The following is a 144,179-nucleotide window of genomic DNA, read 5'->3' on the forward strand; positions in this document are numbered from 1 at the left end:
GCACCATGTCCTGCAAAATATAAGCCCTCCTATAGCTATGTGAATGGAAAAATAAAAATGTTATGGTTATTGGAATGTGGGGAGAAAAATACAAACTGCAAAAATGAAAATAGGCCTCAACATCAAAGGGTTAATATTGATGACCTATCCTCAGAATATGTCATCAATATCAGATCAGTAGGGGTCTGACATCCGGAACCCCCACTGATCATCTGTACGAGGAGACGGATCGCGCAGTGCACACGTGCCTTCTCCCTCTCTCTTCCTGCTCTCCGCTGTATGTCTATGGGACAGTAGCGGTGAACAGGAAGAAAGAAGGGAGAAGGTACATGCACACTGCACAAGCGTCTCCTCAAACAGCTCATCAGCGAGGGTGCCGGGTGTCGGACCCCCGCCAATCTGATATTGATGACCTATCCTGTAATCTATAGTGTATAAGTAATCCCAGGAGGCGTTTCTCTGTTCAGCACAGTGTATTCTTTATTGTAGCATATAAATCACAGTTTTTCAGGATGCGTTTCGACCCGTCCAGCCGTCCTCAGCTGATGGATATGCTACAATAAAAAATACACCGTGCTGAACAGAGAAACGCCTGCTGGGATTACTTATACACTGTAAGTAAAAATCCCAGCATGCATTGCAGCAAGCATGTTCAGAGGAGCAGTCACATGACATCCCCGCCCACCTGTGTTTCCATAGAGACAAGAGCCCTTCAGATAATATCAATAACTCGGTCATCAGTGAATAACTGCTGTACAGACATAGCAATCCGCCCCGTCCCAGCAGCACACAGGAATATGATGCTAATGTATCATACATATGTTACCGGGGGGAGGGGAGGGGGCCCTGCTCATAAACTATGGACTGCCGGGGGAGGGGGCCCTGCTCATAAACTATGGACTGTCGGGGGAGGGGGCCCTGCCTTTAAACTATGGACTGCTGGGGGAGGGGGCCCTGCTCATAAACTATGGACTGCCGGGGGAGGGGGCCCTGCTCATAAACTATGGACTGCCGGGGGAGGGGGCCCTGCTCATAAACTATAGACTGCCGGGGGAGGGGGCCCTGCTCATAAACTATGGACTGCCAGGGGAGGGGGCCCTGCTCATAAACTATGGACTGCCGGGGGAGGGGGCCCTGCTCATAAACTATGGACTGCCGGGGGAGGGGGCCCTGCTCATAAACTGGCTGTGGGGCTCAGTCATTTTTAGTTGCACCATTGGATTTAAGCCATGAATAGAGGGGGAGATTTATCATATCTCTTGTTTCTGAAAAGTGGCATTTCGCCAGTTTTTTTACTCAAATAAAGCAAGAAATCTCCAGCGGCTCTGAGCGTCATAGATTTCTGTTTAGGTGCACGGACTGCCGGGGGATGGGGCTGTTGAGCGGGGGGAGGGGGGACAGATCTTTGTTGCACAAGATCTCTGATGAATACATTTGTACAAATCGATCTGCTCACATAGAGAGGAGCCTCCTGTCTATTATCACACCACTAAGGCTGCTTTCCCACCAGCGTTGGCAGGTCTGGCAGGCTGTTCCCCTGCCGGGTCCGTGTTGATGCTAGCCCACGAGTGCTGCCGGAAGTCCGCACCGGCCCGATTCACATTCACTGATGCCCAGCACGCTGCGTTCTTTGTCCGGCCGCCTCTCAGCCATGCTGCGGCCATATCTCCAACCTGACCCCATTATAGTAATTGGGGCCGGAGCGGACTTCCGGCGGCACTGTTGGGCTACCGTTAGCACGGGTCACTGTATACAGGGGTCGCGGATCTCTATATGCAGTGGTGGGGGTCACCTATCACCATATACAGAGTGCAGGAAGGAGCGGGCACACATTATATAGATGGTGAGACCAGTGACTGCTGCTGATATCACTGACCTCAGCCATACTGACAGCTCACAAGGGGTTAAAGCTCCTGAACTGTTGGTCTGGCTGTAATATCATGTCAGGGATAAGAACACAGAACAGAGGGACCAGAAACAGGACAGACACTGGGACTGCTCACAGTTTGTGGTCCACAGCACTTCCCTGGCACTGCTACATCCTCACATGTTGGCAGGGTCCTCTCAGTACAGAGGGGGCAGAGCCTGCAGTCAGATCGGCCATCACAGATTCTCCTCAGTCTTCCTTCTGAAAATGTCTCTTTACCTCAGCTTTTAACAAGTGTCCCTGCTGAGCCCCTGCACAGCCCTGCACAGCCAGGAGTGCCAGTCACCTCTGATACAAGCAGGGTGCTTTAGGACCCAGACAGCAGAACAGGCTTTAGGCTTGGACGAGATTCGCAAGAACTGAAGCGATTTCATTCATCCGGAGCCAGCGCCATCTCACGAGAAGTGGAGCGTCTTCTCCCTGGCTAAGAGCGGAGCGCGCCGATTGGATGCGCTTCGTGCCAGGGTGAAGAATGACGCGCCCAGGAGAACTTTTGAAGGCCTGCCCAGTTGAGCCGAATGGCTCTTTAGCATACAAGGCGGCAAATATTCCGGGGGGCAGTGCGGACAAACGGGGGCACTGATTGAAAAATTAATGTCTGAATAAGCAATACCGGGGGCATGTAAGTAAGGCTATATCTTTAGTTTAACTTTCATTTTCAGGTGAAAGGTCCTCTTTAAGAAGATATATTAGTAAAAGTAATATCTCCCCACTCTCTTTATAGTTTTAATAAGGGCTAACAGAGTGGCCAACCCCATTTAATACTGCAATACCAGATGTAACCTATGGACAGATGTGGGGCTGTTTCTCTAAGAAAGCAGCCACAAGTTCTAATCCTGTACAACCTCTACTAATATCTGGAAATAATACAGAAAACTATTATTATTACAACTATAGATCAGCAAATCTCTTAAAATTAGTTGGAGTCCTATTTCTCCAAAGTGACCTTGTGATTCAATTAAGGTGGAATCAGCTCTCTTGTATTTGCATGTAATTATAATGTAATATGGCCGCTGAGTTATTTAATAAAATGTACCTGTATAGCGCCACCTGCTGTTTGTTGTTTTCCTTATTTCTCTATCCACCTAAGTAACATTACTGAGGAGGACGCACATGCTCACTTATATCCTTCATCGGTCACCAGCCCTTTCCATGGTTAGAAGCCATCACAGGTGCCGGCAGGAATAACATGGACAGGACGAGAGCTGCGGCAGAAAGGACATGCTCTGTGAGAAAGGACATGCACCTGAGCTGCAGCTTGAAATCAATCTACAAGAGCAATTGAAGAAATGAATGGGAACATCATTGGATCCACATGATCTACAGGCTGGTTTTATCCTTGTTAGAAAGAGACTATTGTGTATTGTGTGAAGTCCAATTTTCATTTTTTTTAAATTATTAGATAATAAATTTATTTAATTGTAGAGTAAGAATAGTTAAATGTGAGTTGATGGGAGCAGTGTCAGAAGCGGAGCAAAAGTATATGAAGAATCCTCAGAAAGGAAAATACCAGAAGACCATTACAGAATAAATGACTGAGTATGTTACCCCGGAAAACTTCTGGCTCAGTTAGTTTGCAAAAGTACCGTATTTTTGGCCCTATAAGACGCACCTAGGTTTTTGAGGAGGAAAATAAGATGCCTGTAGGCATTGTTAAAATATAATAATCAGGTGTAATCCAGCTGTATTACTTATAACTAAGTTTCGTAGCAGAGCGGAGGGAGGTCGCGTGGACGACGTGTCACTCACTACGTCACCCGCCCGTGCCGCATGCTTCATTCATAAAGTGGGCGGGGCAGGCGCATGACGTAGAGAGTGACGCGCCTCCCGGCCTGCCTCCTCCCTGCTACGGAACTTAAAGATGTAAGTAATACAGCTGGATTACATATGATTATTATATCTTAACAATGCCTACAGGTTCGATAAGATTATACAACAGTGAGCGGGGCCGGTGCAATAGAATACAGGGACTGCACCGGTCCCCGCTGTCATTCCTAATCCAGATGCCGGCCCCAGCCCCTCCTCCGTCTCAGTTGATACACCTGCCGACCGCGCGGCGGCCGTGTATCATTGTAAATTGCAGCATTCGCCCCATAAGATGCACTGCTATTTTCCCCCCACTTTGGGGGGGGGGTGCATCTTATAGGGCAAAAAGTACGGTAAATCTTTTATTAATGTTGTGATAGGAACTATGAAAAAATTAGCAAAATCGCCTGGGACAGACAAGGCAGAAGGTGTGTGCAGTTGTTTAGAGGGTGGTAGTAATAGTAGTAGTAGTGGTTGCACTTAAGTAGCAGGTAATGGAAGTGGCAGTAGGAGGATTATCAGCAGCAACATGATAGTAGGAAGGCAGACAGTGACATTATGGTGGCGGCAGCTGTATGTCAGAAAACATGATGGGTGAAAGGCAGGCAGTGGCATGATGGTGGCAGTAGCTGTACAGCACACAACATGGTGGTAGGCAGGCAGACAGGAGCAGTGGCATAATAGGGCACCCTCTGAGCAGATCTAGATCATCGGCCCCAAACGGTAAATTATGAAAATCTGCATGGATCTACGACTCATTCTTTTGACGAGAGTGATATTTTATACACTGGTGAAGGACAACTTGGTTTGCTTGGGTGTCCCAACTAGAGAGGAGTGAATTGAAGTTGGTGAAGTTGAATTTTATCCGAATTTCAGGAAAAACTTGATTTATCCCGAAGTCGTGCTTCATGGTAATAAATAGTATTTTTTCTAAAATTGAAATAGAAAGAGGAAGTAAGAAGCCCGGGACCAAAGGAGCACCCATAATACCATGCAGATAGCCAATCAGCAGCTAGCCAGCCCCTGTGATGTCACAGCCCTATAAAAAGTCTCCTCCTGCTCGATCTCTGCCATTTTGCAGTGAGAGATGTAACAGGCACTACAGATAGTAATCAGGAAAGGTTTTATTGACAAAAAATACTATTGAGCAGTTCAGGGACAGATTATTGTTAATGTAGGGATAGAATAGGGAGGCTTTATGCACACTACAGGGAGAGAGCAGGGATCAAGAGAAGAGTGTAAAGCCTGGGTAATAGAGAAGCTATTCTATTACACCTTGCTGCACTAATTGGGGAAACAAAAAGTGATCTGATACTACAGATTTTAGATTGTTTGCATTTTTGATACATCAGTAATTCCACTAATCCTTGATTCTGTTATTTGGGGAGATTTTAGGGTGCTCAAGTGCTATTACACATAAATATACCCTTTAATCCATAATTGTGGAATTGGTGTGAAATTGCAGCCTGATACTTCAAGTTTTGGAGGTTTTCATTGTTTTTATATATAACAGACAGGTGCCAGGGACTTCTAAGGGAACGGGCAGTGGTCAAAATGTTGCTGGAGCTGGCAGAAGTAGCAGCAGAAGAAGGGAAAATGGTAGCAGCAGTCGTAGGGACAGGCCAGAGCTGCCAGTGTCATCCAGCGGTCGTGTTTTGACCAGCAACCCAGCTGTTCTTGAATGGTTGACTTGGTAGAGGAAAAATGCCATACTCGGCGGTGTGGGAATTTTTCATCAAGCTGCCAGAGGGCTTAGCATGGCCATTTGTATTATCTGTGGGCAGAAGGTGAAGCGTGGCCAGGGTGCCAATGTTGGCATCATATGGCCCTGCGTCAACACATGCAGCATGAGCATGAAGTGGCCTGGGAAAACCGTGGCGCTAATGTAGTGGTACAGCCTGACGCAGAAACTTCTGCATCACCCAATGGCCTGCACCCATTCTCCAGCAGTCAATGCTCCACCACCTCAGCAGAAGGAAGCTGTGTTTCCTTCCCATCATCTACTGGTCCTGATGCTCCCGCTCCTCCTTCTACTCCTTATCACTTGTTTTGTCAGCAATCGATCATTGAGGCAATTGCAAAAAGACAACAGTATGCATGCACTCATCCAATGGCGCAGAAGCTGAACATGCTCCTGGCCAAATTGCTGGTACTACAGTCCCTCCCTTTCCATGTGGTGGACTCAAGTCATCCCAAGTCATCATTACTTTTCCAAAAAGGTAGTACCAGCCCTGCATTTGTATGTTAAATAGAAGGTGGGCCAGTCCTTGAGCCTGTTGGTTTCTGCTAAAGTTCACAGCCGCGCCGACGTGTGGAGCTGTGACTATGGTCAAGGACAATATATGTCCTTTACGGCCCACTAGACAAATGTGGTTCCTGCCCAGCCACGCCAGCAAATTAGCCAGGTGACGGCACTGTCGCCTCCTGGTTCTCAAACTGTGAGTCCTGCGCCAAGGTTCTCCTCTGCCTCAATATCCTCCACCTTGTCCTCAGCCTCCACTGCAGGCACAATTCGTAGTGCTCCTCCAACATACCACCTTTCCAGAGCACGCCGGTGTCGCACTGTTATGCACCTGGTTTGCCTGGGCGAACGGAGTTACACAGGGCAGGAACTGCTCTGCATCCTCAAGAAATCGAATCCTGGCTGTTTCATTGCCAACTAAAAATGGGAACCATAGTCACCGACAACAGGAAGAGCATTGTGCCAGCGCTGATTAACGAGGGCTAAGCCATGCGCCTTGCATGGCGTACGTCTTTAATCTGGTTGTAAAGTGGTCTTCCACCCATCTGCAAGACATTCTGAAAATAGCCAGAAAACTGTGCATGCACTTTAGCCAGTCTTACACTGCAAAGGCAGAAGAACGCTCCCCAACATTCCCTGATGTGTGACGTTTTTACCTGTTGGAACTCCACCCTCCACATGTTGGGCCAACTATATCAGAAGAGGCAGGCCATAAATGATTTCCTGATGATGCAGGCGGACAGGAGTACTCCCCTGTGTAACGTTGGCATTAGCCAGTGGCACATCATGCGTGACACCTGCCATTTCCTCAGACCCTTTGAGGAGACCACTTTATTTGCCAGGGTTTTGGGATGAACTACTTAATTTCACTCCTTCATGTCCTGGAGCAGATGCGGCTAAATCTGGCTGGCTAGGGGACATGAGAAGTGGCAGCTACATCTCACGGCCACCTAAGCCCTGTAGGGGTTTAATTGGAGGAGGAGAAGCCAGATTAGGACATTCACAAACAAGCAATGTTTACAGAAATGGGTGTTTTTTCTGCACAAGTGACAGGAGAGGAGCTAGAGGGCGATGAGTGAAAAAAACACGCAGCAGCAGCAAGACATAGAGCAGAATCTGAACCAGCAGGGGGTGGCATACTTGGACTGTACCCTGCCAACCCACAACCAAGATCACCTGGACTACTGGGCAGTCAAGCTTGATTTGTGGCTGCAACTGGCCAAATTTGACCTGGACAAGCTTTCCTGCCCGGCCAGTAGTGTGGCATCAGAGCGGGGCTTTAGTGCAGCGGGGGGGGGGGGGGGGTATAGTTACTGCAGGGAGAACTCTCCTTTCCACCCAAAATCTGGAGAGACTGCCAGGATTTCCACACTCAATTCCTGATGCATCAGACTAGATAATTCTGAGTTCCACACCAAAACTTTGTGAAGAGACCGGCCACCTGCTTCAGCCACTATTCTGATACTGCCACTTACCTGATGCCGCGCCTGCTACCTCTGCTGCCATGTTCTCCTACTGCCACCCACCATCTTGTGCTGTTACTGCCACTGCTGTTGCCCCCCACCTCCCCACTCTGTGACTAGGCTACAGTGTTGACTCCTTCTGTGGTTGCCACCTCACCTATCTCCACTATGTTGACTCCTCATGCTGTTGCTAACTCACCACTCTGTAACCGGGCCACTATGTTGACTCCTCATGCGGTTGCCACCTCACCACTCTGTGACTGACCAATATGCTGACTCATCATGCGGTTGCCACCCTCCCCATAATGTAACTGGGCCACTATTTTGACTTCTACTGTGGCTACACCACTCTGTGACTGACCACTATGTTGACTCATGTGGTTGCCACCTCACCACTCTGTAACTGGGCCACTGTGTTGACTCCTCATGGGGGGGCCACCCTCCCCACTGTATGAGGCTGCCACTATTGTCCCTGTTTGGCCTTGACATCATTGTTGACATTTATTTTACCCTTCTTCTCATCTGGCAGAAGCACAGAAAAATTAGAAAAACAAGGACCTTGTCTTTCAAGGAGCCTTAATGCCTGTATCACACAGTCCCTATTTTGCATCAGGATTTGCTCATGATTTGGCAGCCAAAAGCAGGAGTTGGTACAAAACACAGAAGACACGCAAACTTTCCAATCATGTGTCATGTCTGTTTTTGATCCATTCCTGTTTTTTTGGATTACTGACCAAATGCTGACCATATGAAAGTGGATGCTCAAAAGACAGGAATGGCTTTTCGGAGGTTGTTCTTATGACGGATCAGAAGAAGGGCAAAATAAACTGTGAAGTCAACAGAAACTTTCTGCTGACACCCTCTCCACTCCACTATCATGGGGCCACTACTTGTATCAGCGTGTAACAGAACAGTTTCTGTAGAAATCTATGTGGAATCAGCTGACGGTGTAAAAGGAGTGCTCTCTTTCACTCTATAGTAGAATCTTGAGCCACCGCACGGTTCTTTATACCTGGTGCTAACATTGACCTGTAAGGCTGAGTTCATACTTGAGTTATTTGTTCAGTTTTAGACCCTTAACTGACCTAATAAGTGAAGTGTGAAGTGATTCTAAGGGTGACACCAGCACTTGCCTGTCACACAGATGCAAAGTAACTGTTTCACTACCACAACGGACTACTTATGCAAGTTTCTGCAATGCAGTGTTCTACACCAATATACAGGCTCTCTGCAGCCTGGAAATAGCTGCTTTTTAACGCGATTAGTCATGAATAAATTTGGATCAATCAAATCTTTTTTGGGAAATTCAGCGAACTGTCCTAATCTCTAGTCACAACGTCCACTGCCATGCTGAAAATCCTCTCTGAGATGACAATGGAGGCTGGGCAAGAAAGAACAGACAGTGCATACTGGGCAAGTTCAGGCCACTGTACCAGTCTGCCTGAACCACATGAAGCAGCATCACCCCATCCTGTTGGCAAACAAAGATGGCCACCAGTATCCGCAACAAGAGCTTCTTCCATCAATGGAGTGCAAATGAGATTGAGTTTCTGGATATTATACTGAGGAAGGATAAAAATGTCTATATTCAAATGGTATGTGATAACAACCTATAATGAAAGCTGGTCACACTTATATATATATAATGATGCCCAAAAGTATATTAGAAACTAAATTGAATAGTGGTACATCTTAAAAGATATGTCTTTAATATTTGATATTTAAAATGATAGGCTCAACGATAAGCATAGTAACAATAACCTCTCCTGGAGGACAAAATTATTCCCTGCCAACCTCAGTGAACTGGTCAGGTTAGAAAAAATTGTGGAGCCAGGTGGTGTGAACACTGGCCCACTCGGAGGATTGAGTTGAGAATAAAAAGTGATAGAGATAAGGAGAGGTGGACAGATACTGGGTCTCAACCCCTATATGTATCCCTATACTCTATGTGAGAACTCCCTCCGTCTGACCCTAGATGGCCCTTAGACCTGTGGTTTGACTGCCCAGCTTCGTCGAAGTTAAAGGACCAGTCACCTCTAAGATCAGATAATAGAAAAAGAAAAAAGAAAAAACAAAGAAACACTATCCCAACGCGTTTCACTGGCAAGCACCAGATCATCAGGGGACTCCGATATAAACTGGACCACAGGTGAGTAGCGACAGGCAGTATGTGCCTATGTCAGCATTCCATATGAGGCTGAAGCAGCATGAGACACAATCCTAGACAGTTATAATAGGCAGTACTTAGCTTGCTGGAACTTCAACCTGGGTCCATGGTCCGCACCTATCCTGCGTATGGCAGTGGCAGCGGGTTATTCGCGCTGGCGTCCTTTTTAAAGGCGCGCGCGTCAGCTAGGCTCCTCCCCCCGAAGGTCATGTGATCCGTCACGTGACCTGTGACGTATCCAGTCGCGTCACTCGTTGCCCTCACGTGATCAGGGACGGTCCATGCTAATGTGGCCATAGCACTCTACGGTGATTGGTCGCACGTCGGTGGGGGCTGAGTCATCTGGGTTACTAGAGGTGGCGATGCGGAGGTGAGCTACTCCCACTCCCCACCCTATACCCATATTCCTGACAAGTCAGGTGAGGGTGCGTCACTCCATATTATAGTAGGAGGCGCTACCCAAGGTATTTAGAGGCAGGAAACTTGTTGCGGTTTGGATGGCCATAAATAGGTGGTGTAGCGATGCATGATCTAAACACTCAGTGTGCACAGGAACATAGAAATATATGTATAGACAGCTATGCAGCTGTAGTCAGAGGTCACAGTAGTCAAGGTCCCATATATACTTATCAGGTGTCGTACGGATGGAGAAACAGGAGAACTGCAAAAGAACATGTAGAGAAACCATATGACGGGTGAAGCTGGACTATACCCACTAGCTCTGGACAGCACCTATTAACCATTTATATGTCAGTATACTAGGTATACATATGTGTCTTATTACTCTGGACATAATAATAAAGTGGCTATTATAGGTATTGTAGGTAAATAGGTGATAAAATACTAGTGCAAGGATCTAGATTCCTCAATGAACGAGCTAAATGAAAGCTGCTCATTGAGGCCCATAGGATGGAAGGTCTTTAGCTCAAAGATCCACCACGTCTCCCGCTGTAGTATCCTCCTGTCCCAGTTGCCCCCTCTCTTCAGTCGGGGGACTGATTCAATACCCATGAAGGTGATGCCTTTCAAGTTGCCATTATGGCTGATTTCGACGTGTTTGTGTCATGGTCTTACCTCCTTGCTGTTCTCCTTCGTTTGACATGTGCTGGCGGCCATCTTGGTTTCTGGGTTTCTTGTAGCCTCCCACCCTGCGGCTTCTCCTTCCCACTGGGAGGAGCTGGATGCCTAGCTCATACATATAGGAGGTCTGTGGCTTCAGTTCCTTGCTTGGTCCTCCTGTGTTCACATGCTTCTAAGACTGCAGCTGCTTCTGGTTCCTGATCCTGGCTTCGTCTGACTACCCTTCTGGTTCCTGATCCTGGCTTCGTCTGACTACCCTGCTGGTTCCTGATCCAGGCTTCGTCTGACTACCCTGCTGGTTCCTGATCCTGGCTTCGTCTGACTACCCTTCTGGTTCCTGACCTCTGGCTTCGCAAGACCCTGCTTCGGTTTAGCCATCCGTTTGGACTTACAGCTTGATTTTCAATAAAGCCTTCTTATTTTCCCTTATCTCTTGTTGTACGTCTGGTTCATGGTTCCATGACATTAGGACCAAGCCATGAATTCTGACGGTACAGGGCCATCCTCGCTACCTACGCTGGTTGCCAGACTTGATCAGCAGGATCACCTGTTGGGTCGGTTCGCTGTGGCGTTGCAAACCCTGCTTGAACGCACGGCTCATTTAGCTTCCGTTGCCGATGGGTCGGTTGTCGCTCCTGGGCCCGCTCCTACTGCCGCTCCGGTTGTTGCGCCAGAGTCTACCCCGACACCTGTTGCTGCGCCTGCGGTGTTTCGGGGTATGACCGGTTCTGCCCCCCTTCCACAGCGCTTTGGGGGAGAGCCAACTCAGTGCCGAGGTTTCCTTAACCAGGTGGGCATCTATTTCGAGTTGCTGCCACATGCCTTTCCTACTGAGAGATCAAAGGTGGGCTTCTTGATCTCGCTGCTCTCGGACAAGGCCTTGGCCTGGGCCAGCCCTTTATGGGAGAACAACAATCCGGTGGTTGCCGAGTTTTCCGGTTTTGTTGCTTCTCTTCGGAAGGTATTCGATGTGCCAGCTCGTGCTGCCTCTGCTGCGAAGCTCCTTATGTCCATCAGACAGGGTTCACGATCCGTAGCTGAATACGCCATTGAGTTTCGTACCCTGGCAGCAGAGGTGGGCTGGAATAATGAGGCTCTGGTCGCTGCTTTCTCTCATGGTCTCTCGGATGCCTTGAAGGATGAGGTTGCAGCTAAGGACCTACCAGTGGAGCTCGAGTCTCTTATTTCTTTCCTGGTTTTGATTGACACCAGACTCAGGGAGAGACCTTCCTTTAAGGAGAGCCTGCGGAGGTCTTCTAACAGAATGGCGCCTACGTTTGCTGTCCCACCCGTGCCTCCCTCTCCTCCCACGCCTCCTGGGGATGACTTGTCTGGGGGTGAACCCATGCAGCTGGGGTTTGCTCGCCTGTCCGAGGGGGAGAGGGTACTCCGGAGACGCGAGGGTCGATGCATGTACTGTGGTCTCGGTGGGCATTTTCGGTTGGCATGCCCGAACCGTCCGGGAAACGCTCGCACCTGAGATCCTGTCGGGGGCAGATCTTGGGTGGAGTCTCCTCGTCCCCGGTTTCCCGTGTTGACAAACCACTGATTACTGTTGTCCTCTCCTGGGTCGGGGGCTCGGTGACGACCCAGGCGTTGGTGGACTCTGGTGCTGGTGGTTTGTTCATTGATAGTGTGTTCGCTGCCACCAATTCCATTCCTCTGCAGCCTCGAGGTTCCCCACTGGCCCTTGAGGCGATAGACGGCAGACCCCTTCTGCCGCCACACGTGACTCAGGAGACCCTTCCAGTGGGGATGGCCATTGGTGCCGTTCACAGAGAGTCGGTCTGTCTCCAGGTTATTTCGTCTCCACACTACTCGGTGGTCTTGGGGTACCCCTGGCTCCAGAAGCATAATCCGACTTTCGATTGGAGATCGGCCGAGATCCTCTCGTGGTCACCGCAGTGTGGGTCTAGTTGCATCCATGGGCCTGTCAAGTTGCTGTGTACTTCCTCGGACTCTCTGTTGCCTCCTGAATACGAGGAGTACCGGGATGTATTCGATAAGGTGCGTGCGGTTGCCCTACCTCCGCACCGCCCATACGATTGTGCCATAGAGTTACAATCTGGTGCCGTTCCTCCTCGTGGCAAAGTCTATCCACTGTCGGTAGCGGAGAATGAGGCCATGGAGGAGTACGTGAGGGAGGCGCTTTCACGCGGACACATTCGCAAATCCTCGTCCCCGGCAGGGGCTGGATTTTTCTTTGTGAAAAAGAAGGGCGGTGAGTTGAGGCCTTGCATCGATTACAGGGGTCTCAATTGCATCACGATCAAGAACGCTTGCCCGATACCCTTGATTTCCGAGCTGTTCGATCGCCTCAAAGGGGCCACGGTCTTTACCAAACTCGACCTGAGGGCGGCATATAACCTGGTAAGGATCAAGGCGGGCGATGAGTGGAAGACCGCGTTTAACACCAGGACCGGTCATTATGAATCCTTGGTTATGCCCTTTGGGTTGTGCAATGCGCCCGCAGTCTTCCAGGAATTCATCAACGATGTTTTCCGTGACCTGTTGCAGCAGTGTGTGGTGGTCTATTTGGATGACATCTTGGTATATTCTGAATCCATGGAGGCCCACATTCTGGATGTCAGACGAGTGTTGCAACGGTTACGAGAGAACAAGCTGTTCGGTAAGCTTGAGAAATGCGAATTTCACCGATCCCAGGTAACCTTCTTAGGTTACATCATTTCCGCTGAGGGGTTCTCCATGGATCCTGAGAAGGTTTCGGCTGTCTTACAGTGGCCCCAGCCCAGTGGTCTTCGTGCCCTGCAGCGCTTTTTGGGCTTCGCCAATTATTATCGGAAGTTCATCAGGAACTTTTCCATGCTAGCCAAGCCTCTCACGGATCTGACCAGGAAGGGCAGTAATCCCCAGGTCTGGCCGCTCGAGGCCATCCGAGCTTTTGAGGCTCTAAAGTCCGCCTTTGTGTCGGCTCCGATTCTGTCGCATCCCAACCCTGGGTTGCCTTTTGTCCTCGAGGTGGACGAGTCTGAGACGGGAGTAGGCGCCCTTCTGTCTCAGCGTAGAACACCAGAGGGTCCTCTGCTTCCTTGTGGGTTTTACTCCCGGAAACTGTCTTCCGCGGAGTGCAACTATCAGATTGGTGACAGGGAGTTATTGGCCATCGTGCAGGCCCTTAAAGAATGGAGGCACTTGCTCGAGGGCTCGGTGGTTCCGGTTCTCATCCTGACGGACCACAAGAATCTGACCTACCTCTCTGAGGCCAAGAGATTGACACCACGTCAGGCCAGATGGGCTCTGTTCTTGTCACGTTTTAATTACGTGGTCTCCTACCTACCCGGTTCCAAGAACATCAGAGCGGATGCCTTATCACGGCAGTACTCCGAGCTGTCCGGGGAGGAGTCGATTCCGACTTCGGTCATACCTCCGAATCAGATCCTGGCCGCCATTCGCACCAGCCTGACCTCTCCCCTGGGTGAGCAGATTTTGGCGGCTCAATCTGGTGCTCCCTCTGGGAGACCCAACGGCAAATGTTTTGTGCCTGAGGAGTTGCGCACTCGGTTGTTGCGAACCTACCATAACTCCAAGGCCGCGGGGCATCCTGGAAAGAATCAGCTGTCCTGGGCTGTTTCACGTCTGTTCTGGTGGCCTTCTCTACGTTCCGACATCGCCGCATATGTAGCGGCATGCTCCGTTTGTGCCCAGAGTAAGTCCCCTCGGCACCTTCCGTTGGGCCTTTTGCAACCCATAGCCACCGGGGAGCGTCCATGGTCACACCTGGGGATGGATTTCATTGTGGACCTCCCTGCATCCCGAGGCCATACGGTCATTCTCATGATTGTGGATCGGTTTTCCAAAATGTGCCACTGTGTTCCTCTCAAGAAGTTACCCTCTGCACAAGAGTTGGCCTCGATTTTTGCCAGGGAGGTCTTCCGGTTGCACGGTTTGCCCAAGGAGATTGTGTCGGATCGGGGGAGTCAGTTTGTGTCCAGGTTCTGGCGCGCCTTTTGCTCCCAGTTGGGGATTCATCTCTCTTTCTCCTCGGCCTACCACCCTCAGTCCAATGGGGCCGCAGAACGATCCAATCAGGCCTTGGAGCAATTCCTTCGTTGCTATGTCTCCGATCACCAAGACAATTGGGTTGACCTCCTGCCTTGGGCTGAGTTTGCCAGGAACACGGCGGTGAACTCTTCCTCTGGGACGTCTCCCTTCATGGCCAATTATGGGTTCCAACCTGCCGTGTTACCGGAGGTATTCTCTCCCCAGGATATTCCGGCTGTGGAGGATCACCTTTCCGTCCTACGTGCTTCTTGGGTACAGATCCAGAGGTCCCTTGAGGTCTCTGCTCAGCGCCAGAGACTCCAGGCTGATCGCAGACGAGCGCCCGCTCCTTCCTACCAGGTCGGAGACCGCGTATGGTTGTCCACCCGCAACCTCAACCTTCGAGTGCCCACTCCCAAGCTGGCGCCTCGCTTTGTTGGTCCCTTCCGAGTGCTTCGCAGGGTAAACCCGGTAGCCTATGCCCTTGCGCTTCCTCCTGGCATGCGGATCTCCAACGTGTTTCATGTCTCCCTGTTGAAGCCACTGGTGTGTAATCGTTTCACTTCCTCGGTTCCTCGGCCTCGTCCGGTCCAAGTGGGCAATCGTGAGGAGTATGAGGTGAGCAATATCCTGGACTCACGCCTGGTCCGCGGTCGGGTGCAGTTTTTGGTCCATTGGCGTGGTTATGGTCCAGAGGAGCGTTCCTGGGTTCCCTCCGCAGATGTCCATGCTCCCGCCTTGCTCCGAGCCTTCCACGCACGCTTCCCTCAGAAACCGTTCTTTACTCCGCGGAGGAGGGGCCCTTGAGGGGGAGGTACTGTCATGGTCTTACCTCCTTGCTGTTCTCCTTCGTTTGACATGTGCTGGCGGCCATCTTGGTTTCTGGGTTTCTTGTAGCCTCCCACCCTGCGGCTTCTCCTTCCCACTGGGAGGAGCTGGATGCCTAGCTCATACATATAGGAGGTCTGTGGCTTCAGTTCCTTGCTTGGTCCTCCTGTGTTCACATGCTTCTAAGACTGCAGCTGCTTCTGGTTCCTGATCCTGGCTTCATCTGACTACCCTTCTGGTTCCTGATCCTGGCTTCGTCTGACTACCCTGCTGGTTCCTGATCCAGGCTTCGTCTGACTACCCTGCTGGTTCCTGATCCTGGCTTCGTCTGACTACCCTTCTGGTTCCTGACCTCTGGCTTCGCAAGACCCTGCTTCGGTTTAGCCATCCGTTTGGACTTTTGCTTTACAGCTTGATTTTCAATAAAGCCTTCTTATTTTCCCTTATCTCTTGTTGTACGTCTGGTTCATGGTTCCATGACAGTTTGGCGAGGGGGGTATCCCTTTTGTTCCTAATGTCTCCAAGGTGTTCCCCCACCCTCCTACGAAGTTCCCTGGTGGTTTTACCCACGTACTCTAATCCACAATGGCAAGTGGCCTTGTAGATGACACCCTGAGATCTACAATTCAGAAAATTCCGGATATTGTAGGTCTTATTGGTAGTATTACTTTTGAAGGTGCCTCCTTTTTTAATGAACGGGCAGGCCACGCAGCCACTGCAGCGAAAGCAACCCACCGGCGGTTTTAACCAGCCGTCTTTTAGGTCGTTGGTCTCGCTGAAGTGGCTGCGTATAATTCTGTCTCGTATCGACCGACCCCTACGATAAGTGATGTTAGCACGGGGTGCAACCACATCCTTAACATCTGGATCAAGTAACAAGATGTTCCAATGTTTTGAAATCACATCTCGTACCTCTTTGGCTGCCCCATCAAAAGTACCAATCAGGCGAATCTGCTTGTCGCCCTTGTCTGTCTTATTAGGGTGCAGCAGCTCGCATCTACTCCTAGAGCAGGCCTTTTGATATGCTGCCCTCAAGGTCGAGTCGGGATAGCCCTTTTCCTTAAATCTTATCCGTAGGTCGTCGGCTTGTAATTTAAAATCTCTCATACTGGAACAGTTCCTCCTCATTCTTAAATACTGTCCTGTAGGGATACCTCGTTTAAGCGGGAGGGGATGGTGACTGTTCCAATTGAGAAGGGCATTGGTGGAGGTGGGTTTTCTGTAGGTTTTAGTATGAATCTCCCCTCCTCTCCCTCTCATGATGACCACATCCAAAAAAGGTAAAGTGTCCTTTTGGACCTCTGACGTGAACCGTAGTCCCACTTCATTGATGTTGAGGCTGTCAACAAAGTGTTGTAGCTGATCAGCCTCCCCATTCCACAGTAGGAATATATCGTCGATGAACCTGACCCACGTCCCCACCTGTGTGACGACATGGGCCAGCGAATCACTGAAAACGATATTCTCCTCCCACCAGCCCAGGAACAAGTTGGCGTACGATGGGGCACACGGACTCCCCATCGCCGTGCCCCTGAGCTGGTGGTAGAATACCCCATTGAATAGGAAATAGTTGGATGTCAACATAAATTCCAAAAGTTTGATGACAAAATCATTATGAGCATAGAATTGTCGGCCCCTAGTCATAAGAAAGGTCTCAACTGCTCTCAAACCCAGACGATGTGGGATTGAGGAGTATAACGCCTCCACGTCTATGGAGGCTAGCCAAGTGTTGCCATCAATACACACTCCATCCAGGCGACCAAGAAGGTCGCTTGTGTCCCTAATGTAGGACGGTAGGGTCCTTACGAAAGGGGCCAGGATGAAATCCAGGTAGATACCCACATTTTGTCCCAAACTATTCACCCCAGCAACTATAGGTCTCCCCTTGAGAGGTGTTATTCCCTTGTGGACCTTGGGAAGACTATAGAAGGTCGGGATTGTGGGATACTTTTTGAAAAGGAAATCAAACTCTTCCCCTGAGATCAAGCCAGCAGATCTGGCCTCACCCAGGATGTTTTTAAGTGTTGTTTGATAGCCAATGGTGGGATCACCTTTAAGTCTCTCGTATGTGTCTTTGTCTTTCAACAAATCAAGGCATAGGTTTTTATAATCTGAAGTGTCCAAAACCACCACATTACCCCCTTTATCGGAGGATTTAATTGTGATGGTCTTGTCACTGGCCAGATTTTCTATCGCCTTGTATTCCTCTTTGGAGCAATTGAATCTGGGTTTCTCCAGAGTCATTTTGTCCAAATCTCGCGACACTTGGTTAAAGAATACATCAATGCAGGAGGGGTCCCCAGTTGGTGGTGTTCTAGTACTTCTATTTTTTAAAGTAGTAAAGGGCCCCTTACCCTCCTGCATGGTGCAGTCACTCAGGTTAAAGAGCAATTTAACATCCTGTAAAATATCAGAAGGGATTCCTAATTCTTTACTCTCACGTCTACTGATCAAGGAAAAGTGTTTATGCCATTTGAGTTTTCTGGTGAACAAACTCAAATCCTTGATCCAATTGAACAAGTTAAAGAAAGAGGTGGGTACAAATGATAAACCTTTGCCGAGAATCGCCATCTCTACTTGCTCAAGTTTACGAGATGACAGATTCAATATCTGCCCACACTGTTTTGGCTTGATGTCGTTGGGGTTACAGGTTCTTTGCGGTTTCGCAGGTAATAGGGAATTCCTTGATCTAAAAAACGTACACCGCTGTTATCATACGAGCCACGTGACCCACTATTTTCATAGGTCCCCCGTGGTCCTCTACCCCTTCTGCGTCCGCGACCTCTCCCTCGATACGATTGGCCACCCTCCTTTTCACCTTCCGAAATGTCAGTTTCACTGGAAGAGATGTCAGAATCGACTTTTCCTGTTCCTTTTTGAGGACCGCCTTCAATAGTGATGTAGACCCTGTTTTCACGAAAGTCTTGCAAATCCCTATTGAACTGACGGTGCTTTCTTTCCTTAAGGTGAAACTGAAATTTCTCTAGCGTAGTTTTAAGTTGTGCCTCCTTATTCGCAAACTCTGGTTCTTGTTTAAGTTTATTAGTCACTTCAATCTGCTCTTTGAGCTTATTGTCCAGTTGATTCAGATTAATTCGTTCTTCCTCCAATAGGAGTGTCATAAACCTCAAGGAGCTCTTTGTTAATAGGTGCTGTCCAGAGCTAGTGGGTATAGTCCAGCTTCACCCGTCATATGGTTTCTCTACATGTTCTTTTGCAGTTCTCCTGTTTCTCCATCCGTACGACACCTGATAAGTATATATGGGACCTTGACTACTGTGACCTCTGACTACAGCTGCATAGCTGTCTATACATATATTTCTATGTTCTTGTGCACACTGAGTGTTTACATCATGCATCGCTACACCACCTATTTATGGCCATCCAAACCGCAACAAGTTTCCTGCCTCTAAATACCTTGGGTAGCGCCTCCTACTATAATATGGAGTGACGCACCCTCACCTGACTTGTCAGGAATATGGGTATAGGGTGGGGAGTGGGAGTAGCTCACCTCCGCATCGCCACCTCTAGTAACCCAGATGACTCAGCCCCCACCGACGTGCGACCAATCACCGTAGCGTGCTATGGCCGCATTAGCATGGACCGTCCCTGATCACGTGAGGGCAACGAGTGACGCGACCGGATACGTCACAGGTCACGTGACGGATCACATGACCTTCGGGGGAGGAGCCTAGCTGACGCGCGCGCCTTTAAAAAGGACGCCAGCGCGAATAACCCGCTGCCACTGCCATACGCAGGATAGGTGCGGACCATGGACCCAGGTTGAAGTTCCAGCAAGCTAAGTACTGCCTATTATAACTGTCTAGGATTGTGTCTCATGCTGCTTCAGCCTCATATGGAATGCTGACATAGGCACATACTGCCTGTCGCTACTCACCTGTGGTCCAGTTTATATCGGAGTCCCCTGATGATCTGGTGCTTGCCAGTGAAACGCGTTGGGATAGTGTTTCTTTGTTTTTTCTTTTTTCTTTTTCTATTATCTGATCTTAGAGGTGACTGGTCCTTTAACTTCGACGAAGCTGGGCAGTCAAACCACAGGTCTAAGGGCCATCTAGGGTCAGACGGAGGGAGTTCTCACATAGAGTATAGGGATACATATAGGGGTTGAGACCCAGTATCTGTCCACCTCTCCTTATCTCTATCACTTTTTATTCTCAACTCAATCCTCCGAGTGGGCCAGTGTTCACACCACCTGGCTCCACAATTTTTTCTAACCTGACCAGTTCACTGAGGTTGGCAGGGAATAATTTTGTCCTCCAGGAGAGGTTATTGTTACTATGCTTATCGTTGAGCCTATCATTTTAAATATCAAATATTAAAGACATATCTTTTAAGATGTACCACTATTCAATTTAGTTTCCTATATTCAAATGGACCTATTCGGGAAACCCACGGCTACGAACAGCTTCTTACGTGCATCCTCCGCACATCTACAACATCTTATAAATAATATACCGGTAGGACAATTTTTATGTGTGAGACGTATATGTTCGGAGGAACATACCTTCAAGAAACAAGCAACCGATTTAGCTACTCGATTTCGAGAGAGAGGCTATAGTGGGCAGGCTATAAAGAGACCAGACCCGAGCATTGCATGCAAATCGTAACAAACTTTTACATGAGAAAAAGATCCCTGCACAATCTGGACCTGTAAGGTTTATTACCACCTTTAATTCTAGATCTCAAGAAACAAGTAGAATTCTACAAAAGTATTGGCCGATACTTCTCTCTGATGAAACTCAGAGGAAATATTTACCTTCCCATCATTTGGTGGCATACAGAAGACCTCAAAGCCTGACAGACATGCTGGTCCACAGTTACCATAGAGGTAAGCAATTAGGGAAAGTTTTTGGATCAAAGGGCCCCAAATGGGGCTGCTTCCCCTGTGGGAAATGTGTTGCATGTCCGAATGTGTTAAGGTGTGATTCCTTTCAGGACGCAAGGGGACAAAGGATGTATAAAATCACTCATAAGATCGATTGTTCTTCAATTGGAGTGACATACCACGCAACATGCCCGTGTGGAACAATCTATGTCGGCATGACTACAAGAGAACTTAGAAGGAGGGTTCGGGAACACGTGTTGGATATTCTGTCTGCTAAAGATGAAGAATTCAGTTCACATCTAAAACCACTTCTTCGACATTTTAAATTGAACCATCAGAGTGATCTAACCCTATTAAAAGTGAGGGCCATCAATCGCATTTATACAACAACCCGTGGTGGTGATTGGAAGAAGAAGTTGGCGCAAAAGGAAACCAGACGGATCTACACTTTAGGTACTCTTTCCCCTCATGGCCTAAATTATTATAACAGTTTTGTCCCTTTTCTATAGGGCCTTTAATTAGTCTAGGGTAAGGAAATTAATATTGATAGGGGTTCCCTATGGCTGCTGGCTATGTAAATTTGGCTGTCTTTTAATGGTTTTTAGCAGTTTTTTTTAACATGTTTTATGTGTTTTTTCTTTCCACTTAGTGGCATAGATGTTTTGATTATGTATGCAGAACAGAGGATGAACTTTGGGACGAATGTGGACTTTACCACACATGTTTATTGGTTGTGTCGTTGTTGTATTATATTATCTTTGCCTGTTTGTGGAAACCTGCTGTAGTATCAATTTCCTTCATTTTCTGTTACTAACTTGGGGGAGCGTTCACATTTGTGTATTTTTAATGTAATTACATTTGCTGCTTCCCCTACATGTATTAACATTTATCGGTCCCCCCCCCCCCCCCCCCCGTGTCCCTCTTTTATACCTGTTTCACTCCATCCAATGATGTAAGACTCCATTATATGTGTTTTATTGCGGTGTTCTAATAAAGTATATATTTTTTGCTTACATGTGGTCGCCTTTTCCTTTGGTGATCTGGGATGCACATAGTGTTATAGGCTGTTATTTAATTCATATATGTGGCCCTCATAGGTCATCTGAGGTAGGTTTTTGTTTTTTTAAATGACATAAATAATAAATCATGCCTGAGTTACACTGACACACATAGCTATAAGTAACTGCATGAGTCACAATATCTTGTGTTCGTTGCACAACTGTCCCAACTTACACAGACCCCCTGTGCCAATGTAATCCTACAGCACCTCCCCCCATAATCAGTGCACGCTCTCCTGGCCAAGAGAAGCAAAACATACATGTAGAACCTACACATACGTGTTCTGATTGAGCGGACACAGCTCCTGCACCCATCCAATCAGCCAAGCCCTTGTTCTATCCACTGACCAGGGGTGGATTAGCCATAAACTCTACTGGGAAATTTCCCAGTGGGCCGATGACTAACAGAGCCACCCAAGCCCTCAGGGCTGCCAGCCGGGTATATAATGATCTGATTCTCTCCTATGCAACTGGCCAGCAGCCGCAGGAGCCCTTCTGAATTTAACAGTATTTATGTCCACAGGACAGCAATACAGTTGAATACTGTGCAGCAGTTGGCAGTATTTTGTGCTGCTCTGTGGTAGTTGGTTCAGCTGGGGCAGTATAGTATGCACTATGGTGTTGCTGGCCCTGCCTAATTATGTCACCCTGCCTTCTGTCAGTTCGGACCTGCCTACAATATGGGGCCACTTTAAGTTTTTTTTTCCAGGGCCACTTTCTTTTTGTTCCTAATCTTCCTCTGCCACTGACATAACTGACTAAACCCTCAGATGCCGCTGGTAATACTGACCGTTCCATGTACAGAGGTTGCAGATTGAGGAGATTCCCTCTCTGACCCTATTGGCCCCCCACGCTGCCATGATGGGCAACCGATGGCTGCTATGGCAACCCCGGGCAATGTAAAGGCATTAGAGCCTGCTAGTTATGGAGGCCTATGAGGCCCGGACCACACGCTAGGTCTCCTAGGTAATTGTAATGGTCAGTGACATACTGAGACTCTGTAATGGTGTGGGTACACGAGCTATGCCCTCAACATTACTCCATTGGCCACTATATTATACAGCTGGTATCCTGCTCTCATTGACAGGATCATAGATAACTCCAATCCTGACAGTTTAACCAATTACATGCCAGAAACAATACTGTCTCAACATTTAACTGATATTAAGGAGGGAGAGTGCTTCCTTTCTCACCCTATTACCCTCCATGATTTATTGTTAGGTTTTGTAGGGTTACTATCTAAAATTAAGGTCCAGCAATGCCCCATAGGTCTACCATGTTCAGTTGCCGATGAGAACCTCCCTTTACCAGGGCTGATTATGCAGAATATCAGTGTCACGGACGGTGTACGGGAAACAAGACAATGCAACATGCATATATGACTCACTGGATCCAAAGCTAAGGAACCAAGGGGAGACCCCTGCACAAGACCTAGCACTTTCCCTGGCTGCTCAGCCTATGCAAAGATCCCAGAGGTGGATGGTTGCATAGCCACGTACCTCGACTATATAACCCCTGAACACCCTACAATAGTGAGGGGACATGACCACCAGCTCCCTACACCAGACACGGAGGGAGTCAGGGTCACCTAGGATCCAGCAAAGAGAAAATAACAGATAAATGTACAGCACTTAACTTTGTAGCAGACAGGAAAACAGGATAAGCATGCACACACACTCCAGGAAGAAGTATAAGCCGCCCAGCAATGCATTATGGGGCGGAATTTAAAGGGATGCAATTAGTCCAACTACATGACAGCTGAGAGAGGCTAACGAGATGAGGAACTGAATACCACAACAAAGAGAACTCAAGGAGGAGGTTCTGAAAGGCTTCTGTCAGAGCTTCTCAGCTGTCTGGTTGTGACAGTACCCCTCCCTCTACGAGTGGACTCCAGACACTCTTAGCCCACCTTCTCAGGATGGGACCTATGGAAAGCCCTGATGAGACGAGAGGCCTTAATGTCCGTCACTGGGACCCACATCCTCTCCTCAGGACCATAACCCTCCCAATGAACAAGGTACTGGAGAGAACCGCGGACAAGACGAGAATCCACAATCCTAGAGACCTGAAATTCAAGATTCCCATCAACCATAATCGGAGGAGGAGGCAAAGGCGAGGGTACAATGGGTTGAACATAAGGTTTCAATAAGGACTTATGAAAAACATTATGGATCTTCCAAGTCTGAGGAAGATCAAGACGGTAGGCAACAGGATTGATGACAGACAGGATTTTGTAAGGCCCAATAAACCTAGGACCCAACTTCCAGGAGGGAACCTTCAATTTGATATTCTTGGTAGACAACCACACCAGATCACCAACATTCAGGTCCGGACCAAGCACACGTCTCTTATCTGCCACACGCTTATATCTCTCACTCATGCTCTTTAGATTATCCTGAATCTTTTGCCAAATAGATGACAAAGACGAGGAGAATCTGTCCTCATCAGGTAAACCAGAAGACCCCTCTCCCGAGAACGTCCCAAACTGCGGATGAAACCCATATGCACCAAAAAATGGTGACTTATCAGAGGACTCCTGATGATGGTTATTTAAAGCAAACTCAGCAAGGGACAAAAAAAGAACACCAATCCTCTTGATTCTCCGCCACAAAACAGCGCAGATATGTCTCCAGATTCTGATTGACGCGCTCTGTCTGGCCATTCGACTGCGGGTGGAAAGCAGAAGAGAATGACAACCGAACCCCCAAGCGAGAACAGAAAGCCTTCCAGAATCTGGAAACAAACTGCGTGCCCCTATCAGAGACTATGTCTGAAGGAATACCATGCAATTTGACAATGTGATCAATAAATGCCTGCGCCAGCGTCTTAGCATTGGGCAAAACAGGAAAAGGGATGAAATGCATCATTTTGCTAAAACGGTCCACCACCACCAGAATCACAGTCTTCCCCGAGGAACGAGGCAGGTCCGTTATAAAGTCCATGGACAGATGTGTCCAAGGACGGGAAGGAATGGGTAAGGGAAGGAGAGGACCTGATGGCCGTGAATGAGGGACTTTGGCACGAGCGCAAGTCTCGCAGGCTGCCACAAAACCCTCAACCGACTTACGAAGCGCAGGCCACCAGAATCTCCAAGCGATGAGATCCAGTGTGGCTCTTGCCCCCGGGTGCCCAGCAAGGACCGTATCATGGTGTTCCTTAAAAATCTTGTGTCTTAAAGCGAGAGGCACAAACAACCTCCCAGGAGGACAAAGATCAGGAGCCTCTGACTGGGCTGCCTGCACCTCTGCCTCCAATTCAGAAAAAAGAGCAGAGACCACCACCCCTTCGGCCAAAATGGGGTCTTCAAAATTCCCGCCTCCCGGAAAACAACGTGACAGGGCATCTGCCTTCACATTCTTAACCCCAGGGCGGAACGTGACAACAAAATTAAATCTTGAAAAGAACAAAGACCATCTGGCCTGTCTCGGGTTCAGACGCTTGGCTGACTCCAAGTAGGCCAGATTTTTATGGTCAGTAAACACGGTAATAGGGTGTCTGGCACCCTCTAGCCAATGGCGCCATTCCTCAAAAGCCAACTTGATGGCCAACAATTCCCTATCTCCCACATCGTAATTTCTCTCTGCGGAGGAGAGTTTTTTCGAGAAAAAGGCACACGGTCGCCATTTGGCAGGAGAGGAACCCTGAGACAAGACTGCACCCACACCCACCTCAGAAGCATCAACTTCAACTATGAAGGGTAAAGAAATATCAGGTTGCACCAAGATGGGAGCAGAAGCAAAACTCTCCTTGATATTAGAAAAAGCCTTACGCGCCTCTACCGACCAAGAAGAAAAATCTACCCCCTTTCTGGTCATATCAGTGAGTGGTTTAACAATAGAAGAATAATTCAAAATGAACTTCCTGTAATAATTGGCAAAGCCCAAAAAAACGCATCAGCGCCTTCTGATTCTCAGGAAGCTCCCACTCAAGCAAAGCGCGGACCTTCTCGGGGTCCATGCGAAAACCAGAAGCGGAGAGAAGAAACCACAGAAATTGAATTTCTGGAACCGCAAAGACACATTTTTCCAGTTTCGCATATAATTTATTCTCCGGCAGGATGAGCAAGACCTGACGTAAATGTTCCTTATGAGTTTTGAAATCAGGAGAAAAAATCTAAATGTCATCCAAATACACTAATACAAATTTTCCCATCAAATGATAAAAAATGCTGTTCACGAAATGCTGAAAAACAGCTGGGGCATTCATCAAACCAAAAGGCATAACCAAATTTTCAAAATGGCCCTCGGGGGTATTGAAGGCCGTCTTCGATTCGTCTCCTTCTCTGACCCTGACCAGGTTGTATGCCCCTCTTAGATCTAATTTGGAAAATACTTTAGCCCCAACAACCTGGTTAAACAGGTCCGGGATCAGAGGAAGCGGATACGGGTCACGAATAGTGATACTGTTCAGCTCCCTGAAATCCAGACAAGGTCTTAAAGAACAATCTTTTTTCTTAACAAAGAAAAAACCAGCGGCAACAGGTGACTTTGAGGGTCGTATGTGTCCTTTTCTCAGACTCTCAGAGATATAAGCACGCATAGCGATCCTTTCAGGTTGGGAAAGATTGTATAATTACTCCCAGAGAACTGCCTGAATCTCCTAGAGGGACAAATATTTGCCAAATGATTTATACCTCCACAACAAAAACAAACCCTCCCATGCGAGCTGAATCTTCTATTGTCAGAAGTAATCAACCCCAGCTGCATGGGCTCTTGCTCAGAAGGGGCTGACAGCGACTGAGACCCCTGCGCACAGAATGGGACCGCTGCACTGTCTTGGGACTGAGTATGACAGGAAGGAGAGATCTCTCCTCTCTCTCTAAGACGCCTGTCAATACGAACGGCCTGAGACATAGCACAGTCCAAGGAAATAGGCCTTTCATGAAAAGCAAATGCATCTTTCAATCCCTCTGAAAGACCATGGCAAAATTGACTTCGGAGTGCAGCATCATTCCAGTATCAGCTGCCCATCTCCGAAATTCTGAGCAGTATATCTCTGCGGATTGTTTACCCTGGCATAATAGACGTAGTCTAGACTCAGCCAGAGCAATACGATCCGGATCATCATATATCTGACCCAGGGCTAAAAAGAATTCATCCACTGAACGGAGGGGCCGTGCCCCCTCCGGCAGCGAAAAGGCCCAGGACTGAGCGTTACCCCTGAGCAGCGATATAATGATCCCCACCCTCCGTTCCTCATCACCAGAGGAATGGGGAAGAAGGCGAAAATGGAGTTTGCAAGCCTCTCTAAAACGCACAAAATTCTCACTACCCCCGGAAAACGTATCCGGGAGCGAGATCTTAGGCTCAGAACAAACTCCATGAACGCCAGCTGAACCGGTCACTTGAAGCTGAGAAAAAGTCCTGCGGAGATCAGCTACCTCCAATGAAAGACCCTGAAGGCGTTCAGACAAAAGTGAAACCGGATCCATGCTTGAGACGGTTTTGGCGGCTTATAAGACAATGCAATGCAACATGCATATATGACTCACTGGATCCAAAGCTAAGGAACCAAGGGGAGACCCCTGCACAAGACCTAGCACTTTCCCTGGCTGCTCAGCCTATGCAAATATCCCAGAGGTGGATGGTTGCATAGCCACGTACCTCGACTATATAACCCCTGAACACCCTACAATAGTGAGGGGACACGACCACCGGCTCCCTACACCAGACACGGAGGGAGTCAGGGTCACCTAGGATCCAGCAAAGAGAAAATAACAGATAAATGTACAGCACTTATCTTTGTAGCAGACAGGAAAACAGGATAAGCATGCACACACACTCCAGGAAGAAGTATAAGCCGCCCAGTAATGCATAATGGGGCGGAATTTAAAGGGATGCAATTAGTCCAACTACATGACAGCTGAGAGAGGCTAACGAGATGAGGAACTGAATACCACAACAAAGAGAACTCAAAGAGGAGGTTCTGAAAGGCTTCTGTCAGAGCTTCTCAGCTGTCTGGTTGTGACAATCAGTTTTTTACAGTAAATAGTGTAATACATTGCAAATCAGAAGTGTTACAGTGTATTACATGGGCGATGAGCAGATCCCATGAACATTAGCACTAAACAAAATAAGAAAGGATAAGTAATGTAAAATAGAAATGCTATAGTTGTTTATTTCAATCATTCCATCTCACAAGAATACAATTAAGAAGGCAATCTTACCAATGGAAACTCAAAACAAGCTCTCATGCAGCTAGATTTCAAGAAAAGCACAAATGCTATGGGCCATTGAATGTAGAAATGCACAAAATGTTAAAAAAAAAAATGTTTGCTATGCAAAAGTAAAAAAAAAAACTGTATGTTTGTAATAACAAACTTAAAAAGCAACAGCAGAATAACTGGATTTTTCATGTTGTCACTACAAAAAAGTCATCTCTTTTAAAATGTGCAAATGAAATAGAATAAAATTGTTGAGTCCTTATTAAACAAATGCAACATTTTTAAAAATCATGAAAACACTGTCAAACCGGAATGTGTAGATGAGGCCGCACCTTGTGTATCGTCTACCACATTCATAGAGACGTGTGATTGTCCACATAACAATAGTGACAGATCCTCACCTGGACATTAGACTCCAGTCATGCAGATGGTGAACCCCTCCTCCCCTCCCAGATAACAGTGCAGGTTTTTGTTGAAAATAAAGCAACATAAAAAGAGAAGCTTACAAGTTATCCCCGACTGTGCATTTATTCATCCCCCTGACATTTCATGTCTCTTTCCTCTGCAACATGACTCCACCACTTTCTGAAGCATCAACAAATTGTCTTTTGAGTTCTTCTGTTTTCTATGATCAGATGTGACCTTGTCAAGAACAGCCGATTGCAGATAGCTCGTAGTAAATAGGTAATCTATGCGAGACAGTGATCCCTGGACTGTTGTAAAAAAGGAATGGTCCCTTTTGACTGGATACATTAGATGTCACGTATCTACTGTATGTCAGGGGTTAGGACCGCACTTTCAATCTTGCCCAGGGTCACACTTTGTCTAAAACCCACCCTGAGCGTTCCAAAGTTATTACCACTACTGTTGAGTGAATCGAAGTATCCAAAAATTCGATTTGCCATGAACTGGAATTTTCTTGCGCTTTGTGTTAACTAGAGATGAGCGAATCGAAGCTGACTAAGTGGAATTCGATCCGAATTTCAGGAAAAATTCAATTTGCACCAAATGCGAATTTCCTTGCGCTTTGTGGTTACGAATCAAATTTTTTCCTAAAATGGCTGCTAGTACTGCTACACGTGTGAGGACATGGGGAAAGGAACTCTGGGAAGGCGGGATGACCCTTATGCTATGCATGCAGCCAATCAGCAGCCAGCCCTGTGATGTCACAGCCCTATAAATAGCCTCAGCCATCTTGGATTCAGACATTTTCCAGCGATCTGAGTGCAGGCAGAGACGACAGAAGGTGCTAGGGGCAGTGATAGAAAAAACCTCATTGAAAAAAAAGCGATTTACAAGTGCAGGGAAGCATTATTCTGCGTTCAGCGCTGCAGCTATCTGTTCAAAAGCCTTTAGTGGCGTATATACGTGGAAAAAGAAAAATATAATCTCTGTTCAGTGCTGCAATTATCTGTTTAAAAGCCTTTAGTGGCCTATATATGTGGAAAAAGAAAAATATATTCTGCGTTCAGCACTGCAGTTATCTGTTCAAAACCCTTTAGTGCCGTATATACGTGTAAAAAGAAAAATATATTTAGCGTTCACTGTTGCAATTACATTTGGTAAAGCCTATTGCAGTACAAAAAGAAATATACATTCACCATTCGCTGGTGCACTTATTTGTAGAAAAACCTTTATTGACGTATATCAGTTAAAAATAAAAATACATTCGCCATTCGCTGGTGCACTTACTGTATATTCCTGCGTATAAGACTACTTTTTAACACATGCAAATCTTCTCAAAAGTTGGGGGTCGTCTTATACCCTGGGTGTCGTCTCATATGCCGGTATACAGCGTGCTGAAACTTACTTCCTAGCAAGACTGGAGAAGCTTTCCTTCTCCAGCTTCAGGGACAGGCGCCCTCTAGCTGAGCCACCGTGTGCTGCATCCTGGCCAGCCGCTCCTGAAGCAGCCCCCTCTCCCTGCTCTCAGTGGTTTTCTCATGCCGGCAGTATCACATTGCGTACTACCGCTCAGATCGTCTTGAAGACAGGGAGGGCTGGGCAGGCAGGGAGAGCTGACCCACCCAATCCAAGCAGGCTTTGTATGCAGTGTGCACAGAAAATACCGGTACATCGCTTGCTGTGATTGGCTGGTTGTTGTATACTGGGTTGGATTGGCGATTCTGAGGGAAGGCAGGGGGAAGCAGGAGCATCTGCACTTCAGCCAATTCTAATGTTGGCGGATTTCTAATGAAGTTTGGTGTGCATCTTATCTGTGGTGAAAAAACAGAGTCTATCTGGGGAGCAGATACATGTGGTGGTGAATACAGTACAGCACCAGTATCTGTACCTGTACATACAGTACAGCACCAGTATCTGCATCGGTTCATACAGTATAGCGCCAGTACATACAGTACAGTATACAAATGGCTAACAGTCAAGACCCCATCATGGCTCTACAGCAAGAAGAAAGAAATATGAAGCCAGTTTCAAACTTAAAGTTGTAAACTTTGCCATGGAACATAATACCTGCGCTGCTGCAAGACAATATGGAGTAACAGAAAAGATGGTTTGCGACTGGAAAGCAAATTAAAAGCATTAAAGAGTATGCCAAGGGGTAAGTGTGCATTAAGGAGAGGCACCCCACATTGGCCAGAACTCGAAAAACATGTAGCAGACATGGTGAATGAGCATCGCCAAAACGGTTATGTAGTGACACAAAATCAAATACGTTTGTTTGCACTTCAGTGTGACAAATGTAACCCAGATCACAGCAACAGATTTAAGGCCACTGCATCCTGGTGCACTAGATTCTTGGAAAGGCATAGTATGGTACTGAGGCAAAAGACGAAAATTGCACAACAATTACCTGCAGATCTTGATGCCAAAGTAAATGTTGTTGGAGGGGTAGTCTTATACGGCGAGTATAGCCCAAACCCTATATTTCAACTGGAAAAGTTGGGGGTCATCTTATACGCCCAGTCGTCTTATACGCCGGGAAATACGGTATATGTTGAAAAACCTTTATTGATGTATATCAGTAGAAAGAGAAATATACATGTCACGGATGAAGTTAGCAGATAGCTGGAACATATAAATAAACGAGCGACTGGCTTGATCCCAAACTAAGGAGCTTATAGGTGAGCCCTATAAAACACTAAGAGCTCTCCCTGTCTACTATGCACATGCAAGGGTCTGTATGGTAGACGATTGCATGCCCGCGTACCTAATACTGTGTGACACCTGAAAACCCTATAATAGTGAGGGGACATGACCACTGGCTCCCTGCACTTAATACGGACGGAGTTAAGGTCACCTAGAATCAAGCCAGCAAGGGAACACAATAAAGTAAATGACTTATCTGAACAAACAGCAGAAGCAGCCTCCAGCAGTGAACACCTCATCCAGGAAGTAGTATAAACCGCAAAGTGAGGCAGTATGGGAGGGATTATAAAGGAAGACAATTAGTCGAAATAAGTGACACCTGGCAGAAGGAAAGGAGATGAGAAAGTGAAATCAAAACAAAGAACATCATACAAGAGGTAGAGAAGAACGTCTGCCAGATCTTCTCACAGAACAGGCGGTGACAATACATTCGCCATTCGCTGCTGCACTTATATGTTGATAAATCTTTAATGGTGTATATCAGTAGAAAAATATAAATATATTCTGTGTTCAGCGCTGCAGTTATCTGTTCCAAAGCATTTAGTGGCATATATACGTGGAAAAATAAAAATATATTCGGCATTCAGTGCCGCACTTATGTGTGTTAAAGCGTTTAGTCGCATATATAAGTAGAAAAAGAAAAATATATTCTGCATTCAGCACTGCAGTTATATCTCAAAAAGCGTTTAGTGGCGTCTTTCGGTAGAAAAAGAAAAATATATTCGGAGTTCAGCGCCTCAGTTATATGTGTAAGTTATAAAACTTACCAGGAAAGGTTAAAAGACCTTAATATGTATAGCTTGGAAGAAAGAAGAGACCGAGGGGATATGATAGAAACTTTTAAATACATAAAGGGAATCAACTCGGTAAAGGAGGAGAGCATATTTAAAAGAAGAAAAACTACCACAAGAGGACACAGTTTTAAATTAGAGGGGCAAAGGTTTAAAAGTAATATCAGGAAGTATTACTTTACTGAGAGAGTAGTGGATGCATGGAATAGCCTTCCTGCAGAAGTGGTAGCGGCAAATACAGTGAAGGAGTTTAAGCATGCATGGGATAGGCATAAGGCTATCCTTCATATAAGATAGGGCCAGGGACTATTCATAGGATTCAGATATATTGGGCAGACTAGATGGGCCAAATGGTTCTTATCTGCCGACACATTCTATGTTTCTATGTTTCTATGTGGTAAAGCCTTTATGGCGTATTTCGGTAGAAAAAGAAAAATATATTCAGCGTTAGGGGTGTTTAAACTTTCTTTTTATTTACTTATTTCAGCTAACAGTATGTCAGACAGAGAAGTGCCAGGCCCTGCACAGGGAAGTAGCAGAGGTGTAAATGTTTCTGGCGCAGGCAGAGGTCGCAGAAGATTAAGGGGGCATGGCAGCAGGTGTCACTTCGAGAGGCCTGAGCTCTCAGTGACAGCTAGAGGTCGTGTCTTGACCAGCAACCCAGCGGTTCTTGATTGGTTGACTCGATCTTCGACTTTGTCGCAAGTGACAGCGGCACCAGCAGCCTGAGTCTAGAGTCGCTGATGAGCAGCTTTATTTACTCGCATAGTGAAGAAAGTACTCACCAGCATGTAGAACCTGAAGGTGGTGGCATACTTGGAGTGCACCCTGCCAGCCGTCATTGAAGGTCCGCTGGACTACTGGGCAGCCAAACTGGATTTGTGGCCGCAACTGGCTGAGTTTTCCCTGGAAAAGCTGTCCTGCCCGGCCAGTAGAATGGTATCAGAGCGGGTGTTTAGTGCTGCAGGGGCTATAGATACCCCAAGAAGAACTCGCCTGTCCACCCAAAATGTGGAGAGACTGATCTTTGTCAAGATGAATTAGGCATGGATCAGCCAGGATTTTCACCCACCAATGCTTGATGCATCAGACTAGATCATCCATTGTGCCACACCAACACTTTAAAAAAAAAGATTGGTTTCCTCTGGCTAGTGGCTCCCTGCCTCAGCTACTTTTCAGATGCTACCATCTGCCTTATGTCACATATCTGATGCCAAGTGCTCCTTCTTTCACCCACCTTCGTCAGCTGGTACTGGTAGTGCCACCCACCTCCCCACTCACAGAGTCACCTTGCCACTCTGTGATCTTCTCATGCTGCTTCCACCTCAGCACTATGTCATAGGCCCACTCTGTGGCCTCCTGATGCTGCCGCCACCTCCAAACTCCACTATTTGCCGTTCAGCGGTGCAGTCATATGTGGTAAAGCCCTTTTTGCCATGTACTAGTTGCAAAAGAAAAATATTTTTGCAGTTCAGCGGTGCAGTTATATGTGGTAAAGCCCTATTTGCAGTATTAGTGGCAAATAGAGGTGGCTGAACTCTTCTGCTCTGCATCTCTTGTGAAGTCAATGTCTCCAACTATGCCCCTCTCTCGATTTACTGCAAATACATTATTTTCATGTACAGATCCAAGAATTATGTTGGAGGCAGTGTATGCAAGCCATGTGTGACCCCTTTCATCACTCTCACAATCTTGTCTGAACTCAATTTATTGTTGCCTTGAATACAGCCCAAGCTTTCGCCAGGATAAAAGGGAACCATGAAGAGGCAGAGGCGGACATTGTCGCAGGACCAACGGCGTGAGAACATGGCGTCACCTGGCCATGTTACTGGTGTGGTTGGGCAGGAACCACATTTACCCAGTGGGCCGTAAAGGACATATATTGTCCTTGACCATAGTTACATTTACCGACCAATTTTCCCCAAAAAGGCTGTTTCACATAAAAAATTTCATCAGCACATAATTCGGTTCATAGTGTATTTTTCACCCTATAAGACGCAGTGGCCCATAAGACACGCCTAGGTTTTAGAGAAGGACAATAAGAAAAAAATATCTTTCATTACACATCAGACCCCCAATATTAATCAGACCTCAGCTCACAGCCCCAATCAGATCCCCAATGTTAAAAAGACCTCAGGTCAAACCTCAGCTCCGACCTCAATGTGAATGACCCCCAACCAGACCTCAGAAAAGAGCCCAATATAAAGAAGACCCCCAATCATTCCTCAGATGAGAACTCCCTGCTCTCAGCCCCCAGCCATATGTGATCAGCCCCCAGCCATATGTTATCAGCCCCCAGCCATATGTAATCAGCCCCCAGCCATATGTTATCAGCCCCCAGCCATATGTAATCAGCCCCCAGCCACATGTAATCAGCCCCCAGTCATAATTCAGCAGCCCACAGCCATATGTGATCAGCCCCAGCCATAATTTAGCAGCCCCAGCCATAATTCAGCAGTTTCTAGCCTCAGATCACAAAATAAAATAAAAAACCTACCTTTCCTGCTCCTGGACACCGCCGCTCCTCACCGCCCGTGATCTTCTTCCTCCTGCTGCCGGCTTTGCTGTGAACTGGTGCGCACAGCGTGAGGTCACAGAGTGCCCAAACGCTGTGCGCAGCCACTGCACATCCGACAGCCAAGGACCAAGAAGCGGTGAGTACAGAGCCTTCACTGCTTCCTGGTCCTCCGGTACTAAATGAGCGCTTCAATAATGGAATCATTAGTATTCACCCCATAAGACGCAGGGACATATTCCCCCACTTATGGGTCGAATAATATGGTAAATTCATCCATCGATGCCTTTCTGATTGAGGTTAGCCAGTTGCCTTTCAAATCAAGGCTCGGAAAACTTCAGGTGCTACTGAATTCACTTGAAGTTGTGTATGGAGCATGTTGACGGATGCTGTTTTCCAGGAGTTTTTTTTTTTATAGGAAACTGTTCAGTTTGGAAAAATTCAGCATTGTCAGAAGTAGAGATGAGCGAATGAATGCTGACGAAGTGGAATTCGATCCGAATTCCAGGAATAATTTGATTTGCACCGAATCCGAATTTCCTTGCGATTCGTTGTAACTAGAGTTGAGCGGACACCTGGATGTTCGGGTTCGACGGGTTCAGCCGAACTTCACAAAAAAGTTCGAGTTCGGGTCCTGAACTTGACGCCGAACTCCATTGAAGTCAATACGGACCCGAACTTTTGAGCAAGAAAATGTCTGTAAAAATGTCATGGAAAGGGCTAGAGGGCTGCAAATGGCATCAAAACGTGGTTAAGAGCATGGCAAGTGCTCTGCAAACAAATGTGGATAGGGAAATGACTTTAAATAACATAAAATACGTAAAAATAAATAATAATCTTGATCTAGGAGGACAAGGTCCATATGGAGTAGGAGGCTGAGGAGGCAGTGGTTGTGGCGATGTAGGTGGAGGCGGCGGTGGAGGAGGAGGTAGCCTACACTGCTTTTTTGTTTTTGTTTTTTTGTTTTTAAATTAGGGTACACCCCAAAACATTGGGAAATATAACCTGTGATAACCCCCTCCAGTCGTGCTAAACACACGTTCAGACAATACACTGGCTGCAGGGCAGGCCAGCACCTCCAAGGGGTAAAGGGCAAGCTCAGGCCATGTGCCCAATTTGGAGACCCAGAAGTTGCAGGGGCTGACCCCTGTAAGTCAGTTCGTGTAGGCGTGTGCATACTTACTGCCCCACCGTGTTGCACGTCCCCGTGATGTTCACGATCCAATTTGATATCTGCTTTATTAACTTTTGATGTTCTTTTATGCGCCTACCATGGTGATCACGGTTATCGGCGAATCAGGGTTCCACGCTGGAGAGGGAACGTGAGAAAGAGAGACCACATTTAAGGGAGATAAATTTAAAAAATTTTTGGGGGATCGAGCGGAAATATGGGAAAAGTTATTGAGGCACAAATCTGGGACAAATTACAGAAGCGCAAATGTGGGAAAAAGTTATTGAAGCGCAAATGTAGGACAAATTATTGAAACGCAAGTGTGGTAAAATTTGATAAAGTATAAGCATTGAATGAAAGGAGGTGGCGTGCATCAATTAAAGAAGAATTTCTGAAATTTTATTCCCTGTCACCTATGCAGAGCAGGGGGTTTATTTACGTCTAAAATTGTAAAATGTCAACCCAAGAATGTAACAGAAAAATTACAGAAATTGATTAACCTGTCTACTTGGTAGAGCAGTGGTCTATGACAGAAAAAAATTGTTTATTGTCACCCGAAAATGTAAAAGAAAAATTATTGAAATTTATTAAGCTGTCAACTAGGTAGAGGAGGGGTATATTACACCCAAAAATTAGTGAATTTCACCCGAAAATGTAACTGACAATTGATTTTTTTTATTTTTTCCTGTCTACTAGGTATAGCAGTGGAACTTCACACCCAAAAATTGGTGAATTCCACCATAAAATGTAACTGACAAAGTAGTGAAATGACATAAAAAAAATACGTACAAATAAAAATAAAAAAAATTACATTTATGAGGTGGAGTTCCATATGGAGTAGGAGTTTGAGGAGGCGGTGGACGTAGCAGTGTAGGTGGAAGCAGCGGTGGAGGAGGACAAGGTAGCCAACACTGGTTTTTGGTTTAAATTATCATTTTTTTTATTAGGGTACACTCCAAAAGAGTGCGAAATATCTAAAATACAAGAATGAGCAATTGTGCTGTAGTATAACAATGGCTGGTTAAGGCAGGTATACATGTCTATTCTGCACAAGGTACGGACAAGTCCTGTGGGATCCATGCCTGGTTCATTTTAATGAACGTGAGCTTGTCCACATTGGCTGTGGACAGGCGGCTGCGCTTGTCTGTGATAACGCCCCCTGCCGTACTAAACACACGTTCAGACAATACACTGGCTGCAGGGCAGGCCAGCACCTCCAAGCTTAAAGGGCGAGTTCAGGCCATGTGCCCAATTTGGAGACCCAGAAGTTGAAGGGGGCAGACCTGTCATTCAGTACGTGTAGGCGTGTGCACACATACTGCTCCACCATGTTGGTGAAATGCTGCCTCCTGCTAAGACGTTCCATTTCAGCTGGTGGTGCCGGTTGTTGTGGCGTGCTGACAAGGCTTTTCTACATTTCGCCCATGCTAACCCTGCCTTCTGAGGTGCTGGTGGTGCTCCAGCTGCGTTGGCGACCTCTGCCTTCGCCTTGCGCTTCCACTGTGCTCCCGCTATCAGATGGGAATGCCACCAGCAGCGCATCTACCAGCATGCGCTTTTACTCGCGTATCATACAATCACGCTCCAGTGAGGGAATTAAGAATCAGCAGCGTGGCCACCCAATAATCAGCACAAGTTAGAATGTGGGCAACTCGGCGGTCGTTGCGGAGACACTGCAGCATGTAATCACTCATGTGTGCCAGGCTGCCCAGAGGCAACGAAAAATCTGTCCTCTGTGGGAGGAGTATAGTCTGTGTCCTCTGTATCCCCCCAGCCACACACCAGTGATGGCCATGAGCTGGTCTGGGTGCCACGCTGCTGTGAACATGGTTCCTCGTCCTCCATCTCCTCCTCCTCATTATCCTCCAGAACTGTGCCCTGGCTTGACAATTGTGTACCTGGCGTTTGTGGGTGCAGGAACCCACCCTTGGAGCCACTTGTGAATGACTGGCCGGAAACCCTACGAAATGATCCCTCTTCCTCCTCCTCCTCCTGTGCCACATCCTCTTCCATCATAGCCTGCAGAGTTTTTTCACGGAGGCATAGAAGTGGGATAGTTACGCTGAGAACGGCGTTATCGGCACTGGCCATGTTGGTGGAGTACTCGAAACAGCACAACAAGGAACACAGGTCTCGCATGGAGGCCCAGTCATTGGTGGTGAAGTGGTGCTGTTCTGCAGAGCGACTCACCCGTGCGTGCTGCAGCTGAAACTCCACTATCGCCTGCTGCTTCTCGCACAGTCTGGCCAGCATGTGCAAGGTGGAATTCCGTCGCATATGAGACGGTGAGCGGGAAGGCCGAAGTTACGCTTCAGCACTGACAGGCAAGTAGCAGGATGAGAACGCCGAAAGCGCGCACAGACGGCACACACTTTATGCAGCAGCTCTGACATATCGGGGTAATTTTTAAAGGATTCTCTGCACCACCAAATTCAGCACATGCGCCAGGCAGGGGATGTGCGTCAAACCGGCTAGTCCCAGAGCTGCTATGAGATTTCGTCCATTATCGCACACCACCAGGCCGGGCTTGAGGCTCACTGGCAGCAGTCGTTTACCCCTGGCTGTGCTGAAGTTGGTGGTGAAGGTGTTACGCTGACCGGATGAGGAGGTGGTAGAGGATGAGGAAGCAGAGTAGGAGGAGGAAGCAACAGGAGGCAAACTGAAGCACCCTGCAATCCTTGGTGGTGGAAGGACATGCGCCTCAGCTCTCCGCCTCAGGCCCAGCCGCCACTGCATTTACCCAGTGTGCTGTTATGGAGATATAACGTCCCTGACCGTGGTTACTGGTCCACGTATCCGTAGTCAGGTGCACCTTGCCACAGATGGTGTTGCGCAGTGCACACCTGATTTTGTCCCCTACTTGGTTGTGCAGGGAAGGGGTGGCTCACCTGGAAAAGTAGTGGCGGCTGGGCACGACATACTGTGGGACAGCCACCGCCATAAGGCCTTTAAAACTATCTCCACCAGATGGAATGACAGCATTTCAAAGGCCAGTAATTTAGAAATGCTGGCATTCAGGGCTAGGGATCAAGGGTGGGTAGGGGGGTAATTCCTCTTCCTCTCCAGCGTTTGGGAGATGGAGAGCTTAACGCTTCCGTGGGACATTGTGGAGATGCTTGGTGACCCAGGTGTTGGTGTTGCTAGCAGATCTTATGTTTGCGGGGTGGCAGGTGGCACTGTCACTCCAGAGGTGGATGAAGAGGCCGAGACTGCAGCACAAGAGGAAGCAGGAGGAGCCAGAGACCTTTCTTGATTTTTGAGGTGTCTACTCCACTGCAGCTCGTGCTTTGCACTTTAATGCCTGGTCATGCAGGTTGTGCTCAGGTTGAGAACGTTTATGCCTCGCTTCAGGCTCTGATTGCACAGCATGCAAACCACTCGTGTCGTCAGCACATTGTCTGAAGAACTGCCACGCCAAGGAACTCCTTGGAGCTGGCTTTGGTGTGCTCGGTCCCTTGCTGCGGTGGGTAGTAGCATGCGTACTGTCCAGAGGACGGCCGCTCCGCTTTTACACCCTGCTCCCTCTTCTGCTGTGCTGGTGGCTTTGTGCGACCACCAACTCTTCCTCAGAACTACACAGGTCACTCGCATGACCTTGATTCCATGTGAGGTCGAGGATCTCGTCGTCCTCCACATCATCTTCCACCCAGTCTACACCCCTGCTCTCCTTTTCGGTCTGCACACTTTCGAAAGCCCTAGCAGTTGGCACCTGTGTTTTGTCATCATCCGAGACGTGCTGCGATGGTCCTCCCATGTACTCATCTTGAAAGATGAGTGGTTTGGCATCGGTGCACTCAATCTCTTCCACTTCTGGGGCAGGGCTAGGTGGATGGCCCTGGGAAACCCTGCTAACAGAGTCATCAAAAAGCAGAAGAGACTGCTGCATGACTTGGGGCTCAGACTGCTTAGCTGATTTGCAAGGGGGTGAGGTGAAAGACTGATGGACATCGGCTGCAGGTGCCAACTGTGGTCTTTCAGCAGGAGACTGAGTGGGAGACAATGTGAAGGAACTGGATCCACTGTCAGCAACCCAATCTACTATCGCCTGTACTTGTTCAGGCCTCACCATTCGTAGAGCCGTATTAGGCCCAACCAAATACCGCTGCAGGTTCTGTCGCCTACTTGCACCTGAGGAAGGTGTTTCACTTGTGCGTGTAGCTGGCACAGATCGACCACGTCCTCTCCCTGCAACAGGAGCTCCACCAGCAGCACCACGACCTGGGCCATGTCCCTTATTTGACGCTCTCCTCATATTTCTCGAATTTAAGATCTTGCCCTAAATGGGTGTTTAATTAATAGTAGAATAGAACGACAGTATGTAAAGGGTGTATCTCACACGGCCTGAACCAGACTAGGCCTCAATTAAAGATTTTTTTTGCCCAAAATGGCTGTATTTCAAATGCCTGAATCAAACCCCTGTATTTAAAGGGTGTATCTCACATGGCCTGAGCCAGACTAGGCCTCAATAAAAAATAATTTGGCCCAAAATGGCTGTATTTCAAATGCCTGAATCAAACTCCTGTATGTAAAGGGTGTATCTCACACAGCCTGACCCACAGTAGGCCTGAATTAATGATTGGTGCGCCAAATGGCGGTATTTCAAATCTCTGAATCTAACCCAAATGTATTAAGGGTGTATCTCACAATGACATATGCAGCAAATTCAACTTTTTTTTGCCCAAACGGGTGTTTGCTTAATAACTCAATATGGCAGCAGTATATAACCCAGGAATTTCAAACGAGTTTATGCTGCAAGGCCTGAAATATTGTGTATTTTGCCCCAAAAAGGGTGTTTTATTAATGAAAGAATATAAGCCCTGTATATACAGGGTGTATCTCACACGGCCTGACCCACAGTAGGCCTGAATTAAAGATTGGTGCACCAAATGGCGGTATTTCAATTCTCTATATCTAACCCAAATGTATTAAGAGTGTATCTCACAATGACCTCTGCAGCAAAGGCTGCCAAATATACTTTATTTGCCCAAACGGGTGTTTGTTTAATAACTCAATATGGCAGCAGTATATAAGCCTGTTATTTCACACGTGCTGATGCTGCAAGGCCTTTTTGGCAAAAAAACGGTGTGTTTTTAAAACATAATGGCTGTTTTTCTAGCTTAAATTGCACACTGACTAAAGCCTCATGCACACGGCCTCCGTTCCGTTTTTTTTGCGGATAGGATGGGGACCCATTCGTTTCAATAGGTCAGCAAAAAAATGCTGATACTTCATCCGTTTGTGTTCCTCGTCCCTTGTCCGTGTTTCCCTTCTGCAAAAAAAATTGTGCATGTCCTACTTTTTTCACATTTGCGGACAAGGATAGACATTTATTACAAGGGATCTGTGGAAAAAAAACGGATGCCGCATCCGTTTTGTTTAGCGGATGCACATTTTGCGGACGCAAAAAACAACTGTCGTGTGCATGAGGCCTAATCCAAATGTTGTATATTGCCATAAAAGTTTTTTGGGGGTAAAATAATATGCTAATAAGCTGTATATATTGAACTTGAATTTAACACTTGCAGATCAGGAAAATAGTGGTTTTTGGCAAAAAAGTGTGTTTTTAAAACCCCAGAAAATTATGGCTGTACTTCTAGCTTAAATTGCACACTGACTAATCCAGATGTTGTATATTGCCCCAAAAAACGGATTTTCAATGTCCCAAAAGCTCAGATGCAGTGCTGGTGCACTGAGCTTGCATAAAATGGCTGCCGCCACCCACCTAACAGATGGATAAAAGTTAATTTTTGGGGTCAATGGGCTCAGGGCAGGGTAAAAAGATTGTGCCCTGCACCCACACAACTGATTGTATGTAGATCGCTGAATTAGATTCTCTCCTATTCTCTCCCTGAAATCACCAGTCCAGCAGCATCCTCTCCCTACACTTGTAACAGCAGAGTGACGTGCAGCGCTACGTGACTCAAGCTTATATAGAGCCTGGGTCACATGCTGCACTGGCCAATCACAGCCATGCCATTAGTAGGCATGGCTGTGATAGCTTCTAAGGTCAGACAGTTAACCGCTTGTTGATTGGCTGCTCTGCAGCCTTTCAAAAAGCACCAAGAAAGCGCCGAACAACAAACCCGAACCCGAAATTTTACTGAAATGTTCGGGTTCGGGTCCGGGGTCCAAAAATCCCAAAGTTCGGTAAGAATTTGAACTTTACAGTTTGGGTTTTCTCAACCCTACTCTCGGACTATGGAGACACTAAAACATGATTTTTTTTTAAGTAGAAGTATTGCTGAGGCTCACCAGTCGGTCAATATGGATAGAGGTGCTCTATCACCGGTACACCTAAAAACCGTGAGAAAGTGTTATATTGGAAAAGAATGTTGTGATGGCACACTCACATTTGGTTTAATGGACTGTATTTATTAATTTTAATTGGATGAATCAATTTACGTAGTTGTATATAATTAATTATATATTTAAATATGCTGTATTAAAAATAGCATAAAAATGGAATTATAAAAAGAAAGTAAATAAAATGGATTGTGTTGTAGTCAAAGTATTGAGATAGTCTATTGAGTTGATCCTGGAATTCAAGGTCGTAAGAAATCAGTCGGTTGGAACGTTTTTCGCGGAATATTGATAGTCTTCAGTACGTATACGATGACGTTATAAATAGAAGACAGTCCAGTATAAATTGAATCACGTGTAGGGCGTGCAAAAGTATATATATACGTGAAAAAAATTGTATTCAAGAAAAAAAGGGTTTAAATTGGTGCGCATACACTTAATATTATTGTGCACAATAAAAAGTAAAAAGTAAACACGGAATATCAGTGTTGATTATAATGTTGGATTTCAAAATAAGGTGGGTAATAATAAAAACAATGTCAAACATTTGCTGATCACGAAGCTGCAGCGGTTGGTCTTCTATTTGTCGGATGTCCCGGTACTAAAATGTCCGCTCCTTAATGGGAGAACAAATATCTTACCAATAGTATATATAGAGATAAAATCTAATAAATGATTTGCCTGATATAGCTCTTTCATATAACCGTCCTGTTTGGTAAAACAATTGTGTTCATATGAGGAGGAATAATTAATAGTTGGGAGAGTTTACTTTACCCCTCTTCATCCGTTGCGATGTACTCCTTTGAGCAAGGACCTGCGTGGCGTCCCACGTGATCGCTCGCCTTACCATGTGATGTAGCACGTGATGGTGATGCTTGTCGACGTCAGACACCGTGTGACGTCGACAAGCATCACCATCACGTGCTACATCACATGGTAAGGCGAGCGATCACGTGGGACGCCACGCAGGTCCTTGCTCAAAGGAGTACATCGCAACGGATGAAGAGGGGTAAAGTAAACTCTCCCAACTATTAATTATTCCTCCTCATATGAACACAATTGTTTTACCAAACAGGACGGTTATATGAAAGAGCTATATCAGGCAAATCATTTATTAGATTTTATCTCTATATATACTATTGGTAAGATATTTGCTCTCCCATTAAGGAGCGGACATTTTAGTACCGGGACATCCGACAAATAGAAGACCAACCGCTGCAGCTTCGTGATCAGCAAATGTTTGACATTGTTTTTATTATTACCCACCTTATTTTGAAATCCAACATTATAATCAACACTGATATTCCGTGTTTACTTTTTACTTTTTATTGTGCACAATAATATTAAGTGTATGCGCACCAATTTAAACCCTTTTTTTCTTGAATACAATTTTTTTCACGTATATATATACTTTTGCACGCCCTACACGTGATTCAATTTATACTGGACTGTCTTCTATTTATAACGTCATCGTATACGTACTGAAGACTATCAATATTCCGCGAAAAACGTTCCAACCGACTGATTTCTTACGACCTTGAATTCCAGGATCAACTCAATAGACTATCTCAATACTTTGAATACAACACAATCCATTTTATTTACTTTCTTTTTATAATTCCATTTTTATGCTATTTTTAATACAGCATATTTAAATATATAATCAATTATATACAACTACGTAAATCGATTCATCCAATTAAAATTAATAAATACAGTCCATTAAACCAAATGTGAGTGTGCCATCACAACATTCTTTTCCATGATTTTTTTTTAGTTTCAAAAATGAAATAATTGTGTAAAACTTACATTTAAAAAAAAAGCAGACATATTAAGTATCGCCGCGTCCGTAATAACCTGCTCTAATGAAAATATCACATGACCTAACCCCTCAGGTGAATACCGTAAAAAAAAAACATATATAAAACGGTGCAAAAAAAAGCAATTTTTCGTCACCTTACATCACAAAAAGTTTAATAGCAAGTGATCAAAAAGTCATACGCACACCAAAATAGTGCCAATCAAACCGACATCTCATCCCGCAAAAATCATACCCTACCCAAGATAATCGCATAAAAACTGAAAAAACTATGGCTCTCGGACTATGGGGACACTAAAACATGATTTTGTTTTGTATCAAAAATGAAATTATTGTGTAAATTTACATCAATAAAAAAAAGCAGACATATTCGGTATCGCCGCGTCCGTAATAACCTGCTCTATATAATTATCACATGACCTAACCCCTCAGGTGAATAAAAATGCAATTTTTTTGTCACCTTACATCACAAAAAGTGTAATAGCAAGCAATCAAAAAGTCATACACACCCCAAAATAGTGGCAATCAAACCGTCATCTCATCCCAGAAAAAATGAGCCTCTACTCAAGACAGTCGCCCAAAAAATTAATAAAACTATGGCTTTCAGAATGTGGAGACACTAAAGAATCTTTTTTTTTTTTAATGCTTTGTTATATAAAACTAGTCATATTTGGTATTGTTGCGTCCGTGACAACCTGCTCTATAAAAATACCACATGATCTAACCTATCAGATGAATGTTGTAAATAACAAAAAATAGAAACAGTGCCAAAACAGCTATTTCTTGTTACCTTGCCTCACAAAAAGTGTAATATAGAGCAACCAAAAATCATATGTACCCTAAAATAGTACCAACAAACCCTATCCCGTAGTATCCAAAATGGGGTCACTTTTTTGGAGTTTCTACTCTAGGGGTGCATCAGGGGGGCTTCAAATGGGACATGGTGTCAAAAAACCAGTCCAGCAAAATTTGCCTTCCAAAAACCGTATGGCTTTCCTTTCCTTCTGCTTCCTGCCGTGTGCCCGTACAGCAGTTTACGACCACATATGGGGTGTTTATGTAAACTACAGAATCATGTCTATAAATATTGAGTTTTGTTTGGCTGTTAACCCTTGCTTTGTAACTGGAAAAAATGGATTCAAATGGAAAATCTGCCAAAAAAGTTAAATTTTATCTCTATTTTCCATTAATTCTTGTGGAACAGCTAAAGGGTTAACAAAGTTTGTAAAATCAGTTTTGAATACCTTGAGGGGTGTAATTTGTAAAATGGGGTAATTTTTGGGTGGTTTCTATTATGTAAGCCTCACAAAGTGACTTCAGACCTGAACTGGTCCTGAAAAAGTGGGTTTTAGAAATTTTCTGAAAAATTTCAAGATTTGCTTCTAAACTTCTAAGCCTTTTAATGTCCCCCAAAAATAAAATGGCATTCACAAAATGATCCAAACATGAAGTAGACATATAGGGAATGTAAATTAATAACTATTTTTGGAGGTATTACTATTTATTATAGAAGTAGAGAAATTGAAAATTTGGAAATGAGCTAATTTTTCAAAATTTTAGGTAAATTTGTATTTTTTTATAAATAAATATTTTTTTTTTTACTCCATTTTACCAGTGTCATGAAGTACAATATGTGCCGAAAAAACTATCTCAGAATGGCCTGGATAAGTAAAAGCGTTTTAAAGTTATTCACACATAAAGTGACACTGGTCAGATTTGCAAAAAATTGCCTGGAAATTGCATGGTCCTTAAGGTGAAAATGAGCCCGATCCATAAGGGGTTAAGGTGAAAAATGGCAGGGTCCTGAAGGGGTTAAAGGCATAGTAATCTTAGTGAATGTAAACTTTTGACTTTGCAGAAAGTAATAAAAGTGCCTTAAAGGGATTCTGTCACCTCCCTTCAGCCAAAAAACGATTTAAAAGCAGCCATGCAGCACAGCTTACCTGGATTAGGCTGTGCTCTTTTATCTTGAAATCCGTCCAGCAGTTACTGCAAAAAACAACTTTGATTGATAAGGAAATGTGTCCTGAAGGTGCCCAGAGGGGCGTTTTTTTCTTCTTAGAGAGCCCAGTACCGCCCCTCTTTCAGTGCCCAGCCCGCCTTCCTTGTACTTTCTAACCGCCCCCAGCCTGCCACAGAGGGGGAGGAGAGGGAGGAGAGGCTGTGGCAGTACAAGGAAGGCGGGCTGGGCACTGAAAGAGGGGCGGTACTGGGCTCTCTAAGAAGAAAAAAACGCCCCTCTGGGCACCTTCAGGACACATTTCCTTATCAATCAAAGTTGTTTTTTGCAGTAACTGCTGGACGGATTTCAAGATAAAACAGCACAGCCTAATCCAGGTAAGCTGTGCTTCATGGCTGCTTTAAAATCGTTTTTTGGCTTAGGGGAGGTGACAGAATCCCTTTAAAACATTCTCTCCCTCTCATTATTCCGTCATTTGGCAAATACCGTATTTTTCGCCCAATAAGACGCACTGCGTCTTATGGGGCGAATGCTGCCACTTTTACATCGCTGGCAGCGATGTATGAGCAGAGCGGGGACTTGGGGAGGGACTGGGAGGAGCTGGGGGCCGGCAATAGCGGCGGGCGGTGCAGTCAGTGTAGTATAGCACCGCCCCGCCGCTCCGGTATGCTAATATAAGATCTCATATTGAAGTAATAGTTATTAAACATGCCCCCCAACTGCTATTACTACCTTACCTCCTAATCGCTGCTGTAGAATTCAGGCCAGGCGGGCGGGCGGCAGCGTAACTCGTGTCACGTGCCTGCGCCACCTACTTTATGAATGAAGTAGGCGGCGCAGGCAAGTGACGTCAGTGAGACGCGCCGTCCGGCCGTCCTGCCTGATTTCTACAGCAGCGATTAGGATGAAAGGTAGTAATAGGAGTTGGGGGGCATGTTTAATAACTATTAATTCAATATGACAACTTATATTTTGTGCGGCGGGCGGGCGGGAGGAGGGGGGGGCGGTTCGGATTGCGATCTGTGGATGGCACTGTTACAGGGGGGGGGGGCATCTGTGAATGGCACTGTTATGGCCTGGGGGGGTCTGTGCATGGCACTGTTATGGGCTGGGGGGTCTGTGGATGGCACATATATAACAGTGCCACCCACAGACCCCCCCCCCCCCAGCCCATAACAGTGCCATGCACAGACCCCCCCAGGCCATAACAGTGCCATTCACAGATCCCCCTGTAACAGTGTCAGCCACAGACCCCCCCCCCCATAACAGTGCAAGCCACAGATCCCCCCCATAACAGTGTCAGTTATCCACAGATCCCCCCATAACAGTGTCCATCATCCACAGATCCCCCATAACAGTGTCTGTCATCCACAGATCCCCCCATAACAGTGTCCATCATCCACAGATCCCCCATAACAGTGTCCGTCATCCACAGATCCCCCCATAACAGTGTCCGTCATCCACAGATCCCCCCATAACAGTGTCCGTCATCCACAGATCCCCCCATAACAGTGTCCGTCATCCACAGATCCCCCCATAACAGTGTCCGTCATCCACAGATCCCCCCATAACAGTGTCCGTCATCCACAGATCCCCCCATAACAGTGTCCGTCATCCATAGATCCCCCATAACAGTGTCCGTCATCCACAGATCCCCCATAACAGTGTCCGTCATCCACAGATCCCCAGTAATAGTGCCATCCACAGACCACCATTAGTTCCAAACCCACCAAACACACAGCACACCTTTTGGTTAAAAATATTTTTTTTCTTATTTTCCTCCCCAAAAACCTAGGTGCGTCTTATGGGCCGGTGCGTCTTATAGGGCGAAAGAATAATTATGGTAATCCTAATTGACCAAAAACAGGAAAGGTTTATTCTGATTTCATGTCAGATATTGAGAAAAACAAGCAGATGTGTATTTTTATATAGTGTATGTAAACTTCTGGTTTCAACTGTATATAATTATACTAGCTGATGACCCGGCGTTGCTCGGGTATTTATTTATTGCAAAAGGCAGCAACAAGTGCTTAAGAGCAAGGCAAATGCTCTGCAAACAAATGTGGATAGGGAAATGAATAAAAAAAAAACATAAAAGACCTTAAAAAAAATCAAAAATAGGAATGATGTAGGAGGAAGAGTTTGAGGAGGCGGTGAATGGGTGGATGTGGCGGTGTAGGCTCACATGGCGGTCTAGGTGGAAGCGGCGACGAAGGAGGAAAAGGTAGCCAACACAGATGTGTGTTATTTTGTATTTTTACATAGGGGTATCCCCCAAAATATTGGGACATATAAAAAAAAAAAAAGGAATAAGTGCCCTTGAGTACAAGGATGGATGGTTGAGGCTGTTAGAACTGTCTATTCTGCACAAGGTACAGACAAGTCGTGTGGGATCCATGCCTGGTTCATTTTAATGAACGTGAGCTTGTCCACGTTGGCTGTGGACAGGTGGCTGCGTCTGTCTGTAATGACGCCTCCTGCCGTGCTAAATACACGTTCAGTGAGTACACCGGCTGTAGGGCAGGCCAGCACCTCCAAGGCATACAGGGCAAGCTCTGGCCATGTGGACAATTTGGAGACCCAGAAGTTGAATGGGGCAGAACCATCAGTCAGTACGTGTAGTCGTGTGCACATGTACTGGTTGTTCAAATGCTGCCTCCTGCTAACACGCTCCATATCAGCAGTTGGGGCCGGTTGTTGCGGCGATGTGACAAAGCTTTTCCACATGTCGGCCATGCTAACCCTGCCTTCTGAGGTGCTGGAGCTGACACAGCTGCGTTGGCGACCTCTTCCTCCTCCCCTGCCTTCGCCTTGTGCTTCTACTTGTCCTCCGGCATCAGTCGGGAATGCTCTCAGAAGTGCGTCTACTAGCGTGCGCCTGTACTCGCGCATCTTCCTATCACGCTCCAGTGAGGGAATTAAGGACGGCACATTGTCTTTGTACCGTGGATCCAGCAGGGTGGCCACCCAGTAGTCCGCACATGTTAAAATGTGGGTAACTCTGCTGTCGTTGCGCAGGCACTGCAGCATATAGTCGCTCATGTGTACCAGGCTGCCAAGAGGTAAGGACAAGCTGTCCTCTGTGGGAGGCGTATCGTCTGCATCCTCCGTATCCCCACAGCCACGCACTAGTGATGAGCCCGAGCTGCGTTGGATGCCACCCCGCTGTGATCATGCTTCATTCCCATCCGTTCACAAAGCAAAGTAAAAAGTGGTTAAGGCCTCATGCACACGACCGTTGTGTGCATCTGTGGCCGTTGTGCCATTTTCCGTTTTTTTTCGTGGAAAAATCGGAAAATGCACCGTTTTGCAGCCGAGACCGTGATCTGTGTATCCCGTCCGTCAAAAAAATATGACCTGTCCTATTTTTTTGACGGACAACGGTTCACGGACCAATTCAAGTCGAAGGGGCCGTGAAAGAACACGGATGCACACAAGCTTGGCATCCGTGTCCGTGGTCCGTGGCCGTAGGCTACTTTTACACAGACGGATCCGCAGATCCGTCTGCATAAAAGCTTTTTCAGAGCTGAGTTTTCACTTTGTGAAAACTCAGATCCGACAGTATATTCTAACACAGAGGCGTTCCCATAGTGATGGGGACGCTTCAGGTTAGAATATACTAAAAGAACTGTGTACATGACTGCCCCCTGCTGCCTGGCAGGTGCTGCCAGGCAGCAGGGGGCAGACCCCCCCCTCCCCTGTTTTTCACTCATTGGTGGCCAGTGCGGCCGGACCCCCCTCCCCCCCGTAGTTAACTCATTGGTGGCCAGTGGGCCCCCCTCCCTCCCCTGTAGTTAACTCGTTGGTGACCAGCCCCCCCCATCCCTCCCCTGTAGTTAACTCGTTGGTGACCAGCCCCCCCCCCTTCCCTGTAGTTAACTTCTTGGTGACCAGCCCCCCCTCCCTCCCCTGTAGTTAACTCGTTGATGGCCAGTGGGCCCTCCCCCCCTCCCTACCCCTCCTAATTAAAATCTCCCCACCTATCATTGGTGGCAGTGGAGCGTACCGATCGGAGTCCCAGTTTAATCGCTGGGGCTCCGATCGGTAACCATGGCAACCAGGACGCTACTGCAGTCCTGGTTGCCATGGTTACTTAGCAATTTGTCTTTCCGTTATTCCCTGTTTTCAAGATCTCTGCTTGCTGTTAGTAAATTGGAGAGGTGGCGTTCATGTGACTCACAGAAATCTGAGACTTGAAACACTGATTTGCAGCTTGAACCGCGCCCAGGATCGGCCCACTTCGAATAAGGGCACGTTCACACCTCCGCATCACGACCGCGTCGAATAACCACTCGTCGATTAACCCCATTGGAATACAGTTCAAACGTTTGAATAGCAACGCAGATTCCCGGATCTGACACAGATTAGCGCTATGGACCATGCAGCACGGTGTGAACATTCCCGAATGGGGCCTAAACGTCTCCCAAATCTTCACCAATTTCTACATACGGTATTTTTTTTATTTGATAAAATTTTTGCCCAATCTACTCGGAGGCGTCGCAGCTGTCAGCAGCAGGCAAAATAATGGGCTTCCATTTATCCCATGGAAGACGGAGCCAGAAACAAATCTGCATCCGCAAAAAAAAAAAAAAAAAGAAAATACTACAGCAAATAAATCAATCGGCAGCTGCACCTTCCAGCTGTTTGCGGTAATTTCAGGGCTCGGCGCTGATCAAGCTTATTAGCATATATTTAATAAACAGCAATTATCCTTCCGGGAATATGGGAGTCAAATAAAAGGGATACGCAATGCCGGCGCCCCCCTCGTTACATACACCTGGAGTCAAACATGTCAAAATAACCATCAGAAAAAATGACCGGGCGTGGAACGGATACATTTGTCATTTTGGGCATTTTTATACAGATATACAGACACATTTTTCTTTTTTCTAGCTTCCCCCCTTCAGCGGGGCGCCCGTTCCGATTGTCCCTGGCAACGTCCTACAGTTCCATAGCCTACCCCTCCTAATTAAAATCTCCCCCCCTATCATTGGTGGCAGTGGAGAGTACCGATCAGAGTCCTAGTTTAATCGCTGGTGCTCCGATCGGTAACCATGGCAACCAGGACACTACTGCAGTCCCGGTTGCCATGGTTACTTAGCAATTTGTAGAAGCATTATACTTACCTGCGAGCTGCGATGTCTGTGTCCGGCCGGGAGCTCCTCCTACTGGTAAGTGACAGATCATTAGTAGGAGTGACAGATCATTAGCACAGACCTGTCACTTACCAGTAGGAGGAGCTTCCGGCCGGACACAGACAGCGCAGCTCGCAGGTAAGTATAATGCTTCTACAAATTGCTAAGTAACCATGGCAACCGGGACTGCAGTAGCGTCCTGGTTGCCATGGTTACCGATCGGAGCCCCAGCGATTAAACTGGGACTCCGATCGGTACGCTCCACTGCCACCAATGATGAGGGGGAGATTTTAATTAGGGGGGGGGGGGGCTGGTCACCAACGAGTTAACTACAGGGGAGGGAGGGGGGGCTGGTCACCAACGAGTTAACTACAGGGGAGGGAGGGGGGGCTGGTCACCAACGAGTTAACTACAGGGGAGGGAGGGGGGCTGGTCACCAACGAGTTAACTACAGGGGAGGGAGGGGGGCTGGTCACCAACGAGTTAACTACAGGGGAGGGAGGGGGGGCTGGTCACCAACGAGTTAACTACAGGGGAGGGAGGGGGGGGGGTGGTCACCAACGCGCTAACTACAGGGAAGGGAGGGGGGCTGGTCACCAACGCGTTAACTACAGGGGAGGGAGGGGGGGGGCCCACTGGCCACCAATGAGTTAACTACAGGGGGGGAGCGGGAGCGGGGGCCGGCCGCACTGGCCACCAATGAGTTAAAAACAGAGGGGGGGTCTGCCCCCTGCGGCCAGGCAGCAGGGGGCAGTCATGTACACAGTTCTTTTAGTATATGCTAACCTGAAGCGTCCCCATCACCATGGGAACGCCTCTGTGTTAGAATATACTGTCGGATCTGAGTTTCACGATCTAGCTCATATCCGACAGTATATTCTAACATAGAGGCGTTCCCATGGTGATGGTATAAAAGGGACTCCTGACTTTACATTGAAAGTCAATGGGGACGGATCCGTTTGCAATTGCACCATATTGTGTCAACGTCAAACGGATCCGTCCCCATTGACTTGCATTGTAATTCAGGACGGATCCGTTTGGCTCCGCACGGCCAGGCGGACACAAAAGCGACATTTTTTTTTTCATGTCCGTGGATCCTCCAAAAATCAAGGAAGACCCACGGAAGGAAAAACGGTCACGGATCACGGACCTACGGACCCCGTTTTTGCGGACCGTGAAAAAATACTGTCGTGTGCATGAGGCCTAAGTCTGTTAAAAATAATTAACCACCAATAAAAATCCTGATGTAGGGTATTGCACTCAAATATATTTTTAAACTCTATATGACAGCCGTATTTGTGGCCTAAATTTCACAGTAACTTATGCATGTCTAATCCCAGATGTGCAGTATATTAGAGGGTTTCTTCACCCCAGTATGCCAAAGCTGTATTTCTGGCCTAAATGTGACACTCACTTATGCATGTCTAATCCTAGATGTGCACTATATGAAAAAAAGTTGTTGTTTTTTAACCCCAGTAAGCAAAAAGCTGTATTTCTGGACTTGCAGACATCCTGTGCTGGTGCACTATCGTTGCATAAAATGGCTGCCGATTATGTATTGATATTGACAATCTGAAGTAAAAAAAAGTTCGTTTTCAGCAGTAGTTGGCTCAGGGCAGGCTTAAAAAAATTGTGCACTGCACCCACAGAACACATTTGCTGTAGATCACTGAGTAAGGCCCCATGCACACGGCCGTTGTTCACAGCCGTGTGCGGGCCGTGCAACCGCGGCCTGGATCCCTCCTGAGAGCAGGAGCGCACGGCGTCACTGGTTGCTATGACGCCGTGCGCTCCCTGCTGCCGGCACAGTACAGTAATACACTGGTATAGATCGTACCAGTGTATTACTGTACTGTGCCGGCAGCAGGGAGCGCACGGCGTCATAGCAACCAGTGACGCCGTGCGCTCCTGCTCTCAGGAGGGATCCAGGCCGCGGTTCCACGGCCCGCACACGGCTGTGAACAACGGCCGTGTGCATGGGGCCTAAAGAAGCAGTTCTTCATACGATTTCTCCTTCTCACAGCAGCTGCAGCCTCTCCCTACACTAATCCGAGCAGAGTGACGGGAGGCGCTACGTGACTCCAGCCTAAATAGAGGCTGGGTCACATGCTGCAGTTGGCCAATCACAGCCATGCCAATAGTAGGCATGGTTGTGACGGCCTTTTGGGGCAAGTAGTATGACGCTTGTTGATTGGCTGCTGTGCAGCCTTTTAAAAAGAGCCAAGAAAGCGACGAACACCGAACCCGGACTTTTACGTAAATGTTCGGGTCCGGGTGCCGAAAAACCTAAAGTTCGGTACGAACCTGAACTTTACAGTTCGGGTTCGCTCAACTCTACTAAAGAGCTGTGACCCCCACAAGATTTATTTCCAGGTAGCAAGGGATGTGTATACCAAGTTTCGTTGAAATCGATGGTTGCGTTTTTGAGTTTTCACAGAACATACATACATATATACGTCCTTTTTTATATACACGTATACACTGCCTGTCCCCAAAAAAGTTGCCACCAAAAAAAAGAAAAAGATTCTCCTAGACCTGACCAACTGCAGCAACCCCAGATCATAGCACTGCCCCCACAGGCTGGTACAGTAGGCACTAGGCATGATGGGGGCATCACTTCATCTGCCGCTCTTCTTACCCTGATGCGCCCATCACTCTGGAACAGGTAAAATCTGGACTCATCAGACCACATGACCTTCTTCCATTGTCTCCAGAGTCCAATCTTTATGCTCCCTAGCAAATTGAAGCCTTTTTTTCTGGTTTGCCTCAGTGATTAGTGGTTTTCTTACGGCTACACAGCTATTCAGTCCCAATCCCCTGAGTTCCCTTCGCATTGTGCGTGTGGAAATGCTCTTACTTCGACTATTAAACATAGCCCTGAGTTCTACTGTTTTTCTTCGATTTGATTTCACCAAAAGTTTAAGTGATCGCCGATCACGATTATTCAGGATTCTTTTCCGGCCACATTTCTTCCTCGAATACGATGGGTCCCCACTAGCCTTCCAGTTTTTAATAATTCGTTGGACAGTTCTTAACCCGATGTTAGTACGTTCTGCAATCTCCTTAGATGTTTTCTCTGCTTGATGCATGCCGATGATTTGACCCTTCTCAAACAGACTAACATCTTTCCACGACCACGAGATGTGTCTTTCGACATGAGATGCAGCTCATTGCACCAGTTGGGGTTAAATAACTTGTTGCCAGTTGAAAGATAATCGCCCATGCAGTAATTATCCAATAGGAGGCTCAGAACTATTTGATTAGTTAAATCCAGGTGGCGACTTTTTGTTTTGGGACAGGCAGTGTGGATAGATAAAGGAGATGCCCAGGTTATACCAGCATGCTCCATATCACCATATACAAGAAGATGTATAACTTATACCAGCTGTACATATATAATTATATACAGGAGATACCCAGGTTATACCAGCATGCTCCATATCACCATATAGAAGAAGATGTATAACTTCAACCAGCTGTACAGATATAACTATATACAGGAGATACCCAGGTTATACCAGCTGTACATATATAATTATATACAGGAGATGCCCAGGTTATACCAGCTGTACAGATATAATTATATACAGGAGATGCCCAGGTTATACCAGCTGTACAGATATAATTATATACAGGAGATACCCAGGTTATACCAGCTGTACATATATAATTATATACAGGAGATACCCAGGTTATACCAGCTGTACATATATAATTATATACAGGAGATGCCCAGGTTATACCAGCTGTACATATATAATTATATACAGGAGATACCCAGGTTATACCAGCTGTACATATATAATTATATACAGGAGATGCCCAGGTTATACCAGCTGTACATATATAATTATAGACAGGAGATGCCCAGGTTATACCAGCTGTACATATATAATTATAGACAGGAGATGCCCAGGTTATACCAGCTGTACATATATAATTATATACAGGAGATGCCCAGGTTATACCAGCATGGTCCATATCACTATATACAGGAAGATGTATATTGTAAAGTTAGATAAAAGTGAAGGGCACTCAGTTATCTAGGGTTGGATGTTTGTAAGGCAGCGTAAATAGTATGAAAGATAGAATGAAGCGGCAGTATGCTTAAAAGTTGATATTTATTATCCTTGAAAATTATATGTAGGAATGGATATTTATTAGTGGATGTATAGGGAGAGGGTGGGTAAGGAAGGATGAAAAAAATATATGAAAAGATATAAATATATAAAGATAAAAATGAAAAAAAAAAATATATGAAAAACAAAATTTAAAAGTATATAAATTATGTCCCAGAGAAGGATAGGTTCAATGTCCAAGGATGGATCCAGTGTCGGCTCCATCCGAACACCTGTGGAAGGTCTGTTCATGCGATTGCTGGGATTTGTGGTGTTGCCTGTAATGACGCTTTTGTTTCTTCGCGTTCGTCTGCTTGATGGCAGTATTTTTAGTATTTAACAGGGAGTCCTCCTGCTTGTGGTTAAGTGCTACAAAGAGGTACTGCAGCTATACGCTGTGTATGTGTTTGCAGCGATCGTATATGCTGCGCAGCGTGGAAATGGCTGTGCCGCACTGCGGATCTTCCTTCGAGCAGTGGCGATCTTGGGTAATGCTCAGTGTGGTGATTACACCGCTGTAAATGTAACCAACTGTGTAAAAAGTATAATGTAGCCTTACCCGTCTTGTTAGAATGTTGCCGGGATCGCGGTATTCCGTAGCACAGGTAGTGGGTAATGAACCCTCTATAGTCACCGGCTACACTTGTGGCGTCCCACGAGGGCGGGAGATTGGCTGTTGAAAAAAAGCGGGCGGAAGTGGCGCCGTTTCGACCCGTATGGAAATGGTAGGTTGAATCTTTCTCGTTGGATCCAGTGGGTCCAGGAGTGGATGTCCGGTCCTTTGTGGGGGAACAGTGGCCTGTGTGCTGCTGCAGGGGATACCATTGGGTTGGTATGTCAGGCACCGGCGCCGCCCACTTTATGAATGAAGCAGGCGGCGCGGGCACGTGACGTAGTGAGTGACGCGCCGCCCGCCCGTCCTGCCGCCTCTCTTCTACGGAACATCGCTGTAAGTAATACAGCTGGATTATACAGGATTGTTATATTTTAACAATGCCTACATTGTCATTCCTAATAAAGATTCTGGCCCCTTCACACTGCAGGGACACTATTATGGGGGGGGGGGGGGGGGGAATCTGTGGATGACACATAGCATAAAATTCTATATATGTGCCATCCACAGATCCCCTCCATAAGTGTCATCCACACATCCCCTCCATAACAGTGTCATCCACAGATCCCCTCCATAACAGTGTCATCCACAGATCCCCTCCATAACAGTGCCATCCAGAGATCCCCTCCATAACAGTGCCATCCAGAGATCCCCTCCATAACAGTGCCATCCACAGATCCCCTCCATAACCGTGTCATCCACAGATCCCCTCCATAACCGTGTCATCCACAGATCCCCTCCATAACCGTGTCATCCACAGATCCCCTCCATAACCGTGTCATCCACAGATCCCCTCCATAACGTGTCATCCACAGATCCCCTCCATAACGGTGCCATCCACAGATCCCCTCCATAACGGTGCCATCCACAGATCCCCTCCATAACGGTGCCATTCACAGATCCCCTCCATAACGGTGCCATCCACAGATCCCCTCCATAACGGTGTCATCCACAGATCCCCTCCATAACGGTGTCATCCACAGATCCCCTCCATAACGGTGTCATCCACAGATCCCCTCCATAACGGCGTCATCCACAGATCCCCTCTATAACAGTGTCATCCATAGATCCCCTCCATAACGGTGTCATCCACAGATCCCCTCCATAACGGTGTCATCCACAGATCCCCTCCATAACGGCGTCATCCACAGATCCCCTCTATAACAGTGTCATCCATAGATCCCCTCCATAACAGTGCAAATAGACCTCTAGCACAATTCCCTTAAAATATTATCGCAATTTTTAAGGCCCTAATCGCAATCGCACAAAATTCCCATATTGTGCAAGAGTGGCGTCGCCAGGGGGGGCCACACCCCCCTACATCATGCTGTGCCCCCCCCATGTACCCCCCCAACTAAAATGTCCCCCAAAGTGAGCTGCCGCAGTCGGGCACAGGGAGATTAGTGATGTCCGGTTCATGAGTCGATTCCTCTGACTGAGCCGATCCGTGTGAACAGCTCAGTCAGGTAGCAGAGCAGAGAGACGCCGGCAGCAGGGAGGGAGGAGCGTAATCTGATCCTAGAGTGGAAGCCAGCCCCGCCCACCCCAGCCTGCAACCAATCAGAGCTCAGGCAAGCAGCTCTGAGTCACACACTGTACAGGAGGGAGTCTAAGAATCGAATGAGTCAACTAAAGATCCGACTTAGAGACTCATTCGATTCTTTGAGTTGAAAGAACAGTGAGTCACTAGAACAGCTTACACTGAGGGCCGGAAGAGGCTGCATCGCCGACATGGAGGTAAGTATAAGTGTTTTTTGTTTTTTTTACAATAGTTTTACAGGCACATTAGGGGGGCTCTTGTTACTGGCACATTGGGGGGGCTTATTACTGGCACATTGGGGGGCTTATTACTGGCACATTGGGGGGCTTATTACTGGCACAGTGGGGGGATTATTACTGGCACATTGGGGGGGCTTATTACTGGCACATTGGGGGGCTTATTACTGGCACAGTGGGGAGATTATTACTGGCACATTGGGGGGGCTTATTACTGCCACATTGGGGGGGATTATTACTGGCACATGGGGGGCTTATTACTGCCACATGTTGGGGGGCTTATTACTGGCACATAATGGGGGGCTTATTACTGGCACATGATGGGGGGCTTATTACTGGCACATGATGGGGGGCTTATTACTGGCACATGATGGGGGGCTTATTACTGGCACATGATGGGGGGCTTATTACTGGCACATGATGGGGGGGCTTATTACTGGCACGTGATGGGGGCTTATTACTGGCACGTGATGGGGGGCTTATTACTGGAACATTGGGGGGCTCTTATTACTGGCACGTGATGGGGGCTGGGCTCTTATTACTGGCACATTGGGGGGCTTGTGTTACTGACACGTGATGGGGGCACTTATTACTGGCACGTTATTGGGGGCACTTATTACTGGCACATTATTGGTGGGCACTATAGGGGCATCTACTGAGGCCACAAAGAAGGGGTATTTTATATGGGGGGCTCTGTACAGTAGAATTTTATACTGGTACACATGGTGGGTACTATGGGGAAGGTGGGAGAGGAGTACTATGGAGTCATCTACGGGGGGCACTAAGAAGGGGTATTTTATACTTGCAAATTATGGGGGACACTGAGGGCATCTACTGGGGTACGAAATATGGGGCATTTTATACTGGTACATTATGGGGGGCACTAGGAGGAAGGGGGGAGAGGAGCACTATGGGGGCATTTACTGGGGGTACTATATAGGGGTATTTTATACTGGCACATTATGGGGGACATTAGCTCAACTGGGGGCATTACAAGGGGGTATTTTTTGCACTGTCACATTATAAGGAGAATTATTTCTACTGGGGGGGGGGCATTATGGTGGGCTTTATTACTCCCCCATGGTAGGACCCCCTAGTAGCAGCACCAGTCTCTCCCTGCACTGCTATCCCTCTGCCCCTTCTCCAAATCCGTATTATGAAATCTTTCTCATTAGGATGAAACACAACATCAGCTCCGCCGAGCCCCCGGCCAAAGTGTGGAAGTGGCGTCCGAGATCCCCAAGGGCCAAGTAACTAAGTTTTCATAGTTCTATAAGCACCATTGTTCTGTGGCGGCGGACAGAAAATAATCTGGAAGTGCCCCTCCCGAGACCAGGCTCTGGATCCGCCACTGGTCTGGACCGCTCCCAGGAGTGTACATTTCTTCTATACTGTAATCCGTATCCTCTGACCGGCAGAAATCGGCACTCGCTCAGTAACAACTAACAGGCAGTACCTGTAGGCTGTAGCCTGGCCCTGTTACCGAAGCTAGCCGAGTGGTGTAAGGTTAAGGTACTAGTAGAGATGAGCGGCCACTGAATCCTGATTTAAAGTTTAAGTTACTGCAGGATATGGATTACAGTTAGAAATGTCAAATGTACACTCCTGTGAGAGGCGGGGAGGGAGATCTGTGGATGACACTGTTATAGGGAGGGAGATCTGTGGATGAGACTGTTATAGGGAGGGAGATCTGTGGATGACACTGTTATAGGGGGGGAGATCTGTGGATGACACTGTTATAGGGAGGGAGATCTGTGGATGACACTGTTATAGGGAGGGAGATCTGTGGATGACACTGTTATAGGGAGGGAGATCTGTGGATGACACTGTTATAGGGAAGGGGATCTGTGGATGACACTGTTATAGGGAGGGGGATCTGTGGATGACACTGTTATAGGGAGGGGGATCTGTGGATGACACTGTTATAGGGAGGGAGATCTGTGGATGACACTGTTATAGGGAGGGAGATCTGTGGATGACACTGTTATAGGGAGGGAGATCTGTGGATGACACTGTTATAGGGGGGGAGATCTGTGGATGACACTGTTATAGGGAGGGAGATCTGTGGATGACACTGTTATAGGGAGGGAGATCTGTGGATGACACTGTTATAGGGAGGGAGATCTGTGGATGACACTGTTATAGGGAGGGAGATCTGTGGATGACACTGTTATAGGGGGGGAGATCTGTGGATGACACTGTTATAGGGAGGGAGATCTGTGGATGACACTGTTATAGGGAGGGAGATCTGTGGATGACACTGTTATAGGGAGGGAGATCTGTGGATGACACTGTTATAGGGAAGGGGATCTGTGGATGACACTGTTATAGGGAGGGGGATCTGTGGATGACACTGTTATAGGGAGGGGGATCTGTGGATGACACTGTTATAGGGAGGGAGATCTGTGGATGACACTGTTATAGGGAGGGAGATCTGTGGATGACACTGTTATAGGGAGGGAGATCTGTGGATGACACTGTTATAGGGAGGGAGATCTGTGGATGACACTGTTATAGGGAAGGGGATCTGTGGATGACACTGTTATAGGGAGGGAGATCTGTGGATGACACTGTTATAGGGAGGGGGATCTGTGGATGACACTGTTATAGGGAGGGGGGTCTGTGGATGACACTGTTATAGGGAGGGGGATCTGTGGATGACACTGTTATAGGGAGGGAGATCTGTGGATGACACTGTTATAGGGAGGGAGATCTGTGGATGACACTGTTATAGGGAGGGGGATCTGTGGATGACACATATAGCATAAGATGCTATATACGGTATGTGTCATTCACAGATCCCGCTCCCTATAAAAGTTTCATCCACAGATCCCCCTCCCTATAACAGTGTCATCCACAGACCTCCCTCCCTATAACAGTGTCATCCACAGATCCCCCTCCCTATAACAGTGTCCTCCACAGATCCCCCTCCCTATAACAGTGTCATCCACAGATCCCCCTCCCTATAACAGTGTCATCCACAGATCCCCCTCCCTATAACAGTGTCATCCACAGACCCCCCTCCCTATAACAGTGTCATCCACAGACCCCCCCTCCCTATAACAGTGTCATCCACAGACCCCCCTCCCTACATTCCCAGACCCCCTCCCTATAAAAGTGTCATCCACAGGCAGCTAGGACATGTTGAAATCTGAGTGATTTTTTATTTATTTTTTTAAATCACAGACAGCAGGACCTTTCTTCCCTATTGCGGTTTTAGGTATTGGGTAAGGTATCGCTGCATTTCTAAGCGTACTTGTGTAAATGTATCGTTGCTATAGCTGCCCTCAGTGTGCCCCCCCCCCCCCCCCCCCAAAAAAAAATTGAAAGCTAGAGACGCCACTGTTGTGCAGCCCTAGTGCAGGTAATCTGTATCTCTCAGTAACAGACCCGCTGTCCGGTCCCCTAACGTCTTGTCTCAGTGCACATTAGTGGAGCTCTATGTCCAGGGACTGACCCTTCTCTAACCTCCTCCCGTCAGCCCATACATTCTAGTAAACCTCCTCCCGTCAGCCCATACATTCTAGTGATTAGTGAACCACCTCCCGTTAGCCCATACATTCTAATGAACCTCCTCCCGTCAGCCCATACATTCTAGTGAGCCACCTCCCATTAGCCCATACATTCTAGTGATTAGTGAACCACCTCCCGTTAGCCCATACATTCTAATGAACCTCCTCCCATTAGCCCATACATTCTAGTGAACTTCCTCCCGTTTGCCTATACATTCTAGTGAACCACCTCCTGTTAGCCCATACAGTCTATTGAACCACCTCCGATTTCCCCATACATTCTAGTGAACCACCTCCCGTTAGCCCATACATTCTAGTGAACTTCCCCCCGTTTGCCCATACATTCTATTGAACCTCCTCCCGTTAGCCCATACATTCTAGTGAACCACCTCCCGTTTGCCCATACATTCTAGTAAACCTCCTCCCGTTAGCCCATACATTCTATTGAACCTCCTCCCGTTAGCCCATACATTCTAGTGAACCACCTCCCGTTTGCCCATACATTCTAGTAAACCACCTCCCGTTAGCCCATACATTCTGTTAGCGGTCAGTGTGACCTCAGGACATGCGCAGTAGTACAGCAGGCTCGCGCTGACCGGCAGATACCACCTGGTGACGCGGGGGACCCGATCCCCCCTCAGATTCCTTCCTGTTAGGACTTTCCTGTAAGTACTGAGGTGATACAGAAGTGTCTCTCATCTGACAGACGGTTGGATTCGCTCGCAGTCTGTGTGACCGTTATGTGGCCCCTCATATGCTGGGGGGAGGGGGACACACTAGTGCGCTGACGGCTGGGGAACGTGTGATGTAGCCGGGAGACAGGGAGTCAGTGGTATATATATATATATACACAGACCTGCTCACAGCGGCCTCCCACAGACTTCAGACCCCCATAGACATATGAAGGGGGATCAGTCATTGCCTTATTACTATTACTAATAGGACACTGAGCGGCAGGGACCGGATCCCCCCTCAGGACATGCGCAGTAGTACAGCAGGCTCGCGCTGTCCGGCAGATACCACCTGGTGACGCAGGGACCGGATCCCCCCTCAGGACATGCGCAGTAGTACCGCAGGCTCGCGCTGTCCGGCAGATACCACCTGGTGACGCAGGGACCCGATCCCCCCTCAGATTCCTTCCTGTTAGGACTTTCCTGTAAGTACTGAGGTGATACAGAAGTGTCTCTCACCTGACAGACGGTTGTTTCTTGTACATTTATATCACATGACGCACTGGCGGACCCCCATAGCCCCCCATCCTTCTGTCTGCTGCTTCCCCTGCCGGGTGTAGCCCCAGCAGCAGCGCTGTGTGTGAGAGAGAGGGGGCCGCACCGGACATGACGTTCCCAGCTTTGGAAGGAGGCGTGCCGCGCCGCGCCGCACAGGCGCACAATGACCGGGTAGGGAAATTTCACAGCAGAGTTGTTGAGAAGTAATGCGCTTGCGCCGTACCTCTCAGCAGGACACCGGCCGACACTGCGCATGCGTAAAAGATTATGGGCCAGTGCGCATGTGCGGCGGACAGGGAGATTTCATAACGAACATCCATTCGATTCATAATTTTTTCCTACCCTATAACGCTGCTGAGGCTCCCGGCGCATGCGCAGTGTCGGCCGGTGTCCTGCTGAAAGTTATGGCGCAGGCGCATTGCTTCTCAACAACTCTGCTGTGAAATTTCGTTACCCCGTCGAGCTGCACACCTCCTTCCAAAGCTGGGAACGTCATGTCCGGTGCCCCCGCCCCCATAACGGTGACCTCTACAGACCCCCGCCCCCATAACGGTGACCTCTACAGACCCCCGCCCCCATAACGGTGACCTCTACAGACCCCCGCCCCCATAACGGTGACCTCTACAGACCCCCGCCCCCATAACGGTGGCCTCTACAGACCCCCGCCCCCATAACGGTGACCTCTACAGTCCCCCGCCCCCATAACGGTGGCCTCTACAGACCCCCGCCCCCATAACTGTGGCCTCTACAGACCCCCGCCCCCATAACGGTGGCCTCTACAGACCCCCGCCCCCATAACGGTGGCCTCTACAGACCCCCGCCCCCATAACGGTGGCCTCTACAGACCCCCGCCCCCATAACGGTGGCCTCTACAGACCCCCGCCCCCATAACGGTGGCCTCTACAGACCCCCGCCCCCATAACGGTGGCCTCTACAGACCCCCGCCCCCATAACGGTGGCCTCTACAGACCCCCGCCCCCATAACGGTGGCCTCTACAGACCCCCGCCCCCATAACGGTGGCCTCTACAGACCCCCGCCCCCATAACGGTGGCCTCTACAGACCCCCGCCCCCATAACGGTGGCCTCTACAGACCCCCGCCCCCATAACGGTGGCCTCTACAGACCCCCGCCCCCATAACGGTGGCCTCTACAGACCCCCGCCCCCATAACGGTGGCCTCTACAGACCCCCGCCCCCATAACGGTGGCCTCTACAGACCCCCGCCCCCATAACGGTGGCCTCTACAGACCCCCGCCCCCATAACGGTGGCCTCTACAGACCCCCGCCCCCATAACGGTGGCCTCTACAGACCCCCGCCCCCATAACGGTGGCCTCTACAGACCCCCGCCCCCATAACGGTGGCCTCTACAGACCCCCGCCCCCATAACGGTGGCCTCTACAGACCCCCGCCCCCATAACGGTGGCCTCTACAGACCCCGCCCCTTAACCCTACCCCCCCACAGTTCCCGCCACTTTAAAATTGGACCTCCACAGCAGCCCATCCCCTTAACAGTGACCTCCTCAGCAATGGCCCCTTTAATAATGGCGCCTGCCCCCTTAACAGTAACATCCACAGTGCCCGCCCCTTTAACCCCTTAAGGACCCTGACATATTTCACCTTCCTGCCCAGGTCATGTTTTGCAGATCTGCCCAGTGTCACTTTGTGGTGAGGACTTTAAACGCTGTCACTTCTCCGGGCCGTTCTGAGACTGTTTTCTCGTCCCATATTGTACTTCATGACACTTGTAAAATGGAGTAAAAAAATTGCATTTTTATTTATAAAAAAAATACCAAATTTACAAAAAATTTTGAAGAATTTACAAGTTTCCAAGTTTCAGTTTCTCTACTTCTATAAGGCCTCATGCACACGACCGTTTTTTTTTAAGGTCCGCAAAAACGGGGTCCTGGATCCGTGACCGCCTTTTTGGTGTCCGCCTGGCCGTGCGGAGCCAAACGGATCCGTCCTGAATTACAATGCAAGTCAATGGTGACGGATCCGTTTGAGTTGACACAATATGGTGCAATTGCAAACGGATCCGTCCCCCATTGACTTTCAATGTAAAGTCAGGAGTCCCTATTATACCTTCGGATCAGAGTTTTCTCCAATCCATAGTAACATAGTAACATAGTACATAAGGCCGAATAAAGACATTTGTCCATCCAGTTCGGCCTGTCATCCTGCAAGTTGATCCAGAGGAAGGCAAAAAAAACCTGTGAGGTAGAAGCAAATTTTCTCCACTTTAGGGGAATAAAAATTCCTTCCCGACTCCAATCAGAATAACTCCCTGGATCCCGGACCCCTCTCTAGTAGCTATATCCTGTAATATTATTACGCTCCAGAAATACATCCAGGCCCCTCTTGAATTCCTTTATTGTACTCACCATCACCACCTCCTCAGGCAGAGAGCTCCATAGTCTCACTGCTCTTACCGTAAAGAATCCTCTTCTATGTTTGTGTACAAACCTTCTTTCCTCCAGACGCAGAGGATGTCCCCTCGTCACAGTCACCGTCCTGGGGATAAATAGATGACCGGAGAGATCTCTGTACTGACCCCTGATATATTTATACATAGTAATTAGATCTCCCCTCAGTCGTCTTTTTTCTAAAGTGAATAACCCTAATTTTGATCTTTCAGGGTACTGTAGTTGCCCCATTTCAGCTATTACTTTAGTTGCCCTCCTCTGGACCTTCTCCAGCTCTGCTATGTCTGCCTTGTTTACAGGAGCCCAGAACTGTACACAGTACTCCATGTGTGGTCTGACTAGCGATTTGTAAAGTGGTAGGACTATGTTCTCATCACGGGCATCTATGCCCCTTCTGATGCAACCCATTATCTTATTGGCCTTGGCAGCAGCTGTCTGACACTGGTTTTTGCAGCTTAGTTTGCTGTTTATTAAAATTCCTAGATCCTTTTCCATGTCAGTGTTACCGAGTGTTTTATCGTTTAGTATGTACGGGTGACTTGCATTATTCCTTCCCATGTGCATAACTTTACATTTGTCAGTGTTAAACCTCATCTGCCACTTATCTGCCCAAGCCTCCAATCTATCCAGATCGCTCTGTAGCAGTATACTGTCCTCTTCAGTGTTAATTACTTTACACAGTTTAGTGTCATCTGCGAAAATTGATACTTTACTATGCAAGCCTTCTACAAGATGATTAATAAATATATTGAAGAGAATAGGGCCCAATACTGACCCCTGAGGTACCCCACTAGTGACAGTGACCCAATCTGAGTGTGTACCGTTAATAACCACCCTCTGTTTTCTATCACTGAGCCAGTTACTTACCCACATACAGACGTTTTCTCCCAGTCCGAGCATTCTCATTTTATATACTAACCTTTTATGTGGTACGGTGTCAAATGCTTTGGAGAAGTCCAGATACACAACATCGATTGATTCGCCGCTGTCAAGTCTAGAACTTACCTCCTCATAGAAACTGATTAAATTAGTTTGGCATGACCGATCCCTCACGAAGCCATGCTGATATGGCGTTATTTGCTAGTTTCCGTTGAGATGTTCTAATATAGCAGCTCTCAAAAAAACGTTCAAACAGTTTACCCACAACAGATGTTAATCTTACCGGCCTATAGTTTCCAGGCTCTGTTTTTGGACCCTTTTTGAATATTGGCACCACATTTGCCATGCACCAATCCTGTGGGACATTCCCTGTCAGTATAGAGTCTGGAAATATCAGAAATAAGGGTCTGGCTATGACATTACTTAATTTCCTTAGGATACGGGGGTGTATGCCATCTGGTCCTGGCGATTTGTCTATTTTAATCTTTTTAAGTCGCTGTTGCACTTCTTCCTGGGTCAGACAGGACACTTTTAATGGGGAATTTATTGTTACATTCGGCATGTCATCTGACAGTTTATTTTCCTCAGGGAATACATTGGAGAAAAAAATATTTAACAGCTTTGCTTTCTCCTCGTCGCTCTCTGCGAATTCCCCCTCATTACTCTTTAACGGGCCGACACCTTCAGATTTATACTTTTTAACATTTATATAATTGAAGAACATTTTAGGGTTAGTTTTACTCTTTGGCAATTAATCTCTCGATCTCTAATTTGGCCGCTTTTATTTGTTTTTTACATGTTCTATTTTTTTCCTTATAGTTTTTCAGTGCTTCCGTGCTACCCTCCTGTTTTAGTGATTTTTATGCTTTCTTTTTGTCATTTATTGCTTTCTTTACAGTTCTGTTTATCCACATTGGTTTCTTTTTGTTCCTTAACCTTTTGTTCCCATACGGTATGTACCTCTCACAATGAGATTTTAGGATGCTTTTAAAGATATCCCATTTTGTGGCTGTATTTGTATTTGTGAGGACTTTATCCCATTTAGTTAGGCCTATGGCCTCTCTTAGTTGGCTAAATTTAGCTTTTTTGAAGTTTGGTATTTTTGTTCCTCCCTGTAGAAACGCTTTTGAATGATAATTGGAAGGTTATTACATTATGGTCACTATTTACCAGGTGTCCCCCAACCTGCACGTCTGTTGCTCTGTCAGGTCTATTGGTTAATACTAAGTCCAGTATGGCCGTCCCTCTTGTCGGGCCCTGAACCAGTTGGGAGAGGTAATTGTCTTTGGTTATTGCCAAGAACCTGTTTCCTTTATGAGATGTACAGCTTTCAGTTTCCCAGTCTATATCTGGGTAGTTGAAGTCCCCCATAATAACCACCTCATTATGATTTGCCGCCTCGTCTATCTCGTTTAGTGGTACCATCCGATGGTATATTTTAACTTGAAGCGTCCCCATCACCATGGGAACGCCTCTATGTTAGAATATACCATCGGATTTGAGTTAGATCATGAAAACTCATATCCGACAGTATATTCTAACACAGAGGCGTTCCCATGGTGATGGGGACGCTTCAAGTTAGAATATACTTTGAACTGTGTACATTACTGCTGCCTGGCAGCACCCGATCTCTTACAGGGGTCTGTGATCCGCACAATTAACCCCTCAGGTCCGTGCTGCGCATGTGCGGCGCATTGCTTATAGCACAGACCTGTCACTTACCAGTAGGAGGAGCACCCGGCCGGACACAGACCTCGCAGGTAAGTATAATGCTTCTAAAAATTGCTAAGTAACCATGGCAACCAGGACTGCAGTAGCATCCTGGTTGCCATTGTTACCGATCGGAGCCCCAGCGATTAAACTGGGACTCCGATCAGAACTCTCCGCTGCCACCAATCATGGGGGGGAGATTTTAATTAGGAGGGGGAGGGAGGGGGGCCCACTGGCCACCAATGAATTTAAAACTGGGGAGGGAGGGGGGTCTGCCCCCTCCTGCCTGACAGCACATGATCTCTTACAGGGGGCTATGATACGCACAATTAACCCCTCTGGTGCGGCCCCCTGTAAGAGATCGGGTGCTGCCAGGCAGCAGGGGGCAGTCATGTACACAGTTCAAAGTATATTCTAACTAGAAGCGTCCCCATCACTATGGGAACGCCTCTGTGTTAGAATATACTGTCGGATCTGAGTTTTCACGAAGTGAAAACTCAGCTATGAAAAAGCTTTTATGCAGACGGATCTGCGGATACGTCTGTGTGAAAGTAGCCTACGGACACGGACCACGGACATGGATGCCAATCTTGTGTGCATCTGTGTTTTTTCACAGACCCATTGACTTGAATGGGTCCGTGAACCGTTGTCCGTCAGAAAAATAGGACAGGTCATATTTTTTTGACGGACAGGAAACACAGATCAAGGTCTCGGCTGCAAAACAGTGCATTTTCTGATTTTTCCACGGACCCATTGAAAGTCAATGGGTCCTCGGAAAAAAAAAAAAGGAACAACGGCCGCGGATGCACACAACGGCCTAATAGATAGTGTTTTGGATCTGATCGATGGTCAGTGAAGTGGATTCGCTGGTCCCAATGATAGAAGTAGGTTTCCAGGCCTGGAGAGGGATGACACCGACACACGGAGGTGGAGTCCGCGCAGATCTCCGGTTTATGGCGGAACAGCAGACGGTCTATATGTGAACAGGAGATTGCGGGGGGGCAGTGCGGCGTCTGTCTTTACTATGTGCTATAAGCTGTGTATTTTCTGTCACATCTGTGTGCGAGAGGAGGTTCACCCCCCCCCCCCTCTTTTCAGGTTGGTGAAGCTGTTACTTTGTTTCTTTGAAGCTGCTTGCTTGAGCTGAACGGAAACTGTCTCGAGGCACATAATGAAGCAGAATACAAGATTCGTTGTTATAGGTGTTGGCTGGGTACCTGGCCGCCATTTTAACTACAGTATAGTCTTCAACAAGCAAGTGTCCATTTTGTCTCAATATTCCATAACAATAGTAATAACTCCAAAAATAGTGTTTACTTTACATTTCCTTTATGTTCTATGTTTCCTATTATTTTTTATTTACAATGTTCACCTGACAGGTTAAATCATGTGATATTTTTTAAGGCTGCAGCTAACGATTATTTGAATAATCGATTAGTTGTCGATAATTTCATCGATTAATCGGGAAAAAACACCAAAATGACAAAAAAAAAGGTGTTTATATGATTTTAGTTGAAAAATTATGTTCAAAGTCCAAATTGAATCTGGGGGATCTGTGAATGTCACACTGTTGTGGGGAGGGGGATCTGTGAATGTCACACTGTTGTGGGGAGGGGGATCTGTGAATGTCACACTGTTGTGGGGAGGGGGATCTGTGAATGTCACACTGTTGTGGGGAGGGGGATCTGTGAATGTCACACTGTTGTGGGGAGGGGGATCTGTGAATGTCACACTGTTGTGGGGAGGGGGATCTGTGAATGTCACACTGTTGTGGGGAGGGGGATCTGTGAATGTCACACTGTTGTGGGGAGGGGGATCTGTGAATGTCACACTGTTGTGGGGAGGGGGATCTGTGAATGTCACACTGTTGTGGGGAGGGGGATCTGTGAATGTCACACTGTTGTGGGGAGGGGGATCTGTGAATGTCACACTGTTGTGGGGAGGGGGATCTGTGAATGTCACACTGTTGTGGGGAGGGGGATCTGTGGATGGCACTATATAGCATCGTATGCTATATGTGTCATCCACAGATCTCCCAATACACCGGCCACATGACTATTCCTTAACTGCCTGTTTCTTTTACTTGAACCTCAAATCAGCTCTATGATCTTTATTACCTTACAAATACAATGAAGCTCCAGTAACAGGCAGAGCAGGCGGCGGCTTACCGTCACTTACTCACGTGACGCGCCTTCTCCGCCCACTTTATGAATGAAGCAGGCGGAGCAGGCGCGTGAGTAAGTGACGTAACGCCGCCGCCCGCTCTGCCTGTTACCGGAGCTTCATTGTAAGTTGGTAAAGATGCACTGATTTAAAGTAGAAGTAAAAGTTACTGCTGGTTAAGGACCCTGACCGCCCGCTCCCGCCCCGCATAGCAACGAATCGGCCAATTATTCGATAACTGGATTCGTTGACAACGAATCCCGTTATCGAATATTATCAATAACTTCGATTAATCGTTGCAGCCCTAATATTTTTATAGAGCAGGTTGTTACGGATGCGACAATACCAAATATTTTTGGGTTGTTTGTTTCAGTTTTGCATAATAAAGCATTTTTGAAAAGCCATATTTTATTTTGTGTCTCCGTAGTCTGAGAGCAATATTTTTTTCTTTTCTTTGGGCGATTGTCTTAGGGGCTCATATTTTGTGGGATTAGGTGACGGATAGATTGGTACTATTTTGGGGGGCATACGCCTTTTTGATCGCTTGGTGTTGCACTTTTAGTAATTGTAAGGTGACAAAAAAAAGGTGTTTTTTTTTTAGCGGTTATGTTATTTTTTTGACGGTGTTCACCTGAGGGGTTTGGTTATGTGATATTTTAATAGAGCCACTCGATACGGACGCGGTTAAACCTAATACGTCTACTGAAAATAAAAGTATAGACCGGCACTAAAATATAGTAAAAAGCAGGATTTATTAATACTAAAAATATTTGATAAAAAGACCTGGTGAGGGTCAGTCCAAAGTGTCCAATGAGAACTAAAAATCTCACCTGAATGATAGAGGTGAAGGGATAATAAAATAGAAGATAGAAAATGTATTATATAGTAATAAAAATTTATATAATAAAAAAAATAAAGATAAGAATAAAGATAATATTATATAAAAATAAGATGAGGGTAAGGTGACCCTATGTGGGTGTTCTTGGCTCTGTAGCACCCGTGAGGAGTGACTCAAAGTACTGATATACTGTAGATGACAGTTAATAATGTTCTTAAAGATCACAGGATAAAGCTGTTAGTGTGTAGTGCTTTCCTGGCTACTTTGTTGCAGTCACTGTTATTAGCCAGAGTCTCCTCCCGGTGGGTTTGTTCCGCAGACAGCTACATAGTGAGGTGCATGGTGGTGCGGTCTAGAGCAGGTGGTGCTAGCCGGTCACGGATGCAAAAAAATCTACAAAATACACAGACCATCGTGTTGTACAAAAAATTGGGGTATAGATGACAGGCCCACACAAATTCGATATACTGGCCTGTGTTACCTTTCTCGATGTCTGGTTTCTCACCGGTCTCCTTTCTCTTTGAAGAGACTGTCGCTGATGCTGGAGTGGATATACCCGTGTGTTCTCCTGAGTCGAGCGGGCCTTTCTCTGGACGGGGTCCCACGTGTATGGCGCTGGATGTACACCGGTATTGCGCGGGCTTCTGGCGTTCACGGTCGAGTGGGTGCTCCTGGGAGATCCTTCTTGGTTGGAAGCGCTTCCAAGGCAATGTTGATTTAATTGTCTGTATGCAGATTTCCCAAACGCGTTTCGAAGTCTAGAGCTGACTTCTTCATCAGTGGTAATCTGTCCAGGACTCCCAGGATGTTTTATAGTGGCACCCGACAGTTTCCAAGATCCGGGGTGGATTTTGTTCAAAGTGCATCATTTTTTCTTTTAGTTTTTTTTGTAAAGGTTGTTTCTGGAGAATGTTGGGATAAGTTATAAGGTATGGTGTGGGTGTCAAGATGAGCTTATGATCTCACTTTAATTCAGAGAGCTTTGGTGTTGTATTATCTTAGTTGCGTTTTTCTGGGTGCGTTTTTTGGGGGGGTCGGTATTGTATATACAAAGTTCCGTCCAGACAGTGTTATTTGTGTCATATGGGGAATTTGGTGTGAGCCACACAAAGGCCCCCAACCTCGGGATAAAAATCGCCCCCACCATGAAACCACACAAAAAACAAACCACAACAGTCCACAATTGGCTGCACCTGAAAGGCTTCTACAGATGCAACCAATGTGGCAATTGTAAAATTACCACTTTCCAAAAGATATCAGAAAATATCCAATCCACAACTAACGCATACCTACACAAAATCAAAGATTTCCTTACCTGCAACAGTACAGGCGTTATATATATCTGATACAATGCCCATATGGAAAACAATATATAGGAAGAACTAAAAGAACCCTAAAGAAGAGAATATCAGAACACATCAACAAGATTAGAACAGGCTACATGAATCGCTCACTCTCCAAACATTTCAAGATACACCACAACCAAGATCCCAAAGGTTTCATATTCATGGCAATAGAAAAATTAACAGAACACTGGAGAGGGGGCGACTACAGTCGTGACCAAAAGTTTTGAGAATTACATAAATATTGGAAATTAGAAAAGTTGCTGCTTAAGTTTTTATAGTAGCAATTTGCATATACTCCAGAATGTTATGAAGAGTGATCAGATGAATTGCATAGTCCTTCTTTGTCACGAAAATTAACTTAATCCCCCAAAAAACTTTCCACTGCATTTCATTGCTGTCATTAAAGGACCTGCTGAGATCATTTCAGTAATCGTCTTGTTAACTCAGGTGAGAATTTTGACAAGCACAAGGCTGGAGATCATTATGTCAGGCTGATTGGGTTAAAATGGCAGACTTGACATGTTAAAAGGAGGGTGATGCTTGAAATCATTGTTCTTCCATTGTTAACCATGGTGACCTGCAAAGAAACGTGTGCAGCCATCATTGCGTTGCATAAAAATGGCTTCACAGGCAAGGATATTGTGGCTACTAAGATTGCACCTCAATCAACAATTTATAGGATCATCAAGAACTTCAAGGAAAGAGGTTCAATTCTTGTTAGGAAGGCTTCAGGGCATCCAAGAAAGTCCAGCAAGCGCCAGGATCGTCTCCTAAAGCTCAGCTCCTCAGCTGCGGGATCGGCGTGCCACCAGTGCAGAGCTTGCTCAGGAATGGCAGCAGGCAGGTGTGAGCGCATCTGCACGCACAGTGAGGCGAAGACTTTTGGAAGATGGCCTGGTGTCAAGAAGGGCAGCAAAAAAGCCACTTCTCTCCAAAAAAAACCCATCAGGGACAGATTGATCTTCTGCAGAAAGTTTGGTGAATGGACTGCTGAGGACTGGGGCAAAGTCATATTCTCCGATGAAGCCTCTTTCCGATTGTTTGGGGCATCTGGAAAAAGGCTTGTCCGGAGAAGAAAAGGTGAGCGCTACCATCAGTCCTGTGTCATGCCAACAGTAAAGCATCCTGAGACCATTCATGTGTGGGGTTGCTTCTCATCCAAGGGAGTGGGCTCACTCACAATTTTGCCCAAAAACACAGCCATGAATAAAGAATGGTACCAAAACACCCTCCAACAGCAACTTCTTCCAACAATCCAACAAAAGTTTGGTGAAGAACAATGCATTTTCCAGCACGATGGAGCACCGTGCCCTAAGGCAAAAGTGATAACCAAGTGGCTCGGGGACCAAAACATTGACATTTTGGGTCCATGGCCTGGAAACTCTCCAGATCTTAATCCCATTGAGAACTTGTGGTCAATCCTCAAGAGGCGGGTGGACAAACAAAAACCCACTAGTTCTGACAAACTCCAAGAAGTGATTATGAAACAATGGGTTGCTATCAGTCAGGTATTGCCCCAGAAGTTGATTGAGAGCATGCCCGGTCGAATTGCAGAGGTCCTGAAAAAGAAGGGCCAACACTGCAAATACTGACTCTTTGCATAAATGTCATGTAATTGTCGATAAAAGCCTTTGAAACTTATGAAGTGCGTGTAATTATATTTCACTACATCACAGAAACAACTGAAACAAAGATCTAAAAGCAGTTTAGCAGCAAACTTTGTGAAAACTAATATTTGTGTCATTCTCAAAACTTTTTGCCACGACTGTACATAAAACAAATGTCTCACTCTGAATTTAACACACTCCTACCAGGAGGCCTCAACTCAGAATATGAACTCTACGGCTTCCTTTAGACCCCCTGGGATGGGTGCCCTTGGTTGATGGCGGATAGAGGTCTGGCTGTTCTACCAGCACCTCTTTTCCCCCCTCGATCTTGGGCCCCCACCCACATGCAAGCATGACCGCCCATCCTCCCACTTCTTCCTAACGTACGACCGCTAGCTACGTATAATTCTTTCCAACACAACAAAAAATGTTTTTATATATTTTCTCAATACAATTTTTCATAATTAATTTTTTATCAATAAAAAAAACAGTTGACACCTCCCAACCACTATCTTTTAACACAAACGTGGGGATACCCCCCTCATTAACCCCACCCCTACACCGTTATAGCTCAAATTCTACACTGATCTACTACCCCACCATCGTACACATATATATGCTAACCCTTAGAAGATCATTATCATGTCCCACAACTTTGGACCGGTAATGCCCTGGCTAGACACACCCGGCATAATCACCAACATTCACGGGACCCTCCTAGGTAAAACAAACAAAGAACCAAGAAATCCAAAAAACATGAACCCCAAAATACAGTTTTTAATAAAAATATGCCACACTAATGCACTGAGAGCACTAACATAGTCATAAAACGGGGTAATCAACTTATTTCCCCACCACTTACAACACGCATGTCCACTAGTAATACATCTACACACTACCTGAAATACCCGCACGATGCTTCTCATTAAGCAAAACACTCCGCACCTCTATTTTTATTTTTATTTAATTTTATTACTTTTTTCAACAATTTGAATCCACACCATATTCCCCATATGGCACAAATAACGCTGTCTGGACAGAACTTTGTATATACAATACCGACCCCCACCAAAAAAACGCACCCAGAAAAACGCAACTAAGATAATACAACACCAAAGCTCTCTGAATGAAAGTGATACCATAAGTGAATGGTTAAATAAAGCAAGCTATATGCTATGTAGTGAGGAGTTTTATAAAGAAATGCTATTTGATCTGTACCAAGGACATCAGTCAAGTATGTTTGCTATAGCCTATATAGGGAATTGTTTGTACTCAGCAACCTTGTATTATGTAAACCACACCTGTTAATGATTGTTAGAATGAATGTATATAAGACTGAGAGAGCACAGAGAGTTATTTGTAGTGACACTAGAAGCGTGTATCTGTGTCTCTTTGAAATATACTCTCCGGACGTCCGAAGGGAAAGCAGGGTGCAGAAGAAAGACCCTTTCAATAAGCTCATCTTGACACCCACACCATACCTTATAACTCATCCCAACATTCTCCAGAAACAATCTTTACAAAATACAAAAAGAAAAAAAGACGCACTTTGAACAAAATCCACCCCGGATCTTGGAAACTGTCGGGTGCCACTATAAAACATCCTGGGAGTCCTGGACAGATTACCACTGATGAAGAAGTCAGCTTTAGACTTCGAAACGCGTTTGGGAAATCTGCATACAGACAATTAATCAACATTGCCTTGGAAGCGCTTCCAACCAAGAAGGATCTCCCAGGAGCACCCACTCAACCGCGAACGTCAGAAGCCCGCGCAATATCGGTGTACATCCAGCGCCATACACGTGGGACGCAGTCCAGAGAAAGGCCCGCTGGACTCAGGAGAACACACAGGTATATCCACTCCAGCATCAGCGACAGTCTCTTCAAAGAGAAAGGAGACCGGTGAGAAACCAGACACAGAGCAGACATCGAGAAAGGTAACACAGGCCAGTATATCAAATTCAGATGGGACGCCGCCCGATCCTGGCCTGTCATCTATACCCCAATTTTTTGTACAACACGATGGTCTGTGTATTTTGTTGATTTTTATTTTATTTTTTGCATCTGTGACCGGCTAGCACCACCTGCTCTAGACCGCAGCACCATTCACCTCGCTGTGTAGCTGTCTGTGGAACGAACCCACCGGGAGGAGACTCTGGCTAATAACAGTGACTGCAACAAGGTAGACAGGAAAGCATTACACACTAAGGCCCCTTTCACACGGGCGAGTATTCTGCACGGATGCGATGCGTGAGTTGAACGCTTTGCACCTGCACGGAATCCCGACCCATTCATTTCTATGGGGCTGTTCACATCACTTGTGCGTTGCGTGAAAATCGCAGCATGCTGTATATTCTGCGTTTTTCACGCAACGCAGGCCCCAAAAGTGAATGGGGTTGTGTGAAAATCGCAAGCAAGTGCGGATGCGGTGCGATTTTCACACACGGTTGCTCGGAGACGATCGGGATGGAGACCCGATCATTATTATTTTCCCTTATAACATGGTTATAAGGGAAAATAATAGCATTCTGAATACAGAATGCATAGTAAAATAGCGCTGGAGGGGTTAAAAAAATAAATAAAATTTAACTCACCTTAGTCCACTTGATCGCGCTGCTGGCTTCTCGTCTGTCTCCTTCTTTGCTGAACAGGACCTGTGGTGACGTCACTCTGGTCATCACATGATCCATCACCATGGTAAAAGATCATGTGATGACCAGAGTGACGTCACCACAGGTCCTGTTCCTGCAATGAATGCTCACCACAGGTCCTGTTCAGCAAAGAAGGAGACAGACGAGAAGCCAGCAGAACGATCAAGTGGACTAAGGTGAGTTAAATTATTTTTTATTTTTTTAACCCCTCCAGTGCTATTTTACTATGCATTCTGTATTCAGAATGCTATTATTTTCCCTTATAACCATGTTATAAGGGAAAATAATACAATCTACAGAACACCGATCCCAAGCCCGAACTTCTGTGTTTGGGTACCAAACATGCGCCATTTTTCTCACGTGAGTGCAAAACGCCTTACAATGTTTTGCACTCGCGTGGAAAAATCGCGTATTTTCCCGCAACGCCCGTCTGAGGGAGGCCTAACAGCTTTATCCTTTGATCTTTAAGAACATTATTAACTGTCATCTACAGTATATCAGTAATTTGAGTCACTCCTCACGGGTGCTACAGAGCCAAGAACACCCACATAGGGTCACCTTACCCTCATCTTATTTTTATATATTATTATCTTTATTCTTATCTTTATTTTTTATTATATACATTTTTATTACTATATAATACATTTTCTATCTTCTATTTTATTATCCCTTCACCTCTATCATTCAGGTGAGATTTTTAGTTCTTATTGGACACTTTGGACTGACCCTCACCAGGTCTTTTCATCAAATATTTTTAGTATTAATAAATCCTGGTTTTTCCTATATTTGAGTGCCGGTCTATACTTTTATTTGCATTATACTCCTTCTGACTGTGTGAGTCAGACCAAGATCTAGAGCACCTCTCATATTGCAACACTAGGTGAGCCACCCCTTCCACACAGTCCTAATATGTCAACTGTTCTTTTTTTTGCCTATTCTCTTTTTAAAAAAATTATTTACTTTATTTTGGGAAAAGAACATGTTTTTTTATTAATTTTTTTTACTTGAAACTTTAAATCTTTTTTGGTAAAGCTTTATTTTTCTAATATTTTTTTTTTTCACTTTATTTTTGTCCCACTCTGGGACTTTTGGGGGTCTGATCCCCTTTACAATGCATCACAATACTTCTGTATTGTAATGCATTGGCTGTAAGTGTATTACTCACAGGCTCTCCCAGAAGGCATCGGGCTGCCTTCCCTGCCATCGAATCCCCGTCACAGCAGCGTGGGGACCCGATGGCTGTTTCCTCCCTGCACGGACATTGCACGTGCCGCGGTCAGCGCTGACCACTGCACATCAAGGGTTAATGCGCCGGCAGCGGTGATTTCACTGATGCCGGCACATGCAGCAAGGGTCTGGCTATCAGTGACTGCCGGACCCCTGCCGTGGATCGGACGGACGCATCTCCTGCACCCGCTCGATCACCGCGCCCTACATGTACGGCGCGGGTCCTTAAAAGGTTACCAGTGACCTCCACAGCGCCCTGCCCCTTTAATGCTAGGGCTACACGATGACATGTGTCGTGCAACATTTTGTTTCAACAATTTTTATAATGATAGGCTATGGTGTTGCACATGGATTTTTCTACGACTGTCGTGTCGTGTCGCCTCGCAGCATGTCACATGTCGCAGTGAAACTGTCACGGAAGGTGTACAGGAAACAAGACAACACAAAATGAATATACGACTCACTGGATCCAAAACTAAGGAACAAAAAGGGAGACCCCTGCATAAGACCTGGCACTCTCCCTGACTGCTCAGCCTATGCGAAAATCCCAATGGTAGATGATCGCATATCCTCGTACCTCGACTGTATAACACCTGAACACCCTATAATAGTGAGGGGACACGACCACCGGCTCCCTACACTAGATACGGAGGGAGTCAGGGTCACCTGGGATCCAGCAAACAGAAAAACACAAATGAATGCACAACACTTATCTTGTAGAAGACTGGGAAGTAGGATCAGCATGCACACACACTCCAGGAAGTAATATAAACCGCAAACTGATGCACTATAGGGAGGAATTTAAAGGGATACAATCAGTACAACTACATGACAGCTGAGAGAGGCTAACAAGATGAGGAACTGAAAGCAAAACAAAGGAAGCTCAAGGAGGAGGTTCTGAAAGGCATCTGTCAGAGCTTCTCAGATGTCTGGTGGTGACAGAAACACCATAGACTATCATTATAAAAATTGGCACGCGACATTGGTACGACACGTGTAGTTGTGCCCTATGTTTCGCGTGACTTGTTGTCGTGCAGCCCTAGCCTAAAGCTGACTCTACAGCAGTGAAGAAAAATGGCTGGGTTGTTATGGAAACCTGGAGTAAAACTGTGTGTATGTGGAGACTAAGGGCTTGCAAGCTTCTATTGGCTGATAAGGGACATGTGACCGTGTGTATGGCAGTCAGGATATGGAGAGAAAGACTTGCAGCCTATCCCTTTATCTTTGACCTTCACAGCAGCCTGCCCCTTTAACAGTGAGTTTCACAGCACCCCGCTCCTTAACAGTGACCTCCTCAGGGGCCCGCCCCTTAACACTGACCTCCATAGGGGACCGTCCCCTTATCTATGTCCTCCACTGTTCCCTGCCGCCTTAACAGAGACCTCCACAGTACCCTGCTGCCCCTTTAATAGTGGACCCTGCCCCTTAACAGTGACCTTCACAGTGCCCGCCCCCTTAACAGTGACCTCCACAACGGCCTGCCCACTGAACAGTGACCTCCACAACGGCCTGCCCACTGAACAGTGACCTCCACAACGGCCTGCCCACTGAACAGTGACCTCCACAACGGCCTGCCCACTTAACAGTGACCTACACAGCAGCCTGCCCACTTAACAGTGACCTACACAGCAGCCTGCCCACTTAACAGTGACCTCCATAGTGCCTGCCCCTTAACAGTGCCCTACAAAGCAGCCTGCCCACTTGACAGTGACCTCCACAGTGCCCGCCCCCTTAACAGAGACCTCCACAGTGCCCGCCCCCTTAACAGTGACCTACACAGCAGCCTGCCCACTTAACAGTGACCTCCATAGTGCCCGTCCCTTTAACCCCTTAGGGACCGGGCTCATTTTCACCTTAAGGACTTGGCTATTTTTTGCAAATCTGACCAGTGTCACTTTAAGTGCTGATAACTTTAAAACGGTTTTACTTACCTAGGCCGTTCTGAGTTTTTATTCGTCACATATTGTACTTCATGACACTGCTAAAATTGGGTCGAAAAGGTAAATTCTTTTTTCATAAAAAAATACAAAATTTGGAAAAATTTGCACATTTCCAAGTTTCAATTTCTCTCCTATAATACATAGTAATACCTACAAAAAATTGTTATTACTTTACATTCCCCATATGTCTATTTCATGTTTGGATCATTTTGGGAATTATATTTTATTTTTTGGGGATGTTACAAGGCTTCAAAGTTTAGAAGCAAATCTTGAAATTTTCAGAAATTTTCAAAAACCCAATTTTTAGGGACCAGTTCATGTCTGAAGTCACTACACCCCTCAAGGTATTCAAAACTGATTTTACAAACGTCGTTAACCCTTTAGGTGTTCCACAGGAATTAATGGAAAATCGAGATACAATTTCAAAATTTCACTTTTTTGGCAGATTTTCCATTTTAATAATTTGTTTCCAGTTACAAAGCAAGGGTTAACAGCCAAACCAAACTCAATATTTATGGCCCTGATTCTGTAGTTTACAGAACCACCCCATATGTGGTTGTAAACCGCTGTACGGGCACACGGCATGGCGCAAAAGGAAAGGAATGCTATACGGTTTTTGGAAGGCAGGTTTTGCTGGACTGTTTTTTTTGACACCCATGTCCCATTTGAAGCCCCCCTGATGCACCCCTAGAGTAGAAACTCAATAAAAGTGACCCCATCTAAGAAACTACACCCCTCAAGGTATTCAAAACTGATTTTTACAAACGTTGTTAATAGGGGTGCACCGAAATGAAAATTCTGGTCCGAAACCAAAAATTCAGGATGCCCTTGACCGAAAACCGAAACTGCCTTTTTGCCCAAATACTTTTAAAATACTTTTTTTTAATGATATTTATAACAGTGCCATCCACAGACCCCCCACCTCATAACAGTGCCATCCACAGACCCCCACCCACCCCATAACAGTGCCATCCACAGCCCCCCCCCCCATTGCCGCTCCAGTACAGACTAGTTATAAAATGTGTACAATTAATAAGGATTCTATTCATGAGGCCCCCTCTGCAGTAGAACATTCAATATAGCCACATCCTACTCACAGGGCTGTTATCTTAATGCTGGCCGGCCGGGCAGACGAGCGGCAGCGTCACGACTGACGTCACATGCCTGCGCCGTCTCCTTCATTCAGAAAGTAGGCCGGGCACATGACGTCAGTCGTGACGCTGCCGCTCGTCTGCCCGGCCGGCCAGCATTAAGATAACAGCCCTGTGAGTAGGATGTGGCTATATTGAATGTTCTACTGCAGAGGGGGGCCTCATGAATAGAATCCTTATTAATTGTACAACATTTTATAACTACTGGAGCTGGGGGCCGGAGCACAGTGAACGCACCGGCCCCCAGCTCCTCCTCCCAGTCCCTCCCCGCTGATACATCGCAGCCTGCGATGCTGGAGCATGGCAGGCTGCGATGTCAAAAGGTGGCGGAACGCCGTTCCGGTGCGTTCCGCCAGAAAAAAAGCCCTGTATATAACCAACCATATTTTCTGCCGATATGTACCAATATCGGCCGAAATGGATCAGGCCCATTTTCGGCCGCCGGAATTTCGGTGCACCCCTAGTTGTTAACCCTTTAGGTGTTCCACAGGAGTTATTGACAAATGGAGATGAAATTTCAGAATTTCAATTTTTTGGCAAATTTTCCTTTTTAATCAATTTTTCCCAGTAACAAAGCAAGGGTTAACAGCCAAACCAAACTCAATATTTATGGCCCTGATTCTGTAGTTTACAGAAACACCCTATATGTGGTCGTAAACAGCTGTACGGGCACACGGCAGGGCGCAGAAGGAAAGGAATGCCATGCGGTTTTTGGAAGGCAGATTTTGCTGGACTGTTTTTTTTGACACCATGTCCCATTTGAAGCCCCCCTAAAGCACCCCTAGAGAAGAAACTACCTAATATGTATACTTTTTTATTTATGTAAGTTTGACACAATAACAGCTTTAAATATTTTTTTTTTTAAATGATGTTTTAGTGTCTCCATATTCTGAGCCATAGTTTTTTATTTTTTGGGCGATTGTCTCAGGTAGGGGCTCATTTTTTGCGGGATGAGGTGACTGTTAGATTGGTACTATTTTGGTGGGCTTTTTAATCGCTTGCTGTTGTACTTTTTGTGATGTAAGGTGACAAAAAAATGGTTTATTTAGCACAGTTTTTATTTTTTACGGTGTTCATCTGAGGGGTTAGGTCTTGTGATATGTTTATAGAGCCGGTCGATACGGAGGCGGCGATACCTAATATGTATACTTTTTTATTTTCCCCTATTTTTTACCAATTTTTTTTACTTTATTTGGGGAAAATTACGTTTTTGTTTTACTTTTTAACTTGAAACTTTTATTTTTTTAGGGGAAAACTTTATTTTTTTCAACTTTTATTTTTTTTTCACTTTTTTTTGTCCCACTTTGGGACTTGACAATTCACTGATTGAGATATGATTGGATCACGTTCACCTCTAAACACTAATCACTGAACAACTGAACTTTTGTATAGTTGTATAATTAAAATATTAAACTTTATTAGTATACCTTAAAATATATAGAACGAGAGTGATATCCTAAACAAGGATCCCTTGTATAGCAAATAATGCCCGGATAAGCACTAGCTCCGGCCAGTAATAGATCCCACCCCTTGCACTTGTATGGGGTACATGGGATGAATATACGTCTGCCGGACAAGAGCTTACAAGGTAGATGGACCCCTATCAATTGTGGAGCATCCACCAGGGTTCTGATGTGATGCTGCCACAATTGAATCAACAGAAACCGAGCACTAAGAGAAGGGGGGGGGGGGGGAGGTAGATGGTTAATTATTAACAGGAGAGACGTGGGCCAAGGTGCTGTCTGCAGTGTGATTCAGAGCCTTATTGTATGCTCATCCTGCACAGCTTCTCCAACACCCACAGCTACTCCTGTTTCTACCCCAAATAATGTCACCCTCTCACAAATAATTCAGTGCCCGGGACGGCACATCGCCTTGTACCTAGCAGCTGAAGTTTGTATCTGTCTATATTTTGCCCATTATCTGCTCGACGCGTTTCCTATAACATATATCATCAGGAGCTGGGGCTTAGACAAACACACAGAGCTGCCCCTCTCAGTTGTGGAGGCGGCAGCGTCGGCGCTAGGATGGCCGTGACGCGGGCACCGGTAACAGCTGTTTAAGTCACCTAGGCCACTCCCATCAAGGGCGGAGCTCATCCCTGATGCAGCCAATCAAGGGGCTAGACGTGCGGTTGCATAGCAAACCACCGCCCCTATGCTGACCGCCCCACTTCAGGGACGAATCATCCTAAGTGTCAAAACACCAAAAATAATAAGAGAAATTCATCGGCGATTCTTTAAAAGGGCAGGACGGCGTCAGACTGCAGCAAAATATGCTGGAAGCGGCGTTACATGGAGCAAGTAATATTATTCTCTTTGCATTTGATCACGTTACATAGCACGGAGTCCTCTGCACCCACAACCAAGATTGGGAGGGCTGTCAGAGGCTATATGGCTGAATGAATGAAAAGTGGGAGGGATAGGTATGGATACAGAAGTAAATAAGCCCTCCACATATTGCTGTTAGTGGCTTAAAGGGACCTCATGGTGGGACACTCATCAGACAATCGATTATAGAAGGTACTGTTAGGACTAGAGCTGCACGATATGGGAATTTTGTGCGATTGCGATTAGGGCCCTAAAAATTGTGATAACTATATGCGATGGGATATTTTAAGGGAATTGTGCTAGAGGTCTATTTGCTTGGATATTCCCATATGAGCCGCTGACGCGGCTGGGTATGACGCTGTTATGGGGTGGATCTATGGAGGACGCTGTTATGGGGTGGATCTGGGGAGGACGCTGTTATGGGGTGGATCTGTGGAGGACGCTGTTATGGGGTGGATCTGTGGAGGACGCTGTTATGGGGTGGATCTGTGGAGGACGCTGTTATGGGGTGGATCTGTGGAGGACGCTGTTATGGGGTGGATCTGTGGAGGACGCTGTTATGGGGTGGATCTGTGGAGGACGCTGTTATGGGGTGGATCTGTGGAGGACGCTGTTATGGGGTGGATCTGTGGAGGACGCTGTTATGGGGTGGATCTGTGGAGGACGCTGTTATGGGGTGGATCTGTGGAGGACGCTGTTATGTGGGGGATGTGTGCTATGACACATAGGGCCATGAGGGGGGCCAGCATAAGACACACACATATAGCATCTTATGCTAGTCCCCCTCATGGCCCTATGTGTCCCCTCATGTGTCCTAAACTGCGCACATAATTGGCTTTGTGTGTAAAGTATTTTACTACTGTGTAAAACAAGCTCTCTCCTATTGATAAAATGGCCAGCCTCTGTACTCACTGTCACTATGAATGCACTGCAGAGAGCTGGCCGGCCGGCGCGTCAATGACGTCACTTAGTAACGCTCCTCCCACTTCAGGAAGCAGGAGCGTTACTAAGAGGCGTCAGTCACGCGCCGGCCGGCCCGCTGCCGCTCGCTGCAGTGCATTCATCGTGACAGTGAGTACAGAGGCCGGCCATGTTATCAATAGGAGAGAGATTGTTTCACACACTAGTAAAATACTTTACACACAAAGGCAGTTATGTGCGCGGGGCCCCTTCATATATAATCGCAGCATTTTCAGGTCGGCCAAATCGCCATATCGCATTTGCCGATTATCGCGATTCGATTAATTTTGCGATATATCGTGCAGCCCTAGTTAGGACCATATCAGATGAAGCAGGCAAAATAAATAAATTCATTGAGCCCCTTCGGACGCACTGTCTGTAATCAGAAGGTCCATTGTGCTTCCTTCTGTAATACTCTTTTGTCATGATCACCACCTCTCACAGTTCTTCTTACTATTTCAATTCCCTGGAAATGAATAGAAACAAGGTCATTATCATGAGTTGAGGCAACGTGACATGCAATGGGAGTATCTGCACCCTTTCGAATGTCATTTCGATGCTCCCCGATCCGTCTCCGAAATTCTCTGATCGTTTTTCCAACATACTGCATCCCGCATTTACAGGTTGCCAGATAAACGATGCCTCGGGTCTTACAATTGATAAATGACCTAATTGCATATTGTTTTTGCGTGACAGTACTGGTAAAGCTGTTCCCAGTCTGAATGGCGTCACACGCAACCGCTGCAGCAAAAGGTGCCCATTGGTCTAGTCCCTAGCCAAGTAGATGTCACAGGGGATTAGTATAAGCCGTGCACCAACCTGTCGCGCAGGTTTCTCCCCCTGCGATATGTGATGCTCGGCTCATCACCCACCAAATGACCCACATCTGGGTCTGATTGTAAAATTCCCCAGAATTGGGCAAGAGTAGCTCGAACTGATTCATGGGCATCATCAAAGGTTGCGATGATACGAATTTTCTCATCCTCCATTGTTTTCACCCGTGGAACCAGTAAGGTGTTGCGGTCAGCCGCTAGTGAGTGCTGATGTGCCTTAGCAAGCACATGTTGTGGGTACCCTCTCCTACGGAATCTCTGTTGTAGATCTTTAGCTGCCACCAGATAGTCCGCCACCCTGGAAGAGTTTCGACGCAGATATTGTCTCCTAGGGATGCCCTTTTTAAGGGGCCCCGGGTGGCAACTGTCCCATTGGAGCAAACTGTTTGTGGCAGTCTTCGTCCGGAAGAGACAGGTCCCCAAAGAGCCCTCCTGGTCCTTGAACACTGTCAGATCCAGGAAATCAATCTTATCCTCATAGATCTCAGAGGTGAAAAAAAAGTCCCATTTCATTATTGTTTAGTACCCGTACAAAGTCACCAAACTCTGACTTGGTCCCTGCCCACAAGATGAACACGTCGTCAATAAAGCGAAGCCATAAATTGACGTGTCGTGTCCAACTGCCATTATCATCCGTGAAAACAACCTTCCTCTCCCACCAGCCCAGGTAAAGGTTGGCGAAGGTGGGGGCACGAGGGCTCCCCATCGCCACCCCCCTGAGCTGGTGGTAGATCCGACGGTTAAAGAGAAAAACGTTGTTTTCAAGGATGAACTGGAGTAGCTGTAGAATGAACTCATTGTGCGGCCACAGATGTGTTCCTCGCTGTTTGAGGAAATCACCCACAGCCCTATACCCATTGTCATGGGGTATAGAGCTGTAGAGTGCCTCCACATCCAAGCTGGCCAACAGAATATGCCCATCAGTTTGAATACCCTCCAGTTTATGGATCACCTCCATTGAGTCACGTATGTAAGATGGAAGAGAGAGTACAAACGGACACAAGATCATATTCACATAAGTGCTGATACCATGTGTCTGACTATCAATACCAGACACTATGGGTCTTCCTTTGAGGGGGAACACCCTTTGTGGACTTTAGGGAGGCTATAGAAACAGGGCATCTGCAGATGTTTAGAGAGTAGATACGTATATTCATTTTTACTGATTAATCTCTTTTCATATGCTTTCAGCAAAATGTGTTTCAGCTTAATATGTAGACCCTCCATGGGATTCTATTCCAATACACGATAGCAGTGCTTGTCCTTCAGGATCTTTAAACACATCTCGCTGTATTGCTCTGCCCCCATCACCACCCCCTTTATCCGAGGGTTTAATCACTATAGAGGGATCCCCCTCTAAGGATAGTAATGCCTCAGTCTCTGCCTTAGATAGATTATGGTACATTTTTCTCCATCCCTCAATTGATCTAAGTTGGTCCGTCACTATCTTCAAAAATATATCCATCTCTGTATGATCTCCTAATGGAGGATTCTTTGCAAATGTAGATTTTAGTTCAGTGAAAGGGCCCTCCCCCATTAGTCTGTCACCCTCCTCCAACATTGTTGCTAGCAGACATACGTCGGGTAGTTCATCAATATCAATCCCTAACTCAACGCATTGTTGCCTGTCATGGGTGGAGAAGAATTTTTTCCACTTTATTTCCTGACAAATAAGGTCAGGTCCTTCACCCATCTAAATTCATCAAAGGAGCACGTGGGGACAAATGAAAGGCCTCTTTTAAGCACCTGCATCTCAGATGCACTAAGGGGTCGCTGTGAATGATTCATTATCTGTAAGTCATCCATCTGACTAACAGATTCTATCTTAGGAGAGTACCTAGTTTGTTGTCCCTTTATTGTTTTTTTCTGTCCCCTAGACCATAGGCTGGTGGTCCCCGAGGGGTCCCTAAAAAATTCCCTCGATTACGGGGTATCCTGCTCCTACCACCTCTGCCCCTACTCCTTCCCCTACCTGATGACAAAATGGAAAACTGTTGAGAGGTAAATGGGATACTTTCACCCTCTGAGGAAGAGGGTTCAGTCTCCACTTCTAAGGCTTTAGTTGTCCTCGCCCCAAATTCCAGGATACGACCCTCTTTGAAGTCAGCAGTGTCTCTAAGGAACTGAGTATGTTTCCTCTCCTTCAACTGCGCCGTAAAGTGCTCAATGTTTTGTTGGAGGATCAGTTCCTTACGAGCAAAGTCCGTATTTCCTGAAAATGTATTGGTCGCCACTATCTGTTCCTGGAGGGCCTGTGTGTTTTTATTATATACAGTCTTTTCACCCTCCAGTAATAATGTCATCAGGCGTAGTGAGCTTTCGATGGATTCTGTTTCCCGCTTCTTATAAAATTCTGGGGATTTGACTGGCTGCTGGCAGGAAAGGGATCCTAAGGCCTCTAGGAACTATTTTGTTTCTGATATATGTCTCCAACGTCTGAATCTCCCACCACCCTCTAACATGGTCCTTATATATCCTTGTAAGCTGCTTGAATGATCCCACTTTGGGACTTGAACTTTTGGGGGTATCTTCCTTTACAATGCATTCCAATACTTCTGTATTGGAATGCATTGGCTGTATGAGTAATACTGTGTATTACTCATACAGCTTCCGGGGCCTGTGAGATCCAGGGGGCTGGATCTCACAGGCTCTTCACCGGAAGGCAGCGCAGATGCCTCAGGAAGGCATCGTGCTGCCTTCCATGCCATCGGGTCCCCCCCACAGCCCCATGGGGACCCGATGGCACCGCCGGCGCACAATAAAAAGCCGCAAACCGCAGGTCTGAATTGACCTGCGGTTTGCGGCAATCGCCGACACACGGGACCCCCCGGGCATTTAGCCGAGGTGCCTGCTCAATGATTTGAGCAGGCACCTCGTTCCGATCACCGCCCGCCGGGCAGCGGTGATCGGAACAACCCATGACGTACCGGTACATCATGGGTCGTTAACCACTTAAGGACCACAGGTTTATACCCCCCTAGTGACCAGGCCCTTTTTTACAAATCGGCACTTCACAACTTTAACGGTTTATTGCTCGGTCATGCAACTTAGCACCCAAATGAATTTTACCTCCTTTTCTTCTCACAAATACAGCTTTCTTTTAGTGGTATTCTATTGCTGCTGACATTTTTCGTTTTCTGATATTAATCAAAATAGACTGCAGTTTTCTCAAAGTGTATTTTTAACTTTTTCTGGTTAAATTGTTCAAATATAATTACATTTCTATACAAGTTTGTGTCATAATTTATTGTGCTACATGTCTTTGATTTTAAAAAATCCAATAAGTGTATATTTATTGGTTTGCGCAAAAGTTATAGCGTTTACAAACTGTGAATTTCCGCATTTTAAAGCAGCTCTGACTTTCTGAGCACCTGTCATGTTTCCTGAGGTTCTACAATGCCCAGACAGTAGAAAACCCCCACAAATGACCCCATTTTAGAAAGAAGACACCCCAAAGTATTCGCGGAGGGGCATGGTGAGTTCATGTATGATTAAAAAATTTTTCACAAGTTAGCGGAAAATTAACATTTCTGAGAGAAAAATATATATATAGTTTCCATTTCTGCTAACTTCTGGCAAAAAAAATATAAAATCTCCCACGAACTCACTATGCCCCTCAGTGAATACCTTGGGGTGTCTACTTTCCGAAATGAGGTCATTTGTGGGGTGTATTTACTGTTCTGGCATTTTGGGTGGGGCTAAATTGTGAGCAACCCTGTAAAGCCTAAAGGTACTCGTTGGACTTTCGGCCGCTTTACGCACCTAGGCTGCAAAAAAGTGTCACACGTGGTATCGCTGTACTCAGGAGAAGTAGGGCAATGTGTTTTGTGGTGTATTTTTACATATACCCATACTGTGTGTGAGAAATATCTCTGTAAATGACAACTTTTTAATTTTTTTTATACAAAGTTGTCAATTTACAGAGATATTTCTCTCACCCAACATGGGTATATGTAAAAATACACCCCAAAACACATTGCCCTACTTCTTCTGAGTACGGCGATACCACATGTGTGACACTTTTTTGCAGCCAAGATGTGCAAAGGGGCCCAAATTCCAACGATTACCTTTTAGGAGGGCATTTTTAGGCATTTGGATTCCAGACTTCTTCTCACACTTTAGGGCCCCTAAAATCCCAGCGCAGTATAAATACCCCACAAGTGACCCCATTTTGGAAAGAAGACACCCCAAGGTATTCTGTGAGGGGCATGGCAAGTTCATAGAAGATTTTTTTTTTTGGCACAAGTTTTGTTCTCACAAAGTCTTCCTTTCCGCTAACTTGTGACAAAAAGTTCAATCTTTCATGGACTCAATATGCCCCTCAGCGAATACCTTGCGGTGTCTTCTTTCCAAAATGGGGTCATTTGTGGGGTGTTTGTATTGCCCTGGCATTTGAGGGTCTCCGCAATCATTACATGTATGGCCAGCATTAGGAGTTTCTGCTATTCTCCTTAGGCCTCATGCACACGACCGTTGTTTGGGTCCGCATCCAAGCCGCCGTTTTGGCGGCTCGGATGCGGACCCATTCATTTCAATGGGGCCGCAAAAAATGCGGACAGCACTCCGTGTGCTGTCCGCATCTGTGGCTCCTTTTCGCGGCCCTGCTAAAAAAAATATAACATGTCCTATTCTTGTCTGTGCTTTGCGGACAAGAATAGGCATTTATATTGCCGGCACCCGTTCTGCAAATTGCGGAAGTCAACACGGGCGCCTTCCGTTTTTTGCGCATCCGCGGTTTGCGGACTGCAAAAAACGGTGCGGTCTTGTGCATGAGGCCTTATATTGAGCATACGGGTAATGAGATTTATTTTTTCCGTTCAGCCTCTGGGCTGAAAGAAAAAATGAACGGCACAGATTTCTTCATTCGCATCGATCAATGTGGATGAAAAAATCTCTGCCAAAAAATGTGCAAAAAAAAAAAAGCTGCGATCGCTAATAAAGATCCAAAAAGTGTTTTTGCAGTGATCAGCAATTTTTTTTTTCTGTCACTGCGGTGGGGCTGACTGAACTAGGGATCGACCGATATTGATTTTTTAGGGCCGTTACCGATACCAATAATTTGTGAACTTTCAGGCCGATAGCCGATAATTTATACCGATATTCTGGGAATTTTCATTTTTGAAAAAAAAAAATATTCCTACACAAATCTGCTGAAAATTAATGTTTATTGTTAATGTGTATTTTTTTTTTTGTACATTTTTCTTTTTCATTTATACTTAATATTTTGGTGTTTTATTTAAATTTTTTAAACTTTTTATTTTATTTATTTTTACTAACTTTTAGCCCCCTTAGGGACTAGAACCCTTGTCCTATTCACCCTGAAAGAGAGCTATCAGGGTGAATAGGAACTCACACTGTCCCTGCTGCTCTGTGCTTTGTGCAAAAAGTTGCATTAAGCAGCAATGCTGCTGCTCTGTGCTTTGTGCACAGAGCAGCATGGAGCTTACTATGACAGCCAGGGCTTCAATAGCGTCCTGGCTGCCATGGTAACCGATCGGAGCCCCAGCATTACACTGCTGGGGCTCCGATCGGAGGAGCAGGGGAGAGGGGATCCTGTGGGGGGGGGCTTGGTGGGGGGGGGCGCACTGCGCCACCAATGTTTTTAATACTGGAGTGGGGGTGGGGGGCGCACTGCGCCACCAATGCTTAATACTGGGGGGGCTTGGGGGGGAGGGGGGGCTTTGCACTGCGCCACCAATGTCTAATACTGGGGTTGGGGGGGGGAACTGCACCACCAATGAAGATAAATCTCTCATTAATTCATATACAGGGAGCTGGCTGCAGAATCACATAGCCGGCTCCCGACCTCTATGAGCAGTAACTGCGATCCGCGGCACCTGAGGGGTTAACTACCGCAGATCGCAGCCGCTATGTGATTCTGCAGCCAGCTCCCGCCTCCTGTTCAATTTGAAATTAGAATGAATGAGAGATTTCTCTTCATTGGTGGCGCAGTGGCCACAGCCCCTCCCTTTCTCTTGTCCCCTGTCCTTCCATTGGCGGCAGCAGCAGCACAGGGGGAGGAGACACTGCTTCCTTCTCCACTGTGCTGCTGAGGGAACACGGAGAGCAGCGCGCGATCTGTGTTCCCCATACGCTATCAGAATATCGGCAAAATACATGCCGATACCCATAACAGTCAAAAACCTGAATATCGTCCGATAATATCGGTAAAACCGATAATCGGTCGATCCCTAGACTGAACGCAAGTGTGCGCACAAGATCAGGCCTGATCGGGCGAACACTGCGTTTTTTGGTAGAGCCTAAGGTGACTCTAATGTACTGATATAGATCTGGTTGCGATCAGTCTTGATCACTTACAGATACTATATAGTACTAGTGCTGATTAGCGACAGCGATGACGCTAATCAGTGACTGCGGTGGGCTGGGCGCTAACTAACTGGCGGTGATAAGGGACCCTTAGGCCCCATTCACACGTCCGCAATTCTGTTCCGCATTTTGTGAAACGGAATTGCGGACCCATTCATTTCTATGGGGACAGACTTTGTCCCGCTTGGTTCCGGAATTGTGGATCTGCACTTCCGGGTCTGCACTTCCGTTCCGCAAAAATATAGAACATGTCCAATTTTTGTCCGCAATTGCTGACAAGAAAAGGCATTTTCTATATAGTTCTGGCAATGTGCGGATCCGCAAAACACTTACGGACGTCTGAATGGAGCCTTACAGGGGGGTGATCAGGGGTTTATAAGGGGTTAATAAGTGACGGGGGGGGGGGGGGGGTAGTGTAGTGTGGTGCTTGGTGCTACTTACAGAGCTGCCTGTGTCCTGTGGTGGTCGATCCAAGCAAAAGGGACCACCAGAGGACCAGGTAGCAGGTACATTAGACGCTGTTAACAAAACAGCGTCTAATATACCTGATCGCTGTTGGCAGGCTGTAGATCAACTTGTTTACTTCGCGATCCTGTGAGCGCGCGTTCACAGGAAATCTCGGGTCTCACGAGATGACGCCTATTGGTGTCATCGAGACCTGGGAGAGCCGCCGCACTCACACCTTTCGGCGTTAGTGTGACGGCAAGCGGTTAAGGACTCGGGATCCATGCCGTACCGGTACGTCATGGGTCCCTAAGGGGTTAAAGGGGCGATCACTGTGAAAGTCACTGTTAAAGGGGCGGCCACTGTGAAGGTCACTGTTAAAGGGGTGGTCAATGCTAAAGGGGCAAACACTGTTAAAGGGGTGGGCACTGTGGAGGCCACTGTTAAAGGGGCAGGCACTGTTAAAGGAGTAGGTACTGTGAAGGTCATTGTTAAAGGGGCGGGCACTGTGGAGGTCATTGTTAAAGGGGCGGGCACTGTGGAGGTCATTGTTAAAGGAGCGGGTTCTGTAGAGGTCACTGTTATGGGGGAAACTTTCTATCTTTTTTTCACGCCACATGGAAATATAAGATGAAATAGATTAAATATACCTGTGCGAAGCCGGGTCCTTCTGCTAGTGTAATAATAAACCGCCCAAACTTTCACTACTCTTTGGCCATTGGTTCTTGGGCGATTCCATAGGTTGAATGCCTGTCCTACACACATACTAATTATCATATATATATATATATATATATATATATATATATATATATATATATATGTTACTTTATTAATTTAGTCCCCCCTTCCCGCAGCTCCTGATGTGCCCCATTCCCATTTCAGGCCGAGCAAGCACGAGATCCCCCCCCCTTCAGCACACCGTGTCAGCACACCGATGTCAGCAGTTTAACCCCTTCCATTCCTCCCTCTCCCATTGGGCCGCTGCTGTGCCGTTGCAGCGACCCGATGCTTGATGGGTTCACAGAGGGAGAGAGCTCCCTCCCTTCCACATCTGGCCACTGCGCTGCTGTGGCTGCGTCCCAATGGTTACCATGGGTACTTTCACTTTAGCGTTAAAGTTTTCCGGCATTGAGATCCGTCTTAGGGGTTCAATACCGGAAAAAAAAACACGCTACAGTTTTGTCCCCATTCATTATCCATGGGGACAAAACTGAACAGAACAGAATGCTCCAAAATGCATTCCGTTATGTTTAGTTGCGTTCCCAGACCGGAGAGCAAACCACAACATGTTGTATTTTGCTTTTCGTCCTGGGAAATACGGATCCAACATGACCCCCAATGCAAGTCAATGGGGACGGATCAGTTTACTCTGGCGCAATCTGCCACAATAGTAAACTGATCCGTCCTCCATTGACATTCAATGGAGTTCACGACGGATCCGTTTTGGCAATGTAAAAAAAAAAAGTTAAAGATAATACGGATGGTTGAATTATCAGTAACGGAATCGTTTTTGCTGGACCCTGCCGGATCCAGTAAAAAACGCTAGTGTGACAGTACCCTAAGCCTGATCAGGCTCCTGCTAAAAGCAGAGCCTGATTAGGTTAGGTGTAAAGTTACTATACACTGCAGTACACTATATAGTGTATTATAGAGGCATCAGACCACCCGGATCTTCAAGAATCAAGTGGGTCTGGGTCACAAAAAAGTAAAAAAAAAAAAAAAAATCTAATTTCTTATAGCATTACATTTATAATTGATTAAGAAAAAATAAAAATACACTACACATGTTTGATATCACCGCGTCCGTAATGGCCTGATCTATGAAAGGGTCTTGTTACTTTCCCTGCATGGTGAACACCATAAAAAAGAAAAACTATGATGAAATTGAAATTTTGCTCTCCTCACTTCCCAAAAAAAGGTGTTAAAAGTGATGCAAAAAGTCGTATGTACCCCAAAATGGTACCAATCAAACCGTCACCTCATGCTACAAAAAATGGGCCCCTACATGAAACAATCGCCCCAAAAATGAAAAAAATATGGGTTTCAGAAAATGGAGACACAAAAACATGTTTTTCTTTTCTAAAATACTTTTATTGTGTTAAAGTGAAACAATTTTTTTTAAAAAAGTATACATATTAGGTATTGCCACGTCCGTAACAACCAGCTCTATAAAAAGAAAATCACATGACCTAACCGGTCAGATGAACATTGTAAAAACTGTGCCAAAACAGCTATTTTTTGTTACCTTGCCTAACAAAAAGTGTAATATAAAGCAACCAAAAATCATATGTACCCTAAAATAGTACCAACAAAACTGCTACCTAATCCCGTAGTTTCTAAAATGGGGTCTTTTTTGTGGTTTCTACTCTAGGGGTGCATCAGGGGGTCTTCAAATGTGACATGGCAACTTAAAATTATCCCAGTGAAATCTGCCCTCTAAAAACCATATGGCGTTCTAAACTTCTAAATATTGAGTTTTGTTTGGCTGTTGAGGGGTTTCTGTCATGGGAAAAATCGTTATGTGCTAATGTTAGGGATGTCCCGATACCATTTCTTTGAGACTGAGTACTAGTACCGATACTTTTATTTAAGTACTCACCGATACCAATTTTAACAATAAAATACACACACATGTATTTTGTGACCACTGACCAACCAAAAGGCCCCAAAACAGAACTATTACATTGTTTAAGTACAAGAGGCAGTGTATCAACTATTTATGTAATATAAGTGGAAGTTTTTTTTTTTAAGGAACAGAAGCATTTCTGCATGGTCAGCTAGAAGTCTGTTTCTGCCTTCGGTCAGAACGTGAGACACTGAGCTGAACAGTCTTTCACGTTCCACACTACTGCATGGGGCTGAAAGATACTTTTGCACCATTACAGCCAAAGTTGGAAAACGTATTTTATTTTAATGCCCAGTATTTAAGTGGACTATCTGAGCGTGACACCGTGTTCTCCTCTAGGTACCTTAACAGCTGCACAGTAGCAGCTTTTGGAGTGATGCTCACAGATGTAGAGGGATGTTCATCTGCTATTTCCTGAAAAACACAGTCCAGGCTGGTACTCGGCTTGTCATGGTGTGGTTTTTTGACAGCTGGTTCTACCTCAAGCGTGGCTGTGTCTTCCGAAAGCTTTTGAAGTTCAACAACAAACATTTCTTTGACCTGCCTGGCACTGTCAGCATTGGAAAAGAATCGATCTTAATACCTAGAAAAAAAATATACAGGTCCTTCTCCAAAAATTAGCATATTGTGATAAAGTTCATTATTTTCTGTAATGTACTGATAAACATTAGACTTTCATATATTTTAGATTCATTACACAAAACTGAAGTAGTTCAAGCTTTTTATTGTTTTAATATTGATGATTTTGGCATACAGCTCATGAAAACCCAAAATTCCTATCTAAAAAGATTAGCATATCATGAAAAGGTTCTCTAAACGAGCTATTAACTTATTCATCTGAATCAACTAATTAACTCTAAACACCTGCAAAAGATTCCTGAGGCTTTTAAAAACTCCCAGCCTGCTTCATTACTCAAAACCGCAATCATGGGTAAGACTGCCGACCTGACTGCTGTCCAGAAGGCCATTATTGACACCCTCAAGCAAGAGGGTAAGACACAAAGAAATTTCTGAACGAATAGGCTGTTCCTAGAGTGCTGTATCAAGGCACCTCAGTGGGAAGTCTGTGGGAAGGAAAAAGTGTGGCAGAAAACGCTGCACAACGAGAAGAGGTGACCGGACCCTGAGGAAGATTGTGGAGAAGGACCGATTCCGGGCCTTGGGGGACCTGCGGAAGCAGTGGACTGAGTCTGGAGTAGAAACATCAGGTGCCGCATTCCCCAGGTCAAGCCACTTTTGAACCAGAAACAGCGGCAGAAGCGCCTGACCTGGGCTACAGAGAAGCAGCACTGGACTGTTGCTCAGAGGTCCAAAGTACTTTTTTCGGATGAAAGCAAATTTTGCATGTCATTCGGAAATCAAGGTGCCAGAGTCTGGAGGAAGACTGGGGAGAGGGAAATGCCAAAATGCCTGAAGTCCAGTGTCAAGTACCCACAGTCAGTGATGGTCTGGGGTGCCATGTCAGCTGCTGGGGTTGGTCCACTGTGTTTTATCAAGGGCAGGGTCAATGCAGCTAGCTATCAGGAGATTTTGGAGCACTTCATGCTTCCATCTGCTGAAAAGCTTTATGGAGATGAAGATTTCATTTTTCAGCACGACCTGGCACCTGCTCACAGTGCCAAAACCACTGGTAAATGGTTTACTGACCATGGTATTACTGTGCTCAATTGGCCTGCCAACTCTCCTGACCTGAACCCCATAGAGAATCTGAGGGATATTGGGAAGAGAAAGTTGAGAGACGCAAGACCCAACACTCTGGATGAGCTTAAGGCCGCTATCGAAGCATCCTGGGCCTCCATAACACCTCAGCAGTGCCACAGGCTGATTGCCTCCATGCCGCGCCGCATTGAAGCAGTCATTTCTGCAAAAGGATTCCCGACCAAGTATTGAGTGCATAACTGAACATAATTATTTGAAGGTTGACTTTGTTTGTATTAAAAACACTTTTCTTTTATTGGTCGGATGAAATATGCAAATTTTTTTTAGATAGGAATTTGGGGTTTTCATGAGCTGTATGCCAAAATCATCAATATTAAAACAATAAAAGGCTTGAACTACTTCAGTTGTGTGTGATGAATCTCTAATGTTTATCAGTACATTACAGAAAATAATGAACTTTATCATAATATGATAATTTATTGAGAAGGACCTGTATATACATGAAACACATCATTCCCTCCCAACATTTATGAGCATATTAAAGCTTTATTTAAAAGTTACTGCATTACTTTGGATCAATTATTGTTGCTATGTAGTATAGTGGATTGCGCTGTGTATCAGAAAAGCGTTTCTGCAAAGCAGCAAGCAAAGTGCCCTTCATTGTTTTAATGCCATGGTCGTCATCCTCTTTTGATAGCAGTCTCTGCAGCACAGTCACAGCAGGAATAACATCATCCGCAGAACTCACTGGACGTGTCAGCTCTTCAAAGGGAGCCAAGACGTGTAACACTTTCTCCATTAGATTCCAGTGGTTTGCAGTGAAAGTGGCCGGAAGCTCATGCTCAGACATATATACTCCTAGTGCCCGTTTCTGCAGCATGTAAAACGTGCTGTTCCAACGAGTCTTGTTGAAGCCTTTTAATTGGTTGACCAAGCTGCTTTTGAATATCTTGTAAGCGAGAGTATGCCAGGTTTGAATGTTTGAAGAGGCCGACTATTTTGCGCCCAGCAACGCTGCGCCGTGCTAACAGGCCCTCTGAGACAGCCAGCTGCCGTGTATGTGCCACACAGGAAATACTGCCTTTCATCCATGCCTTTTATCATATTTTTGGCACTGTCACGGACCACAACTTGAACAGAACTTTTAGGAATTGCCCAAGTCTCAAGCATTTCCTGAAGGATGTTTGCTATTGCTTGACCAGTGTGAGAGCCTTGAAATGCCTTTGCATGGAGCATAACTTGTTTTAGAGAAAAATCCTCATCTATCCACTGCGCAGTTAAGCTAATTAGGGACATTGGACTCGCACTGCAGCTCCATATGTCAGTAGTGAAGCTGATGGCATTCTTCTTCACCTGCAACATGCTGGTGACATGCTTTTTAATGGTGTCATGTATTTGTGGTAAGATTACATCAGTGACATAGTGGCGACTGGGAATCTCGTACTTTGGCTCTAAAACATTAACAAATCTTCGAAAACCCATGTTATCCACTATTGACAGTGGTTGATCATCGAGAATAATAAACTGAGTAAGCGCCTCTGTTATTTGTATAGCTCTTGGGTTATCTCTTGAAATTTTTTCTCGTCTTGCTAGGGTTTCCTCCAGTGTGAAACGGCAGCAAATTCTCCATGCTCATTTTTAGGTTTTATTTTTAGGTGTTTTATAACATTGCTAGTATTATATGAGCTAACTTTTGCACCTCCTCTCGATATCTTTGTAGAACAAAGATTGCATTCTGCCATGCGTGGGTTGTCTTCACAAATTTTGAAATGCTTCCACACTGCTGACATTTTGCTGGCGGCTCTGTGCACTGAAAGGATGCAATAAATAAGTTTCTTCCCCTTTTTGGTAGTCGTAATGTTACAGCAAATTTCAATTTAATTTAGTCATAGGGGAGATTTATCAAACCTTGTACAAAGAAACAGCGGCGCAGTTGCTTATAGCAATGTTTACTTTTCCTTTGTACAAGGGTTAATAAATTAATAAATGGGCATATAACCATGTTTCACAACCAATGTGCCTCCAGCAGTTGCAAAACTACATCTCCCAGAATGCCTGGACAGCCTTTGCATGCTGGGAGGTGTAGTTTTGCAACTGCTGGAGGCACACTGGTTGGGAAACATGGTTATATGCCCATTTCCTCCCCCCTCCACCTTATTTTATATTCTCTTTTTTACTATTTCTCCTAAGCTTTATTACTATTTACTAGGGTCGGTTCCTCTACCTTTGGAAACTCCTGGCAGGAAAACTCTGTGTGAGGAGGGTGTCTGGACTCTGGAGAGGCTTTTCCCGTGGCAGGCTTGCTCCTGTGCTCCGATTCGGAGATCAGATGTCTGTAGGCAAAGTCATGGGCAACATGAATGAAAAAAAACACTTGAGGTTCCAAGGAGAGTTAGGAGACATTACACTGAATGGGGGCCATAAAGAGACATTATACTGTATGGGGGCAGCCACAAGGAGATGTTATACTGTGTGGGGGCAGCCACAAGGAGACGTTATACTGTATGGGGGCAGCCACAAGGAGACGTTATACTGTATGGGGGCAGCCACAAGGAGACGTTATACTGTATGGGGGCAGCCACAAGGAGACATTATACTGTATGAGGGCAGCCACAAGGAGACGTTATACTGTATGGGGGCAGCCACAAGGAGACGTTATACTGTATGGGGGCAGCCACAAGGAGACGTTATACTGTATGGGGGCAGCCACAAGGAGACGTTATACTGTATGGGGGCAGCCACAAGGAGACGTTATACTGTATGGGGGCAGCCACAATGAGACTTTATACTGTATGGGGGCAGCCACAAGGAGACTTTATACTGTATGGGGGCAGCCACAAGGAGACTTTATGCTGTATGGGGGCAGCCACAAGGAGACTTTATGCTGTATGGGGGCAGCCACAAGGAGACTGTACGGGGGCCACAAGGAGACATACTGTAAGGAGTCAGGACAACAATTTTTGAAGCCCCTCCATCCTCAGTATAATAGACTTGTGGCCATCATACAGTAAGGTACACTGCTCAAAAAATAAAGGGAACACAAAAATAACACATCCTAGATCGGAATTAATTAAATATTCTTCTGAAATACTTTGTTCTTTACATAGTTGAATGTGCTGACAACAAAATCACACAAAAATAAAAAAATGGAAATCAAATTTTTCAACCCATGGAGGTCTGGATTTGGAGTCACACTCAAAATTAAAGTGGAAAAACACACTACAGGCTGATCCAACTTTGATGTAACGTCCTTAAAACAAGTCAAAATGAGGCTCAGTAGTGTGTGTGGCCTCCACGTGCCTGTATGACCTCCCTACAACGCCTGTGCATGCTCCTAATGAGGTGGCGGACGGTCTCCTGAGGGATCTCCTCCCAGTCCTGGACTGGTCTGTGGTGCAACGTAACGTTGGTGGATAGAGCGAGACATGATGTCCCAGATGTGCTCAATTGGATTCAGATCTGGGGAACGGGCGGGCCAGTCCATAGCATCAATGCCTTCATCTTGCAGGAACTGCTGACACACTTCAGCCACATGAGGTCTAGCATTGTCTTGCATTAGGAGGAACCCAGGGCCAACCGCACCAGCATATGGTCTCACAAGGGGTCTGAGGATCTCATCTCGGTACCTAATGGCAGTCAGGCTACCTTTGGCGAGCACATGGAGGGCTGTGCGGCCCTCCAAAGAAGTGCCACCCGACACCATTACTGACCCAATGCCAAACCGGTCATGCTGGAGGATGTTGCAGGCAACAGAACCTTCTCCATGGCGTCTCCAGACTCTGTCACATGTACTCAGTGTGAACCTGCTTTCATCTGTGAAGAGCACAGGGCGCCAGTGGCGAATTTGCCAATCTTGGTGTTCTCTGGCAAATGCCAAACGTCCTGCACGGTGTTGGGCTGTAAGCACAACCCCCACCTGTGGACGTCGGGCCCTCATATCACCCTCATGGAGTCTGTTTCTGACTGTTTGAGCAGACACATGCACATTTGTGGCCTGCTGGAGGTCATTTTGCAGGGCTCTGGCAGTGCGCCTCCTTGCACAAAGGCGGAGGTAGCGGTCCTGCTGCTGGGTTGTTGCCCTCCTACGGCCTCCTCCACGTCTCATGATGTACTGGCCTGTCTCCTGGTAGCGCCTCCATGCTCTGGACACTACGCTGACAGACACAGCAAACCTTCTTGCCACAGCTCGCATTGATGTGCCATCCTGGATAAGCGGCACTACCTGAGCCACTTGTGTGGGTTGTAGACTCCATCTCATGCTACCACTAGAGTGAAAGCACCACCAGCATTCAAAAGTGACCAAAACATCAGCCAGGAAGCATAGGAACTGAGAAGTGGCCTGTGGTCACCACCTGCAGAACCACTCCTTTATTGGGGGTGTCTTGCTAATTGCCTATAATTTCCACCTGTTGTCTATCCCATTTGCACAACAGCATGTGACATTGATTGTCACTCAGTGTTGCTTCCTAAGTGGACAGTTTGATTTCACAGAAGTGTGATTGACTTGGAGTTACATTGTGTTGTTTAAGTGTTCCCTTTATTTTTTTTGAGCAGTGTATATTTCTTCTTGCCCTAATGTCTGCTTTTAGAGATCAATGTGCAGCTTGCAGGTAGGAAGGTAAGGACCAGGGCCATAGAAGACAGACACAACACCTTTATTTCTTTCTGTCTCTGACCACTTGGGCTGGTTATAATCTTCTAACTAAGCTTTATACACTTACTAGGGTCGGTTCCTATAACTTTCAAAACTACTGGCAGGCAAACTCTGTTTGAGGAGGCCGGAGGGTGTCTGGACTCTGGAGAGGCTTTTCCCGCAGCTGGCTTGCTCCTGTGCTCCGATTCGGAGATCAGATGTCTGTGGGGGGAGGAGTCGGGGAAAGTGGCGGCTGCTGCGGAAAGTGTTAATCAGAGCAGCCGCAGGAAAAGTCTCTTTCCAGACAACCTCACATGCAGAACTGGTCACGTCTGATGGCTGTGGGCAGAGTCTTGAACATGCGAGAAGCCGGGGACAGCGGAGGCAGCTGGTAATCAGGGTGAGGGGCGGAGACTGGGAGCAAGAGGAAGCGGGATGTAGGGGCACGCCGCGGACAGACACATTTAGAAGCAGCGCACAGGTATCGGGGACATTTGCACAAGTACAAGTACTCGTGCAAATGTCCTGTATTGGTCCCGATACTGGTATCGGTATTGGGACATCCCTAGCTAATGTCAGCAGTACATAACAGTATGTTTAAGTCCCTGCCTGCTGCTGTTCTCTCTTGGTGCTATGAGGGCATTGCTGCAGCACCTAGAGGCTCGGTCTACTCGCCTTTTGCACGCCCACGTCCACTTGATTGACATCCTTCTTCTCTGCATCGTCCTCATAATCCCGCGCCTGCACCGTTCTGTTTAGCATTCGGCGCAGTGAGTGAAGGACGCTCTGCTGTTGCCAGGCAGGCCGGCCGGAGAGGCCTGTCACGTAATCGGCGAAGGCACAGTGAGGAAGCTGGTAGCAGCCGAGCGTCCTTCACTCACTGCGCCGAATACTAAACGGAACGGCGCGGGATTAGGATGACTATGCGGAGAAGAAAGATGTCAATCAAGTGGACGTGGGCGTGCAAAATGAGAGTACACCGAGCCTCTAGGCAGGGCTCCAGACTAAAAAAATATATCAAGGAGCCAATGGCTCCTAACCTGAAAAACTTAGGAGCCATATTTAAATTTTTAGTTGCCAAATTTAAAATACATATAATTACAGTATATTAATAAAAAAAAAACATGTCTTACCTAGGGTTGTCACGATACCAAAATTTTGACTCGATTTTGATACCACGTGGAAAAAAGCTGTGTGCATTCCACATTTTATGGAACATCTGGACCATAATAGAACAGTCCGATCCTAATTTTTGGCAGGACAAGGTGATTAAAAAATGGCAAATTGCAAGTTTTTTTTTTTCTGTTACTGCATGTGCCATGTCAGTTTAACTCGTGTGTGAAAGCGGCAGAGCAGCAGAGGGTCTAGGCGCAAATGGCGACAAGACTACAAAGTCTTGTAGCCATTTTACAATTCTAAGTAAGTCGCCATCTGGAGCCCTGCTAGGTGCTGCAGCAACGCCCTCATAGCACCTAGAGGCTTCATTAGCATATTAAAAAAGTCTGTTTTTTAAGAGAACGGTGGCAGGCAGGGACTTAACAAACATACTGTTATGTACTGCTGACATTAGCACATCGCTAATGTCAGTCAGCTACATAATGATTTTTCCCATGACAGAAACTCTTTAACCTTTGCTTTGTTATTGGATTTTTTTTTATTAAAATGGAAAATCTGACAAAAAATTTAATTTCATCTCCATTTTCCTTTCATTCTTGTGGAACACCTAAAGAGTTAACAAAGTTTGTAAAATCAGTTTTGAATACCTCGAGGGCTGTAGTTTCTAAAATGAGGCCATTTATGGGTGGTTTCTATAATGTAAGCCCCACAAAGTGACTTCAGACCTGAACTGGTCCTTAAAAATTGGGTTTTGGAAATTTTCTTAAAACTTTTGAGATTTGCTTCTAAGCCTTCTAACATCCCAAAAAAAAGAAAATGTAATTTACAAAATGACCCAAACATGAAGTAGACGTATGGGAACTGTAAAGCAATAACTATTTTAGGAGGTATTACTATCCGTTTTAAAAAGCAGAGAAATAGAAATTTTGAAAATTTTGAATTTTTCTACATTTTTGGTAAATTTGGTATTTTTTTTATAAATATAAATGAAATATTTTGACTCTAATTTACCACTATCATGAAGTACAATATGTGACGAGAAAACAGAATGACTTGGATAAGTAAAAGCGTTTTAAAGTTCTCACCACATAAAGTGACACAGTTCAGATTTGCAAAAAAATGGCATGGTCCTTAAGGTGAAAAATGGCAGGGTCCTGAAGGGGTTAAGTATGCAGTTAGTATAACATTGGTCAATCTTTTATTTGCATGTTAATTACATTTTATACTTATACTTATACACACTGTTTGTGTGTAATTAGGAAAAAAAATGAGCCTTTTATCTTATAAAATGTTTCTTTTTTCAGGTAAAGACTGGATAAAAGTCTCCCAAGGTCATCTAATTCCATCTCCTTCTTATGAAAAAGAAAGTAATCAGTCCCAACTTAGCAATAATAGAACCGGGCATATTCTGGTTGAGATGTCTGCAAATTCTGAATATGGGAATGATTTTGAAAATAATGCTAATCTTTCTGTGTACAATGAAATTCAGAAAGATGAACGGTCATGTTCTGAAAGAGAGTACGCTTTTAATGGGCTATCAAGTGTTGCTGAAAATCAGACAAATGACACAGGAGAGAAGCCATATTCATGTTCGGAATGTGGAAAGTGTTTTTGTCAGAAATCACATCTTGTGATACATCAGAAAACTCACACAGGGGAGAAGCCATTTTCATGTTTAGAATGTGGGAAATGTTTTATTCGAAAATCACATCTTGTTGAACATCAGAAAACTCACACAGGGGAGAAGCCATTTTCATGTTTAGAATGTGGGAAATGTTTTAGTTGGAAATCAAATTTAGTTGAACATCAGAAAACTCACATAAGAGAGAAGCCATTTTCATGTTCGGAATGTGGGAAATGTTATAGTGATAAATCAAGTCTTCTGAAACATCAGAGAATTCACACAGGAGTGAAGTCATATTCATGTTCAGAATGTGGGAAGTGTTTTCGTCTGAAAGGACATCTTGTGAGACATCAGAGAATTCACACAGGAGAGAAGCCATTTTCATGTTTAGAATGTGGGAAGTGTTTTAGTCGGAAATCAAATCTTGTTGAACATCAGAAAACTCACACAGGAGAGAAGCCATTTTCATGTTCGGAATGTGAGAAATGTTTTAGTTACAAATCAAATCTTGTGCAACATCAGAGAATTCACACCGGGGTTAATCCATTTTCATGCCCTGAATGTGGGAAATATTTTAATCAGAAATCGTATCTTGTGAAACATCTGAAAATTCACACCGGGGAGAAGCCATTTCCATGTCCTGAATGTGAAAAGTGTTTTAGTTCGAAAGCACAGCTTGATATACATCTGAGAACTCACACAGGAGAGCAGCTATATTTGTGTCCTGAATGTGAGAAATGTTTTAGTATTAAATCTAATTTTGTGCAACATCAAAGAATTCACACAGGAGAGAAGCCATATTCGTGTCCTGAATGTGAGAAATGTTTTAGTATTAAATGTAATTTTGTGCAACATCAAAGAATTCACACAGGAGAGAAGCCATATTCGTGTCCTGAATGTGAGAAATGTTTTAGTATTAAATCACATTTTGTGCAACATCAAAGAATTCACACAGGAGAGAAGCCATATTCGTGTCCTGAATGTGAGAAATGTTTTAGTATTAAATCACATTTTGTGCAACATCAAAGAATTCACACAGGAGAGAAGCCATATTCGTGTCCTGAATGTGAGAAATGTTTTAGTATTAAATCACATTTTGTGCAACATCAAAGAATTCACACAGGAGAGAAGCCATATTCGTGTCCTGAATGTGAGAAATGTTTTAGTCAGAAATCAAATCTTGTGCAACATCAGAGAATTCACACCGGGGTTAAGCCATTTTCATGCCCTGAATGTGGGAAATATTTTAATCAGAAATCGGATCTTGTGAAACATCAGAAAATTCACACCGGGGAGAAGCCATTTCCATGTCCTGAATGTGGGAAATATTTTAATCAGAAATCGGATCTTGTGAAACATCTGAAAATTCACACCGGGGAGAAGCCATTTCCATGTCCTGAATGTGAAAAGTGTTTTAGTTCAAAAGCACAGCTTGATATACATCTGAGAACTCACACAGGAGAGCAGCCATATTTGTGTCCTGAATGTGAGAAATGTTTTAGTATTAAATCACATTTTGTGCAACATCAAAGAATTCACACAGGAGAGAAGCCATATTCGTGTCCTGAATGTGAGAAATGTTTTAGTCAGAAATCAAATCTTGTGCAACATCAGAGAATTCACACCGGGGTTAAGCCATTTTCATGCCCTGAATGTGGGAAATATTTTAATCAGAAATCGGATCTTGTGAAACATCTGAAAATTCACACCGGGGAGAAGCCATTTCCATGTCCTGAATGTGAAAAGTGTTTTAGTTCGAAAGCACAGCTTGATATACATCTGAGAACTCACACATGAGAGAAGCCATATTCGTGTCCTGAATGTGAGAAATGTTTTAGTATTAAATCACATTTTGTGCAACATCAAAGAATTCACACAGGAGAGAAGCCATTTTCTTGACCCGAATGTGGAAAGTGTTTTAGTGAGAAATCAAATCTTGTTCGACATCAGAAAACTCACACAGGAGAGAAGCCTATTTAATATACAGAATGTGGGAAATGCTTTGGCTGTAAATTAAAGGGGTTGTCCGGGCTTTTAACCCCTTCATGTATTATGATGTTACTGTACAGGTGAAACTCAAAAAATTAGAATATTGTGTAAAAGTCCATTCATTTCAGTAATGCAAATTTAAAGGAATTGCATTAATGCAGCTTAAAAAAATTGAGACTTTAGGGTTTTTATAAGATGTAAGCCATAATCATCCAAATTTTACCAAATAAAGGCTTGAAATATCTCGCTTTGCATGTAATGAGTCTATCTCATATGTTAGTTTCACCTTTTAAGTTGCATTACTGAAATTAATTCCCACTATGCAGAACATCAGGGGTTAATGAGGCAGCCAAACTGGCTAAATTGAAAACTGCATCCTGAATGAATGTCAGAACTGCACTGTGTGCCAGTACCCTCTGCCTTCTGATCAGTTGCCATGGCGTTCTCCATACTGAGCTATGCACGAGGCACAGTACAGACTAGAGAGAGTAAAAAAGTAAAAATCCTATTCGCCCTAAGGGCTTATGCACACGAATGTATTTTCTTTCCGTGTCTTTTCCATTTTTTTTTTTTTTTGCAGACTGTATGCAGAACCATTCAGTTCAATGGGTCCGTAAAAAATAAATAGAAGTTACTCTGTGTGTATTCCATTTCTGTATGTCTGTTCCGCAAAAGAATAGAACATGTCTTATTATTGTCTGCATTACCAACAAGGATAGGACTGTTTTATTAGGGGCCAGACGTTCCGTTCCGCAAAATATGGAATGCACACGGACGTCATCCGTGATTTTTTTATGCATCCAATTTTTCGCACCTAAAAATACATATGGTCGTGTGCATGAGCCCTAATAGAGATCTATTAGGGTGAATAGGAGACGGGATCAAGAGATCACATGCATTATGCCCCTAAGGGCCATATTTTTATAAATAAATAAAGTGAAAAAAAATAAATAAATCAATATAAGTTTAAATTACCCCTTTTTCCCAATTTTATATATAAAAATATATTAACAATAAAAAATTAACATATTTTATTATCGCTGTGTTAAATGCTTGAACTTAAAAAATATATATATTGTACGATGAACGCAGTATATACCACAAACATGGTACCAATAAAATATAGTTAGTTACACAAAAAACAAGCCCTCCTACAGCTTTGTAGACTGAAATATAAAAAATTTATATGGCAATGCAAGGAAAATTGAATTTTATTTTCAAATGTTTTTATCTTTTTTAAAGTAGTAAATTGACAGAATTCTTAGTATTTTTATTTTTTTCTATTTTTCCACACAAATAATTTTTTCCTGTTTTCCAATACAAGGTATTTTAAATAAATGATGACATAAAAAAATGCACCATGTCCTTCAAACAATAAGCCCTCATATAGCTATGTAAATGGAAAAATAAAAATGTTATGGTTATTGGAATGTGGGGAGAAAAATCCAAAATGCAAAAATGAAAAGAGGCCTCAAAGGGTTAATATTGATGACCTAGCCTCAGAATAGGTCATCAATATTAACTCGGTGGGGGTCTGACACCCACACTGATCATTTGTACGAGGAGACGGATCGCGCAATGCACACGTACCTTCTCCCTTCTCTCTTCCTGCTCTCCGCTGTATGTCTATGGGACAGTAGCGGTGAACAGGAAGAAAGAAGGAAGATGACACGTGCACACTGCGCGAGCAGTCTCCTCAAACAGCTCATCAGCGAGGGTGCCGGGTGTCGGACCCCCGCCAATCTGATATTGATGACCTATCCTGAGGATAGTGTATAAGTAATCCCAGGAGGCGTTTCTCTGTTCAGCACAGTGTATTCTTTATTGTAGCATATAAATCACAGTTTTTCAGGATGCGTTTCGACCCGTCCAGCCGTCCTCAGCTGATGGAACAGGAAGGCTGGACGGGCCGAAACTCTTCCTGAAAAACTTTGATATTCTGCAATAAAGAATAAACCGTGCTGAACAGAGAAACGCCTGCTGGGATTACTTATACACTGTTCGTGGGGATTGCCCCTTCCTGTGCAGCGCGGACCACGGATCGAGTGCTGTCGGATTTCCTATAAGACTATTCTGAGGATAGGTCATCAATATAGGAGATCCCGGACAACATCTTTAAGTCTAGTGAGACATCTGAATATTGATATGATGGAGAATCCATACGTGCTTATAGTCTAGGAGGGATCCATTGTAATGTTCGGAGTGTAGAAAATGTGGAAGGTGTGGAGCTTAGTTTTAGGACCTGCTGCTTCACCATGATTTCTGATCTATAATGTAAAGGTGTTTCCAGGATTAGAAGAAGAACTTCTTTACTCCAAAACATCTCCTCTCCTGTCCAAGGGTTGAGCGCAGCATTGTAATTCTGCAACATTAACTTTAAAGGGGTTGGCCACCCTAAGTATCAAAAATCCAAAGTGCCCCAGACAATAGCCAAAACCATGAAGTATTAACCACCTCAGCTTCCCTAGCTTAAACCCCCTTAATGACCAGACCTCTTTTTACAATTCTGCTCTACAATACTTTCACCGTTTATTGCTCGGTCATACAACTTACCACCCAAATAAATTTTACCTCCTTTTCTTCTCACTAATAGAGATTTCATTTGATGGTATTTCTTTGCTGCTGACATTTTTACTTTTTTTGATATTAATCAAAATTGACCGAAATTTTTGCAAAAAAATGTCATTTTTCACTTTCTGTTGTAAAATTTTTCAAATAAAACTACATTTCTATAGAAATTTTTCTCTAAATGTATTGTTCTACATGTCTTTGATAAAAATAAAAATAAATGCAATAAGTGTATATTTATTGGTTTGGGTAAAAATTATAGCGTTTACAAACTATGGTGCAAAAATGTGAATTTACGCACTTTGACTTTCTGAGCACCTGTCATGTTTCCTGAGGTTCTACAATGCCCAGACAGTAGAAACACCCCACAAATGACCCCATTTCGGAAAGTAGACACCTTAAGGTATTCGCTAATGGGCATAGTGAGTTCATGGAAGTTTTTATTTTTTGTCACAAGTTAGCGGGAAATTATAATTTTTTTTTTTTTTCGTACAAAGTCTCATATTCCACTAACTTGTGACAAAAAATAAAATAACATTTTACATGAACTCCCCATACCCCTCACGGAATACCTTGAGGTGTCTTCTTTCTAAAATGGGGTCACTTGTGGGGTATTTATACTGCCCTTGCATTTTAGGGGCCATAAAGTGTGAGAAGAAGTCTGGAATATAAATGTCTGAAAAATTTTACGCATTTGGATTCCGTGAGGGGTATGGCGAGTTCATGTGAGATTTAATTTTAGTAAGGGCAATGTGTTTGGGGTGTATTTTTACATATACCCATGCTGGGTCAGATAAATATCTCTGTAAAAGACAACTTTTCCCAAAAAATTTTTTATACAAAGTTGTCATTTTACAGAGATATTTCTCACACACAGAATGGGTATATGTAAAAATACACCCCAAACACATTGCCCTACTTCTCCTGAGTACGGCCATACCACATGTGTGACACTTTTTTGCAGCCTAGGTGCACAAATGGGCCCAAATTCCAATGAGTATCTTTAGAATTTCACAGGGCATTTTATTCGCATTTGGATTCCAAACTACTTCTCACGCTTTAGGGCCCCTAAAGTGCCAGGGCAGTATAAATACCCCACAAGTGACCCCATTTTGGAAAGAAGACACCCCAAGGTATTCCGTGAGGGGCATGGCGAGTTCCTAGAATATTTTTTTTTGGGCACAAGTTAGCGGAAAATGATTTTTTTTTTCTCTTATAAAGTCTCATATTCCACTAACTTTTACATGAACTCGCCATGCCCCTCACAAAATACCTTGGGGTGTCTTCTTTCTAAAAAGGGGGTCACATGTGGGGTATTTATACTGCCCTGGCTTTTTAGGGGCCCTAAAGCGTGAGAAGAAGTCTGGAATAAAAATGTCTAAAAAATTTTACGCATTTGGATTCCGTGAGGGGTATGGCGAGTTCATGTGAGATTTAATTTTTTGTCACAAGTTAGTGAAATATGAGACTTGTAAGAAAAAACAAAACAACAAAAAAAAAATCAATTTCCACTAACTTGTGGCAAAAAAAAAAAATCTTCTATAAACACGCCATGCCCCTCAAAAGTGATCTTTATAGCGCCGCAGCGATTTTACTGTGTTTTTGCAGTGATCAGAAATAAAATAATTCTCTCACTGCGGTGGGGCGGACTGAACGCAAGTGTGCGCACAAGATCAGGTCTGATCAGGCGAACACTGCGTTTTTTGTAGAGCCTAAAGAACATGTCCTATTCTTGTCCGCAATTGCAGACAAGAAAGGGCATTTTCTATATAGTTCTGCCAATGTGCGGATCCGCAAAATGCGGAAAGCACATTGCCGGTGTCCGTGTTTTGCGGATCTGCGATGTCCCTGTTTTGCAGATCCGTAAAACACATACGGACGTCTGAATGGAGCCTTACAGGGGGGTGATCAGGGGTTAATAAGTGACGGGGGGGTGTAGTGTGGTGCTGCTACTTACAGAGCTGCCTGTGTCCTCTGGTGGTCGATCCAAGCAAAAGGGACCACCAGAGGACCAGGTAGCAGGTATGTCAGACGCTGTTAACAATACAGCATCTGATATACCTTTCAGAGGTTAAAAAAATCGCATCTACAGCCTGCCAGCGAATGATCGCCACTGACAGGCTGTAGATCCACTCGTTTTCCTTCCGATCCTGTGAACACGCGCTCCTGTGTGCGCGTGTTCACAGGAAATCTTGCGTCTCACGAGATGACGCGTTGATGCGTCCAGGAGGAATAACCTGGCCGCCCGCAGGACGCATCCCTGCGTTAGGCAGTCGGGAGGTGGTTAATATCTAAAGCTAAATGTACTGGCTATATAACATTTTTCTAACCTGTTCACCATGACGCACTTCCCTGGAGGAGCTCCTCAGACCGGCTGTGTGGGAGGAGCAGCTGCAACGTGAAAGTAAAAATCCCAGCATGCCTTGCAGCAAGCATGTTCAGAGGAGCAGTCACATGACATCCCCGCCCACCTGTGTTTCCATAGAGACAAGAGCCCCTCAGATAATATCAATAACTTGGTCATCAGTGAATAACTGCTGTACAGACATAGCAATCCGCCCCGTCCCAGCAGCACACAGGAATATGATGCTAATGTATCATACATATGTTACCGGGGGAGGGAGGGGGCCCTGCTCATAAACTATGGACTGCCGGGGGAGGGGGCCCTGCTCATAAACTATGGACTGCCGGAGGAGCCCTGCTCATAAACTATGGACTGCCGGGGGAGGGGGCCCTGCTCATAAACTGTGGACTGCCGGGGGAGGGGGCCCTGCTCATAAACTATGGACTGCCGGAGGAGTGGGGGGGGCCCTGCTCATAAACTATGGACTGCCGGAGGAGGGGGCCCTGCTCATAAACTGGCTGTGGGGCTCAGTCCTTTCTAGTTGCGCCATTGGATTGAGGGGGAGATTTATCATTTCCCTTGTTTCTAAAAAGTGGCGTTAAAAAGTTGCAAACTATGTGTTTGCGACTTTTTGAATGTGCCTTTAAATTGTTATTTTCAAAAAGGGCGTGACAGTGGCCGGGAGGGGGTATGACCAGTCGCCCCAACAAATTTATGTTCATTTTCGCCAGTTTTCTGACTCAAATGAAGCCAGAAATCTCCAGCAGCTCTGAGCGTCATAGATTTCTGTTTAGGTTCACGGACTGCCGGGGGAGGGGGCCCTGCTCATAAACTATGTACTGCCGGGGGATGGGGCTGTTGAGCGGGGGGACAGATCTTTGTTGCACAAGATCTCTGATGAATACATTTGTACAAATCGATCTGCTCACATAGAGAGGAGCCTCCTGTCTATTATCACACCACTAAGGCTGCTTTCACACCAGCGTTGGCAGGTCTGACAGGCTGTTCCCCGGCCGGGTCCGTGTTGATGCTAGCCCACGAGTGCTGCCGGAAGTCCGCACCGGCCAGAATCTCATTCACTGATGCCCAGCACCCTGCGTTTTTTGTCCGGCCGCCTCTCAGCCATGCTGCGGCCATATCTCCAACCTGACCCCATTAAAGTAATTGGGGCCGGAGCGGACTTCCGGCGGCACTGTTGGGCTACCGTTGGCACGGGTCACTGTATACAGGGGTCACGGATCTCTATATGCAGTGGTGGGGGTCACCTATCACCATATACAGAGTGCAGGAAGGAGCGGGCACACATTATATAGATGGTGAGACCAGTGACTGCTGCTGATATCACTGACCTCAGCCATACTGACAGCTCACAAGGGGTTAAAGCTCCTGAACTGTTGGTCTGGCTGTAATATCATGTCGGGGATAAGAACACAGAACAGAGGGACCAGAAACAGGACAGACACTGGGACTGCTCACAGTTTGTGGTCCACAGCGCTTCCCTGGCTCTGCTACATCCTCACATGTTGGCAGGGTCCTCTCAGTACAGAGGGGGCAGAGCCTGCAGTCAGATCGGCCATCACAACTTCTCCTCAGTCTTCCTTCTGCTAAAGTTTCTTTATTTCAGCTTTTAACAAGTGTCCCTGCTGAGCCCCTGCCAGCCCTGCACAGCCAGGAGTGCCAGTCACCTCTGATACAAGCAGGGTGCTTTAGGACCCAGACAGCAGCACAGGCTTTAGGCATGGACGAGGTTGCTCCTCCATTGCACGTGCATGGATGGACGAGAGAGGGGGCGTGGCGAGAGCAGGACAGGAGGGGGGCGTGGCGAGAGCAGGACAGGAGGGGGGCGTGGCGAGAGCAGGACAGGAAGGGGGCGTGGCGAGAGCAGGACAGGAAGGGGGCGTGGCGAGAGCAGGACAGGAAGGGGGCGTGGCGAGAGCAGGACAGGAAGGGGGCGTGGCGAGAGCAGGACAGGAAGGGGGCGTGGCGAGAGCAGGACAGGAAGGGGGCGTGGCGAGAGCAGGACAGGAAGGGGGCGTGGCGAGAGCAGGACAGGAGGGGGCGTGGCGAGAGCAGGACAGGAGGGGGGCGTGGCGAGAGCAGGACAGGAGGGGGCGTGGCGAGAGCAAGACAGGAGGGGGGCGTGGCGGGAGCAAGACAGGAGGGGGTCGTGGCGAGAGCAAGACAGGAGGGGGGCGTGGCGAGAGCAAGACAGGAGGGGGGCGTGGCGAGAGCAAGACAGGAGGGGGGCGTGGCGAGAGCAAGACAGGAGGGGGGCGTGGCGAGAGCAAGACAGGAGGGGGGCGTGGCGAGAGCAAGACAGGAGGGGGCGTGGCGAGAGCAGGACAGGAGGGGGGCGTGGCGAGAGCAAGACAGGAGGGGGGCGTGGCGAGAGCAAGACAGGAGAGGGGCGTGGCGAGAGCAAGACAGGAGGGGGGCGTGGCGAGAGCAAGACAGGAGGGGGCGTGGCGAGAGCAAGACAGGAGGGGGGCGTGGCGAGAGCAAGACAGGAGGGGGCGTGGTTAGAGCAGGACAGGAGGGGCGTGGCTGCCAATAGCAGGAAAACCAGGCAGATCTGCTTAAGAAGATATATTAGTAAGTGTAATATCTCCCCACTCTCTTTATAGTTTTAATAAGGGCTAACAGAGTGGCCAACCCCATTTAATACTGCAATACCAGACATAACCTATGGAGAGATGTGGGGCTGTTTCTCTAAGAAAACAGCCACAAGTTCTAATCCTGTACAACCTCTACAAATATCTGGAAATAATACAGAAAACTATTATTACTACAACTATGGATCAGCAAATCTCTTAAGGTTAGTTGGAGTCCTATTTGTCCAAAGTGACCTTGTAATTCAATTAGGGTGGAATCAGCTCTCTTGTATTTGCATGTAATTATAATGTAATATGTCCGCTGAGTTATTTAATAAAATGTACCTGTATAGCGCCACCTGCTGTTTGTTGTTTTCCTTATTTCTCTATCCACCTAAGTAACATTACTGAGGAGGACGCACATGCTCACTTATATCCTTCTTCGGTCACCAGCCCTTTCCATGGTTAGAAGCCATCACAGGTGCCGGCAGGAATAACATGGACAGGACGAGAGCTGCGGCAGAAAGGACATGCTCTGTGAGAAAGGACATGCACCTGAGCTGCAGCTTGAAATCAATCTAGAAGAGCAATTGAAGAAATGAATGGGAACATCATTGGATCCACATGATCTACAGGCTGGTTTTATCCTTGTTAGGCCTCATGCACACGACAGTATTGCTTTTTCAGTGTTTTGCGGTCGGTTTTTACGGATCCGTTGTTCAGTTTTTTGTTTCCGTTTTTCCGTATGCCATATACAGTATACAGTAATTAGCCTTGAGAAAATGAGGAAGCAGCACACTGTGTAAACGAGGGGTGCACGTCCGGCCAATGTGGACCAGCACCTAGGTCCAATGAACTAGAAGTAGGAAAACAGCCAGCAGCACTCCGAATAAATTCAAGAAAATGGTGGTTTATTGGACCCAAAGTTAAGCGACGTTTCAACAGCTTGTTGCGGTCTTTATCAAGCACATGTGTTACAGACATGCTTTAAATAAGGACATCAATCCACAATAGATTAACATCAATTGAAGGATATATGATCAAAATACAGTGATTGAACAATACATGTGATTACAAAAATACATATGTCAGACGGCCAACATATGGCAAAGACAGCGCATCGACAACATATAAAACATTAATTCAGCATCTCTCGCTTTCTGTGAAATAGATCATAATGAGTGCCAGTGATTACCCTAATAAAGTGAATTAAAAACTCACTGTCAGGTGGGCAGCTGTATGTAGCGTTGATCGTGCTCCTTGCCGTCCCCATTCACTATCCGCGCATGCGCGAGAGAGCCAAATCTCGCGGTACCTCCGGCATCAGGAGACTGAATAGCGGCCACAACTAAGATGGCCGAGACGGTCTCACATGTATTATGCGCATGTCCAGACGGTAATAGGTGCTGCCCAACAGTCGCTACGTGGTCGTAGTCATGGGAATAGAAAACAACAAATCCATGGATCCTGATTCTATCAGTGTGATATTTAAAGAGAGGGTCTAGGACACCGTCACTCGGCGATCCGCATGACAAAGCACGCGTGACAACCGGGCACTGTGTCTTATCAACCCATTACTTGGGCTATAGGAAAAACAATTCAAAGGGTAGGGAGAGGATGTCACCAAACAATGACAGCTCACGTTAATGAGTCATCAGTGTAAATTTGGGAGGAAATTGGCGTCGCCAGGGTATCCCCGCGAACCGCCACCAATCCCCCATAGGGGTGCACCACTGTCCCACCCATACATTTAGATATCCGAGCCAGATAAGTATAAAAGAATAACAATGATGATTCAGGTACCATAGAAAAGAATAAATAAAAGTAAATCCATATATAGACTGTGTGGGCGGCATCCAGTACAGGGTGGACTAAATTCCGCATAAATGATGTATCAATGACCCAGGCATATTATAGTCGGATGAAGTGAGCAAAAATTGGGGAGCCAACTGGAACCAGGATATACGTCGCATCACACAGCACCTCAATCAAGGCAGTGAGAATAGAACAAATCTAAAAACAAAAAGAGAGAATTTTTTTAACAATTCTCATATGGAATTATACCTGATTGAATATAATAGTTTATATACACACATGTGCATCTGACCTACAGCAAGGAATACGGATCAAGCAATCAAAAGAGTGAGACAGTGGATGTGGGTAGTCCCAGGACAAAACAGCACTAATCCACCCTAAAGTCCACCTTTAACCCATTGGGTCTTAACGTTTTCAACGTATATATCCAGTATAACTCACGCTTTTTGAGGAGAGCCTGTCTGTCTCCCCCCCGTCTCCCTAATTCTACCTGCTCCAAAATGCAAAATCTCAAGTCATTCTGTGTGTGCCCTGCCTCTTTAAAATGTTTAGACACGGGTAAATCCATTTTTTCTTTCCTGATGGAATAGCGATGTTGATTCAGCCGTGTCTTCACATCCCACGTGGTCTCACCAACATACCACTTCCCACAAGGGCAGGTCAGTTGGTAGACCACGTAGGATGAGTCACAAGTCAAGAATTTAGTGATTTTCATCATCCCATTAGTGGCCGGATTGAAAAATGTGTCTCCTTTAATCATAAGTTTACAGTTTATGCAATGATAGCAGGGATAGCAGCCAGTGCGGGTGGAGCCACACATTGCTCTCACACTGGTCCTGGCACTGCCCACATCCGCCTTCACCAGTCTGTCACCCAAATTCCGCCCTCTCCGGTAGGAAAACAAAGGGGGTGTTTTGAATTCTGCAATCTGGGGGAAACTATTCCCAATCAACCTCCAATGTCTCCGAATGACACTCACTATATGGGAGATGAAGGGAATACGTGGACATTGGGAAGCAGCCTGAGAAGTGATGATAGCGGACTGATTCTCCACTCTAACAATAACAGTAATATAACAGGAATAACACGGACAGGACGAGAGCTGCGGCAGAAAGGACATGCTCTGTGAGAAAGGACATGCACCTGAGCTGCAGCTTGAAATGAATCTACAAGAGCAGTTGAAGAAATGAATGGGAACATCATTGGATCCACATGATCTACAGGCTGGTTTTATCCTTGTTAGGCCTCATGCACACGTCAGTATTGCTTTTTCAGTGTTTTGCGGTCCGTTTTTACGGATCCGTTGTTCCGTTTTTTGTTTCCGTTGTGTTTCCGTTTCCTTTCCGTTTTTCTGTATGCCATATACAGTATACAATAATTACGTAGAAAAAAATTGGGCTGGGCATAACATTTTCAATAGATGGTTCAGCATAAACGGAACGGATACGGAAGACATACGGATGCATTTCCGTATGTGTTCCTTTTTTTTGCGGACCCATTGACTTGAATGGAGCCAAGAACCGTGATTTGCGGACAAGAATAGGATATGTTCTATCTTTTCACGGCACGGAAATACTGAAATACTGAAACGGAATGCACACTGAGACACTTCAGTATTTTTTGCTGAACCATTGAAATGAATGGTTCAGTATATGTTCCACATACTGAACTCCAAAAACGTCCAGTATACTGAACGCAAAATACTGTTGTGTGCATGAGCCCTTAGAAAGAGACTATTGTGTATTGTATGAAGTCCAATTTTCATTTTTTTTATAATTATTAGATAATTCATTTAATTGTAGAGTAAGAATAGTTAAATGTGAGTTGATGGGAGCAGTGTCAGAAGCGGAGCAAAAGTATATAAAGAATCCTCAGAAAGGAAAATATTAAAATGGAAGACCATTACAGAATAAATGAGGTTACTCCGGAATGGAGGGGATCTCTGGATGGCACTCTTATGGGGACATCTGTGGATGACACTGCTATGGGGTGGATCTGTGGATAACACATATCTTATGCTATGTGCCATCCACAGATCCCCCCCCCCCCATAACAGTGTCTCTGCAGTGTGAATGACCCCCAATACAGGAGCTGAGGGCCGGCATCTGGATTATGAATGACAGCGGGGACCAATGCAGTCCCGGTATTCTAATGCACCGGCCCCGCTCACTGTTGTGTAATCTTATCTAACCTGTAGGCATTGTTAAAATATAATAATCATGTGTAATCCAGCTGTATTACTTACAACTAAGAACCGTAGCAGAGAGGAGAGAGGACGGGCGGGTGACGCGTCACTCACTACGACACGCACCCGTGCCGTCTGCTTCATTCATAAAGTGGGCGGCGCAGGCGCATGACGTGGTGAGTGACGCGCCTCCCGGCCTCCTTCCTGCTACGGAACTCATAGTTGTAAGTAATACAGCTGGATTACATATGATTATTATATTTTAACAATGCCTACAGGTTAGATAAGATTATACAACAGTGAGCGGGGCCGATGTAATAGAATACAGGGACTGCACCGGTCCCCGCTGTTATTCCTAATCCAAACGCCGGCCCCCAGCCCCTCCTCCGTCTCAGTTGATACACTTGCCGACCGCGCAGCGGCCGTGTATCATTGTAAATTGCAGCATTCGTCCCATAAGACGCACTGCTATTTTCCCCCTACAGTGAACTTAGTGCAGGGGGACATGTGACAGGCACTAGGGACAGTGATCAGGAAAGGTTTTATTGACAAAAATTACTATCGAGCAGTTCAGGGACAGATTATTGTTAATGTAGGGATAGAATAGGGAGGCTTTATGCACACTACAGGGAGAGAGCAGGGATCAATAGAAGAGTGTAAAGCCTGGGTAGTAGAGAAGCTATTCTATTACACCTTGCTGCACTAATTGGGGAAACAAAAAGTGATCTGATACTACAGATTTTAGGTTGTTTGCATTTTTGATACATCAGTAATTCCACTAATCCTTGATTCTGTTATTCGGGGAGATTTTAGGGTGCCCAAGTGCTATTACACATAAATATACCCGTTAATCCCTAATTGTGGACTTGGTGTGGAATTGCAGCCTGATACTACAAGTTTTGGGGGTTTTGATTGTTTTTACATATAACAGACAGGTGCCAGGGCCTTCTAAGGGAACGGGCAGTGGTCAAAATTTTGCTGGAGCTGGCAGAAGTAGCAGCAGAAGGGAAAATGGTAGCAGCAGTTACAGGGACAGGCCAGAGCTGCCAGTGTCATCCAGCGGTCGTGTTTTGACCAGCAACCCAGCTGTTCTTGAATGGTTGACTTGGTGGAAAAAAAAGCCATACTCAGCGGTATGGGAATTTTTCATCAAGCTGCCAGAGAACGTCAGCATGGCCATTTGTATTATCTGTGGGCAAAAGGTGGCTAGGGTGCCAATGTTGGCATCATGGCCCTGCGTCAACACATGCAGCATCAGCATGAAGTGGCCTGGGAAAACCGTGGCGATAATGTAGTGGCACAGCCTGACGCAGCAACTGCTGTATCACCCAATGGCCTGCACCCATTCTCCAGCAGTCAAGGCTCCACCACCTCAGCAGAAGGAAGCTGTGTTTCCTTCCCATCATCTACTGGTCCTGATGCTCCCGCTCCTCCTTCTACTCCTTATCACTCGTTTTGTCAGCAATCGATCATTGAGGCAATTGCAAAAAGACAACAGTATGCATGCACTCATCCAATGGCGCAGAAGCTGAACATGCTCCTGTCCAAGTTGCTGGTACTACAGTCCCTCCCTTTCCATGTGATGGACTCTGCGCCTTTCAGAGAACTGATGGCTTGTGCTGAGCTAAGGTGGAAAGTCCCAAGTCATCATTACTTTTCCAAAAAGGCAGTACCAGCCCTGCACTTGTATGTTAAATAAAAGGTGGACCAGTCCGTGAGCCTGTTGGTGTCTGCTAGAGTTCACAGCTGCGCCGACGTGTGGAGCTATGACTAAGTCCTTTATGGCCCACTAGGCAAATGTGCTTCCTGCCACACCAGCAACTTAGCCAGGTGAAGGCAATGCCGCCTTCACGTTCTCAAGCTGTGAGTCCTGCGCCAATGTTCTCCTCTGCCTCATCATCCTCCACCTTGTCCTCAGCCTCAGGCACAATTCGTAGTTCTCCTCCAACATACCACCTTTCCAGAGCGCGCCGGTGTCGCACTGTTATGCACCTGGTTTGCCTGGGCGAACTTAGTTACACAGGGGAGGAACTGCTCTGCATCCTCAAGAAATCGAATCCTGGCTGTTTTCTTGCCAACTAAAAATGAGAACCATGTTCACAGACAACGGGAAGAACATTGTGTCAGCGCTGATTAACGAGGGCTGAGCCATGGGCCCTGCATGGCGTACGTCTATAAACTGGTTGTAAAGTGGTTCCTGAAGTCTTCCACCCATCTGTAAGACATCCTGAAAATGGCCAGGAAACTGTGCATGCACTTTAGCCAGTCTTACACTGCAAAGGCAGAATAACGTTCCCCAACATTCCCTGACGTGTGACATTTTCACCTGTTGGAACTCCATCCTCATGTTGGGCCGACTATACCAGCAGAGGCAGGCCATAAATGATTTCCTGATGATGCAGGCAGACAGGAGAACTCCCCTGTGTAATGTCGACATTAGCCAGTGGCACGTCATGCGTGACACCTGCCATTTCCTCAGGCCCTTTGAGGAAGCCACTTTATTTGCCAGGATTATGGGATGAACTACTTCATTTCACTCCATGTCCTGGAGCAGATTCGACTAAATCTGGCTGGCCAGGGGACAGGAGACGTGGCACCTACAACTCACGGTCACCTAAGCCCTGTAGGGGTTTAACTGGAGGAGGAGAAGCAGGATTAGGACATTCACATACAAGCAATGTATACAGAAATGGGTGTTTTTTCTGCACAAGTGACAGGAGAGGAGCAGGAGGAGCTAGAGGGCGACGAGTGAAAAGGCCACGCAGCAGCAGCAAGACATGGAGCAGAATCTGAACCAGCAGGTGGTGGCATACTTGGACTGTACCCTGCCAACCCACATCTAAGATCCCCTGAACTACTGGGCAGTCAAGCTTGATTTGTGGCCACAACTGGCCGAATTTGCCCTGGACAAGCTTTCCTGCCCAGCCAGTAGTATGGCATCAGAGCGGGGGTTTTGTGCAGCGGGGGGGGGGGGGGGGGGGGAGTAACTTTCCTTTCCACCCAAAATCTTGAGAGACTGCCCTTTGTGAAGATCAATCAGCCAGGATTTCCACACCCAGAGCCTGATGCATCAGACTAGATCATTCTGAGTGCCACACCAAAACTTTGTGAAGAGACCTGCATTTTGTGGCCACCTGCTTTAGCCACTATTCTGATACTGCCACTCACCTAATGCCACACCTGCTACCTCTGCTGCCAGGTTTTCCTACTGCCACCCACCATCTTGTGCTTTTACTGCCACTGCTGTTGCCCCCCACCTCTCCACTATGTGACAAGGTTACTGTGTTAACTCCTCATGCGGTTGCCACCTCCCCATAATGTAACTGGGCCACTGTTTTGATTCCTCATGTGGCTCCCACCACTCTGTGACTGACCACTATGTTGACTCATCATGTGGTTGCCACCTCACCACTCTGTATGATGCGGCCACTATTGTCCCTGTTTGGCCTTGACAAAGGCATAGTAATCTTAGTGTATGTAAACTTTTGACTTTGCAGAAAGTAATAAAAGTGCCTTAAAACATTCTCTCCCTCTCATTATTCTGTCATTTGGCAAATAATAATTATGGTAATCCTAATTGACCAAAAACAGGAAAGGTTTATTCTGATTTCATGTCAGATATTGAGAAAAACATGCAGATGTGTATTTTTATATAGTGTATGTAAACTTCTGGTTTCAACTGTATATAATTATAGATTCAAACGTAAAAACACAAAATGCAATCGCACACTGCAACCAGCACTCTGCCCTGCCTTTATGCTGGATGTTGAATAAGGCATTGGTGTACATTTTGGCCAAAGCGTAATAAGCCACTCACCACGTCAAGGTCGCCTTCATGAGTGGTCCCTAACACTAGTTCCTACCTTTTATGGGCCATGACAGCCACATAAAGTCCAGGGAGCGCAGGTACAGCATGCACACCAAGCACACTCTGCTTTTAACCCCGTCCGGTGCCATTACAGCTTTCAGCGATTGCATTTTGTGTTTTTACGTTTGTATCTGTATTTCGCCATAGCAATCTGCACCTGCTAGGGGTTGTGCGGGCTGAATCTTCCATATTTTTTCTTTGTAGTACGTATTGGAGGTGTGGCGATCTCCAAGCAGTCAAGCACACCTGTCCAGTTAATCTGCCCCCTGGAGGCTGGTTTTAAAGTCAGTATAAAACATAGCACCTACCAGTAGCCATTAGGCTCCAGGAGAAGTATATAGTGGGCTCAGCATGCATGTTGGTACTTGCATCCCTGCATCCGATGAAAGCTGTAATGGCACCGGACAGGGTTAAAAGCAGAGTGTGCTTGGCGTGCCCCTCACAGAATACCTCAGAGAATACCTTGGGGTGTCTTATTTCCAAAATACATTAACTAGTGTCCCTAGGACTGATTTACACCTGTTAATCCTACACCTACCTCTATTCCTAAAACTTAACCTTTATTATTGTACTGTTTATAATGCTAGTTCCTAGCTATATATTTAAAATTCCAGTACGTTGCAGCCATTAGTGTATGTCTATTTCCTATTAGGGGTCTCCTAACTAAATATACTGGTCCAGGATTAGGGCAGAGTGTGAGTATATTCCCTTCCGGCCGGCTTTATGACCTTAGTTGGTGACGTCATCTCTGTGGGCTTCGCCTGTGGGTGTGGTTAGGGTCGGCACTATGGAGTCATCAGTGATGTTTCCAAGGGTGCCTCCCCCTAGTGCTTCCGCCCTCCTGTATTCAATCTTCTGATTGGCTTAGAGCCGATGATGTCAGAGGGTGGTGCTACGCATGTCTGTGGACTTAGCCATTTCCAACTCCGTCCATCTTACTGCGCATGTCAGCCAACTTAGTCCCCGTCCACTTCTGTTTTCTAATTCTGCGCTTTTCACTGCGCATGTTGTGGGATTTAGTTACTGACACTAATGTTCCCTGACTCTGCGCATGCGTCCGATCTTGCCGTCCAAGTACCTTATCTACACCAGGGCGCATGTCAGCGGACTTAGTTTCTTCGGTGATCGGGATCTAGCATACTGCTTTTCAGGGTGCCTGGTTGTCATGGTGAGTTGACCAGCCCCTAACATTCATTGGAGGGGATTACATTACCTTGCCTCTATTGCATCTCCAGTATCTTTCCCTTACATGTTATGCCATGCTTGGGATTAATACTGTATGCTTACAGTGTAGTAGATCACGGACTGACCTCCTGCCATATATCAGCATCCCAACCTGCACTTTTAGCTTCTAGCTGTTACTTGCTGGGGTTACATCCTCCCCAGCTCCGCATAGTTGGATATATCCCTATTATAATGCTTGTACTTCAGGTTGCGGCTAGTTTTTATTCCATATATGTCTCAGGACTCATGTAGAAATGTATTGGTCATAGGTGTGGGGTCATGGAGTTCTTCTTCCCCACCTCCTTTGGTTTTTACCAGATCCTCACATTCTTATGGCCCATAGGACCAGTTTAGGGCTTCCTGGTTCTCATACTCCTTGCCCTCCACTCTTTTCCATCTGGGGCCCTGTTTTTACCTGCCTTTAAACTACATTTTCCCTTTTATGCCATGGTTCCCGTATCACCTATCACCCAGGCGGTCTTTTTAAGCTGCAGGTGCTCACATTCAATACACATCTACTGACTTATTAGGTCAGCCGTCGGATTGGATTGCTCTATTTATAAAATAATATTTTTAATTATTAGCTAGTATAACTACTTGTTACTAATATTTTTTTTCTTTGTTTTTTAGGATGGGGTCGTGACTTACAGGAAGGACAAGTACGTAAACCCTTCATTGAGGCCTTTGGGGGACAAGCTGTCAAGCAGGTAAATCCACCTTGTTTCCTCCTGTTGGAGTTTGTTGTCTATATCTCCTTTACGTGGACCTGATCTTACCTTTATAAGTCCCCAAAATTTAAATTCTGTACTTTTGCCTCTATGCTTTTCTCTCATATGCCTAGCCAGACATATGAGAGAAAAGCATAGAGGCAAAAGTACAGAATTTAAATTTTGGGGACTTATGAAGGTAAGATCAGGTCCACGTAAAGGAGATATAGACAACAAACTCCAACAGGAGGAAACAAGGTGGATTTACCTGCTTGACAGCTTGTCCCCCAAAGGCCTCAATGAAGGGTTTACGTACTCGTCCTTCTTGTAAGTCACGACCCCATCCTAAAAAACAAAGAAAAAAAAATATTAGTAACAAGTAGTTATACTAGCTAATAATTAAAAATATTATTTTATAAATAGAGCAATCCAATCCGACGGCTGACCTAATAAGTCAGTAGATGTGTATTGAATGTGAGCACCTGCAGCTTAAAAAGACCGCCTGGGTGATAGGTGATACGGGAACCATGGCATAAAAGGGAAAATGTAGTTTAAAGGCAGGTAAAAACAGGGCCCCAGATGGAAAAGAGTGGAGGGCAAGGAGTATGAGAACCAGGAAGCCCTAAACTGGTCCTATAGGCCATAAGAATGTGAGGATCTGGTAAAAACCAAAGGAGGTGGGGAAGAAGAACTCCATGACCCCACACCTATGACCAATAAATTTCTACATGAGGCCTGAGACATGCCCCTCACGGAATACCTTGGGGTGTCTTCTTTCCAAAATGGGGTCACTTGTGGCGTAGTTATACTGCCCTGGCAATTTAGGGGCCCAAATGTGTGAGAAGTACCTTGCAATCAAAATGTGTAAAAAATGGCCTGCGAAATCCGAAAGGTGCTCTTTGGAATGTGGGCCCCTTTGCCCACCTTGGCTGCAAAAAAGTGTCACACATCTGGTATTGCCATACTCAGGAGAAGTTGGGCAATGTGTTTTGGGGTGTCATTTTACATAGACCCATGCTGGGTGAGATAAATATCTTGGTCAAATGCCAACTTTGTATAAAAAAATGGGAAAAGTTGTCTTTTGCCAAGATATTTCTCTCACCCAGCATGGGTATATGTAAAAGGACACCCCAAAACACATTCCCCAACTTCTCCTGAGTATGGCAAAAAAATCGTTAAATTTCGATTAATAACAAAAAAAGTTAAAATGTCAGCAGCAATGAAATACCACCAAATGAAAGCTCTATTAGTGAGAAGAAAAGGAGGTAAAATTTATTTGGGTGGTAAGTTGCATGACCGAGCGATAAACGGTGAAAGTAGTGTAGTGCAGAAGTGTAAAAAGTGGCCTGGTCATTAAGGGGGTTTTAGCTAGCGGGGTTGAAGTGGATAAAGGGCTTCTACCACCAGAAATACTGTTATGTAGCTGACTGACATTACCGATGCACTAATGTCAGCACTACATAACAGTATGTTTTTTACCTTTCTCCCTGCAGCCATTTTGGTAAAATTCGCACTTTTGTAATATGCTAATGAGCCTCTAGGTGCTATGTGGGCGTAAAATCAGCACCTAGAGGCTCCGTCTACTCACCCTTTATCCCGCCCAGGTCCCCTGTTCTGCCCACCCTGCTCCTCTTGATTGATGCGACGGTTCGCAACATCGTTGACAAAATCCCGCGCCTGCGCCGTTCACTTCTGTCTTCGGCGCAGTGAGTGAAGGCCGCTCTCCTGGTGCCGGATTCCTCACTGCGCCTGCGCCGACTACGTCACAGTGAGGAAGCCGGCACCAGGAGCGCATCATTCACTCACTGTGCCGAGTACAGAAGTGAACGCCGCAGATGCGTGATTTCGTCAACGATGCTGTGAACTGTCACATCATGAGGAGCGGGGCGGGCAGAACAGGGGACCTGGGCGGGATAAAGGGTGAGTAGTCGGAGCCTCTAGGTGCTGATTTTACGCCCACATAATTAGCATATTACAAAAGTGCTTATTTTACCAAAATGGCTGCAGGGAGAAAGGTAAAAAACATACTGTTATGTAGTGCTGACATTAGTGCATCGGTAATGTCAGTCAGCTACATAACAGTATTTCTGGTGGTAGAAGCCCTTTAAAGGGGCGGCCATTGTGAAAGTCACTGTTAAAGGGGCGGCCACTGTGAAAGTCATTGTTATTTAATATAAAATTGCAATAAATAAATACCCGAGCAACGCCGGGTCATCAGCTAGTATAATTATATACAGTTGAAACCAGAAGTTTACATACACTATATTAAAATACACATCTGCATGTTTTTCTCAATATCTGACATGAAATCAGAATAAACCTTTCCTGTTTTTGGTCAATTAGGATTACCATAATTATTATTTGCCAAATGACAGAATAATGAGAGGGAGAGAATGTTTTAAGGCACTTTTATTACTTTCTGCAAAGTCAAAAGTTTACATTCACTAAGATTACTATGCCTTTGTCAAGGCCAAACAGGGACAATAGTGACCCTTCTCAAACAGACTAACATCTTTCCACGACCACGAGATGTGTCTTTCGACATGGTTGTTTAAGAAATTAGACGCAACTCATTGCACCAGTTGGGGTTAAATAACTTGTTGCCAGTTGAAAGATAATCGCCCGTGCAGTAATTATCCAACAGGAGGCTCAGAACTATTTGCTTAGTTAAATCCAGGTGGCAGTGTAGATAGATAAAGGAGATGCCCAGGTTATACCAGCATGGTCCATATCACTATATACAGGAATATGTATAACGAATTCCAGCTGTACATATATAATTATATACAGAAGATACCCAGGTTATACCAGCTGTACATATATAATTATATACAGGAGATGCCCAGGTTATACCAGCTGTATATATATAATTATATACAGAAGATACCCAGGTTATACCAGCTGTACATATATAATTATATACAGAAGATACCCAGGTTATACCAGCTGTACATATATAATTATATACAGAAGATACCCAGGTTATACCAGCTGTACATATATAATTATATACAGAAGATACCCAGGTTATACCAGCTGTACATATATAATTATATACAGAAGATACCCAGGTTATACAAACCGGATTCCCAAAAAGTTGGGACACTAAACAAATTGTGAATAAAAACTGAATGCAATGATGTGGAGATGGCAAATGTCAATATTTTATTTGTAATATAACGTAGATGACAGATCAAACGTTTAATCCGAGTAAATGTATAATTTTAAAGGAAAAATACGTTGATTCAAATTTTCACGGTGTCAACAAATCCCCAAAAAGTTGGGACAAGTAGCAATAAGAGGCTGGAAAAAGTAAATTTGAGCATAACGAAGAGCTGGAAGACCAATTAACACTAATTAGGTCAATTGGCAACACGATTGGGTATAAAAGGAGCTTCTCAGAGTGGCAGAGTCTCTCAGAAGCCAAGATGGGTAGAGGATCACCAATTCCCACAATGTTGCGCAGAAAATAGTGGAGCAATATCAGAAAGGTGTTACCCAGCGAAAAATTGCAAAGACTTTGCATCTATCATCATCAACTGTGCATAACATCATCCGAAGATTCCGAGAATCTGGAACAATCTCTGTGCGTAAGGGTCAAGGCTGTAAAACCATCCTGGATGCCCGTGATCTCCGGGCCCTTAAACGACACTGCACCACAAACAGAAAAGCTACTGTAAAGGAAATCACAGAATGGGCTCAGGAATACTTCCAGAAACCATTGTCAGTGAACACAATCCACCGTGCCATCCGCCGTTGCCAGCTGAAACTCTACAGTGCAAAGAAGAAGCCATTTCTAAGCAAGATCCACAAGCTCAGGCGTTTTCACTGGGCCAGGGATCATTTAAAATAGAGTGTGGCAAAATGGAAGACTCTTCTGTGGTCAGACGAGTCACGATTCAAAGTTCTTTTTGGAAATCTGGGACGCCGTGTCATCCGGACCAAAGAGGACAAGGACAACCCAAGTTGTTATCAACGCTCAGTTCAGAAGCCTGCATCTCTGATGGTATGGGGTTGCATGAGTGCGTGTGGCATGGGCAGCTTGCATGTCTGGAAAGGCACCATCAATGCAGAAAAATATATTCAGGTTCTAGAACAACATATGCTCTCATCCAGACGTCATCTCTTTCAGGGAAGACCCTGCATTTTTCAACAAGATAATGCCAGACCACATTCTGCATCAATCACAACATCATGGCTGCGTAGGAGAAGGATCCGGGTACTGAAATGGCCAGTCTGCAGTCCAGATCTTTCACCTATAGAGAACATTTGGCGCTTTATAAAGAGGAAGGTCAAACAAAGAAGGCCCAAGACGATTGAACAGTTAGAGGCCTGTATTAGACAAGAATGGGAGAGCATTCCTATTTCTAAACTTGAGAAACTGGTCTCCTCGGTCCCCAGACGTCTGTTGAGTGTTGTAAGAAGAAGGGGAGATGCTACACAGTGGTGAAAATGGCCATGTCCCAACTTTTTGGGGATTTGTTGACACTTCTGATTCAACATATTTTCCCCTTAAAATGGTACATTTTCTCAGTTTAAACTTTTGTTCCGTGATTTATGTTCTATTCTGAATAAAATATTAGAAGTTGGCACCTCCACATCATTGCATTCAGTTTTTATTCACGATTTGTATAGCGTCCCAACTTTTTTGGAATCCGGTTTGTATCTTTAACCCGCATTGATTCTAACCCGCCACATACACATCTCTGCTAAATCCATCTATTTCCTTCACCATTAGTTCTGTGACTGAACAGCGCTTATTGTTGCCGCAGTTTTTGTTCACATATTATTTTTTTTTATACTTTTCTTTTAGTCATTTTATGGGAAAAGGCTTGAAAAAAATGGCATGGACGCACCAAAGGTTACAACAATGCCTCCCCCCAACCCAAAAATAAACAAAAAAAAACCTGTTTCCGAGCAGTTGCCTCATAGAACATTATTATCAGAGTGGCCCCTTTACACGCAGGAATAATCCCAACACAGAACTGGGTGGCATCGTTGTGCCCTTCACCGTCTAGCGAGTGCTGTTTAGGGCAGCCTGTATTCTGTAAATGGCCGGCAGGACGGCTCTGCCAGCTGCTCTGCTATTACTCCTCCACCCTTATTATACAAGGAAATTGCTTAGAATGCAATCCCCTAATCTGTAGTTGGATCCCATGGCGAGGATCCTGCGGCCTCCCCTATACACAGCGTTCAGCCTATAGCCGCACTGTTTGGCCCGATTAAGTATTTCTGGTTCTAGTCTTCACTGGCGTGTCGGCGGTTAAGGCTCCTTTCACACCTGCGCTCAGGTGTCCGCTCGTGAGCTCCGTTTGAAGGGGCTCACAAGCGGCCCTGAACGCAGCCGTCTGGCCCTAATGCATTCTCAGTGGAGGCGGATCCGCTGAGAATGCATCCGTCTGCCAGCGCTCAGCCTCCGCTCCGCTCAGTGAGCGGACACCTGAACGCTGCAAGCAGCGTTCGGGTGTCCGCCTGGCCGTGCGGAGGCGAGCGGATCCGTTCCAACTTATAATGGAAGTCAATGGGGACGGATCCGCTTGAAGATGACACCATATGGCTCAATCTTCAAGCGGATCCGTCCCCCATTGACTTTCAATGTAAAGTCTGAACGGATCCGCTCTGGCTACTTTCACACTTAGAACATAATGCAGACAGACCCGTTCTGAACGGAGCCACCGTCTGCATTAATATGAGCGGATCCGTTCAGAACGGATCCGATCGAACGCTAGTGTGAAAGTAGCCTAAGGGGTTAACCTGCACTTTCATAATCCTTATGGGGGGGGGGGGAGTTTCTTGCTGCATTGGCCGAGCTCGCTATCTGTAAGGAGACCTTGTAAATATAAACATTCCATTACTCACAGCCTCTCCTGCCCATTACCATGATTGTTTGTCAGTGACACCTGTGTTTCAGGGTCAAAATCCTGGACTGCGGCAGCAGCGCGACTTCTCTCCCCGGGATTTCCTCTCCGCACTACCTCCCCCGCCTCTCAGGCTCAGCTGCCGTCACCCGGTACAAAGTTCATAGATATAAACAGCAGCGCACCCCCGATCTCCTCACCACTCACTGAGGACATCAGGGCTGCACTGCTGAACGCTGCCAACAGATCACAAAGCCCCTGCTCCTCCGCTAATTTTCCTCAATTCTCTCCCCTGAAGAAAGATGAAAAGCGCATGCGCGGCTCTGTAGCAAACGTGCGGGCTCTCGTGGGAATGACCGGCTGCCTGGGTAAAAAGTAAGTGCGATGCATAAGTGTAAACAATGGGGTAGGTGGGAAGCAATTTAGCTAAATGGGTGCATTATAAATAATGGAAGCAATTTAGAAAAATGAAGTATGGCACCAGTGTAAACATTTGAAACCTGATCATGAAGACGACATGTGTCGTGCAACATTTTGTCTCAACAATTTTTATAATGATAGGCTATGGTGTTGCACATGGATTTTTCTGCGACTGTCGTGTCGCCTCGCAGCATGTCGCAGTGCAACACCATAGACTATCATGATAAAAATTGGCGTGTGACATTGGTGCGACACGTGTAGTTGTGCCCTATGTTTCACGTGACTTGTTGTCGTGTAGCCCTAGCCTAAAGCTGACTCTACAGCAGTGAAGAAAAATGGCTGGGTTGTTATGGAAACCTGGAGTAAAACTGTGTGTATGTGGAGACTAAGGGCCTGCAAGCTTCTATTGCAAGCAATGCGTTTTGGGGTGTCATTTTACATATACCCATGTGACAACTTGTGACAAAAAACTTATGACAAAAAATTAAAAATTCTAGGAACTCACTATGCCCATCACGAAATACCTTGGCGTGTATTCTTTCCAAAATTGGGTCACTTGTGGGGTAGTTATACTGCCCTGGCATTTTAGGGGCCCTAATGCGTGAGAAGTAGTTTGAAATCAAAATCTGTAAAAAATGGCCTGTGCAGTCCGAAAGGTGCTCTTTGGAATGTGGGCCCCTTTGCCCACCTATGCTGCAAAAAAATGTCACACATCTGGTATCACCGTACTCAGAAGAAGTAGGGCATTGTGTTTTGGGGTGTCTTTTTACATATACCCATGCTGTGTGAGAGAAATATATTTTCCCATTTTTTTATACAAAGTTGGCATTTGACCAGATATTTATCTCACCCAGCATGGGTATATGTAAAATGACACCTCAAAACACATTGCCCAACTTCTCCTGAGTACGGCGATACCACATGTGTGACACTTTTTTGCAGCCTAGATGCGCAAAGGGGCCCAAATTCCTTTTAGGAGGGCATTTTTAGACATTTGGATCCCAGACTTCTTCTCACGCTTTAGGGCCCCTAAAATGCCAGGGCAGTATAAATACCCCACATGTGACCCCATTTTGGAAAGAAGACACCCCAAGGTATTCAATGAGCGGCATGGCGAGTTCATAGAAATTATTATTTTTTTGCACAAGTTAGCGGAAATTGATATATATTTTTTTTTCTCACAAAGTCTCCCTTTCCGCTATCTTGGGACAAAAATTTCAATCTTTCATGGACTCAATATGCCCCTCACGGAATATCTTGGGGTGTCTTCTTTCCGAAATGGGGTCACATGTGGGGTATTTATACTGCCCTGGCATTTTAGGGGCCCTAAAGCGTGAGAAGAAGTCTGGAATATAAATGTCTAAAAGATTTTACACATTTGGATTCCGTGAGGGGTATGGTGAGTTCATGTGAGATATTATGTTTTGACACAAGTTAGTGGAATATGAGACTTTGTAAGAAATAAAAAAAAAAATAAATAAATTTTTTTCCGCTAACTTTTTTTTCCGTAAATTTCCGCTAACTTGTGCCAAAAAAATGTCTGAATGGAGCCTTACAGGGGGGTGATCAAAGACAGGGAGGTGATCAGGAAGTCTATCTGTGGTGATCACCACCCTGTCATTGATCACCCCCCTGTAAGGCTCCATTCAGACGTCCGTATGTGTTTTGCGGATCCACGGATCCGCAAAACGCATACGGACGTCTGAATGGAGCCTTACAGGGGGGTGATCAGGGAGTGTATATGGGGTGATCACCCCCCTGTCATTGATCACCCCTCTGTAAGGCTCCATTCAGACGTCCGTATACACTCCCTGATCACCCCCTGTCATTGATCACCCCCCTGTAAGGCTCCATTCAGATGTCCATGGATCCGTGGATCCGTAAAACACATACGGACGTCTGAATGGAGCCTTACAGAGGGGTGATCAATGACAGGGGGTGATCAGGGAGTCTATATGGGGTGATCACCCCCCTGTCATTGATCACCCCCCCTGTAAGGCTTCATTCAGACGTCCGTATGTGTTATGCGGATCCGATCCATGGATCCGTAGATCCATAAAACACATACGGACGTCTGAATGGAGCCTTACAGAGGGGTGATCTATGACAGGGGGGTGATCAATGAAAGGGGGTGATCAGGGAGTCTATATGGGTGATCAGGGGTTAATAAGGGGTTAATAAGTGACAGGGGGGGTGCAGTGTAGTGGTGTTTGGTGCTACTTATTACAGAATGCACAAACAGAAGTGGAACACAGCGGCACTGCAAACAACAGGTAATGAGTCCGGTCCTGGGTGCTGGCTAGGATAGCGGCAATGCAGCGAAACTCGTGCTTCGTATGTGGTGCTCAGCATAGAGGGGAGAAGCTGAATCAAGTGCAACAATGTAGCGAAAACCAAAGAAATATGCGGCACTCACCGAAGCGTTCAAAAGTGTTTCTCTTTATTCAATCCTTCATATAGGCCGAACAGGTGGGGTTCTGGAGCGGACTGGCTCCTGCAGATGAATGGCGGCTTATTACAGAGCTGACTGTGTCCTCTGGTGGTCGATCCAAGCAAAAGGGACCACCAGAGGACCAGGTAGCAGGTATATTAGACGCTGTTATCAAAACGTCTAATATACCTGTTAGGGGTTTAAAAAAAATCGCATCCACAGCCTGCCAGCGAGCGATCGCCGCTGGCAGGCTATAGATCCATTCGCTCACCTTCCGATCCTGTGAACGCGCACGCCTGTGTGCGCACGTTCACAGGAAATCTCGCGTCTCACGAGATGACGCATAGATGCGTGACTCTGCCTGAGACAGCCGCCTCCGGAACACGATCCTGCGTTAGGCGGTCCGGAGGCGGTTAAGGACCGGGCCAATTTTTGCAAATCTGTCCAGTGTCATTTTATGTTGTGATAACTTTAAAACGCTTTATCTTATCCAGGCCATTCTGAGATTGTTTTTTCGTCACATATTGTACTTCATGACACTGGTAAAATGAAGTAAAAAAAAATCAATTTTATTTTAAAAAAAATACCAAATTTACCAAAAATTGGGAAAAACTTGCAAATTTCCAAGTTTCAATTTCTCTACTTCTATAATACATAGTAATACCTCCAAAATAGGTATTATTTTACATTCTCCATATGTCTACTTCATTTTTGGATCATTTTTGGAATGGCATTTTAGTTTTTGGGGATGTTACAAGGCTTAGTTTAGAAGCAAATCTTTAAATTTTTCCGAAATTTTCAAAAACCCAATTTAAAGGACCAGTTCAGGTCTGAAGTCACTTTGTGAGGCTTACATAATAGAAACCACCAAAAAATCACCCCATTCTAGAAACTACACCCCACAAGGTATTCAAAACTGCTATTACAAACGTTGTTAACCCTTTAGGTGTTCTACAAGAGTTAATGGCAAATAGAGATAACATTTTAGAATTTTGATTTTTTGGAAAGTTTTCCATTTTAATCCAGTTTTTCCAGTTACAAAGCAAGGGTTAACAGCCAAACAAAACGCTATATTTATTGCCCTGATTCTGTAGTTTGCAGAAACACCCCATTTGTGGCCAAAACTACTGTACAGGCACACGGTAGGGCGTAGAGGGAAAGGTGCACCGTGTGGTTTTTGGAAGGCAGATTTTGCTGGACTGGTTTATTTACACCATGTCCCATTTGAAGCCCCCCTGATCAGTGGCGTAGGGCTCGCCATAGCAGTGGCTATGGGGCCCTATGCCACTAGGGGTCCGTCCGGGCCGCATTCTGTTTATTTTTTTATTTTTTATTTACACACACACTACACACAGGCAGCCAGGCCCGAGCTGCGGACCGCCCGCCCACTACACTAGTGTAGTATAGTGGGCGTGGCACGGGCGGTCCGCGGCTCAGGCCTGGCTGGGGAGAAGGAGTCAGTATTGGAGCAGGGCGCACGAGCAGCAGATGAGGTAGGCGGTAAAGGGGGGCCGGAACGGGGGCATACCTGAGGGACGGAGGTGGAGCCAGGCACCAGCGCAGGAATCCTAAGCTGTACTGGACCGGTCCTCCTCTCTCTGCTCAGTGCTCCTGCCTCCTCCTCAACTGGTCTCCAGTCCTGCCACCCCAGTCTGTGCCTGCTGTGACTAGTGTGCTCTAAATTAAAGTAAGTGAAAGAAAGTGAGAACTTATGATTTCTGAGATACTTGATCTGAATTCTAAAGTTAAAAAGAGCTGCCTGCAGAGTGCGGCCCCCAAGAGAAGCAAGGGGCGCCCTCATCATCATTGCAGGTCTGCAGGTAGCTCTTTTTAACTTCAGAATTCAGATCATCAGACTCTCACTTACTATTTACAGCACACACCCCTCTAGTGTCCACCATCAGACAGGGGAGGGAAGAAACCCCAGAACTAGAGTGTGCCCTCCAACTTGGGGGGCACACTGACACTCTAGTTCTGGGGTTTTCTTTTCTTCCCTCCCCTGTCTGATGGTGGACACTCCAGGGGTGTGTGCTGTAATTAGTAAGTGAGAGTCTGATGGTCTGAAGTTAAAAAGAGATGCCAGCAGTGATAAGGAGGCCGCCCCTTCCTTCTTTTGGGGGGCACACTCTAGTTCTGGGGTTTCTCCCCCCCCCCCATATGACAGACTAAGGGTACTTTTACACTGACACTAGGTTTCTTGACTAGGCCAATGTGCAGCACGAGGCCCCAAAACGTCCTCATCTCAGCTCATCTCCAGACACCGGCCCTAGCCAAAAAGGAGCCCGGGTGTTGAGCAACGAACTGTTGGGCGTACAGGTTTGTTTGCTCCACCATCAGATTCACAAAGTGGTCACTGAAAAAAAAGACTAAAGTAGTCGTATTCAGTGAAGCCCGCTGTGGAAATCTGAATTCCTGGTTGGCCTACAAAATCAGGAATCGCGGGCTCAAAATGCTCTGGGGTATACCAGACAAGTTCACCGGTAGGGTGCTCCAGTGGACTTAACTGGTGGGTCGGAAAACTAGTACGAGCCCCATAGCTGCTCGTACTAGTGTGGGCCACAGGGTCCCTAGCATGGCGGTCCCCTTGCTACGCCTGGCAGCGTCTCCGCCGCCTTGGGGGCTCATCATCATCATCATCGCTAGATGATGAGGAGGACGCGGATGACAAAAGGAATGTGGTGTCATCCTCGTCCTCACTGGGGCTCTCGAACTCGGAGGCAAGCTGGGCGTATACCTCCTCAGCCGAGAACATCTGGCAGGCCATACGGGAGTGTGTGTGTGCGTAGACAAAAACCTAACAGATAAAAAAAAGCCCAAAAATGTGAATTTATTTATTTATTTATTCAAACTCGATAAATCAACCGTTCAAAGTTGATCAGCGGTGGGGTGTGCAATGCGCTAACAGTGGCCGGATGCTAAGAGTGCCGGCCACAGTCAGCATACGCAGAAAAACTGCTCGCGCCCCCCAAAAAGTTGGGGGGGGGGGTAAGCTGCAGCACCCCTGGGGGGAGGGGGGGTTTAGGGTCACACAGATGTGCTGTGGACCACAGACACCTGATTTAGGGTGATGCAATAAAAAACTGTGTTGTTTTTTTTTTCACTAACTTTCCCTGAATATCCCTGCCTAACCTTTCCCTAAATACCTTTTGGTGAAGGGGGTGCTGGCTGGGCACAGATGGGGGTGTTGGCTCTGAGATCCTCGGCTTCCGGACACAAAAGGAGGAGGAGAGGAGCGCTACAGTAATTTGAATGGCCCGCCCGCCCCAGCCGACCAATCAGAGCCGATTCTGAGAGGTGATGTCACCATCACCTCTCAGAATCGCAGGATGGTGATTGGTGGTGTATTATCACACCACCGATCACCATCCTGTTCGGGGTTATCAGGTCCCCAGAGGCTCGAATAACCCGGAAACGCAGCAAGCCACAGGTCTTAATTGGGGGGGGGAGGTGTTACAGGACTGCTGGCGCATTGTCCCATGGTGCCTGCTGATTGTTTTTAGCAGGCACCGGGATCCGATCACCGCCGTACCTGGACATCATACCTGGTGAATGCATTGCACCCACACTGAATCCTGACCCATTCATTTCAATGGGGCTGTGTACATGAGCAATGTTTTTCACGCATCACTTGTGCGTTGCGTGAAAATTGCAGCATGTTCTATATTCTGCGTTTTTCACGCAACGCAGGCCCCATAGAAGTGAATGGGGCTGCGTGAAAATCGCATAGCATCCGCAAGCAATTGTGGATGCAATGCAATTTTCACGGATGGTTGCTAAAGAGATGAGTGATAAGCGACCTGGGACCCCATTTACTTTATTATTTTCTATGATAACGTGGTTATAATGGAAAATAATAGCATTTTTTTTAATACAGAATACAAAGTCAAATGCCAATTGAGGGGTTAAAAAATAAAAATAAACTCACCGCATCCACTTGATCGCGTAGCCAGTATCCTTTTCTTTGTTCTTCTTGAAGGACCTTCGCTGACGTCATCGCGCTCAACAGGTGGTGAGTGCGATGACGTCAGTGAAGGTCCTTTTGCAGGTCCTTCAATAAGAACAGAGAAGAGGATCCCGGCTGCACGATCAAGTGGATGGGGTGAGTAATGTTTTTAATTATTTTTTAACCTTCAAATGACATTTGACTTTGCATTCTGTATTAACCCCATAACGACCCAGGACGAGAATGCTCGTCCTCAATCGCCGGCACTTAGCGCTCGAGGACAAGCATTCTCGGCCTGCAGTCGTTCCTCACCCCGTGTGCGGTCCCCCCGATCAGCAGCAGAGATCCGGCGGTTACTGACAGCCGGATCCCTGCTGCATCCACGATAACGGCGATGCCGGTGGATTAACCCCTCATATGCCGCGGTCAGCGCTGACCGCGGCATATGGGAGGTTTGCGCTCCCTCACCTCATACATCGGGTCCCCGCGCTGCTGTGGCGGGGACTTGATGGTTGCCATGGCTGGGTCTCCTAGGCAACTGTTAGCGTCTTACAGTGTAAGACAATAACTGTTCAATACAGCACAATACAGATGTATTGTGTTGTATTGAAACAAGGATCAGACCCTGTCCCATGGTGGGACAAAAAATAAAGTGAAAAAAAAGTTAATAAAATGTAAGTAAAAAAATAAAAATTAGGTTTCAAGTAAAAAAAAAAAGCGTAATTTTCTAAAGATAAAGTAGGGAAAAGATATATAGACACATTGGGTATTGTCGCGTCCGTATCGACCAGCTCTATAAACATATCACATGACCTAACCCCTCAGATGAACACCGTAAAAAATAAAAACTGTGCTAAATAAACAATTTTTTTGTCACCTTACATCACAAAAAGTACAACAGCAAGCGATCAAAAAGGCGTATGCCCACCAAAATAGTACCAATCTAACCGTCACCTCATCCCGCAAAAAATGAGACTCTACCTAAGATAATCGCCCAAAAACTCTCAGAATATGGAGACACTAAAACATGATTTTTTTTGTTTTAAAAAAACTGTTATTGTGTAAAACTTACAGAAATAAAAAAAAGTATACATATTAGGTATTGCCGCGTCCGTAATAACTTGCTCTATAAAAATATCACATGACCTAACCCCTCAGATGAACACCATAACATTTTTTAAATAAAAACGGTGTAAAAAAAAGCCATTTTTTGTCACCTTACATCACAAAAAGTGTAATAGCAAGCGATCAAAAAGTCACACGCACCCCAAAATAGTGCCAATAAAATCGTCATCTCATCCCGCAAAAATCATACCCTACCCAAGGTAATCGCCCAAAAACGGAAAAAAATTATGGCTCTCAGACTATGGAGACACTAAAACATGATTTTTTTTGTTTAAAAAAAGAAATCATTGTGTAAAACTTACATAAATAAAAAAAAGTATACATATTAGTTATCGTTGCATCCGTGACAACCTGGTCTATAAAAATATCACATGATCTAACCTGTCAGATGAATGTTGTAAATAACAAAAAATAAAAACGGTGCCAAAACAGCTATTTCTTGTTACCTTGATTCACAAAAAGTGTAATATAGAGCAACCAAAAATGATATGTACCCTAAACTAGTACCAACAATACTGCCACCCTATCTCGTAGTTTCTAAAATTGGGTCACTTTTTTGGAGTTTCTACTCTAGAGGTGCATCAGGGGGGCTTCAAATGGGACATGGTGTCAAAAAAAAAAAAAAAACAGTCCAGCAAAATCTGCCTTCCAAAAACCATATGGCATTCCTTTCCTTCTGCGCCCTACCGTGTGCCCGTACAGCAGTTTACGACCACATATGAGGTGTTTATGTAAACTACAGAATCAGGGCCATAAGTATTGAGTTTGGTTTGGTTGTTAACCCTTGCTTTGGTTGTTATCATCTCCATTTGCCAATAACTCTTGTGGAACACCTAAAGGGTTAACAACGTTTGTAAAATCAGTTTTGAATACCTTGAAGGGTGTAGTTTCTTAGATGGGGTCACTTTTATGGAGTTTCTACTCTAGGGGTGCATCAGGGGGGCTTCAAATGGGACATGGTGTCTAAAAAAACAGTCCAGCAAAACTTGCCTTCTAAAAACCGTATGGCATTCCTTTCCTTCTGCGTCCTGCCGTGTGCCCGTACAGCAGTTTACGACCACATATGGGGAGTTTCTGTAAACTACAGAATCAGTGCCATAAATGTTGAGTTTGGTTTGGCTGTTAACCCTTGCTTTGTAACTGGAAAAAAATTATTAATATGGAAAATCTGCCAAAAAAGTGACATTTTGAAATTGTATCTCTATTTTCTATTAATTCTCGTGGAACACCTAAAGGGTTAACAACGGTTGTAAAAATCAGTTTTAAATACATTGAGGGGTGTAGTTTCTAGAATGGGGTCATTTGGGTGGTTTCTATTATGTAAGCCTCGCAAAGTGACTTCAGACCTGAACTGGTCCCTAAAAATTCGGTTTTTCTAAATTTCTGAAAAATTTCAAGATTTGCTTCTAAACTTCTAAGCCTTGTAACATCCCCCCCCCAAAAAAATATATATAATTCCCCAAATGATCCAAACTTGAAGGAGACATATGGGGAATGTAAAGTAATAACTATTTTTGGAGGTATTACTATGTATTATATAAGTAGAGAAATTGAAACTTGGAAATTTACAATTTTTTACACATTTTTGGTAAATTTGGTATTTTTTTTATAAATAAAATTAATTTTTTTACTTCATTTTACCTGTGTCATGAAGTACAATATGTGATAAAAAAAAGATCTCAGAATGGCCTGCATAAGTCAAAGCGTTTTAAAGTTATCACCACATAAAGTGACACTGGTCAGATTAGCAAAAAATTGCCTGGTCCTTAAGGTCAAATAAGGCTGTGTCCCAAAGGGGTTAAAGGGGCGGTCACTGTGAAAGTCAGTGTTAACCGCCTCCGGACCGCCTAACGCAGGATCGCGGTCCGGAGGCGGCTGTCCCAGGCACAGTCACGCGTCTATGCGTCATATCGCGAGACGCGAGACTTCCTGTGAACGCGCGCACACAGGCGCACGCGTTCACAGGATCGGAAGGTAAGAGAGTGTTTCTACAGCCTGCCAGCGGCGATCGTTCGCTGCCAGGCTGTAGATGCGATTTTTTTTTTTAACCCCTAACAGGTATATTAGACGCTGTTTTGATAACAGCGTCTAATATACCTGCTACCTGGTCTTCTGGTGGTCCCTTTTGTTTGGATCGACCACCAGAGGACACAGGCAGCTCAGTAAAGTAGCACCAAGCACCACACTACACTACACCCCCCCCCCCCGTCACTTATTAACCCCTGATCACCCCATATAGACTCCCTGATCACCCCCCTGTCATTGATCACCCCCCCTGTCATTGATCACCCCCCTGTAAGGCTCCATTCGGACGTCCGTATGTGTTTTACTGATCCACGCATCCATGGATCGGATCCGCAAAACACATACGGACATCTGAATGGAGCCTTACAGGGGTGTGATCACCCCAAATAGACTCCCTGATCACCCCCCCCTGTCATTGATCACCCCCCCTGTCATTGATCACCCCCCCTGTCATTGATCACCCCCCTGTCATTGATCACCCCCCTGTTAGGCGCCATTCAGACGTCCGTATGTGTTTTACGGATCCACGAATCCATGGATCGGATCCGCAAAACACATACGGACGTCTGAATGGAGCCTTACAGGGGGGAGATCAATGACAGGGGGGTGATCACCCCATATAGACTCCCTGATCACCCCTGTCATTGATCACCCCCCTGTTAGGCGCCATTCAGACGTCCATATGTGTTTTACGGATCCATGGATCGGATCTGCAAAACACATACGGACCTCTGAATGGAGCCTTACAGGGGGGTGATCAATCACAGGGGGTGATCAGGGAGTCTATATGGGTGATCACCCCCCTGTCATTGATCACCCCCCCTGTAAGGCTCCATTTAGACATTTTTTTGGCACAAGTTAGCGGAAATTGATTTTTTATTTTTTTTGTTTTTTCTTACAAAGTCTCATATTCCAATAACTTGTGTCAAAAAATAAAATCTCACATGAACTCACCATACCCCTCATGGAATCCAAATGCGTAAAATTTTTTAGACATTTATATTCCAGACTTCTTCTCACGCTTTAGGGCCCATAAAATGCCAGGGCAGTATAAATTCCCCACATGTGACCCCATTTCGGAAAGAGGACACCCCAAGGTATTCCGTTAGGGGCATATTGAGTCCATGAAAGATTTAAATTTTTGTCCCAAGTTAGCGGAAAGAGAGAAAAAAACTAAAAAAATTTGTTTCCGCTAACTTGTGACAAAAAAAGAAAATTTCTATGAACTCGCCATGCCCCTCATTGAATACCTTGGGGTGTCTTCTTTCCAAAATAGGGTCACATGTGGAGTATTTATACTGCCCTGGCTTTTTAGGGGCCCTAAAGCGTGAGAAGAAGTCTGGGATCCAAATGTCTAAAAATGCCCTCCTAAAAGGAATTTGGGCCCCTTTGCGCATCTAGGCAGCAAAAAAGTGTCACATATGTGGTATCGCCGTACTCAGGAGAAGTTGGGGAATGTGTTTTGGGGTGTCATTTTGCATATAACCATGCTGGGTGAGATAAATATATTGGTCAAATGCCAACTTTGTATAAAAAAAATGGGAAAAGTTGTCTTTTGCCGAGATATTTCTCTCACCCAGCATGGGTATATGTAAAAAGACACCCCAAAACACATTCCCCAACTTCTCCTGAGTACGGCGATACCACATGTGTGACACTTTTTTGCAGCCTGGGTGGGCAAATGGGTCCACATTCCAAAGAGCACCTTTCGGATTTCACAGGGCATTTTTTACAGATTTTGATTTCAAACTACTTCTCACGCATTTGGGCCCCTAAAATGCCAGGGCAGTATACCTACCCCACAAGTGACCCCATTTTGGAAAGAAGACACCCCAAGATATTCTGTGAGGGGCATGGCGAGTTCATATCATTTTTTGCCGGATCCAGCAAAAACGCTAGTGTGACAGTACCCTAAGCCTGATCAGGTTCCTGCTAAAAGCAGAGCCTGATCAGGTTAGGTGTAAAGTTACTATACACTGCAGTACACTATATAGTGTACTGCAGTGTATTATAGAGGCATCAGACTACCCGGATTTTACAAGAATCAAGTTGGTCTGGGTCACAAAAAAGTAAAAAAGAAAAAATCTAATTTCTTATAGCATTACATTTATAATTGATTAAAAATAAAAAATAAAAATACATTACACATGTTTGATATCACCGCGTCCGTAATGACCTGATCTATGAAAGGGTCTTGTTACTTTCCCTGCATGGTGAACACCATAAAAAAGAAAAACTATTATGAAATTGAAATTTTGCTCTCCTCACTTCCCAAAAAAAGGTATTAAAAGTGATGCAAAAAGTCGTATGTACCCCAAAATGGTACCAATCAAACTGTCACCTCATCCTACAAAAAATTAGCCCCTACATCAAACAATCGCCCCAAAAATGAAAAAAATATGGGTTTTTAGAAAATGGAGACACAACCAGCTCTATAAAAAAAAATCACATGACCTAACCTGTGATATGAACATTGTAAAAACTATGCCAAAACTGCTATTTTGTGTTACCTTGCCTAACAAAAAGTGTAATATAAAGCAACCAAAAATCATATGTACCCTAAAATAGTTCCAACAAAACTGCTACCTAATCCCGTAGTTTCCAAAATGGAGTCTTTTTTTGTGGTTTATACTCTAGGGGTGCATCAGGGGGTCTTCAAATGTGACATGGCAACTTAAAATTATCCCAGTGAAATCTGCCCTCTAAAAACCATATGGCGTTCTAAACTTCTAAATATTGAGTTTTGTTTGGCTGTTAAAGTGTTTCTGTCATGGGAAAAATTGTTATGTAGCTGACTGACATTAGTGATTTGCTAATGTCAGCAGTACATAACAGTATGTTTAAGTCCCTGCCTGCCGCCGTTCTCTCTAGGTGCTATGAGGGCATTGCTGCAGCACCTAGAGGCTCGGTCTACTCTCCTTTTGCACGCCAACTTAATTGACATCCTTCTTCTCCGCATCGTCCTCATAATCCCGCGCCTGCACCGTTCTGTTTAGTATTCGGCGCAGGCGCAGTGAGTGAAGGATGCTCTGCTGCTGCCAGGCAGGCCTGCCGGGGAGGCCTGTCACATAATTGGCGCAGGCGCAGCGAGGAAGATGGCAGCGGCCGAGCGTCCTTCACTAACTGCGTCTGCGCCGAATACTAAACGGAACGGTGCGGGATTATGAGGACAATGCGGAGAAGAAGGACGTCAATCAAGTGGATGTGGGCGTGCAAAATGAAAGTAGACCGAGCCTCTAGGCAGGGCTCCAGATAAAAAAAAAAAATATCAAGGAGCCATTGGCTCCTAACCTGAAAAATGTAGGAGCCAAATTTACATTTTTAGTTGCCAAATTTAAAATTTGGTATAATAAAAATAAAAAGACATGTCTTACCTAGGGTTGTCACAATACCTAAATTTTTACTCGATTTCGATACCATAAAAAAAGTATTGCGATACTCGATACCTCATGAAAATAAGAAAACTCCAAAACAGCCGTGTGCATTCCACATTTTATGGAACATCTGGACCATAATAGAACAGTCAGATCCTAATTTTTGGCAGGACAAGGTGATAAAAAAAAAAGCAAATTGCATTTTTTTTTTTTCTGTTACTGCACGTGCCATGTCAGTTTAACTCGTGTGTGTTAAAGCGGCAGAGCAGCAGAGGGTCTAGGCGCAAATGGCGCCATTTTGCAATTCTAAGTCGCATTGACAACCATTTTGGTCGCAATCTGGAGCCCTGCTAGGTGCTGCAGCAATGCCCTCATAGCACCTAGAGGCTTCATTAGCATATAAAAAAGTCTGTTTTTTAAGAGAACGGCGGCAGGCAAGGACTTAACAAACATACTGTTATGTACTGCTGACATAAGCACATCGCTAATGTCAGTCAGCTACATAACGATTTTTCCCATGACAGAAACTCTTTAACCTTTGCTTTGTTATTGGAAAAAAAATTATTAAAATGGAAAATCTGACAAAATGTTTTATTTCATCTCCATTTTCCTTTCATTTTTGAGGAACACCTAGTTTGTAAAATCAGTTTTGAATACCTCGAGGGCTGTAGTTTTTAAAGTGGGGTCATTTATGGATGGTTTCTATAATGTAAGCCCCACAAAGTGACTTCAGACCTGAACTGGTCCTTAAAAATTGGGTTTTGGAAATTTTCTTAAAACTTTTGAGATTTGCTTCTAAACTTCTAAGCCTTCTAACATCCAAATAAAAAGAAAATGTAATTTACAAAATGACCCAAACATGAATTAGACGTATAGGAAATGTAAAGTAATAATTATATAAGAATTTTTCTAAATTTTTAGTAAAAATTTATTTATTTTTTTATAAATATAAATGAAATATTTTGACTCAAAGTTACCACTGTCATGAAGTACAATATGTGACGAGAAAACAGAATGGCTTGGATAAGCAAAAGCGTTTTAAAGTTCTCACCACATAAAGTGACACAGGTCAGATTTGCAAAACAATGGCATGGTCCTTAAGGTGAAAAATGGCAGGGTCCTGAAGGGGTTAAATATGCAGTTAGTATAACGTTACTATAAATTTTTTATCTGCATGTTAATTACATTTTATATTTTAACTGTTTGTGTGTAATTAGGAAAAAAAAGAGCCTTTTATCTTATAAAATGTTTCTTTCTTCAGGTAAAGACTGGATAAAAGTCTCCCAAGGTCATCTAATTCCATCTCCTTCTTATGAAATAGAAAGTAATCAATCCCAACTTAGCAATAATAGAACCGGGCATATTCTGGGTGAGATGTCTGCAAATTCTGAATATAGGAATGATTTTGAAAATAATGCTAATCTTTCTGTGCACAATGAAATTCAGAAAGATGAACGGTCATGTTCTGAAAGAGAGAAAACTTTTAATGTGCTATCAAGTGTTGCTGAAAATCGGACAAATGACACAGGAGAGAAGCCATATTCATGTTCAGAATGTGGGAAGTGTTTTCGTCTGACAGCACATCTTGTGAGACATCAGAGAATTCACACAGGAGAGAAGCCATATTCATGTTCAGAATGTGGGAAGTGTTTTTGTTTGACAGCACATCTTGTGAGACATCGGAGAATTCACACAGGAGAGAAGCCATTTTCATGTTTAGAATGTGGGAAATGTTTTAGTCGGAAATCACATCTTGTTGAACATCAAAAAACTCACACAGGAGAGAAGCCATTTTCATGTTCGGAATGTGGGAAGTGTTTTAGTAAAAAATCAATTCTTGAGGTACATCAGAGAATTCACACCGGGGTTAAGCCATTTTCATGCCCTGAATGTGGGAAATATTTTAATCAGAAATCAGATCTTGTGAAACATATGAGAAATTACACCGGCAAGAAGCCATTTCCATGTGCTGAATGTGAAAAGTGTTTTAATTCGAAAGCACAGCTTGATATACATCTTAGAACTCACACAGGAGAGAAGCCATATTTGTGTCCTGAATGTGAGAAATATTTTAGTATTAAATCTAATTTTGTGCAACATCAAAGAATTCACACAGGAGAGAAGCCATTTTCTTGTCCCGAATGTGAGAAGTGTTTTAATTACAAATCAAGTTTTGTGCTACACCAGAGAATTCACACCGGAGAGAAGCCATTTTCTTGTCCCGAATGTGAGAAGTGTTTTAATAAAAAATCAAGTCTTGTGCAACATCAGAGAATTCACACTGGAGAGAAGCCATTTTCTTGTCCCGAATGTGAGAAGTGTTTTAATAACAAATCAAGTCTTGTGCAACATCAGAGAATTCACACCGGAGAGAAGCCATTTTCATGTCATGAATGTGGGAAATATTTTAATGAAAAATCTAATCTTGATTCACATCTGAGAAATCACACAGTAGAGAAGCCATTTTCTTGTCCAGAATGTGAGAAGTGTTTTAGTGAGAAATCAAATCTTGTTCGACATCAGAAAACTCACACAAGAGAAAAGCCATTTTTATGCTCAGAATGTGGGAAGTGGTTTAGTGAGAAATCAAGCTTTGTGAGACACCTGAGAATTCACACAGAAGAGAAGCCTATTTAATATACAGAATGTGGGAAATGCTTTGGCTGTAAATTAAAGGGGTTGTCCGGGCTTTTAACCCCTTCATGTATTATGATGCAACTGTACAGGTGAAACTCAAAAAAATAGAATACCGTGCAAAAGTCAATGCATTTTAGTAATGCAAATTAAAAGGAATTGCATTAATGCAGCTTAAAAAATGGAGACTTTAGGGTTTCATAAGCTGTAAGCCATAATCATCCAAATTATACCAAATAAAGGCTTGAAATATCTCGCTTTGCATGTAAAGAGTCTCATATGTTAGTTTCACCTTTTAAGTTGCATTACTGAAATAAATGAACTTTGCACGATATTCTAATTTTTCAAGTTTCACCTGTACGTCATAATGCCTGAGGGGATGTATCTGACCTGACAGGGAGTGGAGATTGCGTTGCGCCCGTCATTTAACCCCTCAGGTGCTGCGTTTAACGCACCTGTGAATGTAGGCAGAGGGATGCTGCCTCCTCTGGGTGCTGGCACACAGCGCAGTTCTGACATGCATTCAGGATGCAGTTTTTTATTGTAGCTAGCTGAAATTACTTAAATCATTACTTCTATGCAGAATATCAGGGGTTAACGAGGCTGCCAAACTGGCTAAATTGAAAACTGCATCCTGAATGAATGTCAGAACTGCACTGTGTGCCAGTACCCTCTGCCTTCTGATCGGTTGCCATGGCATCCATGGCGTTCTCCATACTGAGCTATGTACGAGGCACAGCACAGAATGGAGAGAGTAAAAATCCTATTCGCCCTAAGGGCTCATGCACACGAATGTATTTTCTTTCCGTGTCTTTTCATTTTTTTTTTTTGCGGACTGTATGCAGAACTATTCAGTTCAATGGGTCCATAAAAAATAAATGGAAGTTACTCTGTGTGTATTCCGTTTCTGTATGTCCATTCCGCAAAAGAATATAACATGTCCTATTATTGTCCGCAT

The 144,179-nt window shown here is 45.5% G+C and overlaps 2 protein-coding genes across 2 annotated transcripts; both read left to right on the top strand.

Moving 5' to 3' along the window:
• Positions 1-61,496: 61,496 nt before the first annotated feature.
• Positions 61,497-104,103, top strand: LOC122932733 (zinc finger protein 260-like). Its single transcript, XM_044287325.1, has 2 exons — positions 61,497-61,556; positions 101,801-104,103. The coding sequence occupies exon 2, from the start codon at positions 101,914-101,916 to the stop codon at positions 103,915-103,917; it is 2,004 nt and encodes a 667-aa protein (XP_044143260.1). The 5' UTR covers positions 61,497-61,556; positions 101,801-101,913; the 3' UTR covers positions 103,918-104,103.
• Positions 104,104-141,832: 37,729 nt separating this feature from the next.
• Positions 141,833-143,224, top strand: LOC122931766 (gastrula zinc finger protein XlCGF57.1-like). Its single transcript, XM_044285825.1, has one exon. It carries the CDS (start codon positions 141,833-141,835, stop codon positions 143,222-143,224), a length of 1,392 nt encoding a protein of 463 aa, XP_044141760.1.
• The last annotated feature ends 955 nt before the right edge of the window (positions 143,225-144,179 follow it).

Source organism: Bufo gargarizans, chromosome 3 (assembly GCF_014858855.1).
Source record: "Bufo gargarizans isolate SCDJY-AF-19 chromosome 3, ASM1485885v1, whole genome shotgun sequence".
Lineage (NCBI taxonomy): Eukaryota > Metazoa > Chordata > Amphibia > Anura > Bufonidae > Bufo > Bufo gargarizans.

Excerpts from the sequence above, each read along its gene's own strand:
- LOC122932733 (XM_044287325.1), top strand. The coding sequence starts at position 101,914 with ATGTCTGCAAATTCTGAATATGGGAATGATTTTGAAAATAATGCTAAT.
- LOC122931766 (XM_044285825.1), top strand. The coding sequence starts at position 141,833 with ATGTTTCTTTCTTCAGGTAAAGACTGGATAAAAGTCTCCCAAGGTCAT.